Source organism: Nylanderia fulva, unplaced genomic scaffold (assembly GCF_048542155.1).
Source record: "Nylanderia fulva isolate GAGA-0341 unplaced genomic scaffold, ASM4854215v1 Scaffold58, whole genome shotgun sequence".
NCBI classification, from domain to species: Eukaryota; Metazoa; Arthropoda; class Insecta; order Hymenoptera; family Formicidae; genus Nylanderia; species Nylanderia fulva.
Window position 1 is genome coordinate 73,090 of NW_028190676.1, and position 121,896 is coordinate 194,985.

A 121,896-nucleotide genomic window follows, 5' to 3' on the forward strand; every position below is an offset into this window, starting at 1 on the left:
AAAGGTGAGTTTTTAGAGATTATATCATTCATTTTTGTATATTTTTATGACCGGAATAGAACAATTATTAAACATGTTTATCTAAACTTCTTTGCTTAAAATGATGTGTACAATCATATCCTAGAATCCTGATCATTCCTCCTAAAGCACCCTATTTATATAAATTTACCCATATGTGTGTGTGTGTGTGTGTGTGTGTGTGTACTAATGTCGAGCATTTTTTATACATTTTCTATTAAATTTAGATAAAAGTTGCAGGATTTCGAAAAAGAAAAAGTTGACACAGACTTTTTCCTAAACGGCGATTTTCAAGGTTATTTAAAGGTCACTTATATTTTCAAAATAGAATTACCTTAATTTTTCTCATATAAATCGATTCCTCGCAATATTTACTATAAAAAGTTGTAAAGGTATAATTTTTACATAATCTTACATAAACTTCGAAATATTACAAATATTTTATTCTATGAAATATTTCAGTTTATGTAAAATTATGTTAACTATCTTTTAAATTATTCACTTTTAGCCATCTTACCCTTACAACCTTTTATAGTGAATATTGCAACAAATTGGTTTATATATATAATATATATATAACATCAGTTATTATTAATTGATGTTTACATTTATTTTTAGACTTACTAGAGCTCTAATGCTCCACATTTTTTGCAAAAACTGTTTATTCTACAGATTTCAAATATGCTTTTAAATGATGATTGAATATTTCCTTTTTTTAATTATTTTTATTATTATTTTTCAATCTCAATCAACTTTTATAACTTTATGCCAGCACGATACAAATACATGTGTCTTTATTTTTTTTATTATTTTCATTATTATTTTTCAATCTCAATCAACTTCTATAACCTTATGCCAGCAGGATACAAATACATGTATGTCTTTATTATTGTATCAACTCTTGTCTTTTCCATGTAACCATGTCTTCATAGTTTGAATTATCCCTTCATCTTCTCAATCTTTCGCAGAGATTTAATTAATTAAATACACTTCACACGAAATAAAGTTTGCTGGAAGATATACAGCAAACGATAACTGTAAAAACATGATTACGTGGAAAGAACAAGAGTTGGTACAGTAAAGGCAAGTAAGTAAGTACATGTAATGTATCGTATTGGCATAACGCTATATCCGCGGAGCAGATAATGTGGCTGTAGAGGTAGTCTGCAGTGCAGCTAATGTGGACGTAGATGTTGATTGAGATAATTGTCTAATATAAAATAGAATTTCAAAATTTAGTTTAAAAAGCTGTTGCATATATAAATAAAGTTTATTTTTTCTAAATTTGGAATATGTTTAATTAATTAATTTTTTAAGTCTATGTTTAATAAATTTTTTAAGTCTGTATTCAATAATTTTATTCATTTGATAAATACATGTATGTCTTTATTTTGATATGTTTAATATTTCGAATCCTCAATAATGGCTGAAGCAATCGAGTTTATACTAGACTTAATCGATAGATTGAGTTCGAATTATATAATAAAAGTGTCTTTATTTCTGCTCTACGTGATTTGTAAGCAGAGATATATAAATGCAAAGTCGAAATATGAAAAATTTCTATTAAGAAACGTCCCCGTCATCATTATCATCATTATCATCATCATTATCATCATCATTATCATCATCGACCACGCATACATAGTAGTATCGTGCTACACGTATTCACACGTATACAACACATGCGCACACATATATCACACGTACACAACACATGCAAGATGCATGTAGTGGTAATTTTGTCCATCTCGCACGTTTTACAACAGATGGCGATAGTGACGCTCCGCCATATCGGCAGCGGCGGCGGTATGTTGTCTAACTCTCTCTCTCTCCTCCTCTCTCTCTCCCTCGAGAGCGAGCGCGCAGCGACGACGCGCGCGCGCGCGCGCGCGCGAGCGAGCGCGAGCGAGCAGAGCGCTCGCGGCGACGCGCCGCTGCGCGCGCGCGCGCGCGCCGCGAGCGCTGGCGCGCGAGCGAGAGCGGCGACGGAGAGCGCGCGCGCGCGAGCGCAGCGAGCGCGAGCCGGCGCGAGCGCGACGCTGCGCGCTCGCGAGCGACGCGCGCGATCGCTGCGCGCGCGGGCGCTCGAGCGAGCGCGAGAGCGCGCGACGCGCGCGCTACGCGAGGCGGCGCGCGCGCGCGCGCGCTGCTAGCGCGCGCGTAGCGGATGCGCGTGCCGCGAGCTAGCGCGCTCTGCGCGCGCGCTATCGCGGAGCGAGCGAGGCGCGCGCGAGCGCGCGCGCCGCGCCGCCCACGCCGTCGCCCGACAGAGAGAGCAGACCCACCAGGACGAGAGCCCGCACGCAGAGCGAGCGAGAATAGCGAGCGGACCACCCCAGAGCGCTCGCCGACCGCGACGAGAGCGCGCTGTAAAAGCCCTCGCAGGCTCGCGCGCCCGCTCCTACGGCGAGGTCTTCCCCTCTCTCACTAGTCGGGGCTCCTCGCTCCTCGCTCGCGCTATCTACTATCCTCGCTCTCTCTTTTTCTCACACCACACGCACACACACACACACGCACACACACACACCACTCTCTCATTCTCACTCACTCACCCATTTTCGTTTTTGGGGACTTTTTAATACATTCATGATCGGCAGCGTGCGGGGTTATTTTGGCTAACCCCTCTCTTCTTCTTTCTCACACACACCCCGCACACACAACACTCTTTTCATAACTCACTACCACTCCTTTTTGGTCTTGTGTACTTATTTAGGACATTTATGATTAAACATTTTATATGCATTTAAAGTGAATGTACTTACAATTAGTTTTACTTGAAATACTTCAATCCTATAAATTGTTTATCTTATAAGATAAGACAAAAAAATCTGAGTAAATTTTAATAAGAAAAAAAACAAGGATTATTATTGTTCATAATTGTTTTATCAATTAAGTACTCTCAACTATCCAATAATTACATAAATACGTTACAAATGTGCGCGCGTGTACACACATACAACTAATTGATATTAAAGAGATTGGAAGGAGCGAGAGGAAGGAGAAGATAAAAAATTTAAATCTTCACATCTATTTCTCAAACTACTTATATATGACTTTATAGTTTACATATCTAATTACATAATGAATTTTCTAATTATATTAAACATATTACAAATAAAGGACATACATGTATTTATCAATATGCATAAAATTATTGAATAACCAGATTTAAAAACTTTTATTAAACATAGACTTAAAAATTAATTAATTAAACATATTCCAATTTAGGAAAAAATAAACTTTATTTATATATGCAACAGCTTTTTTAAACTAATTTTGTGAATTCTATTTTATATTTAGACAATTATCTCAATCAACATCTACGTCCACATTAGCTGCACTGACAGACTACCTTCTACAGCCACATTATCTGCTCCGCGGATATAGCGTTATGCCAATACGATACATTACATGTACTTACTTACTTGCCTTTACTGTACCAACTCTTGTTCTTTCCACGCAATCATGTTCTTACAGTTATCGTTTGCTGTATATCTTCCAGCAAACTTTATTTCGTGTGAAGTGTATTTAATTAATTAAATCTTTGCGAAAGATTGAGAAAATGAAGGGATAATTCAAACTATGAAGACATGGTTACATGGAAAAGACAAGAGTTGATACAATAATAAAGACATACATGTATTTGTATCCTGCTGGCATAAGGTTATAGAAGTTGATTGAGATTGAAAAATAATAATGAAAATAATAAAAAAATAAAGACACATGTATTTGTATCGTGCTGGCATAAAGATATAAAGTTGATTGAGATTGAAAAATAATAATAAAAATAATTAAAAAAAGGAAATATTCAATCATCATTTAAAAGCATATTTGAAATCTGTAGAATAAACAGTTTTTGCAAAAAATGTGGAGCATTAGAGCTCTAGTAAGTCTAAAAATAAATGTAAACATCAATTAATAATAACTGATGTTATATATATATTATATATATAAACCAATTTGTTGCAATATTCACTATAAAAGGTTGTAAGGGTAAGATGGCTAAAAGTGAATAATTTAAAAGATAGTTAACATAATTTTACATAAACTGAAATATTTCATAGAATAAAATATTTGTAATATTTCGAAGTTTATGTAAGATTATGTAAAAATTATACCTTTACAACTTTTTATAGTAAATATTGCGAGGAATCGATTTATATGAGAAAAATTAAGGTAATTCTATTTTGAAAATATAAGTGACCTTTAAATAACCTTGAAAATCGCCGTTTAGGAAAAAGTCTGTGTCAACTTTTTCTTTTTCGAAATCCTGCAACTTTTATCTAAATTTAATAGAAAATGTATAAAAAATGCTCGACATTAGTACACACACACACACACACACACACACACACACACATATGGGTAAATTTATATAAATAGGGTGCTTTAGGAGGAATGATCAGGATTCTAGGATATGATTGTACACATCATTTTAAGCAAAGAAGTTTAGATAAACATGTTTAATAATTGTTCTATTCCGGTCATAAAAATATACAAAAATGAATGATATAATCTCTAAAAACTCACCTTTAAAAAAAGGTAAAAAAGGCGACCAGTTAAGGGCACGCCATTAACAAAAATTATCCATTGCAAACCCATGTAGAATCCTATCCTATTGCAAACCCATGTAGAATCCTATGAAAAATTAATCATTGCAAACCCATGTAGAATCCTAGGCAAAATTAACCATTGCAAACCCATGTAGAATCGTACCCATTGCAAACCTATGTGGAATCCTATGAAAAATTAACCATTGCAAACCCATGTAGAATCCTATGAAAAATTAACCATTGCAAACCCATGTAGAAAATTGTATTAAAAATTATCCATTACAAACTTATGTAGAATCCTACATTGCAAATCCATGTACAATAGAATTGTATGAAAAATTATCGATTATAAATCCATGTACAATCGTAACAAAAGTAATGGAATAAAAAAAAAATTGCGCCAAGTGAAAGTAGAAACTTGTACCAGTGGAAAATTAAAGCTGCAGACATATATAGAGTCGTATAATGAATCAATAAAAATTTAAATTTACAAATGTAGAATCGTACCATAAAAAAACATATCTTTTAAAAAAAAGATAAACAAGATGCCAAGTCCATGCGCCATGTGAAAAAGAAATAAAAAAATTTTAGTTAAAAAAACTGGGAGCGCTGCTAAATAATATTCTAACAATATTAAAATTAAATTGTTACTTTTAAACTCATTACAGTTAAAATATGTTTTGTGTTTAAATTAATTAATGTTACTTTAAGGTGCATTGTAATTTTGAAACTTAGCAGCGCGCCCAGTTTTTTTAACTAAAATTTTTTTATTTCTTTTTCACATGGCGCATGGACTTGGCATCTTGTTTATCTTTTTTTTTAAAAGATAAGTTTTTTTATGGTACGATTCTACATTTGCAAATTTAAATTTTTACTGATTCATTATACGACTCTATATATGTCTGCAACTTTAATTTTCCACTGGTACAAGTTTCTACTTTCACTTGGCGCAATTTTTTTTTTATTTCATTACTTTTGTTACGATTGTACATGGGTTTATAATCGATAATTTTTCATACAATTCTATTGTACATGGGTTTGCAATGTAGGATTCTACATAAGTTTGCAATGGATAATTTTTAATACAATTCTACATGGGTTTGCAATGGTTAATTTTTCATAGGATTCTACATGAGTTTGCAATGGTTAATTTTTCATAGAATTCTACATAGGTTTGCAATGGGTACGATTCTACATGGGTTTGCAATGGTTAATTTTGCCTAGGATTCTACATGGGTTTGCAATGATTAATTTTTCATAGGATTCTACATGGGTTTGCAATAGGATAGGATTCTACATGGGTTTGCAATGGATAATTTTTGTTAATGGCGTGCCCTTAACTGGTCGCCTTTTTTTACCTTTTTTTAAAGGTGAGTTTTTAGAGATTATTATCCTTACCGCGTATACTATATTTTATGCACAGACAAACTGCAGAACTTTTTTTATTAAATAAGTATTGTTACGAACTGACACAAAGAAGTCGATAACAAAACTGTAATTTTTTTATTTTTATATGATTTATATATACAATCATAGCCAACGCGATCCGTTTTTATAAGTACTTTAATCGTGGAAAAGGATTTATTGATCAGTATAGTCAATAAAAAGTTATTTAAAAAGAACTAAATATTCGCATTCGGTCGGTAAAAACATACCTCCGGCATCCCTGATGAAAATGCAATGAATTTTCCCGAATTCTCACAGCTTAAAAACCTAAAATAATCCTTAATGATGAATGGAAGATATTTGAAGGTGCGTGCGTGCGTGGTAAATAAAATTACATAATTTCTAATTTATTACTAGTTATAATCAGTGTTTTGTTCACATTTACTTTTTGCTCATGTTTAATCATTTTTCAGGGGTAGTTTCACTTATAAGGGATATATGTAAATCTATTAATGGTTTACGTAATGTCCTTTTTGAGATGGATTTGAATTATTATTGCCATATGATAAAATATAGGATATTTTAGTATATACTATACACATACCGCATATTATATAAAGTAAAATAATAATAAAACAATCTCTATAAGGTTTTATTGTAATCACATGTACAATTATATAATTATCTGTGTAATTCAATCAGTAACTTATTAATATTAATGTAACTTATTAATATTACAGTTATTTAGGAAAAATGGAGATGTATAAAAAATTATTGTAAAAACCTAATTTTACATTTTCCAATTTAAGAGGATGCCGGATGTCTGTTTTATCGATCAGATGATTATAGATTTTTCTGCACCAAAATCTTTTTATTGGTTTAATAAAATAATAAATGCTTTTCCACAATTAAAACACGTACAGAAACAAAGTGGGAACCTACTGATTTTATGTTAAAAACAAGAAAAAATTTAAAAACTAAAATTTCTTTATCGACTTTGTCGTCAGGTCAAAAAAAATAATTGTTTAATATAAAAGTTCTGCTGTTTGTACGTACAAAATAAGATAGGTTCCGACTAGAAATTGAATGAAGAAGTATTAGTATATTTTTAGATATAAGTTTAAAAGCCTAATAAATAAGAAAACGGTGCAGAAAATTTTCATGCATATGTGTTGTATACGTGCATATGTTTAGATATGTGTGGTGCTAACCTATCATGTGTATATGTGTATACGTGCATATGTTTAGATATGTGTGGTGCTAACCCGTCGGAGTTCGGCCAACGCTCCGGCATCCCCTTAAGCTTCGCTTTAATAAATCAGACCCAGTGAGAAATGATTGGTCAAATCGTCATCGATTCGACATTCGATTCGACGAATTTGACATCGATTCGACAACGAATTGACGTCGATTCAACCATCATTTCTCACTGGGGAGGGCTGTGTGAAGTTGCCCCCCCCCCCTCTTCTATTGAGAATCCAAAAATAACCATGATAATTCGTTTGTTGATCTTTTGATGGTGTTTGGTAGTACATTCCAGATTTCCGATTGAGAGTCAAAGCTGTAATTAATAATTTTAAAAACCGAAATAGCGCGTAAAGTTAGTCCCCTTTTATAAAACTCGACTTTCCAGATTGCATGTAGCATTCTAACTGTAAGCATCCGTTTGGTGGTCGCGTACTGAAATTTAGTACTCCATTTTTAATGATTGCCCTTATAGAAATTTTTTTTCACTAGTAACGCCAATTTATCACTTATTTCGAGTACTTAATCACTTATTTCGAGTACTTAAATTACTGTATATCAGTTTTAAGTACTTGAAATAAGTGATTAATTAGCGTTACTAGTGATAAATTTCTACAAGGATGGTAATTCTTGTGGACACTTATTTCGAGTACTTAATCACTTATTTCGAGTACTTAAATTACTGTATATCAGTATTTTAAGTATTTGAAATAAGTGATTAATTAGCGTTACTAGTGATAAATTTCTACAAGGATGGTAATTCAAATTATAATTAATAATACTAAAAAGAGATTTACGCGCGCGCAAAGATAGTTCCTCTTTTTTTGAAATTCGGCTTTCCAGATTGCATATAGCATTATAACCATCAACATTCGTTTGGTGATTGCGTATGACGTTTGGTAATCCATTTTTAATGATTGGTAATTAAAATTATAATTAATAATACGAAAAAATAGATGCGCGTTTTATAAAAGGGGAGCTAACTTCACGCGCGTCTCTTTTTCGTATTATTAATTATAATTTTAATTATCAGTTATTAAAAATAGACTACCAAACGTCAGTACGCGATTACCAAACGAATGCTTACAGTTAGAATGCTACACGCAGTCTGGAAAGTCGAGTTTTATTAATTACAGCTTTGACTACCAATCATCCGGAATGTACTACACCATCAAACGACCACCAAACGAATTATCATGGTTATTTTTGGATTCTCAATAGTGGGGGGGGGGGGCCAACTTCACACAACCAAATCAGTGCACAGATACAAGAGTAAAGGACGTAAAATATGCAGTAGGAATGATTGTAGGACATAGAACAGATAGTATACATGAATAAGATTGGAGTAATACTTGCGTGGCACCGACACGCCAATGAAAAAATATTCGCCTATTACGATAAACATATGAAGTTTAAACCTATATGTGCATTGTAGTTCTATAACCATTATTGCCCTACGTACAGCAGTAGACAAATAAATTATGTGATTCTGACCAAACATATTCTCTTAGAACATTATGTCATGATAAAAATGAAATAAAAAATTGCTATTAAGGTATTTAATAAATGTTTAATAAAAGAAATGATATACATCGTAAACTTTTTTCACTATTTTATTACTTACAATGAGTTAATTTTTGTTTGTGTAACTTTTATCTTAACTAAATTAATTTTACAAGCAACTAACTTTAACTTAACTTAGTTTTAAAAAATTATTAACTTATCTAATCCTGAATATTTAATATAATAATATAATAAGCACTAAAATCGAAAATGTGAAATGTAAACAATTACTAATTTATCTTTTTTTTCTTTAATTATATTCAATATACATATATTTTTTAAAAATGTATTTGCATTACATTATCTAGTTATTTAGTCCACATTTCTATTTTTATTTAATATACATTATTTGTTCTTATTTAGTCCACGTTATTGCTCAAATAATAACTGGATGTGACATGATATAAGATTATTGTATCAATTACAATGTCGTAATATATAAATGATAGAGTGCTCACATTGAACACTTATTTCTGTATAAAGCTATAACTTATTGTTGGTATAAAAGAAAGTCATAATATTATTTATTCTTGCAACATTTTTTATATTAAAGCTTGATTGCTGTAATAAAAATCTACAATAATTGCAAAAAAATATGTACTATATGCTACAATCTTATTGTAAAAAATGAACGTGTTTCCATTTAAAAAATCAAAGATCAATTTCAAATCTCCGTCATCTAAAAAAATTTTATTTTATCCGTTTTATGTCACTCTTAAAATTATACTTTAATTTAACTCATCATTTTCTTTACAGAAGTAATATTGACATAAATCAAAGTGATATTCTAAGTACTTCATCTTACATATATGAGGTGTCTTAAAATTTGCAACTTAAAATATTCAGCAGGAAAATACTTGAAAAATTGAATAGTAAAAGTATGCGATTTTTATCTTTGTATATTATTTTTAAAAAATATGTTATTTTAAAAAATTAGAAAATTATATTATTTTAAAAAATATAAATTTTAACAAGAAAATAAAATGAAGTATTTTTGCCAATGTTTCATAACAACTTACAATTCATTTTTTCATTCATTTTCTTTTAGAAATTGATATGCATTATAAATTATAAATATAAAATATATGTTTTGTAATAAATTATAACTTTATAAATTATTTTTAATTATTTTAATTATCTTCTTCAAACACTCTATTATTGAAGAAAATCATATTATTCATTAAAGAAAAATGATCGTATTGGCTCGATTTTAATGTAGTTTTATCATTTTATTGTGTAATATCTTGAATCATTCAACCTTATTAAAAGCTGTTTATATTCTTTCTGCTTAATGAAGCAAAACATTAGAAATAATCGGAAATCGTTGAACATTCTGATTGAGGAAAAATGAAGGCATTCACATTTGCGATATAGTATGATATAGGTATCTTAATTAGAGTTTTAATCGCAGCGATTAACATAATATTCGATTTTCATCAAAATATATTTTAAACTTTTCAGTATATAATATATCCCGTTTTATATTATAAAAGTTCTGAAATAATTTTTCAGAATATCTTTTTGATCTTGTAATAAAAATATTAACTTGATGAAAAAGATAATTAAATATATAAAATTTGTTTTTTTTCTTGATGAGATACATTGATAAAGATTTTTATAAATTAAATATAAATTAGAATTGTGAAAAGTGAATAAAGCAATTATAATGATCTAAACAATAATGTATTTTACGCATAAATTGCAAGTGAAGATTTTTAAAAAATATTTTCTTTTACGTATAAAATATTTTATTTTATTTTATTTATATCACTAAATTGCAAGCAAATAGAATAAAAATGAAAAAAGTACATTATGTGTAAATTACATTTTTACTGTAGGTGCTCTTGTATAAAATAATATGCAATTTATAACACACACACACACATCATGTACAGGGTGTTCAATTTTAATTGACCACTCTCCAAAATTTTTTTATTTTTAATTGTACAACAAAATGTTTTAGATAAAAGTTGTTTAATTTAAAAGAAGAAAATATGGGACTACTAATTGTTTTTCAAATGCGGTTTTCAAGATCATTTGAAAGTCATTTATGTTTTTTTTAATAGAACCACTATATTTTTTATATAAATCGATTCCTCATAATTTTCGGTATAAAAAGTGACAAGGATAAAATGACTAAAAAATGAATAGTTTACGAAATATTTCATAATGTATGGATCTTTAGTGTCAAACTTAAATATAAAATATCTCGTAAACTATTCATTTTTTTACCATCTTACCCTTATAACTTTTTATGCCGAAAATTACGAGGAATCAATTTATATAAAAAAGTTATAGTAGTTCCATTAAAAAAAACATAAATGACCTTCAAATGACTTTGAAAAGTGCTCTTCAGATAAAAGTAAATAATGTCATCTTCTGTCCTTTTTTAAATCAAACAACTTTTATCTGAAACATTTTGTTGTACAATCAAAAATAAAAGTTATTTGGGATGGGACATTAAAATACGACACCCTGTAATTCTGTTTATTTATTCACAGAAAATACTACATTAAACAGAAATATTATCTTTATTTATTTTATTCAATATTGTATCCTTTCTATTTTTTTTTATTTTTTATTCATTTTACTCAACATATATACGTCGCAAAACCTGAGTACGAAATTATGATACACTCTCCGTATCTTTGTGAATCAGCCTGTATTTATAACATACGCTTATGTGCGTATATACAGGGTAACCCATTTTAATCTATCACCTCTCGTAATTACGACCGGCAGGGAGCCGGTCGTAGAGAAAAATGGTTCAGACAAAATCCTTGTAGGGTTTAAAGGGGGTTATTTGATGATGACCTTGATCTTGATCTTGAAGCCAAATTTGAAGGTCATTTGAAGGTTAATATAAAAATTTTAAATTAAAATACAAGTCTTTATAGTGATCTCCAAATGACCTTCAAATTTCCAAATGACCTCAAGATCAAGGTCACCATCAGATGAACCAAGAACTTATGTCTGAAACATTTTTCTTTACGCTCCTTGCAAAGTTAGGATGATAGATTAAAATGAAGCACCCTGTACATGGATATACACAACTACGACCCACGCTCCAGCTCCAAACTCCAAACCTAAGGCGAAGTTTTCTCGGCGGCTTGCGACAGTCGATCGAGAGGAATCGCGAGAGAATGTGGCCGGTCGTTTCGCTTCTCGTAATCCTCTGCTCGTCGGTGCGCATGTGTCGCGCCGATGATGATGAGCTCGACATCAATGAAATCGACGGCCATGTTTCGGCTTCGCGCGAAACACAATATATGCGTGACGATACCATCACGCTCGGAGAGATCTACGAGAACGCGGTCCAGGCCTATCTCGAGGAAGACTGGGACGGTTGCATCACAAGGTTTAACGATGCTCTGCATACGTATGTCATTATTATATATTATTTCATTTTATTGTTTGTATGTAATATTCTTAAAAAAAATCTTAAAGTATCGAATCTCTGTAATTAATTTTTTTTTATTATTATTTTAAATAATAAATAAATTTTATTATTTATTTTTAAAGAAAGTAATCTACCTAAAAATTAAAGAATTTTTGTAATTTTTTGTTTTGCCTATATTGTATATAAATTCTCAAATTTTATATTTATTTTATTTAATAATTAATCAATTGAAGTTGTTAAATAAACATTTATAAGATATGTATATATTATATATATACAAGGATGTGCAAATAAATGGGTGTTCAAACCCATTTAAAATTAAAAAATGCAAAAAGTTGGAAGTTTTTCATTTGACAACGCAAAATGCAAAATATTAGACTAGTTTTTTATAGATATCCATTTAGGATATCTATATATATATTCACTTAAAATATCTATAAAAGGAATGAAAAATAAGAATTTTTGAAATAATTTTTTTTAATAAAAACAACTTTCAAATATTTACATATACAGGATGTCCCGGAACATCCTTAACAACGTTCGTGTGATGATAGAGCGCATTGATACGAACGAAAAAGTCTTATACCATTTTGCGATATCTTTAATAATAACCGAAATATTTAATGTTAAAGTCAAGCGAATAAAAGCGAGTAAGAGAGATAAAGTCAAGCGAATAAGAGAGAAAATTTTATTAAAGATATCGCAAAATGGTAAAGACTTTTTCGTTTGTCTCAATGCGCTCTATCACCACACGAACGTTGTTAAGGGTGTTCCGGGACACCCTATATATATACACACACACATATATATATATTATATATAAGTAATATATTTATTATTAAATTCTTATTTCATATTTAAAATCTTGGCCGTGTCCAAGTAAAAATTTGGTGCCTTGTGCACCGGTATTTAATTCTAACGAAAAATTATTTAGTTTCGTTAGGATAACGCATTGTCATCCGCGATTTGGCTCTTGTTGCCCGTCTTATACGTTAAATTTATATTTATATTACAGAGCCTTGTTAAAACTCTTATATTTGATACACGCTGGCTTAAAAAATGCGTTTGTTTACCAACATTAATATATATAACAGAGAAAAGTATAGAATCAAAAGGATCTGAATAGCTCAGCTGGAAGAGCAGTCGCCCGGCAAGCGAAAGGTCTCGGGTTCGATTCCCGATTCAGCGATTTTCGGATCTATATTTTTCTCTTGCATTCATTTATTTATTTTCCGTAGGGGGGTTAAAGGGGTATTGAAATTAAATCTCAAAATATGAGATTATTTCATATTTAAAATCTTGGCCGTGTCCAAGTAAAAATTTGGTGCCTTGTGCACCGGTATTTAATTCTAACGAAAAATTATTTAGTTTCGTTAGGATAACGCATTGTCATCCGCGATTTGGCTCTTGTTGCCCGTCTTATACGTTAAATTTATATTCTTATTTTTTATTATTTACTTTTTTTATAATTATTATTTATATTTAAGTTTTTATTTCTCTTAAATTTCTCTTAAATTTTTATAAACTTTATATATTTTTAATAGAAACAAAAACAAAACATGACGTAAATATATATATTTACATGTGGAATTACAAAAAATATTTATTATTGTTTACTGACATTTATTTAATGATTTCTTTAATAACGTTTTGATTGTTACACATATTACTGATATCTCGATTAATTTTTAATTTGCAAGAAAAATACATTTAAAATCAACAATTTATAAAATCGGCAATAAAAACTATTTAAATGTAAATATAAAATAGTTTTTGAAAACATGTTTTTTAAATGGAAAATACAAAATAGACATTTTACAAATTTTTTGGCCCGATTTTCTGACTTCCAATAGAAAAATGGCCCAAATATTACACAATAATTACATCGCGAAAGGAAGAAATTTCACAATGTTTGTATTAAATGCTTCGCTATAACGTAGCGATTTTGTCAGAATAAAATTTGATATTTGCTCACAAATTGAATCATTTATTATGCACAATTATTAGGTGTTATATGTATTATAATGATTGTTATATATTTCATGTTATAACATTTAAAAATTATAACTTTAAATAATTGTATATTTTTTAATATACTTATAGATATTTTATATTTACTTTATTTAATAATTAATCAATTGAAGTTGTTAAATAAACATTTATATTATAAGATATGTATATATATATTATATATATTTATTTATTTTATTTTATAAAATATTTTAAAAATACAAAACTCAATAATACATATATTATTTATTAGGTAATTTTTTCCAAATTTAATTTTACAAATATTTCCAAGATACTTCTCCATAACGTTATCGTTTTGCTGAAACACTATTTAGCAATAAATTGTGTGCAATTTATATATATATATATATATATATATATATATATATATATATAATAAATGTATTATTGAGTTTTGTATTTTTAAAATATTTTATAAAATAAAATAAATAAATATATATAATATATATATACATATCTTATAAATGTTTATTTAACAACTTCAATTGATTAATTATTAAATAAAGTAAATATAAAATATCTATAAGTATATTAAAAAATATACAATTATTTAAAGTTATAATTTTTAAATGTTATAACATGAAATATATAACAATCATTATAATACATATAACACCTAATAATTGTGCATAATAAATGATTCAATTTGTGAGCAAATATCAAATTTTATTCTGACAAAATCGCTACGTTATGGCGAAGCATTTAATACAAACATTGTGAAATTTCTTCCTTTTGCGATGTAATTATTGTGTAATATTTGGGTCATTTTTCTATTGGATATACATATACATATATATATATATATATATATATATATATATATATATATTTGCTCAAAGATCTAAATTTTTACATGTATTGTTTCAAACATATAGAATATTACATAATTGCAGCATTCCAAATTTTATTCAGATTTCGTCATATAATTTTATAAATGTTTTCCTAGTGGGGGTTTCAAATATTGCAATAATTTTTAATAAAATTTCATGATATAGATTAAGAATATGTATATCTACTTATTATTCTCATGGCCATTTTGGAATAAAACTCTAAAATTTGGAGTTTTGATCCGTCCAACTCAATATATAATTTTAAACTCAATACAGTGTTTATATATCCTTAATCTACAAGTCCACGTTTTTGTAAATATGTTTTACAGATATAAAATGTACAAACGTACGGTAACGATTTGCCGTCGAAAATGTAGAGCCGAGGCGACAGGTTCTTCGCCGATCTTTGCGGAAGATATCGAAGATCTGCACTTTTACGAGCGAAAAGTAAAAGAGACACTCTGTTTAATGAAATGCAATCAGGATTACCGTGAGATCACAGGTGCGGGGGCGCTTAAACGACTCCCACGCGCTAAGGAAATGAAGTTTGTCAATTTTACCATCTATGAGTACCTTCATATCTGTTATTTTCAGGTACGAATAAAAGCGCCATTTTGACAAAAGAGCAATTAAAACTCATTATTAAAGTATTTTTCATCTCATTTAATCTTGTATATGCGGAAGCGTTAAAAAATCAACAAAATGTTTGAAGATTATTCTTTTATTTAGAAATTTTTTTGACAAATTTTTAGAAATTCGGTAAAACAAACTGCTAACTTTTTTCTATATCGTACTGGTATATGTTTACTAAATTTATTTTTTTAATTATAGAAATATTAGTTTTTTTGTATTTAAATGGACAACTGAATAAAATATTATCAAATTTTATAATTATATTGATATATAATACTTATTTATATTTTTGATACAAAAAGTATTTTTACAAAAAGGATTAATAATTTGGGAATTAAAAAATATTTTTGTTAAATTTTTGAAAATAATTCATTATTATGAATAAGACATTCTTATATAGATAGCTTTTGTTGCAGACTTAAGAGAACTTTTATATAAAAAATAAAACTTTATTTTTTTACAATCTTTTTTTGTTAAAAGTACGATTTCAAAAATTCATGGATACAATATCTAGCAAACCAGTATTGTAAATCGTACCAAATACTACTTCTTTTTCATTTTTAATATTATAATACAAAACAATGATAAATTTGTGTTAATGTTTAGCGTATATTGTTGACAAAAAAGACATTTCAAATAAATTTCAAAAAAATTTTGTCATTTTTTTTGATAGTTTTATTGTAATTTTAATATTTACCTTAAAGGGGTACCATTTAGCATACTTTCTTCTAATTTATTTACAGAATCATGCTTTATTTATAATTAATACTACTATAATTTGTGTATATTTTTTGTATTTATCTTACACAGCACAAAACATTTCAGAGACCTTCGCAAAATTTATTCGAAAATATTTCATATACGTCTTAAATACGTGAAAATGTCCGCTATTTTGTCACAAATATGTTTATGAAAGATTGCATAAATGTTTCAAATGTTACTTTTTCTATGTTATGTTTCTTAGATGTTGTGATGACGTTTCAGTGTTACTTGAAACTTTTTTGAAACTTTGAAACGTTTCTGCAACATTTTTGTTGAGTTTTGTGCTGTGTAAAATAATATTTAACGCAGTTATAATATATTGTAAAATATATGTTGTTGCTTGTTTTATCATTCAATTAACGATACCAATGAACGATGATTCACTTATACATTATATTAATATCTCAACTTTGTTTTGATTTATAATTTGTTACTTTGTTACTTCCACGGTAAGAAATTGCGTTGCCTAGATTCGTGTACTTGCGCCTATGGAAGGTTTCGCAAGCGTCACGAAAATATACTCCCCCGAATTCTAATCTGGAGGATTACGTAATTTCGGCATAACATAAAATATACTACGCGTTCATTTCTCGTAAACAGTGTTTGCCTGTTTGCTGTTATATATAAATAAAATTATATAGATGATCATCTAGATGAAGTTTTGGCGTCATTTTATCTTTATATAGATAATAAAAATATATATTATTTATATCTATATCTTAAATGAAAAAAAGTGTTATCTTTATTTAATTATTTAGAATAATGTTCAGATTTATAGATAATATATATATATATATATATATATATATATACTTATTATAAACTTATAAAAGTTGTCATCAATTGTAATTGCAAAAAAATGTTTTTTTATAAAAATCAAAATTTCTTTGTTATTTATTATTATAAAATTTAAAAGAATTAATAAACAAAAATCTAATTTAATATAAATAATGTTTTTAAAAATTAACTTTTGATTTAACTTCAGTTAATTTAATCTTAACTTTAACTCTCTCAGTCAATTTTTTGTTCATGCAGATTTAACTTATTTAACTAAATTAATTTTATAATACTTAACTTTAACTTAACTTAGTTTAAAAAAATTATTAACTTACCCAATCCTGCCAAATTATAAGCTTTCGAAACATTTCATGTATATTTCCGGTCTAGCAATCTAATAAAGTTATATCTTCTAGTAGAGTTATATTATATATACATATATATATTTTCTTATCAAAAGACCTTGAGATAATTGGAAATATAATCAAGCAACTAATATGACGCCGTTTATTTTGTTAGCAAAAAATACGATAATTAGCGATATGATTAAGTATTTTATAAGTAGGTTGAAATTTGTTTGTATGATTTCAAACTCTCTATAATTATTTAGAAAAGAAAGACAGAGTATTTTCGAGTAAATTCGAACACTTCTAACTTCTAACAAATCATCGTTACGAATAAATTTTTATAGAAAGGGAGACATCAGGATGCAGCAAATGCAGTCTTTACCTTCCTCACCCTACACCCTGATCACGAGATGGCAACGGAGAATCTTAGATACTATCTGAATCTACCTAACGTGATCGCGGAAAAAGTTGTGAATTTAGAGGAGGCGCCGTTTGTGCAAATATATATTCGAGGGGTTAAAGCGTACGAAAATGAGAATTACGTGGAGGCTGTCGCCGAGTTTGAGAGTTCCCTAGAATCTTACATGGAATTCGAGGAGAACTGCAGAAACTATTGCGAAGGACCCTTCGATCAAGGATGGTATCCTGAATTCACCTCTTCGATAGCAAGTAAAGTTAATTGAATACCCGGGAAAAAAGTCCATATATAATCACTAGCTTTTCGGACCGCGCTTCGCGCGGTCCTCATATAGCCTATATTAAATCCGTTTTAACACAAAAAATTAATTCTTTTTTTGTATTACCGCGAACTACTTCCACATTTGTTGTCCGACTTTCACGAAATTTATATCAAAATAAATGTTTAAATTTTTTTTGGATGACTACTATGTTATCTATTTCTTTCTCCCAGATATTTTATTTTACACCGCGTTTTGCATATATTTAAATATTTATTATATATTTTTATTTTTATTTTCTTGTTTATTTTAATTTCCACACAATTTCATATTTTTTAAATATAAAACATTATTTTAGTTAATATATACTTTAAATATTTTTTTTATTACTTAATTATTATATCCTTTTTTACATTTTACTCAATTTTTTTTATTTCTAATGTACCCACCGCTAACCCGCTATTATTAGCTCTCATACAATGTCATAATTCTTCAATTTACAAAATTTCCCTGTATATTACATTTTTTGTAAAACATTTTTTACTTTAATCACAAACACGTACACACATTTTTTAAAAATTACTTCTTGGTGTGACCAAGTCAATAAATGCGTATGCACATGGGTGCGTGGATACGTGGGTGAGTGCATGGGTGGATAAATAAAGTGATAAAAATTTGTTAAAATCATATAGTAGCCATCCCGGACAAAATTTGAGTACAAATTTCGAAAAAGTCTGTGAATAAATGTTTGAATGCGTGGGTGGATGCATGGGTGGGATAAAACTTAAAAGAACCACACAGCAGCTTTCTCAGAAAAATTTGCAACATTTTTGTACCAATTTTGTGAAAATTGGTCCATAAATGCGCATGTGTGTGGGTGAATGCGTGGGTGGAGGTGTAACACTTGAAAAAACCACATCGTCGCCATCTCCAAAAAATTTGCAACATTTTGGTACCAATTTTTACAAAAATCCGTTCATAAATATGCGATTGCGTGGGTGGATGCGTGGGTGGGGGCGTAAACCTAAAAAACCCACACAGCAGCTTTCTCAGAAAAATTTGCAACATTTTTGTACCAATTTCGTGAAAATTGGTCCACAAATGCGCATGCGCGTGGGTGGGTGCGTGGGTGGAGGTGTAACACTTGAAAAAACCGCATCGTCTCCATCTCCAAAAAATTTGCAACAATTTGGTACCGATTTAAAAAAAATCGGTTCATAAGTATGCGATTGCGCGGGTGGGTGCGTGGGTGGTGGCGTAAACTTAAAAAACCCACACAGCAGTTTCCTCAGAAAAATTTGCAACATTTTGGTACTAATTTCGTGAAAATTGGTCCATAAATGCGCATGCATGTGGGTAAATGCGTGGGTGGAAGTGTAACACTTAAAAAAACCGCATCGTCGCTATCTCCAAAAATTTTGCAACATTTTGATACCATGTGTTCAGAAATATTGCAAAAAAAATTTTTTTTTGCAAAAACATACCCTCCTCTGAGGAAAAAAAATAAAAATTAAAAAATTAAAAAAAAAACCCACAGCAGCTACCCCCGAAAAATTTACAACATTTTGGTACCAATTTCGAAACAATCGGTCCACAAATGCGGAAGTAGTTCGGATACAGACAGACAGACAGACGGACGGTGCTTATATATATAGATATATGTATATATAAAACATCGAACAACGTTCTCACAAATTTTATATATTAATTTAAATGTTATTATGTAATAGATCAATGTGATTGTCTACATGTGTATAATTTAATATATATTTTTTTATAAATACTATTATTAATTGCCAAAAATATTTTCCATTCTTTGTTACTTATTAATCATTTTTAGATCATTTTGCATTTTGTCTAAAGTGTAAACGTGGATGCTCACTTGCCCTGAACAATGTGAATGGCAAATTTCAAGCTGACCTGCTCAGAAGCCATTATAATTACTTGCAGTTCGCTTATTATAAATGTAAGTAGTTTTTAAATTAATTTATTAAACTAAATAATTGAAAACAAAATATCTTTCTCGGATTAATAGAAGAACATTATTATAAATAGTAGTATTAATTAGTAGAAGAATATTATTATAAATAGTAGTATTAATTAGTAGAAGAACATTATTATAATTAGTAGTATTAATTAGTAGAAAAATATACAGATCATATTATTATAAAATTAAGTGCTATTAATATTTATGCAATTAATGAGATATTTATCATTACGTAATGCAATACTTATTTATAAAATATGTAATGTTTATGTCCCTGAGAAACTATATAATGAATTGCAAGATCTGTTGACGGAAATATCCATACACACATATAACACACACATATACCTAATGAGAAATGATCGGTCGAATCGACGTCGAATCGATATCGATTTATCTATTATTTCTCCCTAGATATATACTATACATATATTGAATATTTTATCTGCATGATTTGAACATATTTTATATTATTTTTGTTAAACGTCAGTTTTGTTAATATCTCGAAAAAAAATTAAATTAGAAAAAATTTTGACTAATTAAGTATAATATAATATTTATTCTTCCAAGCAAGCAACTTTTTTCAGAAACATTTTTTATATTCTTATTAACAATGAAATAATAATATGTAAAATATATCTTGTACAATTTCATATTCGTTTTTTACTCAAGTAACATTTTAAAAAACATTTAAAGATTATTTAATTTATTTTATTGGAATTTCTTTTTTTGTTGGAAAAAACTATTTGTTAATCGAAGTAACATTTGATTTGAAATTAATTTATTTATTTAATCAATATTTTCAAAGATATTAAAGAAAATTTACAAAAAATATTATCTTTTAAACGTTAAGATAACTTATTAAAAATATTTTGTAAATAATCTTGAAAATTTTTTAAAAATATCAGTATTCTTAAAATTCTACCTATACTTTTCATTAAAATATTCTTTTTGTAAGAAAATTTACGAGATATACAACTAAAATGGAACATCCTGTATATACAAATTTTGTACAACTAAAACGCTGACATAAAATGTAAATTAATTCACGACATCACAACCGTGAATTAAAATGACCTTGCTGTCATGATTCATTAAAGAGAATATTTTAAAAGCTCCATCAAACAATTTCTTCAATAATCTTTCGTAAGATTAACTGTACTGATCTCTGTATTTTAGCAATTATTCAAATATTAATTGTCTTTTCCGAAATTGTCTTTTTTCTCTATTATATTATATTATTATATTAATTTTCAATAAATATTTTACTTGGTATAAAATTTATTAAAAATTTACTTAGTGTTAGATTTTAACTATATAGTTTAAAAAAATATATTTACACACACACACACACACACACACACATTTAAAAAAGAAATAAATAAATGTTGCAATTAAAATGTAAACTTGAGAATTAAGAAAATTAAGAGTGTACAAAGTATAAATAATAATTTTTATTTATTTTATGTATAGTGGGTAATTTGAAAGCAGCCTGTGCAGCAGTTGCAAGTTACTTATTATTTATACCCGCTGACGAAACAATGCTTCATAATAAAGATTATTATAACAATCAACCGAAAGTGAGGGAAGAATACTTTGCGCCAAGAGAGGTATGTAAAAAAATAGAGAATTATTAAAAATTTTTTATAATAAGAATAGTATAAGATTTAATGTATTAATATAGAAAAATATATTAATAAAAAAATATATATTTATAAATTAATAAAAAATAAAAAATAAAAAATTAGTAAATGAAACTTTTTACGGCTCGTATAAAATTAAAATAAAGAAGAACATACATAAACAGGCCAACTTAAAAACGAGCAAATTATTTAGGTGTAAAAAATAATTTATTTATTGACATAAAATAAAATAAATAAAACGTATACGTTTTGACTGTTACGACAGTCTTCCTCGGTACATAATTTCGTAAAAAATAATAATGTTCGAAATCTATAATAGTTGGAAAGACATGAAATTAATTCGACTAAAACGCATTCTTATGTACAATCAAACAACGCAAAGACTATGATCTGGTTACCACTACATGTGACTGCGTTTTAGTCGAATTAATTTCATGTCTTTCCAACTATTATAGATTTCGAACATTATTATTCTTTACGAAATTATGTACCGAGGAAGACTGTCGTAACAGTCGAAACGTATACGTTTTATTTATTTTATTTTATGTCAATAAATAAATTATTTTTTACACCTAAATAATTTGCTCGTTTTTAAGTTGGCCTGTTTATGTATGTTCTTCTTTATTATATATATTTATATTTAAATAAGTATTAAAATTGAAATTATACATATAATTAAACTATTTTAATTTATTTTAATTAATTTTTTACTTATCTTTTATATTATATATACTAATAATAGAGAGAAGAATTTCGGAATTGACAATTGAAATATTTGAATAATTGCTCAAATGTAAAGATTATAGTACAATTATAATTTTACCCCGAAAGATAATTCAAGCAATTGTTTAATAGAGCTTATAAATATTCTCTTTAACAAATGAAGACAACAAGGTTATTTTAATTCACGACATTTATATTTTATATATCAGCGTCTTAGTTATACAAAATATTTATATACAAAATGTTCCGTTTTAATAAACTAAATGACTTTTTTACAAAATTATTTATTTACAAAAAATATTTTAGAGAAAAGTTGCAAAATTTTAGGAACACTAATATCTCTTTTTACGTTTTTATTTGATTAATGTTTCAAAAATTATTTAAAAAATACTTAATTTATTTTAAATAACCATTAGAAGATAAAAATGTTTTTCATATTTCTTTAATATCTCCGAAAGTATTGATTAAATAAATAAATAGTCTTAAATCAAATGTTGCGGTTAATAAATAATTTTTCCCAATAAAAATATAGATTCCAATAAAATAAATTAAGAGTATACCTAATCTTTAAATGATTCTTTTAAAACTTTAATCGAGTGAAAAATGAATATCAGCATCTTTCTTTGAATGATGGAAAAGCGTTAAATAAGAATAAATAATTAAATAATATTTTATTTAGAGAATTTTTTTAGGAGGCGCTTTCTTACGTAAAGCGGCAAGAATACGAACTGATGTTGTTGAATTATATATCTGAAGAATTTGCGGTGATCGATGCCAGATTCAAAGCATTCACTAAGAAGATTCACGCAAAAAAGAAGATTGAACGAAAAAACGAAGAGGAACTTGGAAAGGTAAACAACGAGACATAAAAGAATTCCAAAGAAAATTTTTCTCACAAAGTACTTATAATAATGTTTTGAGATCACATACGAATTGATACGCGATAAGAGACCCTTTGTTGCCATGTTGCCTTTCTGTTTGAAGGATAACGCGCACATAAATCTGACCATTGGATATCGTGCTTAGATCATCAGTCAATATCGGTCAATTCTGATTAGCCGATCGACTAGTTTTAATACCAGAAAACTTTAACTTTCCATGTACCATATATTTGTATTCAAACAATAATTTGTACACAATAAAATGCTAAGAAAATAATCTGAATTTTTATTTTAAATATATATACAAACTGTCAATATATATTAATAAAATTAAAATCAAAAAAATATTATACGAACACATAATATGTGTACATATATTATAATAATATTGCATACGATGCATTTCCTATCAGTCCCCACGTCATCGCCTGCTTAAATGCAACCCTATTTACTTCTTCGCTCGTAATGATATAGAAATATAGGCGTGTCAGGCTTGAAGTTCTCAAGATAAAAAATAATTTAAAAAAAAATGAAAAAATAAATCCTATTTCTATCCTCTAAAAGGCATAAATAACATCTTATTCTTTTTCAAATAGCAAACTAACGTCATTAAACATAAAATTGACGTTATTAAACGTCAAAAAAATGTATCCTTGCTACTTGGATTATATACTTGTTACCTTTCATTTTTCTAGTATTCTTCCTTGATTTTACATCCACCTCCGGGTCACTCACCATCCACGAGGACGCTTGTTGGTAATCTATCGATATTTCGGGACGAGAAGGAAACGGACGCGCAAATAAGTCGTATCAGAGAGCGGTCAGAAATCACTGACGATGCAGAAATAATAGCAGGGGAAAAGAAACTCGGTGGGAAAAATCGCTATGCAGCAGACGGTCTTCTCAATTCCACTGAATGCGATCTCCTTATGCAACTGACTCGGGTAAATGAAATTTTTATTTTAAGATATTTCTCACTTAATGCCCCGCTGTCGATTCGAATTATATAAAATATTATATATCACAGTTATGTCATTTCTAAAATTATAAAATTAATAATGAATATCTTTATAATATATATATATATATATATATATATATATATATATATATATATATATATATATTATGAAGATATTTATTATTAATTTTATAATTTTAGAAATGACATAACTGTGATGTGTGTGCGTGCGTGCGTGCGTGCGTGCGTGTGTGTGTGTATGTGTGTGTGTGTGTGTGTGTGTGTGTGTGTGTGTGTGTGTGTGTGTGTGTGTGTGTGTGTGACAGAGAATATTTAAATATTAAATTTTCGATTTTAAATATATTAAATTTGTATTTGCAATATAAAAAACTATAAAAATAAATATAAATAATATTTAAAAATGTATCTCTTCAAGCGACGTCATTCTGACGTCTAATGACGTCATTAGATATCAAAGTCATTTTTACTTTCAATAATGTCAATTTGCTACTTGAATCTCTATTTCTCTCTCCTTAATACATTTATATTATTTATCAATTAATTCTATGCCAAAGAATTTAAGAAAACTAAACAAATAAAAAATATTTATACGAGTACGTATATTACGTATAAATAATTCAGAAATATTCTAGATTGCTATGGTGGAGGGTGATGGCTATGAAGAAAACAAGAGTCCACATTCGCCTTACGAGCGTTTCGAAGGTGTAACTATTGGCAGGATAGCGTTGGTAAAAATTATATTTATATCAAGAATATTCTATAATACAGGTTGTCTCTGAAATACTTTTAGACGAATTTATTCTAAGACATATTCTTTAAAATAAAAAAAATATATACTTATAATAAAAAATGAGTAGGTGCAAGTTATTGTGAAAGTTATAGTAAGTTTATTTGAAAATAAATAATTTCAAAGACACCCTATATATATCGAAAAATTACCCAAATAGCAAACTAACGTCATTAAATGTTATTTTGACGTTTAATGATGTCAATTTGCTACTTTTGGATTATTTAATAATTCTATACTAAAATTTAAAAAGCTAAAAAAAAATAAAAAAGAAATTTTTTTAAAATTTTAGATGATGTACTTCAACCTGACAAAGCCGGAACTACTGGAGCTATTCTTGCAACGCACGGAAGCGGTCCGCAATCACGTGGAAAGGTATTTCAACCTTGACTCAACACTGTATTTCACCTACACCCATTTGGTCTGCCGAACGGCTTTAATCGGTAATTCTCACCTGACGCATTCTCGTACTTCTGACGTCACTTTTCGCTGACATGCTCTCATCGTAAGAATTATTGGTATGACACATAACATTAAAATTTTGATATCATAAAAATTAAATGCTTGATCAGATCGTATTTCATCAATCTTTTGAACTCTATTTTATTTAATTATTTAATTTTTTTATTAACAAAACGCAATTGCCAAGATAAATAAATAGATATATTCGGTTATTCTATTATATTTTAATTGAGCAATTTAACCCTTTTATTAATGTGAACCTATCCAAAAATAATAACTTTGTTGATGTTAATTGAGGAAATGTTAATTAAAAATATGTCGGACCTTTCTTCCGTCCAAAACAAAATATAAAGTATCCTTATAGGGAAAAATAAATTCAACTTTAGATATCGTAAAAAAACCACCAAAAAATCCTTAATGCTAAATGTAATTTCGGATCGTCAATGAAAATTATAATCTTCAAATGATGATTAATTGATAATTAATCTTTATGTTCAATTGATGGTTAATCTTAAAAATGACAGTAATCATTTTCAATGAGAACTCTCAAGTGAAAATAACAACAAAACAAGTAATACGGAAAATATTCCGCGAAGCCAATCACCTTATATGTAGTATTAATATGTCATTCCACATTTCAACATTTAATACTAATACATACTGATTGAGCCCAAATTTTAATAGAAACTATTGTCACTCAAAAACTTCCATATGCTGCAAACCAGAGTTCGCTAGGATCCTCCTAAGCTAAAAACGAGCAGTTTTAAAAATACGACGAAGAAATTGTAAAAAGCATAAGAGTTTAATAAAAATAAATAATGTTTGGACGTTCTCAATTTGCCCAACTATGAAAGTGAACCTTCAATCTACTCATCATTAAAGGTGTTAATCTCTACCTAAATTTATTTGAGATTTAAAAACACAATAACTTACATTAAATAATTAACGTTAAATGTACACTAAATTTAGTGTTAACACTCAACTTTGATAACAAACATTCAACTTACGCTCAAAAATTTCAGTATTAACACTCAGATTAATTCTTTAATGATGGCAACATCCAAATTTTAATGTTAACTATCAAAATTGAATGTATTTTCTCATAAGTGCAATCGCCCAAGTAGCAAATTGACGTCATTAAACGTCAAAATGACGTCATTTAAGTGTTAATACTCAATTTTGATGACAAATAATACATTCAACTTACATTCAAATTTCAATATTAATACTCAGATTAACCCACTAATGATGGTTAATATCCAAATTTTAGTATTAACTATCAAAATTAAATGTATTTTTTCATAAGTGCAATTGCCCAAGCAGCAAACTGACGTCGTTAAACGTCAAAATGACGTCATTTTGACGTCGATAATGTTATTTTAACGTTTAATGACGTCAATTTGCTATCTATAGGATGTGTCAAAAACACTTAGTTGATACGCATATACTTATATATTGATAAAACAGTATGTGAACCATTGTGCATCGACAAAAGGATTAAATATATATACAAATAGATGAAGGTCTGGAACAACTATATATGTATTTAATCATCAGAATGTTTATTTTATCATGTGTCATTTTCTTTCAGATTCGCCAGCAGATCGGACGGATCTGAGTCATGAAATTCACGCTGATAATTGTGTGATAAAAGGTGGCAGTTCCTGCCTACGAGAGGAACCTGCGTACACGTGGCGAGATTATTCAGCGATTTTATATCTCAACGACGATTTCGACGGCGGCGAATTCTTTTTCGTCGACGACTGGAAGAGTCGTCACGTCCAGGGCGTCGTTCGACCTCGATGCGGACGTATGGTGGCGTTTTCCGCCGGTAGTGAGAATCTTCACGGTGTTCAGGGTGTACGCAACCGTAGAAGGTGCGCTGTGGCGTTGTGGTTTACTCTGGATAAAAAATATCTGGAATACGAAAGGATAGTGGCGGATATCATGCTGACGAGAGTTCGTATTTTGGGTACTGCGCAACATGAAGATACCCGAATACCTTCCAGGTAAAAAAAAATACAATATAGAACACTAACGACCTTAACAGCACACATATCCCGAAGACGTTCAGAGAACATCCTGGGAATGTTCAAATGTCCTCTGGATATCCTCTGAATATCTTCTAAATATCTTTCGGATATATTGTGCTATTAAGGGATAGGATTACCCACATAGCAAACTGACGTCATTTTGACGTCTAACGACATCAGCTGGCTATATTTGGAATAGTGTCGAATTCTATGACTTCGAAAAAATATATACTTTTAAATAGACTCGAAGAATTATGTCATTTTGACGTCTAATGACGTCATTCGACATCAAAATGACAAACACTTGCTATTTTTAATGGTTCCAAAATTGTTTTGTAACTTTTGTCTGTGATTATACGTATGGTTTATTTCTTATATAAAATATCTTGGTTTATTTCTTATAAAAATAATAGATTTTATAATATCGAGATATACGTACAACTATAATAACATATAACTTTATATAACAGATATGAAGACATGCTGATCCAGTGTTTTAAAGAAGATGAAACGTTGAGGCACATATTAAGAGAACGAAGCAACAAAAAAGAATAACCTTAATAGATATATTACGTAAGATCTATTCTGTGAAATATTTTTATTTAAAATGAAATAGTTGATCAAGTTTTGGGAGGAAAAAATGTACAAATTAACACGAGTATATTAACTTATTTGATTTACAGAAAATATATACATATAAAAGAATATATATAACTCTTATGGAAATTTATCACTAGCAAGTTCAAATAATCACTTATTTCGAGTACTTAAATTATTACTGATGTTTGTGAATAATCACATCTTGCGTGTAATTTCCGAGTATATTCCTCGGTCGACGCAAGTCGAGACACAAATCTCTAGTTTCTCTTTATTTGACGGTGACGACTACGATGAGTTTCGAAATAATTTAGAATGCTGCTTTGACTTGTTCGATTCTTTATTATATTGCTCAGAGAGAAATAACTTGAGGCAGTGATAGGATTAATAATGCTCGTCTTTCGCCAAATACGCGACATTATACTAATTGTAAGTAGTCTCCACCGATAGTCCCGCAGGTCACGAATTTTACCGAAATAAGTCGATCACATCCTCGTGTCCTAAATTAATTTAACCCGATAACAATTTGTGCATTATAAATGGAGCATAAATATAATACTAAGTCTTTATAATAACACATACTCTCAAGATAATAACAAGATATTGTTCGTTTCGTAAGCTGTTTATCACAATATTAACATATAAGACAAGTAATAATAATATAAGAATACAAATAATTCGGTAAGTATGAAACAACTGATATACAGTAATTTAAGTATTCGAAATAAGTGATTATTTGGACTTACTAGTGATAAATTTCTATGAAGGAAAATATTTAATATATAAAATATTTAATATATAAAAATATATAATGTATATATATAATGTACAAAATTAATATATATTTTAATGACTGGACCATAACTAAAGATTTAAAATATTTGTTAAATGTTTTAATGATATTTTGTAATAAATATAGTAAAAAAATATAATTTGTAATTAAGTTTGTAACTTAAGTACTTATTCCTATCTCTAAAAAATGTAATAAAAACATATTTTTTAAAATATACAATTACCCATCACAAATTGTAATTTTTTTTTAATTACAACAATGTTACACCAATTAATTTATCTCATTAATTTATCTCGTACAGAAAAATATTAAGTAAAATTATTAAATTATTATTTATTATTATTTAAGAAAAATTATTAATGAAGATCATGAACTCATTATAATTTTTTAATTTTTAAATTATTATATAGTTAATTTTTTAAATTATTTAATTAATATATAATTTAAACGTAAAAAGAGTAATCAAAATATAGGCATTTTTATATATGTATAATTATTGCAATTGCAACACAATATAATTTATAGAAAATATCCTAAATCTTTATTATAGGGAAAATTGACATATTTAACATATATGTCAACAAGTTTACATAACCGCGCTTGTTTTCACGCAACACATATATGTATGTATATGCATCGTCGAATTCTATACATATATCTCTCCTTATAAGAGTTTTATGTGATTTATATATACGCGCAATATATATATTCAATATTGCATTGTCTAATAATTTAGCAATATACATATATATATATATATATATATATATATATATATATACACAGGGTTTGTCCCAAAAGTAATGAGCCTCATTTTTTTGCGGGAGATGACGCCACCGGCGGGAAAGCAGACAGCGACGACAGCGGGCAGGAGCAAGAAAAGGGAGATGAAAGGACGATGGAAAAATATGTCACGGGAGAAGATATATGGACAAAAAGTTTAGAGAAAATAATAAGGGAGATAGAAGAAATGAGAGAAGAGATGGAAAGAATGAAAGAACAAATATCGGAGAGGAGAAGAGAAAGGGAGGAAGAAAGAAAGAAAGAAAGTGAAGAATGGAGAAAAGAGAAGGAATCAATGGAGAGAAGAATAGCAGCGATGGAATGGATTAATGAAAAAAAAGGAGAGAGAGGATAGAAGGAATAATATTGTTATAAAAGGTGTAAAATGGGAAAAGGAGAATTTAAAGCAGGAAGTGATAGAATTTTTAGAGGTCAACTTAAAAGTAAAGGCAATGGTAAATAAGACAAGAAAAATAAGGCAGAACGAGGAGAGAAGTTTAGTGATAGCGGAGATAAAAAACTGGGAGCAAAAAAGAGAGGTTATGTACAAGAAGAAAGAGTTGATGAAGGGTATTACAGGGTTTGTCCGGAAAGTAATGCGTCGCATTTTTTTAAAAAAGAATTTATTGATCGCATAGGTAAAACAACTTAAAATTGTTCGAAGTATGACCCTTCTGCGTCAATACATTTTTGCCAACGCGATTTCCATGCGTCATAAGATTTCTGGAACTCCTTGACTGGGATGCTGTTCAGGGAGGCCGTCGAAGTAGCTTGTACGTTGTCAACCGACTCGAGCTGTTGTCCTTTGAGCTCCCTTTTCAGCCGAGGAAATAAAAAAAAGAAATTGGGATTATCTGCACAGAGTTGCTTGAGTTCTTCACAAACTTCCACTCGGTGTTGCTTTTGCGCATCGGTCAACACTCTGGGCACAAGTTTTGCGCAAATCTTCCGCATGGCCAAGTCTTCCGATACAATCTCGTGAACAATCGTTTTCGGCAAGTTCAATAATTCCGACATTAAGCGAACATTCATTCGACGGTCTGAATTCAATAATTGGCGCACACGAGTCACATTGTCGTCCGTTCGCGATGTTGACGGGCGTCCTGCGCGGGCCTCGTCGGCGACCTCCTTCCGACCTTCTCTAAACATCTTGTGCCATCTGTTTGACTGCGATTTGGAAAGGCAATCGTCCCCGAAAACTTTCTTGAGCATTTCAAAAGTTTCCAGCGGCGTCTTGTCCAGCTTCACGCAAAACTTTATCGCATAGCGTTGCTCTATCGTTCTCTCCATCACAAGTTCGACGCGACCACTAAGCAGAGGTTCACAGAATAAGCCGTCCTAACCCTCCAAGCGCATGGAAACAATTGAGCGACCTACCGTTGGAAAGCTAAGGGTACCCCCCTTCCTCCCCAACAGGTCCCATCGCTCTGCGATGTATAGTCGCGTCACAAAAAAATGCGACGCATTACTTTCCGGACAAACCCTGTATAATAGAGGATGACTTAACAAGAAGAGAGAGGGAGATTTAACAAAAATTGAAGGAAATGGCACGAGAAGAAAGAGAAAAAGGAGACAGCAAAGCAAAAATTGGATACAAGAAGATCAATTTGAAGGGAAAATGGACAGATGGAATGAGAAAGAAGAAAAACTCGAAGAGGAAAGGAGAGTGAGAAAGGAATGAGAAAGAAAGAAACAGGACGAAGAGGAGGAGGATGGCGAGAGAGGGGTTTAAAAATTTGTTTCTGGAATATCGCAGGATTATCAAATAAATGTGAAGAAACATGGGAATATTTAGAAGATTTTGACATTATAGGATTAACAGAAACGTGGATGGAGGAAGAAAAATGAAAGAAGATCTGCAAGAAAGTGTCGAATAATTATGCATGGAACTGTGTACCGGCAATAAAGGAAAATATAAAGGGAAGAGCTAAAGGTGGAATTATAACAGCAATAAGGAAGGATTTGGAAGGAATCAAGGTAAAGGAAATAAACAAAGGAGCGATGGAGATTAGTTTTATGGTATATATAATAAAAATAGATGGAGAATTGTAACTTTATATAGTCAAGATAATGAGAAAACATTGGACAATATAATGAAAGAAATAGAAGAGGAAAAGGAAGGATATCTGTTAGGAGGAGATTTTAATGCAAGAACAGGGACGGAAGGAGGGCCGATAGGAATAGAAATAGAAACAGAAAGAAAGAAAGAAGAGACAAGAAGATCAAAGGACAAAGTAGTAAATAGAGAAGGAAGAGTAATGTTAAATAAAATAAGGGAAAGAGGTTGGATGATTCTGAATGGAAGTTTTGAGAAGGAAGGCGGATGGACATATATCGAAGAGATGGGAACATCAGTGATAGATTATGTGATATCGAATGAAAAGGCAATTGAAGAGGTAAAGAAGGTAAAGGAAGGAAATAGAACAGAGTCGGATCATATACCGGTGGAAGTTGAATTGGAAGATAGAGAAAAAAGAAAGAGAAGAAAAAGTAATGTGGTTCAGATAGAAAGAAGCATATGGTCAGAAGAAGGAGTAGAGTATCATGGAAAATGTAAAGGATGGGTATGCACAAAGGAGGAAAATGGAGAGATATGGAAGGAAATAGAAGAGAAAGTAAAAGATTCGATTATGAAAGTGAAGAAAAGAATAATATCATGGAAATTAGGAAAGAAGGAATGGCACAGCAAAGTATGGAAAATAAAAAAGAGGGAACTGAGAAAAGAATTGAGAAAACTAGAAAAAGGTAAGATTGGCAGAGGAGAATACGTAGAAAAAAGGAAGGAATATAGAAAATGGTGCGAAGAGGAAAAGAGAAGGCATGAAGAGGAAGAACAGAAGATAAAATCAATAAGAACAGAGGAAGAAGCGTAGAAATATATAAATAAATTTAGGAAGAAAAGAGAAGGAATAGACGAAAATATAGATATGAAAAAATGGAATGCACATTTTATGGAGCTGCTGGGAGGAACAAAAGAAAAGATAATCCTGGAGAAGAGAAGAGAGGAGGAAACGATACAGAGAAGTAACGAAGAAGATGAAGAAATATCGAGGGATGAACTCGTAAGGCAATTAAGGAAATTGAAAAAAGGAAAAGCACCAGGAGAGAATGGGATAGAGAACGAAGCGTGGAGATTGATGTCTGAAGAGGTAGGAGAGGCGTTTCTGAGACTAATAAATAGGATATGGAAAAAGGGAGGAATTCCAGAGGAATGGAACAGAAGACTAATCAGCCCAATATATAAGAAAGGAGAGAAAGGAGAGATGAAAAACTACAGGGGAGTAACACTGATGGACACGGCATACAAGATATACGCGAACATATTAAATGAGAAATTAAAGAAGGAAATAGAAAAGAAGCTGGAAGAAGGACAATTTGGATTTAGAAAAGGATGCAGTTCATATACGTATTGAACTATAGTGAATAGAGAATTATCAAAGAAGAAGGGAAAGATATTTGCATTTTTCGCGGACCTCAAAGCAGCGTTTGACAAAGTAGATAGGATAAAGTTAGGAGAGATGCTGAAAAGGGCAGGAATAGGAGAAAGATTGAGAAAGAGGATTATGGAAACTTACAAAGAAACGAAGAATACGATGAAAGTAGGAGAAAGAAAATCGGAGGAGTTCTGGACAAGCACAGAAGTTAGACAAGGGTGCTCTATGAGTCCTACTCTCTTTAATATATATATTATGGATCTGGAGGCAGAAATGAGGAAGGAACAGACTGGAGGGATAGTAGTGGGCAAAGAAAAGTTTTGGACGATTACGTACGCGGATGATATTGTTCTGGTGGCACAAAGTGAACAGGAATTGAAAGGAATGATAAAACAATTTAAAAAATATATAGAAAAGAAGGACTTGATCTTGAGTCCAGAAAAATCGAAGGTGTTGGTATTTGAGAGAGGAAGAGGACGAGTAGGGAAAAGAGATTGGAGATGGGGAGAAGAAGCCATAGAAGAAGTAAAGGAAATGAGGTATTTAGGATACATTATGCAAAAGAACGGAGGAGCAGAGAAACATATAATGGAAAGAATAAGAAGAGCAACGATAGCGATGAAAATGACGTGGAGCATCGGAGAAAGATTATTCAGAGATGATTACACAAGAAGAATGAAGATATATATATTTTATAAATTAAACTTCGGCTCGTATACAATTAAAATATGTGATATAATAAAAAGCCAACTTAACGAGCTTATACAGGGTTGTCCGGAAAGTAATGCGTCGCATTTTTTTTAAAAAAGAATTTATTGATCGCATAGGTAAAACAACTTAAAATTGTTCGAAGTATGACCCTTCTGCGTCAATACATTTTTGCCAACGCGATTTCCATGCGTCATAAGATTTCTGGAACTCCTTGACTGGGATGCTGTTCAGGGAGGCCGTCGAAGTAGCTTGTACGTTGTCAACCGACTCGAGCTGTTGTCCTTTGAGCTCCCTTTTCAGCAGAGGAAATAAAACAAAGAAATTGGGATTATCTGCACAGAGTTGCTTGAGTTCTTCACAAACTTCCACTCGGTGTTGCTTTTGCGCATCGGTCAACACTCTGGGCACAAGTTTTGCGCAAATCTTCCGCATGGCCAAGTCTTCCGATACAATCTCGTGAACAATCGTTTTCGGCAAGTTCAATAATTCCGACATTAAGCGAACATTCATTCGACGGTCTGAATTCAATAATTGGCGCACACGAGTCACATTGTCGTCCGTTCGCGATGTTGACGGGCGTCCTGCGCGGGCCTCGTCGGCGACCTCCTTCCGACCTTCTCTAAACATCTTGTGCCATCTGTTTGACTGCGATTTGGAAAGGCAATCGTCCCCGAAAACTTTCTTGAGCATTTCAAAAGTTTCCAGCGGCGTCTTGTCCAGCTTCACGCAAAACTTTATCGCATAGCGTTGCTCTATCGTTCTCTCCATCACAAGTTCGACGCGACCACTAAGCAGAGGTTCACAGAATAAGCCGTCCTAACCCTCCAAGCGCATGGAAACAATTGAGCGACCTACCGTTGGAAAGCTAAGGGTACCCCCCTTCCTCCCCAACCGGTCCCATCGCTCTGCGATGTATAGTCGCGTCACAAAAAAATGCGACGCATTACTTTCCGGACAAACCCTGTATGATATTAATTAAAAAATTCGTCATATGATAATCTCATAAATGTTGTATTTATAATAAGGTCGATATGACTAAATTAATTTTTTGACATATTAGCATGATATTGAAAAAGACTGTCGTACAGTCGAAACGTTTATCTTATCTTTTGTATATTATGACGTAAATTAATAAAAAAATTTTTTAATTAATATCATATAAGCTCGTTAAGTTGGCCTTTTATTATATCACATATTTTAAGAATAAAGATGTTTAACGCATTGGTAGGAAGCATAGCATTATACGGAGCAGAAATATGGGGTTGGAACAAGGAAGAAAGAATGGATGGGATAAAGAGAAAATATGTAAAGTGGATTCTAGAACTAGATAAAAGGACACCGAATTATATCATGAAGGAAGAAACGAAGATGAGGGAATTAAGGATGGAAGCTATGATGAGAGCCATTAAGTATAAAGAAACAGCGAGAAATATGGAAAAGAAGCTTTGTAGTAGAATGCATAAAAGAACTAAAAAAAGACGTAAGAAGTAGGGAGGAAAGCAAATGGGAAAAAAAGGAGAAAAGAAGTGTTGGAGAAGACCGAAATAAGAAAGGAGAAAAGAAAGGAGAAAAAAAGGAGAAAAGAGAAAAAAGGAAGAAACAAAGAAGATAGTACAAGAAATGATGGAAGGAATAGCAAGAAAAGAAGAGCAAATAAGAAGAAAGAGGATAGATGAATCTAAGTATAATGAAATATATAAAAATATAATGACAGAAGAAACACCAACATATTTGAGAGGAAAAAGAAACAAGAAAGAAAGGAATATGATAGCGAGATACAGATGCGGGAACGAAACGAAAGGGAGCCAGCACTGGTTGGAGGAGGCAAAAAGGAGATGCAGAATATGCGGAGAAGGAATAGAAAATATGTTACATATTTTGAAAGAATGCGAAGAGACAAAGGACGAAATGACATTAGAAGAATTTTTGAAAGGAGATGGAAAAGGAAGGGATGTAATGAAGAGGATAGACAGAATAAGAGAAGAAAAGAAACTGGAGGAGAAGGAAAAGAAAACGGAAGGAAGCTAAAGCCAAAGAATAAGAAGTTTATAGCTAATTCCACAGTTTAGTTAACTTTAGAGTTTTAGAGATTATTCCAGAGTTTATTCCAGATTTGACCTATATTTTTCGCGCCTATTTCTCCATATGTAAATTAATTTATATATGGAACTTTGTGATCTCAAACCAAGAGGTAAAGTTCCGAATAATTAATTTTTCGTGCTTTGGCTCTGTTGGCCGATTTAGAAAACATCATATTTAAAATTAATTTAATTAAAGTAAGAAGCTGAATGCCAGTAAGATTAAATCAATGGTAAATATTTAAAACGACCGACTGGCTATATTAATGGTAAAGTTCCTTTATTAGTACAGCAACGTTTCGACCACAAATCGGGTCCTTTTCAGGCTGATACTAATGTCGAAAGTCGCCATAAAGCGGCCAAACAACAAATAAAACTTCGGTTATCACTTCACATGTGCACCCCAACGAGTTATAACGTTAATGTGGTCGAAACGTTACTGTACTAATAAAGGAACTTCACCAATAATATAGCCAGTCATTTTAAATATTTACCATTAATTTAATTAAGTTAAAAGTAGCATGAACCAAAAATTAACTCAGTTATAAGTTAAGATTAAATTAACTCAAGTTAAATCAAAAATTAATTTTTAAAAACATATTATTTATATTAAATTAGAATTTGATTCGTCTATTCTCTTGAAATTTATAATAACAGATAACAAAGAAATTTTGATTTTATATAGAACTATATTTTTTGGTAATTATACAATTGATGACAAATAAACATAAAAATTAATAATACTTTAATTTAAAAATAATACGTTTATAACTTATACAAAGACAATGATATATCAGAGATAAAATAATTTAACTTGGAAAAAAAGTTAATAAGTTTAAGTTGATAGGAGCGTTGGCCGAACTCCGACGGGTTAACACCACACATATCTAAACATATGCACGTATACACATATACACATGATAGGTTAGCACCACACATATCTAAACATATGCACGTATACAACACATACGCGTAAAAATGTTTTTAATATATAACTTTTTTATTAGACTTGCAATCTCACTTTTAATCGTTTACTAATAATTCTTCATATTATCCTTACTGCGCATACTATATTTCATGCACAGACAAACTGCAGAACTTTTTTTATTAAATAAGTATTATTACGAACTGACACAAAGCAGCCGATAACAAAATTGTAATTTTTGATTTTTATATGATTTATATATGCAAACATAGCTAGCGCGGTCCGTTTTTATAAGTACTTTAATCGTGGAAAAAAATTTATTGATCAGTATAGTCAATAAAAAGTTATATGAAAAAAATAAATATTCTCGCATTCGGTCGGTAAAAACATCATCCGGGATCCCCTTAAGGTAAAAAATAACTAGATGAAGTTAAAAATTAATACATTTTTAAATTAAGTAAGCTAAGTTAAAAGTTATTAACTTTTTTAAATTTTTATATATAACTAATATATTAACTAGTTATTACCCAACTCTGATTATATATAATTCTAATTATGAAACTTGTAAAAAGAAAATAAGGAATTTCCTCTTTGAGAAACTTTTTGAAAGCACATTTAAAAGAATAATTAAATGTCTATAAACAATATAGTCCTATATAGGCAATTTTTTTTGTAAATGTTTATGTGTAATTCAATTTTTGTAATTCGCTAAATTAGAAGAAATAATATTAATAACTATTAATAAACATATAATAGAAATAATAAGAAATAGAAAATATGATAATTTAAATATAAACAAATATAAAAATGTAAATATTTAAAAAAATCATTCTTATTTTCAAAAAATTATTTTAAAATGACTTTTCTATTTCCTGTATGTTTTAAATAGATGTGTCTAAAAAACACTTTGTATTTTCAAATAAAATGATTCTAACTATATATTTTGTATTTTCTGTTTTAAATGGGTTTAGACACTTATTATGCACATATGATATTATTATTAATTAACCCATTTTAATTATTAACATACACATCACTGCGATCATAGGTTTAAGCTTTCCAGGAAAAAAACAGATAGAAATAATATTATGCAATTAACCATCCAAAGAAGAATTTTTTGAATCTCGAAAATGGTGCTATTTGATAAATAATCAATCATATATGCTTATGTGTACTAATTCCTTGTTGAAAAGCTTCCTATATCTTGAAATAATCAACATCATCATATTGTGGAATAAAGAAATATGAAACATATACACACATTTTTGAGTTGGATTGTCAATAAAAATAAAAACAATTTTAGAAAAAAGGAATATATATTTCAATAAGAAAAGATAAGGGAAAAGAAAAGTAGAAATCAATATTCAGACTTTTTCCATTTCTAAAAAAAATTAGAAATAGATCAGAAAAATCTACATGCAACTTTAAATAAAAGGGCACCTGATATTTTTAAAAAAATTGAAAATAGAATGTAAAGAAAAGAAGAAATTTGGATTCGACAGAAATTGAGGAAAAAATGTTCCAAATTGGAGATTCGTTCTCTATATTATATACACACACCCCCACCCCCACCCCCACGCACGCACGCACGCACGCACGCACATATATATATTACTATTTTTTTTCTTTTCTTCTTAGAAGTAAATCTTTAAAATGTTTGGACGACAAAAAATTAATTTCAATAATAAAATGCTCCTCAACATTTATCGAATTTATTCTTTTTCAAAGTTATATGTATATATAATAGACCTTTCTTTACTTATAAACTTTAAATTATAAACACGCAATAAAATTGCGTTAATTTAATATGAAATAATAGAATATATATATTGTATATATATGAGTTTTTTGTTCCTCATGTCCCTCATATTTTGTTCCTCATATCTCAGCTTTCCTTATCGTAATCGCTACAATAATATAATCAACATCATCATCTTCATTTCGGGATCAGTCAGGAAGAAAGTGATAACGCGATTATATATATATATATATATATACACACACGATATGTCGTAATATACATATACATGTTTCAATACAAATGTTTATTACGAAATTATAGTGACATCTGCGTATCACAGGAGAGCTCAGTCGATTCTTTAGAAACCACTCCATATCGTTGTAGTCTTACATATTTCTCCTATATATTGCGTCCATTCAAATTTGAACATAAAAAAAGTTATAATGACAGAATAAATTTTACACAATTTTTTTATATATACAAGATACCATTTTAAAAAATATGCTTAAATATAAAAAATATTTCGCGTTTTGCAAATTATATTTACTTTTTTGTGTTTTCTTCATACTAAATGATTCCTTTCATTATTTTGTGCATAAAAGTATATTGAGGTAAGATTATCAAAAAATGAATATTTTATTTTACGAGAATTCATTTAGTAGTTTATGTAGAAATATGTCAAATTGTGAAGTGTAAAATATTTCGTATAAACTTCACTCTTTAACCATCTTACAATTAATCTTATGATCTATTATGCCAAATATTATTATGAGAAAAAACATTTAAAAAGCCAGATTGATCTTCAAATAATTTGAAAAATAATCTTAATTAAAATTCAAGATTATCAACTCCCTCTTTGGAAACGAAACATAACATTTTGTTTAAAACATTATTTGGTTGAAAACGATGTTTTTTTTATACAATTTAAACATATTTTTAAAAACGGAACACTGTATATGTATAATTTCGCACAGAATCTGACTTCTTCAAATCGTAGATAAGAAATAAAAATAATATTTATTACATAAAAATATATGTAAGATGCAAATTAATCGATATACCGAATATTCTAGATAGAAACTCATAATATTTGATACCAATTAATTTACACCTTGTATATGCATATCTACATATATGTATACATATATACATACATACATACATATATATATATATATATATGTATATATATAAATATAGAGAGACACGTGGAATTGAAAAAAGTTTCAGACAAAAGTTGTAGGGTTTCGAGGAGGGCATAAAATGGTGCCATTGCTTTGGTCTTGAAAAGTTATTGAAGGTCACGTGAGGTTTACCTTCAATTTCTTAAATGGAACCAACTATTTTTCATTGTATATTCTTGTAGCTTATCTCGAGAGATTTCCAAAACCCTATAACAAAGTATTTTTTCATGGAATACTCTTTGAGTTATAAAGGTTTGAAGCTAACAATTTTTTGACATAAAATGTAAAATATCTTATAAAATATTCAATTTTCGATAATTATGTCTTAATACTTTTCTGCACAGTATAATAAGATCAATCAATTGGTATAAGGAAAACAGATAATTGTTTTAAAAAGAATATGTAATATTCAACATGCAGCTATACTTTTTTATAAGCAACTATGTATTTTTTTACACCAATTGATTGATTCTATTATTCAGTGCAAAAAAGTATTAAGGCATGATTTTCGAAAATTTAATATTTTACAAGATATTTTACATTGTATGTCAAAAAATTGTTAGCTTTAAATCTTTATAACTCAAAGAGTACTCCATGAAAAAATACTTTATTATAGGGTTTTGGAAACCTCTCGAGATAAGATACAAGAATATACAATGAAAAATAGATGATTCCATTTAAGAAATTGAAGGTGATCTTCACGTGACCTTCAAATGACTTTTCAAAGTCAAAGCAATGGCAGCATCTTATGTCCCCCTCAAAATTCTACAACTTTTGTCTGAAACTTTTTTCAATTCCACGTGTCTTTCTCCACTTATCTCAATGCGTCAATTAAAATAAAACACCCTGCATATATATGCGTGTTATTCATTTCGAATTTATTTTATAATAATTTCTCGCGACGGATTTTTTAAATAAAATCCCGAATGGAGTGGTCACTCGAGTTTCGTCATATGTTACAGATGTTTTTGTATTGCTCTTCGTATATATAGACCTTACTATCGCCTTTTTCTCAATTACAATTAAAAAAAGCAATTTCGAAAGTATAATATATAACGCTTTCGCGTCGTCGATTTATGAAAAATAGGCGCTCAGAGAGAGAGAGAGAGAGAGAGAGAAATGCAAAAGAATATGCCCAAGTAACAAACTGACGCCAATAAACCTTATAATGACGTCATTTTGATGTCTCTGACATCATTTTGATGTCTATGACGTCATTTGACGTCAAAATGACGTACTTATGATTAACAATCATATAGAAACAACGTTAACAATCATATTGAACGTTAATAATAATATCCTCTTACTGATCGCAACATTTCTTTGACAGCAAATATAAGAATGTGTCTACGAATTGTAAGTAATCTTTTTTACTATAAATTATCATTACAATAAAAGAATATTAATGCGTATATTTTAGTGCCCATCGATTCTCCAACTAGATTTCTTCTTCAACTTTCATCTAATAAACTTTCTCTAACGATTATTAATAAGATTAATAGTTTTATAAGCATAGAATTAATCTCTCTTAGACCTGGATAGCGAATATCCGCTTGTATGTATATATGTATATATATATAATATATATGTATATATATACACATTTTTAAAAGACCGATTCCACAATTTTCCAGAATTCACTCTCTTGAATATAATAATAACATATTCGCAAAGAAAAATTACGAATAATACGTGAAATATAATTCTGTAATTCTTTGTGAAAAAATTAAACAATTTGTTAGCAAGCGGGTCCACTTTCTAGGGCGAAAATTTTATTACAAATAAGAAGATTAATTTCAATAATAAATATAATCTCTTTTTAAAAATTTTTGGTATGTATAATTTCCAAACATATCTTAAAGCTTTTCAAATAAATAATACATTATCGTATATTGCATTATTTAATAATTTCTTTTTTTAATATTATTCTGTGAGGCTTCTCAAAAATATAAATAATATTGCCTTAACTAAGATGCTTTATGTTATGATTATAGCATATTTAATAATTAACGAAATATCGTAATAATTAATCTAAAATTAGACCAGCAATTATTTGAATTCAATCGTATATTTAATTGTAGTTGCGTTGCTGAACATCTGGATTAAATTATTATCACAATTAGCTCTTATATATACAGGGTGAGTCATTTTAATCAACGCACGTAAATATCTCGTATAGTAAGCAAGATGGAAAAAAATGTCTCAAACAAAAATTTTTTGACTATGAGGGGGACATAAAATGGTGTCATTGATTTGAACTAAACATTTTACAAGATATTTTACATTTTATGCCAAAAAATTGTAAAAAAACTTTAAACTTTTATAATTTGAAAAGTACTTCATCAAACAACACTTTATTATAGAATAGAAACGATATATTTAATTTGACCCAAACTAGCCAAGAAAATTTTTATTTTATTTCCACAACGTTTCGACCATCTGTTTTTGGTCCTTTTCAAGTGAAAAATTCCTTGATAAAAGCAGTTAATTGACACTGTTGTCATGATTATTAAACAATATGATTATCGGACTTTTTTTTAAAAACATTTGAAATAACTTTTGAAAGAACTTTTGAAAGAAAGTAACCGTGTATGAATGTAAACGTGTTTTTTGACGATCCATCATAACGATAAGATGCAGTTACTTTCTTTCAAAAGTTATTTCAAATGTTTTTAAAAAAAGGCCGATAATCATATTTTGTTTAATAATCATGACAACAGTGTCAACTAATTACGCTTTTATCAAGGAATTTTTCACTTGAAAAGGACCAAAAACAGATGGTCGAAACGTTGTGGAAATAAAATAAAAATTTTCTTGGCTAGTTTGGGTCGAATTAAATATATCGTTCCTATTTTAAATACCACTAGCGACGTTTTAAGTATTCAATTTGACTTTATTATAGGTTTTTGGAAAGCTCTTTAGATAAGTTATAAGAATATGTAATGAAAATTAGCAGGTTCCATTAAAGAAATTGAAGGTGACCTTTACATGACCTTTAAATGATTATACAAGGTCAAATCAATAACACCATTTTATGTTCTCTTCATAGTCAAAAAACTTTTGTTGGAAACATTTTTTCCATCTTGCTTACTATACGAGATATTTACGTGCGTTGATTAAAATGGCTCACCTCTGTATATATATATATATGTGTGTGTGTTTGTGTATATATATATATATATATATATATATATATATTTTTTTTTTTAAGATATGATTGTGAATATAATTATGTAAAATATTTTTTGTATGATAAAACAAAGTTTATTGGATCAATCAATCTAAAATAATACTTAAGAATTAGTTGTAATTAATCTGCAAGTTTTCAATTGATTAATAACAAATTTTAACGATGATAAAAAATATTGATACAAATAAATTGCTCGTCCAATAATGCCTTTAGAATATTAACTTACATTATGAATGAAGGTTTTTATATGAAATACCTCAACATCAGTAATATTTTGTAACTTTGTGTGTGTAAGAGTGTAATTGATTATAAATTAAGTTTTTGTTTACAACAGTGGCATGTGAAAACAAGTGTCGCATAACAAAAGTATGTATTTTTTTTACTGACAGAAAACGGAGATGTAATCCTAATAAATAGGAAACTTTCAGCATTTTTACGTATCAAGAATCTCAGTTTGAAATATTTATAGAGACAAAGAGGCTCTCTTCTTCAGCTTCTTTCGCCGAAGCGTTTTAGCTATACCTAAAAACTAGAGTTATCAACATCGAAATTGTATTTTAACTTTAAAATGTTCAAAAATACGGGACACGTTTGATTCGCCTCGCATCGAACGTTTTAAAAAAGTATCGTTGATCTGAAACTTTTTTTTCTCTCTTTCTCTTGCACACACGCACACTTTCGCTCTCATTGTTATATCCTCTTATTCGGTTATTTTATATATTTATTCGCATTTTTTTTTATTCGCACAGCTTACTATTTATAATATTCTTATCTCTGCATATACGAAAATAAAGTAAAAACTGGTATGTAAGGGTCTGTCCTCGCTGAAAAACTCGCAACAATACGTTTTTTCCGTCCGAAATATAAATTGTTTTGCGTAATATATCTGTATATATATGTACTGAATCGACGTTTACATGTCGTTTACATACTTTTTCTCTTTCGCATGATTACATTATAATATAAAGCTAATATACTAATATACTATCTATATTAAAAATAACGCAAAATATATATAAACAATACGAATAAAGAGTGTTGTACTATACTTTTTAGTAGAAGATTGAGATAAAAAAAAAGAAATGTATATTATATATGTATATTTTGATTATGTAGAGAGAATCAAATGGCGGAAGTCTTCGTGCTGGGAAGTATGTTGGATACCTAAGAAAATCTTCACTCGATGAACAAAATTGTTCTGTTATATTGTAAAAGCTTTCGTTAAAATAACACATTCTAATACAAGAAAAAACTTTGTTTACTATACACATATTTTATGATAAATACAAAACATACGTTTATTGTCAAGTAATTATCATTAAAGTCAGATCTTTAACGCGATCCGCATTTGGTGTCAAATTAGTGTCCCTTACTTCTAAATTTTGTACCTATAAGTCACTACTAAAATGATATAACTTAAATAGCACAAAGAAACAGTATTTGGCATTAAAAAGAATCTCAATAACACATTTATATTTTAAACAACTTAAACTCACAATTTAAAAAAAAATTTGTTTTATATCGACGAAAAGTTGGTATCCAACAGACTTTTCCACATATTCAGGCTATGAATGATCAGTAGTCGCGATATGGGCAGTGAATGATTAAGCAAATATCAATATATTAAATAGGCTGACTCTCCCATTGAGGCGCCCATTCCGGAAGTCGTCAATCCACGCTAGATGGCGGCGCGGCATATCGGGAACGCGAATCCGAATCCCCGTCGCATATGTATTTTCCTGAAACAGCAAAATTAAGATTATACTTTTCAATTGTTTTTTCAATAAAAAATAAATAATATGTAAAACAATATAAGAACCTTATTTAGGCTCCTGACTATATTAGAATGGTGACGTCAGAAGTGAGAAAACACACGCCAGAAATTCTTACAAATTATTCAAAATATCAGAAGATGTTTTAGATAAAAGTTTTACAGTAAAAAGACCTCTATTTAAGGGAATGCTGGAGTGAGTTCGTTGTTTTTTCCTATTTTATTGACAAAATGTGAGGTTAGATAAAGTATAAATAGGTTATTCTTTTTATTGGCAGCTTGTACATACAAAATAAGACCCGGCCGGATTTGGCATTAGATAAAGGAATATAAGTGAATGTTTAGATATCAATTTGGAAGTCTAGTAAACGAGAATAACTCATCCTACATTTTCGTGCACACATGAAATTCTTTTTATTGGCAGCTTGTACATACAAAATAAAATCAGACCGGATTTGGCATTAGATAAAGGAATATAAGTGAATGTTTAGATATCAATTTGGAAGCCTAGTAAACGAGAATAACTCATCCTACATTTTCGTGCACACATGAAAATGTAGGATGAGTTATTCTCGTTTACTAGGCTTCCAAATTGATATCTAAACATTCACTTATATTCCTTTATCTAATGCCAAATCCGGTCTGATCTTATTTTGTATGTACAAGCTGCCAATAAAAAGAATAACCTATTTATACTTTATCTAACCTCACATTTTCTTGATAAAACAGGAAAAAACAACAAACTCACTCCAGCATCCCCTTAACCACGTTAATAAAATTTTGAAAAAATGATTTTTCTAAATTATTAATTCTCAAAAATTATTTTTTCAAAATTTTATTCACGTAGTTAAATAGAGATATTTTTATTATAAAATTTTTGTCAAACTTTTTTTTTATATCTTGAATAATTTTCGAGATATCTTGTGTGCTTTCTCGCCTCTGACGTCACAATCTAACATAGCCGCAGCGAGGACCCAGGAATCTTAAGTATATGAAATAAATTTATAATTTAGAATATATTTATGTTGATTATGTTGTTTTTTATATTCATTGAAAATATAGCAAGAGGTATCTACTCAAATCTTGTAAAAAAATTCAAATATTTTCAAATATTTTCAATTAAAATTTTAAATAAAGAAAGGAAATTTGTATGAATGTAAAATATTATTTAAAATAAGTTTCTTTATGCGCTTTCTATTCATACGATTGAAAAGAAAGTTATCATATACTTTTACCAGCATTTAATATCGACTTTTTAATCGTAAAATTAATTTGAACAATATAACAAAGTGCAATATATCACTATGTTTAAATGCAAAAGATATATATAAAAATGTAATATAAAAATATAAAACAAAAAATAATTTACTAAGATTAATTCAAGGCTCTGTAATATATTAAATATAAATCACAAATAATAAAGGCCGAAAGAGCCATACGCGGATATTGCTGCGTACATTTGCAACGTAAATTAATTTTTCGTTGGAAATAATCCGTGCACAAGGCACATATCATTCTCGATGTACTACCAAGATTTAAAATTTGAAATCTCATACTTGAGATTTAATTTCAAAAACCCTCTAACTCCCCTAAGCAAAATAAAGAAATAAATGCAAAAGAAAAATATAGATCCGAAAGTTGCTGAATCGGGATTAAAATTAAATCACAAGTATGAGATTATTTCAAGTTTTAAATCTTGGTAGCACACCGAGAATAATACGTGCCTGGTGCACGGTTTATTTCCAACGAAAAATTAATTTTCGTTGGAAATGTACGCAGCAACATCCGCGTATGGCTCTTTTAGGCCTTTATTATTTATGATTTATATTTAAAAAATAATTTATTTTAAATATATACGTCTTAAGGAGTACTAATTTATTTAAATATTGTTAAAAATTGAACAATTTTCTATAGAGTTCTCATAAAACTTTATATTAAAAAGGAATCACATTAAACTCATATGAAATTTTGACAAAAACTTACATATTACAAAGGAATATATTTGTAAAACATATTTTTTTTAAATATCCTTTTTATACTGTTATTCGTGATTAATGCATGCATTAATCGAGTGATATTTAATAATCCAAATTTAACGTACCAGACACAAATTTTCGCTTCACCAAGCTTAATCTATATCCGGAACCTATGAGCTCAAACTCGACCCCCGACAGTGTGGTCCCTTCGCAATTGAACTGGGTGAATATAGTGCCCTGACTGCCCGGGCCATGTTCGAGCTCAACCCGCGCCTTCAGGGACCCGACTCCATTGCCCTCGCTGTGCTGCGAAAGCTCCGTAAACTTCCACAAAACGCGATTCGTGTCGGACAACCACTGCGCCGGTGGTTTGCTGTTGAGTGATTTGAAGCCGCCGTCGATCGGCGCCGCGACGTGGAGATTCAGTAGAGGACTCGGTGAGGCCATAGCGCGACTATTATATTTGTAATCGATCTAATGAAAAAAAAAGACAAATTACTATATATAAAACATTCTTTGAGGGTTGGGTAGTTAATGATTTTTTAAAACTAAGTTAATTGCTTATAAAATTAATTTATACGATATATTTATAAATTATATAATTTAGTTGTTTTATAAATTTAACGTATAAGACGGGCAACAAGAGCCAAATCGCGGATGACAATGCGTTATCCTAACGAAACTAAATAATTTTCCGTTAGAATTAAATACCGGTGCACAAGGCACCAAATTTTACTTGGACACGGCCAAGATTTTAAAATATGAAATAATCTCATATTTGAGATTTTAATTTCAATACCCCCTTTAACCCCCCTACGGAAAATAAATAAATGAATGCAAGAGAAAAATATAGATCCGAAAATCGCTGAATCGGGAATCGAACCCGAGACCTTTCGCTTGCCGGGCGACTGCTCTTCCAGCTGAGCTATTCAGATCCTTTCGATTCTATACTTTTCTCTGTTATATATATTAATGTTGGTAAACAAACGCATTTTTAAGCCAGCGTGTATCAATATAAGAGTTTTAACAAGGCTCTGTAATATAAATATAAATTTAACGTATAAGACGGGCAACAAGAGCCAAATCGCGGATGACAATGCGTTATCCTAACGAAACTAAATAATTTTCCGTTAGAATTAAATACCGGTGCACAAGGCACCAAATTTTACTTGGACACGGCCAAGATTTTAAAATATGAAATAATCTCATATTTGAGATTTTAATTTCAATACCCCCTTTAACCCCCCTAGGGAAAATAAATAAATGAATGCAAGAGAAAAATATAGATTAGTTGTTTTAATTAAGTTTACATGAACACAAAATTAACTCACAGTTAAAGTTAAGATAAGATTAAATTAACTGAAATTAAATTAAAAGTTAATTTTTAAAAATATTATTTATATTAAATTAAAACTTTGTTAATTCCTTTAAAATTTATAAAACAAATAACAAAGAAATTTTGATTTTTATATAGAAATGTATTTTTTGGTAGATACAATTGATGACAAATAAACATAAAAATTAATAATGCTTTAATTTAATATATTATGTTTATAACTTATAAAAAAACAATAATGGTATTCAGAGATAAAAAAATTAACTTAAGAAAAAAGTTAATAAGTTTAAGATCAAAAAGAACTAGTTGAAATTAAAAATTCATACATTTTAAATTAATTAAACTAAATTAAAAGTTATTAACTTTTTAACTTTTAACTAATTAACTAGTTATTATTTAACCCTGATTCTTTAACAAAATTTTCTTGAGAAATACTAAATTTTTCAAAATAAAAAAATCTGACAATTTCCGGGTTTTCCAAGAAAGGAGATCCTACATCCGTCTGTTACACCGATAAAAATTTAATGATTAAACGAACTTACCAAGTAAAGTTCAATCATAATTATGCAGGGGGTTTCGTCCGGATAAAATGCAATGTAGTCGTGCCTTAAGCGCACATCCACAACAACGTTCAGATTTCGAAAATTCCGGTTGTAGTAGGCGCCGGCCGTATATAACAACAAGTTTCAAAGTTTAAATCCAAAAGCAAATCGCAAGAAAACATAGGGGAAGAAAAAAAGGGAGGGAAGTTTATGCGGACGAGACCCCCCCCCCCCCCCGCATAATTATATGATCGAACTTTACTTGATAAGTTCGTTTAATCATTAAATTATGGTGGGGGCCTCGTCCGGATAAAATACAATGTAGATGTTTAGAGAGCGATTTGCAAATTCATTACCGGTAGAAAATCTGAAAGAGAACTGGTGTTTTTATATAAATAAACCTTGCAAGAAAAACGGCAGATGATGTCATAAAGGAAAATATATTAAAAAGCATAAATAAATACAGAGTTAATTTAATATAATTGCATTTGAAAACGCATCGGGGTTAACAATTGGAATATAAAACTTAGCGAAAATTTGAGAATCGGCGGACCAACCCGCCGCTCTCTTAATTAAGTCTACAGAAATGCCTTTTTTGACCGCGAAAAAAGTCGATGCGTGACGTGTGCTATGAGCCAAGAAAGAATTAACAACCCCACAGTCGATTAAAGTCTCGCGAATCCATCTACTAATGGTTTGTACACCGACAGATTTGTGAGAAGTTTTAAAGGAGATGAAAAAAGAATCAGAATCTGTTGAACAAAGTTCAACTGTTCGGTGCAAGTAATGTTCTAGTAAACCAACGATGCAAAGATTAATACTCGCTCGTTAAAGTGCGAAAAAGATAAAAGAGGTTGAAAGCGAGATCCGGAGCAGAAGTCTTAATACAATCCGGAACTCTTATAACTATCTTATTAAGAGAAAGAGAAATAAAAGGAATTCGTATAGCAGTGAGAGATTGACAGCGTTGTCCCGAACCGAGAGCGAAGAGAAGGACCAGTTTTCTTGGTAATTTTTTCAAGAGAAAGATCTTCGTGAGGGAAAAGAGACCCGAGTTTTTGACGGGTGTAGGATCCCAAATATAATTGTAACGAGGTTTAGGAGGTTTCAAAACACTTGCATCTTTACAAAAACGTCTGATTAAAGAGTCATCTCCGATTGCGTTATCAAAAAATATCAAAGAGATGACTGATCTCGCAGTATTAAAGGTGGAGAAAGAACCTGCCACACTTAATACTTTTGAAAGAAAAGAAAGAACATCGCTTAACTTCGGAGAAAAAATTGAAACTTGATGTATTTGGCAAAAATTTCACCAATCATGAAGGGATCGTGTATATTGTTTCACGGTTGATAAGGCGAGAGATGCTAATAATGCATCTAACGATAAATCCGGTACTTTGCGATTTCTAACTGCTTCCCTGATAATTTCGCGATCCCCAGGGAAAGCGTCTTGTAGGAAGGATGTCAGTTCCTAAGAGGAGAAGAAAAAAGTTTAGAAGAGTGTAATATAAGAAGTTCTGAAGCTAAAAGGCGTTGAGAGAGGAAACCAAGATTGTGAAGGCCACCAGGAAACAATCGAAGGACAAAATTCCTTCCGCTTCATTATTAATAATTTTCCGTAAAACTTTCGGTATAAGAATGAAAGGAGGGAAAGCATAAAAATAAAAATTTTCCCAAGATAAAGTAAAAACATCGACGGCAAAGGAGCCTGAGTCTGAAATCCAAGAGATATACAGATCGTACTTAGCATTAAGAAGCGAAGCAAAAAGATCAACGTCGAAAGAGCCAAATTCTTTCAAGACGAAGTTAAAAGCCTTGGGAGAAAATGACCATTCCGTGTCAGCATTTGGACGACGGGACTTATAATCAGCAATAACATTTTCACCCGAAGCAATGTAAGAAGCGAAAAGAAAAATGTTTCTATTTTCACACCATTGCCAAATATCTCTGGAGATTGATCAAAGGAGTCGATGTTGGACTGAACTAAAATGATTAATATATGAGAGAGCTGTTGTGTTGTTAATCCTAAGAAGTAACTCACAATTTTGTAAATTAGCTGCAAAACATTTAAGAGCGAAAAAAGCCGCTTTGAGTTCAAGAGCGTTAATGTGAAGAGACTTGTCATCTTCCACCAGTCATGTGAGCGTAAAGATCCGCAAGAGGCACCTCAGCCTGTTAAAGAAGCATTAGAAAAAATTTCTAAAGAGAATCGACCCGTGCATATGACATTAGCTTGATGTGAGTTAGATAGAACTCTGCGTCACTACTGAAAATCCTCTTAAAGAAAAAGCGGGATGAATAAATTTGCAGAAAAGATTCCATTCAATTTTAACAAAGCAAGATATTAACTCTTTCAAATAATTTAGTATAAAGGATAACAAACGACTGGACAAATTAAGACAAGTGAATCAATCATACTTGCAAAATCTCGAATAGAGCAGTGAGATTTTGAAGAAAAATTAAGAATCATCTTGAGAAATTTATCACGATGTTCCGTCCGAATCGTGATGGATTGATGTTCTGAATAAAAAATAAAGCCGAGGTATTTTCTTCTTTTTGCTGATATTAACTCTGATTTACTGAAATTAATTATAAAGCCTAAGGCTGACAATAAGTTAATGTGAGCCTGAACATTATCACAAGAATCTATTGACGATCCTAAAAGCAAAAAATCGTCCAAGTAAACGATAGATTCATAATCTTCTCGAAGAAACGAAGTAACTGAACGCAGAATTTTGGTAAAAATGAATGGTGCAGCGGAGAGACCAAAGGGAAGTACTGCAAATTCGTAGATTATCCCTCGCCATTGAAATCTAAGAAACTACCTATGAGAGATGTGTATTGGAACTAGTAAATACGCTTCTTCGATGTCTGATGTGATCATATGAGTATCTGGAAGCATTAGACATATGAGCGTCCTTCAGTCCTCTAGTTCAAAGTGTGGAAGAGATGTGTAAATTTAATTCTTTAAAATTAAGAATAAAATGCTCTCCCCCCCCCCCCGATTTTTCACGAAGAAAAAATAGAGATAAAAATTGATCATTTGCAAAATCTACAATGTTAATCGCTCCCTTTTGTAAGAGACAAATTTCGTTGTCAGTGAGTAGCCTCCAAGATCTAAGACAGAACATCGTTTGGTAAGGAAAGTGTTACTCGAAGGGATGTTGGGGAATCGGCTCCGAGTCGCATCACGGGACAGACTGCTAGAATGGTCATGGATACGCATCCCGAGAGATACCGCGGGATTTGCGGCGCGGTTTCGTATGTTTAGAACTTGAATGATGTTTATGATGGAAAGAAGAGTTGGAACGAGATCTGTGCCTTCTTTTTCCCATAATTAAGTTTGAAAAAACGAATACAATTAAAGGAAAAACACTAGGATACGTGTTGCAGTTGCAAACAACAAAACACAATTGAAACCCGTTGTTATGTACGGCCGGCGCCTACTACGACCGAAATTTTCGAAATCTGAACGTTGTTGTGGATGCGCGCTTAAGGCACGACTACATTGTATTTCATCCGGACGAGACCCCCGGCATAATCTCTTTTACCGCAAAATTGAATTCGACCTCTAATCTTCTTGTTAACTATATAGATTAAAAAATATTTTTCCACAATTAAAGTAATAATAATAACAAACTGTGGACGCTATAATTATAAAAAAACAAGTTTTTAAATGCTGATAAAAAAGTGTAACTTTTTAACTTTTTTTATTTGATTAGTACTTTAAGTGTGAAAAAAGGTTTTTCCATCTGTAGCAAATAAAAAGAAAAGGGTGCGCAAAAATTATGTTTTATCAATAACTAATACAAGACAGCGTTTATAGGATTCCCTTAAATATACAAACAGCTGCGAACAGGGTACATACTCAAACTTTGAAATAAATTTAAGAGTTTAACAAGGCTCTGTCATGTAAATATAAATTTAAAGTATAAGACAGGCGATAAAAAAAAAGAGCTGATCGCGGAAGACAGTGCGTTATCCCAACGAAACTAAATTTTTTCGTTAGAATTAAATATCTGTGTACCTGGCACCAAATTTTACTTGGTCACTGCCAAGATTTTAAAATATAAAATAATCTCATATTTGAGATTTAATTTCAATAATCCTTTAACCCCCCTACGGAAATAAATAAATGCAAGAGAAAAATATAGATCGGAAAGTCGCTGAATCGGGAATCGAACCCAAGACCTTTCGCTTGCCGGGCGACTGCTCTTCCAACTGAGCTATTCAGATCCTTTCGATTCTATACTTTTCTTTGATATATATAATAATGTTGATAAACAAACGCCTTTAAGCCAGCGTGTATAAAGTTAAGAGTTTAACAAGGCTCTGTCATATAAATATAAATTTAAAGTATAAGACAGGCGATAAGAGCCGATTGCGGAAGACAGTTTCTCTTGCATTTATTTATTTCCGTAGGAAGGTTAAAGGAATATTGAAATTAAATCTCAAATATGAGATTATTTCATATTTTAAAATCTTGGCAGTGACCAAGTAAAATTTGGTGCCTTGTGCACAGATATTTAATTCTAACGAAAAAATTTAGTTTCGTTGGGATAACGCACTGTCTTCTGCGATCGGCTCTTATCGCCTGTCTTATACTTTAAATTTAAATTTAGAAATAAATTCCTGAAGATTTCATGATTTTCCAGATGCTTTTGTTCAAAGTTCCAGGTAAAATTAAAATATTTTAAATAATATTTAGAATACAATTTTAAAATAAAATATGTTATACATAATTATTTAACATAAATAATGCATTTTTTTAATATAATAATGTAATATAATATTATATATTATAATATATACTTTATATAAAATTAATAAATTTTATATTTTTTAAAACTATATTTTAAAATCAAATGTGCAATTTTTTTTTAAATTCTTTGAGTTCAAATAAAATTCCATGGATTTTTCATTAGAACAAATTTCCCTGAGAATTTCAGGTTTTCCACGTTTTTCCAGGGAGTATACACCCTATGTGAACCGTAATTCGGATAACTCTCAAGTACCTTGAGATCGGTGTGGCTCGTCTCGCACTTCCAATACGCGACCAGTTGAAAGGGGCAAGAACCGGCACCGTCCTTGCACTTGATCTGGTATTTGAGGATGTCTACGTTGAAATACGAGGCCGAGGGATTCTGTTCGGCTTGCCGCCGTAGCAACGTAGTTAAGGCACTCATGTTAAATTCGAAGATCGTACTGTCGACGGTAGTTTGGGTCGCGTCCCTGCAAACAAGCCAACAAGCATCTCCAGAACCTCCCCTTTTATCACAATCGCTTCTTCGGTTGACTTAATTCTTAATTTAATTAATGAATGACTTATAACCAATGTTATGCTTAAATTTTAATTTTAGCTAGATAAAAATGAGATAAAAATATGTAAATTCATCTTATTATTAGATAAGATGATGAATTTGTTTTAAATATATCTATAATTATATGGCGATTTATCTAGATAATTTTCTAGATAATTTTTAAAACTGCTTATGTAAACACAGTTATAAAAAAATATAAATTATAAAAAGAATATAAAAATATATGTATTCATATTTTTAATTATAATTTTTATCACTTACTGCTTAAGTTCTACTATTTAAGTATTTTTATATGCTATGATTCTATACCAAAATTATCTAAAAATTATTCTAGATAATTTAGTAAAGATGATACTTTTCTTTATCTAAGATGCAGATATAGATAATACATATTTTTATTATCTGTATAAAGATATGATGACGCCAAAGTTTCATTTAGATAATCATCTATATAATTTTATTTAGATATCAGCAAACACTGCTTATAACATTGTTCAACAAAATATGACTCTTTTTCGAACAAGACTAATCGTTTCTTTACAGGTTTTTAGATGTTGAATGCAAATCCGATTTCTACCCTAACAACACACGTATCCTGAGGACATCCTGAGGATGTTCGAATGTCTTCTGAATGCCCTCTGGATATCTTTCGGATGTGCTATTAGGATAAATTGCTCCATCATGTCACAATTTTGAAAAATTTTTAATTAAAATAGCGAAAAAGGACTATTTATACGAACTTTATCATTATAACTACAATATGGGACGTGCTAGAGAAGTTTTATTGCAAAATAAAGTATGTTATTGTTAGGACTTTTAACCCTCAAAAGGAGTCGGTTTTTGGTGTCGGTTAATAAGATATCCATTGTTAAATCTAAGCTATGTTGTGGAAGTTAACTGTGACTTACAATTGACGATTTATTAAATGGCTTTTGAGTATTTTTTTAGGTTATTGAATACGAATTCAATGTAAAAAAATTGTCAAATTCAAGATGTTGCTCAATATGGAGGATGTCAAAATTAAAATAATGCTTTTTTTAAATATAAATCCATCATATTAAGTCCACCATTTTGAATTTGATAATTCTAACACTAGATTTGTAATTGACAGAGACCTAAAAAAAACTTTTAAAATTAGATAAACATAACTAAAATTTATTTTGTAAAAAAGTTGGGTAATAACTAATTAATTAGTTAAAAGTCAAAAAGTGAATAACTTTTAACTTAGTTTAGTTAATTTATTAAAATGTATTAATTTTTAACTTTAACTAGTTAATTTTTATTTAAACTTTTTTCCTAAGTTCAATTTTTTAAATCTCTGAATACCATTATTACTTCTTTTATAAGTTATAAACGTATTATTCTTAATAAAATATTAACTTTATGTTAATTTCTCATTAATTGTAATTAGCAAAAAATATATTTCTATATAAAAATCTAAATTTCTTTGTTATTGGTTGTTATATATTTTAAAGAATTAACAAACAAAAAATTTGATATAAATAATAATTTTAAAAATTAACTTTTAATTTAACTTCAGTTAATTTAATCTTAACTTTAACTGAGTTAACTATTTGTTCATACAACTTTTAATTTAATTTAATTAATTTTATAAGCCACTAACTTTAACTTAACTCAGTTTTAAATAATTATTAACCTAATCCTGGATAAATCATCAATGGCCTAAGTCACAGCTAACTTTCGCAATATAACCCATGTATATCATAATATCTATAAATATCTTATTAAGCATAAATGACATCAAAAATTCCTTTAGTGGGTTAAAATTTTTAACAATATACTTAATTTTAATTGCAATAAAGTTACTCTAGCACGTCACATATTGTAGCTATAATATAACAAAGTTCGTGGAAAAAAATTCCTTTTTCCAACTTTAATTAAAAATGAAAAAAGTTCCTTTTCCCAACTTTAATTAAAAATTTCTTAAAATTGTGACGTGATGAAGCAACTTGGAAACCAGATTCGTATTCAGCATCCAAAAAACTATAAGAAACGACTAGTTCCGGGTAATTTTTCCTTTTCGTCGAATAGCGTAATCATACACGACTTACATGCTGATCAGTTGACTGTTCGGCAATAGCCTTTCCAGTCTGTTGGTGTTTCTCACGCGAAAGGTGAGCTTGGCGGGATTAGGATTGTTTGCCAGAACGGTGACGATACCGGCCGGGAACGAGAGCATCATGTCGCCGCTAAGCTTCACCTGGCACCGGGTCTCGTCCGTGCCGCGAAAGTAGGAATGCACTATCTCGTGGAAGGCCACCGCCAACGGGATAGTGTCCGCCAGGCCTATCGTAAGCGGGGACGGTCCCCGCGAGGAGCCGACGCCCACCCCGGCGGTGCGAAACTCCAGGCTGGCGACGCTATCCGCGCGGGATATCGTCGCGGGCGACATCCTGCCGCGCGACGACGGCGGGCCACCGCCCTCTCCTCGTCGCGATGGCGGCCTGGGTATGACGATCGACCCCGTCGGCGTCGAGGACGCGGACTGTTTTGGCGGCAATGCTGGCGTGATGTCTCCGACTTCCGAGAATAAATCTCCATCTAAAGACACAAAGAAAGAAGAGATTGAAATAATTACGAAATAAATATAATTATATAATAAAACAATAAATGTAACAAAATAAAATAATTATAATAAAATAATATAATATATATGTATAAATAAATATAATAAAATAATTGAAAAATAAATGTATTATGTTGTAATTTTTGTAAGAATTTTGTTGTTTAAAAAATTACTGTAATAGTATAATACTGAGGAAGACCGCGTGCGGTTGAAACGTTTATTTTAGAATGACTGTAATTTTCGCATAAGTTTTATTATAGAATGTTTGTATCTTTCACATATTGTTTTATGGTTTAGTATACATATGGAATAAATTTTAATTTGACATAACAAGTCAAAGAATTGCTCGATAAGTTGGCCTTTCTATTTCTCATTAGTTGTGTATAATATACGAGCAAATTATTTTATTAATTGATATTTGAAAAATAAATATAATTAAAACATAAATAATTAAATATAAATAATAAATAATAAATAATAAATAATAAATAATAAATAATAAAATAAAATAGAATATAATAAAATAAATGTAATAAAATAAAATATAATAAAATAATATAATTTATTTAAAGTTTAATAATATAATTAAACAAAAAGACAAAAACAATTATAACAACAATAACAATGTCATCTATAAAATCAATTGCAAGAAATGTGAGGCCTCCTATGTACCAAAGCCAAACTAAGAGACAATTACGCACTAGATTGAAAGAACATGCAAATAATGTTAAATTGGATTCGTCCAAACATTCGGTGATTTCTGAGCACATTGTGAATCAACAACATAATTTCGATTGGGATAATGTCACAATTTTAAACATGGAATATAATAATCATAAGAGATTGATTTCAGAGATGATACATATGAAGGAACCGAAACATAGTATTAACAATATTACATACACCGAATTGTTGGACGACTCTTATTTCGACATTTTAGATGAGCGAATATTTGAAATGTTTACAAGGTGTTTGTTTTCAGTCGTTTAGTTTGATAAATAGTTTTTTAACCTTTCTATTTGACATACAGAGACAGTCGAGTTTTAGTAAGTATAGATATTGGAGGCCTTTCACATCACGTTAATTACACAGGATTGTAAGTTTTTAATTTTGAATTTTACAGTTATATCGAAAGTAAAAGGTTTCCTATTTTTTGATAATAGTATAGCGGATTCACGATGTGAGACGGATTGATAAGGACATATCTAAATTATTGATCGTTCGCTGACCAACGAATAATGATCATATTGAGGGAGTGTCCTGTGAAAATTTGGTTTTCCGTGAAACACTGCTTAAATCGACGGATGTGATAGGCTTCTAATTTGAATCGAATAACACCGTAATAATTGTATATAATTCATTGTTATCAGTTAACATGTATTGATTAGTTTATTGCTTTACTTGTAATTATAGAAGACTAGCTTTTCGGACCGCGCTTCGCGCGGTCCTCAAAGCCAGCCGCGCTTTGCGCGGTCCTCATATAGTCTATATTAAATCCGTTTTAACACAAAAAATTAATTCTTTTTTTGTATTACCGCGAACTACTTCCACATTTGTTGTTCGACTTTCACGAAATTTATACCAAAATAAATGTTTAAGTTTTTTTGTGGATGACTACTATGTTATCTATTTCTTTCTCCCAGATATTTTATTTTCTTTTTTTAAGACACGCTTTCTCTCTCTCTCACTCTAAAACACACGCGCTCCCTCTCTCTCTCTTTAAGACACATGCTCTCTCTCTCCTTATCTCTCTCCCTCCCTCTTTCTTTAAGACACACGCTCTCTTTCTCTCTCTCTCTCTCTCTCTCTCTCTCTCTCTCTCTCTCTCTCTCTGTGTATGTGTGTGGGGTTTTTTAAGTTTACGCTTTCACCTACGCATCCACCCACACAATCGCATATTTATGAACGGATTTTTTAAAAAATTGGTACCAAAATGTTGCAAATTTTTGGCGACGATGTGGTTTTTTCAAGTGTTACAACTCCACCCACACGCATGCGCATTTATGGACCAATTTTCACGAAATTAGTACCAAAATGTTGCAAATTTTTCTAAGAAAGCTGCTGTGTGGTTTTTTTAAGTTTTATCCCACCCACGCATGCATCCACGCATTCACACATTTATTCACATACTTTTTTGAAATTTGTAGTTAAATTTTGTTGGAGATGGCTACTATGATTTTAACAAATTTTTATCATCCTATTCATCCACCCACGCACCCATGCACCCATTTGCATACGCATTTATTGACTTGGTCACACCAAGAAGTAATTTTTAAAAAATTTGTGTACGTATTTGTGATTATGTGTGCAATTCGTGTAAATAAACCTTTAATTTGTATGCAATTTTCACGAAATTAGTACCAAAATGTTGCAAAATTTTGCAATCACAAACATGTACACAAATTTATTTAAAATTACTTATTGGTGTGACCAAGTCAATAAATGCGTATGCACATGGGTGCATGGGTGCGTGGGTGGATGAATAGGATGATAAAAATTTGTTAAAATCATAGTAGCCATCCTCAACAAAATTTGAGTACAAATTTCGAAAAAGTCTGTGAATAAATGTGTGAATGCGTGGGTGAATGCGTGGGTGGGATAAAACTTTAAAAAACCACACAGCAGCTTTCTCAAAAAAATTTGCAACATTTTTGTACCAATTTCGTAAAAATATTGGTCCATAAATGCGCACGCGCGTGGATGAATGCGTGGGTGGAGGTGTAACAATTGAAAAAACCACATCGTCGCCATCTTCAAAAAATTTGCAACATTTTGGTACCAATTTTAAAAAAATCGGTTTATAAATATACGATTGCGTGGGTGGGTGCGTGGGTGGAGGCGTAAACTTAAAAAAATAAAACACCAGCTTTGTCGGAAAAATTTGCAACATTTTGGTACTAATTTCGTGAAAATTGGTCATAAATGCGCATGCGCGTGGGTGGGTGCGTGGGTGGAGGTGTAACACTTGAAAAAACCGCATTGTCGCCATCTCCAAAAAATTTGCAACATTTTTGTACCAATTTCGTAAAAATATTGGTCCATCAATGCGCACGCGCGTGGATGATTGCGTGGGTGGAGGCGTAAACTTAAAAAAATAAAACACCAGTTTCCTCAGAAAAATTTGCAACATTTTGGTACTAATTTCGTGAAAATTGGTCCATAAATGCGCATGCGTGTGGGTGGATGCGTGGGTGGATGCGTGGGTGGAGGTGTTACACTTAAAAAAACCGCATCGTCGCTATCTCCAAAAATTTTGCAACATTTTGATACCATGTGTTCAGAAATATTGCAAAAAAAAAATTTTTTCGCAAAAACATACTCTCCTCTGAAGAAAAAAAATAAAAATAAAAAAATTAAAAAAAAAACCCACAGCAGCCACCCCCGAAAAATTTGCAACATTTTGGTACCAATTTCGAGACAATCGGTCCACAAATGCGGAAGTAGTTCGGGCACAGACAGACAGACAGACAGACGGACGGTGCTTATATATATAGATTAAATTAATCCCTCTCTCTCTTTCTCTCTCTCTCTCTCTCTCTCTCTCTCTCTCTCCCTCTCCCTCCTCAATATTATATATAATAATATAATATTATAAATAAATATTATATAATATAATCATTTTTTGCAGTAAAACAGAAAGCTCGATGGGCAAGAGCCGGAAGAGGTACCAATTTAAAAAAAATCGGTTCATAAATATACGATTGCGTGGGTGGGTGCGTGGGTGGAGGGGTAAACTTAAAAAAATAAACCAGTAGTTTTCTCAAAAAAATTTGCAACATTTTGGTACTAATTTCGTGAAAATTGGTCCATAAATGCGCATGCGCGTGGGTGGATGCGTGGGTGGGTGCGTGGGTGGGGGTGTAACACTTAAAAAAACCGCATCGTCGTTATCTCCAAAAAAATTTGCAACATTTTGATACCATGTGTTCAGAAATATTGCAAAAAAAGATTAAACATACCCTCCTCTGTAGAAAAAAAAAAAAATTAAAAAATTAAAAAAAAACCCCACAGCAGCCACCCCCAAAAAATTTGCAACATTTTGGTACCAGTTTCACGAATATCGGTCCACAAATGCGGAAGTAGTTCGCGTACATACATACAGACAGACGGTGCTTATATATATAGATTATAAATGACAATTAATATAAGATTACTGAAGAAGGCTTAGTATAGCTCGAAACGTTTAATTTTAGAAGTTTACGACTAATGAATTAGATGTACAAGATGTCCCATTTTAAGTATGCACCCCAAATAACTTTCTTATTTTGGATTTTAGAGAAAAATATTTCAGACAAAAGTTGTATGATTTCGAGGGGACCATAAGATGATACCATTGGTTTGACCTTGAATAATTATTTGAATAATTATTCACGTAAAGGTCACCTTCAATTTCTTAAATGGAACCCACTATTTGTCATTACATATTCTTGTAGCTTACTTCGAGAGTTTTCCAAAACACTATAACAAAATATTATTCTATTGAGTGCTTTTCGAGTTATAAAGCTCCAAAGTTGCAGTATTTTAATAAAATTACAAATTTACTTTCCTGTAATTTTTTCTTACATAATTTTTTTGTAACGCCTGGAAACTCATACTGTGTAACCTACGGCCCGCTGGTACGGGACAGAATTATGTCGAACTCTCACTGATTAAAACCACTCCGAATGCCTACCCTGACCAATATTGGGATCCAGCCAGTCAAGATTCGGACATGATCCAGCCAGTCAAGGCAAGATTCGGACATGAACCAGCCAGTCAAGGCAAGATTCGGACATGATCCAGCCAATCAAGGTAAGATTCGGACATGATCCAGCCAGTCAAGGCAAGATTCGGGCATGATCCAGCCAGTCAAGGCAAGATTCTGACATGATCCGGCCAGTCAAGTCAAGATGTATTTTTGTACAATTACCGCAGATGTTCAAAGACTTGGCCATTTATTTGTGTGCATAATGCTAGTCTATGCTGAAAATCGTCTCTAACTTTTTGAAGAACACCTGCATTAATATTTCTGCATTAATCTTGCCTTTCCAATGTTAAACCAATGGTATCATCTTATGGCCCCTTCGAAACCATACAACTTTTGTCTGAAATATTTTTCTCTAAAATCAAAAATAAGAAAGTTATTTGAAGTGCACATTTAAAATGGGACACCCTGTATAATTTTAGAAGTTTACGACTAATGAATTAGATGTATAATTTTATATTAAAATGTGATCTCGATTAAAAATTTGTATATTGATGACTTAATTAATGATTGCTCGTTTTAATTGGCCTAATTATATAATAATAGTATTTTTAACATACTCAAGCTGAATGTAATATTTATTTTATTTATTTTTAAATTTTGATTTATTTTATTGATTATTTTTCTATATTAAAATAATATAATATAATATATAAATAAATATAATATAATAAAATAATTAAAAACTAAATTAAAAAATAAATAATAAATTATAATATAATATGATATTGTATAATGTAATATAATATAATGCAATAAAATAATGTAATATAATATATATAAATATAATATAATAAAATAATTGAAAAATAAATTAAAAAATAAATAATTAATCAAAAAAGGAAGAATAATTTGAAAAAATGTAATTTACGTGAGAATAGAAATACTGATAGAATATACCTGGGAATCGGGTGTGGGAGTGTATCGGCGGGGCGGATTGCGGCGGCTGCGACAGGGTTGGCGATGTGGAGAGTGGCGGGGGGCTCTGCAGCGGGGCGTAAGGATGGCTGCCGGTCGGTGTAGACGCGCTCGACGGCGTACTGCTAGGATTGAACAAGTTTAGGCCAAGTAAATCTGAGCTTGGCTTACCTCCTAATTGTTGTGACACTGACTGAGACCTTTTCATGTGGTGATCGGAATCGGTATTCGATCCTCTACGTCCCTGTTCAAATACAAAATGAATAGTTAGGTGATCAGATAAACAAAAAATGTCCTCTACTATTTTATATACGAGGGTGGTCCGATAAGTACTTAGCCTCACCGCCCGATGATGCCAGTATCGCAAGAGAGATTTACTATCGTGTAGTACATTCTCGTAGACGGCTACTGTCAAAATTTCAGCCGAATCGGACTCGTAGTTTTGTTTTGATCGCGTGTGGAAGCGGGCGTGTCCACGGATTTTAGCAAAATGGAAAAAGAACAATATCGGTCGGTGATTCGATTCTTTTTGGAAGGGAAATCGCGCAGCGAAATCAAAGAGCGCTTGGATGCTGTATACGGTGACTCTTCTCCTTCGATGGCGACCGTCAAAAATTGGCTTAACGAATTTTAACGTGGTCGCACGTCGGTTTTTGATGAGCCACGTCCAGGTGCCCCGAAAATGGTTACCACGAAGGATAACGTGACAAAAATCCACGATCTCGTATTGGCAGACCGCCGATTGAAGGTGCGCGAGATAGCTGAAACAGTAGGCATCTCAAAAGACCGCGTGGGTCATATCCTGCATGGAATTTTGGGCATGAGAAAGCTGTCGGCGCGATGGGTGCCGCGTTTGCTCACTCCGGACAACAAGCGCAACCGCCGTCGCCACGGCCAAATTGGTCGAATTGCACTACGAACTGCTGCCCCATCCACCGTATTCTCCAGACTTTTTTTTGTTTCCAAACTTGAAAAAGTCACTCGCCGAACAGAAATTTGAGTCGAATGAGGTCATCGCCGCCACGGAGGCCTACTTTGCAGACCCCGAGAAAACGTATTTTTCAGATGGGTTAAAGAAGTTGGAGCATCGCTGGGTCAAGTGTATCGAGCTAAAAGGAGACTATGTTGAGAAATAAATCGCCACTTTTCCAAAATTTTCGTTTTTTTTTTGTAGGCTAAGTACTTATCGGACCGCCCTCGTATACAGAATGTCCTATAATTAGACCGAAAACTTTAAGGGGTTGCAAAGAACATCAAAACCAATCAGTTTTGCCAATAAACCCATATCCCCAAATGAGCCGTTTTGGTGCTACAGGATCAGAAACTAAAATATTGTTTAATATGTGTAAAATATTGTTTGAATAAAATTGTTATTCATGTTCAAAATAGATGTTTTCGTATGAAGAACTAGCCGATACACATCTGATTTATGAGGAAGCTAAATAATATAATGGAAGAGAAAAAAATTTAATGCTTTATTTCAGAAACCACTCTAATGTCAAAACGGCTTATTTGTGGACATGGGATATGGGAAATATTGATGCCTCATTTTCATATTTTCGACAAAAATAGTCCCCAAATGATCCCAAGAATTCTAGGACACTCTTTAGAATAGACCATTTTAATATTGCGATCTAAATTTCTATTTTCCTACACCAGATGGCGCCACTTTCAAAAAATATAACTCATGAAAAAATGAAGGAAACCCTTAACTAATACACATAATTAAATTTATCTTGACAAGATCTACAACTTTTGTTTGAAAAAAAAAAATCAATTTTTATTTCAATTTTTATAAAACATTTTTTTGTAAAAGGAAAAAATAGTGTTCCGTAAGAAATTACTAAAACTAATCAGCTATTATTTTGTATGCAGATATTAAGAAAACAAAAATTGTGTTGGAAAGAGAAAAATCTGCAGTTTTTAATGGCTATAAATAAAATGTTTGTACCAGTTTATTTTTTTAGAAAAAAGTAATGAAAAAAATGCTAATAATTACATTTGTAAACTAATAAGAAATATTTTCGAAGTGCGCATCATTTTAATTTGTACAAAATTCTGTTTTTTTTACAAAAACTCGTAAAAACTTTTTTTAACATGTCATTTTTAATGTTATTGACGATCCTTTTAATAGCTACTATTAAATCTGGCATTGTTGAAAATATTTATCATTAGTTTATGTGATTTTATGTGAGTACTTCCTCTTTTTAACACAATTTTTGCTTTCTCAATAACTGCATACAGTAAAAAATGACAGCTAATTTCAATAATTTCTTGTGGGACACCCTGTATGTTCCAAAGTGATTTATATCAAAATGATCCATCCTAACTACTTTAGAAAATGTTTAAGTAGAAAATGTCTCCAAAGTGATTTATATCAAAATGATCCATCCTAACTACTTTAAAAAATGTTTAAGTAGAAAATGTCTCACTGTTGGTGCAGGTGATAGAGATAAATTTTCCACTGTCGCCCTAAGTTCGTCCACGCTGGCGCTCATAGGTGCACCGCCGTTGCTCAGGGGTTTTATCTCCACTCGGATCTTCCGTTCCCTCTCATCCTCCGAATCCGTGTCCGAGCTGGAATAAAATCCCTTCTCGTTCTCCCACGGATCTGGCTTCGGTCTGATGCAGAAACCATCCTCATCCACCTCCGGAGTTGGCGTTTCCGACTTTCTGCTATCGTCCTTATCTTCCCTACAGCGTTTGCGATAGAGCATTTAGGATAACATACTTTTCTAGGTCCCAGCAGGCCCAGTGCATTACATAATAAATTTTCTCGTACTCTACACAAGCATGTTAAAATGATAAAATTATTGTGCTTATAAAAGTGACGCGTGAAAATAATTCAAGTTTAATTCGCATTTAATTTGCACTAACAGAAAAGTGAGAATTGTAATACTTTAACTAAACAAATATATTTCATAATATAAATAAAACATTCCGAGTCTGAGATTCACATCCAACAAAGATATATTAAATTTATACTAAATAAAAATAAAATTGTATGTATATAATATACATACAGAGTATCCCATTTTATTTTTGACAAAAAAAAAATAAAATTGAACACTCCGGATGATACACTTGGTCAAAAAAGTGGTAAAAAGTGATGATAAAAAAATAGAAAAAAATTACAAAACTTTAAATGTTGATAATTATAATATCGAGGCAAAAATATTTTTTTGTACCGCTTTTTTTGTTACCAGTGTATATTAAAGAGTGCTTTATGCTGGTTGTGAAACCGACTCTATGTGCACTAGGTCTGCTGTGCATGCATATACTGACAGGTCAGACTTTTCTTCTTTATTGCTGCTCGTTTCTATGAGATCCTTCTTCTTCTTTGCCTTCTTTTCCTTTCGTTTTTCTCTCCTACTCCGCAGAAACCCTGTTAATTGCGGACATCTCAATTGTATATAATAGGACAAACTACAGTGTATATACATTTATATATTTAATATAAATTACTCTTACAGCTATACAATACCAAACTATGAATTTGTCTCTATCTGTGTACTAACATATCAAATTCTTTGAGAAACTCTACTGCAATCAAACATCTATAAATATATGTTTATGATAAATGTTGAAACTTTTTTTTTATCATTTTCCACTGCATAAATAAAATTTTGAGCATGAAGAAAAATATATTTTTTATGATATTTATCACAAAAATATTACATAAAATCGATCTTAATAAAAAAAAATAAATAAATAAATAAAACACCCTTATATAGGGTGTTTATAATATTTTTGTTAATACTACATCTTGTTGCAACTAAATTGTGTAAAAGAAATGAGAAAAAACAAAGCGGAAAAATGAAAGTTGCATTTCTAAGTTTACACTATAATATAATATAATATGATTATAAATATACAGCATGTAATTTAAATATTAATACAAACAATTGTTATTACTCATATCATAAGATTTATGACTTATTATTCGATTTATATTAACATTATAATTTTTACTACATAATACACATTGTATATTTATAATCTAAGAGAGATGAAGATTAATTTACTTTCCAAGTGTTCGAAATATAGCGTGACATGATCAAATAGCATCTACTGCAAAAACAATCAATATAAAAAAATAATCAATAACTAGCAAATGCCTTCTTAAACTATACTAATTTTCACATTCTCTGACAATGCTGATACAAGGTTTTTTTTTAAATATTTCTCATAAATTTATATATACATACATGTATATTGAGATCAGAGATGTGCATTGTTTGAAATAGATGCATTTAAAATATATTGTGCATATGCATGAAAATATAAAAGATGTAAAATGACAATTTTATATTTTATATTTAAAATACATTTTTTTTCAAAAATTATTTTATTAATTATTTCCACTTGAATGGAATTTTTCATTACCCATTTTCCATTTCACATCTATTTTAAAAATACTTTAATCTCATAAATGTGAATGTTTATGTAATTCAATTTTTGTGATTCAAGTTTATATTAAAAGAAATAAGAATATAAATATAAAAGTACGCTTTTAAATATAAATAAACATAAAAATGTAAATATTTTTTAAAAATTACTTTTATATATTTAATAAATATTTTAAAAATGCCTACTTTCCAGTTTCTATTTTAAATGGTTTAAAAAGCATTTTGTATTTAAAATTTTTAAATGGATTAAAAAGTTTATTATGCATTTCCTATTTCAAATAAATTTGAACACCCCTATTTTGCATATCTCTGATTGTTATAAATACAAATTTCATTTTCATGTAAAAAAATGCATATTAAGGTACAAAATTAAAATTTATATTATATAATTATATATTTATATAAAATACATTTTTTTTAATATTAACTTGTAAAAAAATATTTTTTAATTTTATCTTTACGAAAGAAAAAACGCATATCAGCATTTTATGAATTACGATAATTAACAATAAATCTCTATATCTACATCAAACGTGAGAGATGTAGATAAAAGTGAAAAATATACAAAAAAAATCCAGTATATGCATAAAAACACGTCACGTTATTAGTAGAAAAAATATGAAGATACCCCCACACACCACCACCAAGTCAAAAGTCCTACGGTATCTGCATCTCTTCTTAAATTGTTTTTCTAACAATTACCAAAAATCTATACTGACATTGTAAAATCGCTTTGTTTGCTTTGCAACGCTCTTCCTCGCGTGTTCTCTTTGAAAGATAGCACATAGAGAGAGATATATCTTTCTGCAAGCAAATATATTATTATGCATGCACAAGAAATAAAATCTCAAAAACATTGAACGAACAAACATATGTAAAAGAAGAATCGACGGAAAAAGAGAGAAATAGGGATATATATGTATAAATGTAAATATATAATCGAGAACAACTAATCTATCTATTGAGATTAACTTGAACGCTGCAGAAAATGCTATAAAGATGAGAATTGTCATCATCAATAGGAAAATGGGTAATCATTTACATTAGGACTGACCTCACAGATTTTAATGACCTTGACATGTATTATCAGTCATAAAAAGCTATGAGGTTGGCTTTCTGATCTCTTAGGACTGACCTCATAAATTTTAATGATCTTGATATACGTATATTATCAAAGTTATTGAAGCTATAAAATTGACTTCTTAGGATTAATCTCATAGATTTTAATGGTCTTGATATGTGTTATCAAAGTCATTGAAAGCTATGAGGTTAACTCTCTGACCTTTCAGGACTAACCTCATAAATTTTAATGACCTCGATATATGTTCTCAAGATCATTGAAAGCTGTGAAGTTGACCCTCACCTCTTAGGATTGACCTCAATTTTGATGGTCTTGATGTGATCAAAGTTATTGAAAGCTATAAAGTTGGCTCTTTAACCTCTTAGGACTGACCTCGATATATGTCCTCAAGGTCATTAAAAGCTGTGAAGTTGACTTTGACCTCTTAAAACTGACTTCATAGATTTTGATGATCTTGATATATTATTAAGGTCATTAAAAGCTGTGAGGTTAGCCCTAATATAAATAATTACCGAAAAATATATTTTGGAATAGTAGTTGCTTGCAGAATCATGTTCGGCTATCGAGAAAAAAAAGATAAAATTTCTACACTTGGAAAATAAAGGTAAGCGATATTATATGTATATATGTAAACGTGTGAGCCATGCAAATTATAAATTTTACTAAAACGGCTCACCTGAGGCCCCATCAGTAGCCAACCCCACACTTGTACTTTCAACATTATTCAAGTCCAACTCCCTTTAGAATTTAGATACATATTTATTTATTCGTTTTTCGTCTTATCGCATGAGAATGAACTTTAGAAAACATATATAATTTTTTTATAAAAATGATTCATCTAATTGCAAAGTTATTATTTATTAAGGATGTGTCCTTAATGGTGTATGTATATAATAGCATCTTTGGATCACTCATGACATAGAAAAACCATATATGTATTTGGTTGAAATCGAAATACAAAAATTAATTTAAAAAACGTAACAAACACGCTTATTAAAATCTATGGTATTTATATAAAAAAAAGGATATGTCTATTATTAATTTTTAGTCTTTTCCGCGTGATAATATCTAAAAATTTATATACATATATAACAAAAGCTTAAAATTTTTTCAAAGTTTTTATTAAAAGAATATTTGTTTTATTAATAAGCGAAATGCGTTTGACGGTTTAATATTGTATAAATATATAGATTATAAATGATCACAAATTTTATGTATTTTTTTTGTATCATGCTTGTGTGAAACGATTTGATTATACATTTACACAAACGATTGTTAGAAAAACAATTTATATGTAAAAAAAAAAAATAAATAAAATTACGAAAATAATTGCTCATTGGACTGCTCTAATATACTTCTAATGCTAGATGTTTTGTGCAAGCGTCCTTTAATGTTAATAAAGTATATAAACAAAAAACTATTCCTTCCTTTATATAATCTAAAAAAAATCGAAATTAATTTTTTAAATATGAAAATGAGGTAAAGAAATGTTTTTTACAGATGTGCCTTACAGATAAGAAGCAGAAATTAATTGTTATATAAAAGTATAATTTATATATAATAATTAATTCGATTGTATCTCAAAGAAAAATGCATATATATATATATATATATATATATATTTGGATATACAGGGTGTCCGAAAAATCGCCTACTCCACTTCGGGAGGTAATTCGGGACCCAAATTAAGCAAAAAAGTTCATACAAACATAGGTCCGGAAATGAGCCGTTTCTGAGTTATAGCCACTTTTATGTTCAAAAATCATAATTTAGAATCCTCTTGACATTCCTTTTTCTTAATTATTTCTAAAATTAAAAATTTTTATTTTTTAATTTTTATTTGTTATTTTTATTTAATTTTCAATTTTCAATTTTTATTTTTAAATTTTTATTTTTAATTTTTTTTAATTATAATTTTTTTGTTTTTTTTAACTCATTTCCGGATCTATGTTTGTATGAACTTTTTTGCTTGTTTTTGGGTCCCGAAGTGGAGTAGGCGATTTTTTGGACACCCTGTATATAAACATTAATCTGAAGCACTTAAACAAAGTTAGTATACATACACTGATGTTCTAAAAAAGTGCAGAGTGGAGGAACCATAATATGCGCAACCACTGTAAGTCAGCAGGTAGTTTACTTAATTAAGTTCTTCTTTCCTTTTGACTTAAAATATAGATATGAGAAAAAGAAATATAGTGTGTATCACCGAGTACCAAATGAAGAGAGAACAATCGATAGAGAGAAATTATATACTAAATAAAGGAGTTATAACAGAAGAAGATATACCTCTTAATTAATTTAAGGCTCTTGGCTTCTCACCGATCATGTTGGAATGGATAACGTCTTTTTTGCTTTTCTCGAGCATTATTCAAAATATTAAAAGATATTTTAGACAAAAGTTTTATGGTAAAAAAATCTATTTAAATACGTTAATACAATTTTTCTAAATTATTAATCCTCAAAAATTATTTTTTCAAAATTTTATTTACGTAGTTAAATAGAGATGTTTTTATTACAAAACTTTTGCCTAAAACATTTTATTGATATCTTGAATAATTTTCGAAATATCTTGTGCTTTTTCGCCTTTAACGTCACAATCTAACATGGCCGCGGCGAGGACCCAGGAGCCTTAAGTATGAAATAAGTATAATTTAGAATATATTTATGTTGATCATGTTTTTTTATATATTCACAGAAAATATAACAAGGTATCTACTCAAATCTTGTAAAAAAAATCCCTTTTTCAAATATTTTCATTTAAAATTTTAAATAAAGAAAAGAAATTGATGTGAATATAAAATATTATTCAAAATAAGTTTCTTTATGCGCTTTCTATTCATACGATTACAAAAAAATCACCATACACTTTTTCCAATTTTTAATATTGACTTATTAATCGCAAAATTAATTTGAACAATATAACAAAGTGCAATATATTTAAATGCAAGATATATATAAAAATATAAAACAAAAAATAATTTATTATAAATATATACGTCTTAAGGAGTACTAATTTATTTTAACAATGTTAAAAATTGAATAATTTTTTATAAAATTTTCATAAAACTTTATATTAAAAAGAGATCATTACTAAAAATAAAACCATACGAGATTTTAACAAAAACTTACATATTGCAAAGGAATATATTTGTTAGACATGTTTTTCAAAAGTAATATTATCAGACACAATTTTTTAACAAATTTCTTGAATCTCGATAAAATTCCATAAGAATTCCCGGATTTTTCAAGGAGTAGACACCCTGTATAATAATTGACCATTAATATCCTAATATAGACAAAAATAATAGATATTAAGGATTTGAATAAAATAATTTTTTAATGACTGATTAAAAATGTAGCAATTATAAGAATAAATATAAAATTTAAGTGCTAATTTATTTCTCTCGTATTTCTTAAATATCTTTAACAAGAGGAAAATGAAAAAAAGATAGATAAAAATTGCACACGATAATTGTTAATTATATCGTATCAAAGTATCGAGTACAGAGTATTATTTGTATTTCAATTTAATCTCTAAAACACTGTTGTACTCTAACTGTAAGCAAATGAGAGAGGGAGCATGGTAAAGGGGGTACAGGAGTAATCATAATGTAAGCTGTTACATTTAGATCCTCTGAGAGGGTTCCTGGAGATGCTGGGAGATGGAACAGCAGGAGGCAGGTTGTTCCCTTGAGGGGTGGCAGGTGCCGAACCAGACGACCCTGCTTGCCTCTGTTTTTCTGAAACAACACTCACTGTTCTCACATATTTGCATGTGCCCCACAGACAATTGGACGTCCTTTTTTTTCTCTCCATGTTGCACTATTTATTACGTTAGTTGCACGAATTGGAACTTCAATGATTTTTTGCAATGGCATAAGAGTTGTATTCCAAAGGGATTAAAAAAATATTTTAGCCACATATATTTGATGATGTACTCAAAAAAGTGATGTATTATTATGCGCTCAAAAATAAAGTTGCAAAAAAAGTATATATATGTAAAGAATTAAGAATTTTTTCGTTTGCGCACACAATAATTAATTGCACAAATAAATGAATTTTTTAGTTTGCTTATTTTTTACGAATAAAGTAATATAAAATCTATTACACAGTGTCCAATTTTAATCGACTACCCCTAAGAATTTTTTTATTTTTGATTGTATAACAAAATGTTTCAAATATAAAAGTTGTTTGATTTGTTGTTTTTTCAAGTCATTTATGTGTTATTAAATGGAACTATAATTTTTTTATATAAAATCGATTCCTTGCAATTTTTGGTATAAAAAGTTATAAGGGTAAGATAATTAAAAAATGAATAATTTACGAGATATTTTATACTTTAATTTGACATTAAAGTATGAACTATGAAATATTTCGTAAAATATTTATTTTTTGACAATTTTACCACAATACTTTCATGCATAAAATAATAAAATAAATCTACTCGCGCAAAGAAAATACATAGTTGTTTGTAAGAAAAAGTATGTAGCTAGTTGCAAATAACAAATTTTTATTATAAACAATTGTTTTTTTTTTTTACACCAACTGATTTTTTTTATTTTATTTTTATTTTATGAAAGTAAATATTTTACGAGATATTTTATAGTTTGTTTCATTAGTGTCAAATTTAAATATAAAATATCTCGTAAACTATTCATTTTTTGACCATCTTATCCTTATAATTTTTTATGCCAAAAATTACGAAGAATCGATTTATATAAATAATTATAGTATAATTTCATTAAAAAAAAAAAACAAATGATCTTGAAAAGCATCCTTCAGAAAAAAGTCAGTAACGTCATCTTTTGTTCCCTCATAAATCAAACAACTTTTGTCTGAAACATTTTATTGTACAAAAATAAAAAAAGTTTTTGGAGGTGGTCAATTAAAATTGGATACCCTGTATATAATAAGATTATAATTAGCAATTAAGAATATCTAATTAGTAATCGAATTAAAATCCCCTGGAACACAGTGGTGTTCTATATGCCCTCCTCCACCTAATGTTAGATCATTATGCGTAAGCAAAATATAACACAACCACATAAGCATAAACAATTAAATAAAACTGTATTGTATTACCATATATATATAATATACCAGAATTGACATATCTGTGATCGCGAGTGCTGCAATTCAATTTGCGCAAGTGTATAACGTGTCGTTTTAACGCGATATATACTATCAATAATAAAATTAAAAATGACAAAACAAAAATTCCTACCCAGACATATGCAATATTATGCTATCGCCAAAAAAAGAACACATTTGTACAATATGATGATAATAATTGATAAAATTAATTTTGTCAGGAATGATCGAAAGTATGTTGGGTCTTAGTGTAAACTATATGAAGATATTGATGAAACATTAAAAGAATAGGAAAATATCTCGCATCTCATTGCATCAAGCCAAGGTAGGTTCGAAACTGAGACAACGAAACTTTGATGATAAAAAAAATCTCTTATAATTTTAATGAAAGAGAGAGAGACAGAGACAGAGACAGAGAGAGAGAGAGAGAGAGAGTGAGAAAGAAAGAGAGAGAGAAACCTACCCTGGGAGTTGGACATGAACAGGTTGAGTAGCGAGGTAGTACGGCGGGAAGCCTTGGTGGCTTGTACATGTGACAGTTCTCTATCCTTTTCCTTCTGTCTTTCTTTTTCTCTATCCTTTTCTAGTACTACCCTCCCGCCTTCCCCATCCAGTACCCTCAAAGTACCACCCACCCTCTTTAATCCCTGATCTCTCTTTGAACTATGACTGTTACCGGCTACGCCTGTCTCGCCGTTGGTGCCCTTCGACGTTTCCTTAGGTATCTCTACGCTGCCTTCGGACTGAGAGTGGCTGGTCATTTCGGCTAAACTCGTCATGACTTCTTCATATTCGATCACACCTTATTTGAAAAAAAAAAAAAAAGTGTAAATTGGAAATTTTTTCACCATTTTATTTCGCTTATTAAAATGGTTTTTCAATTATGGCTTCCTCATAGAAGAAGTTTAACTTGCACAAAATAAAATGACAAAACTTCCTCTATGAGGAAGCCATACTTGAAAAACCATCTTAATAAACGAAATGATATGGTAAGGAAGCAATGTGCAAAAGAGGATGTCCAAAAAGTGCGACTCTTTGAGCGTCAGTAAAATTCGAGTTGTTTTAGATCTCATATATCTAGAATAATGTAAAAACCATAGTGGTTTTTCCTGGAAATGCAGGGACCATTTAAATATCATTATTTGTTTAGAGAAAATCACGTAAATTAATATTTCATAATAAATCGAGATTTCTTGATGTTTTAACCGAATATTTTGATAAATATTTTAGTGATATCAAGTTTCTAAGATTATTTAGAATGATTTTTTAATGTCAGTCAATCATAAATTGAATAATATATATTATATATATATATATATATATATAGGGTGTCTCTAAAGTCCGACCTGGGCTCTTATCTTGAAAACGATTTGAGATACGAAAAAATATTTCAAACAAAAGTTGTAGGGTTTCGAGGGGAACATAAGATCGTGCCATTGATTTGACCTTGAATAGTCATTTGAAGATCACGTGAAGATCATCTTCAATTTCTTAAATGGGATTACCTATTTTTTATTATATATTCTTGTAGACTATCTCAAGAGCTTTACAAAACCCTATAATAAAGTAATTTTTCATGGAGTACTTTTTGAGTTATAAAGATTTGAAATTAACAACTTTTTAACATAAAATGTAAAATAACTTTTTTTTGGTACTTTTTTGCACGGAATAATCAACTGGTATAAAAAGCAGATAATTGTTAAATAAAGATATATAATATTCAACATGCAGCTGCATACCTTTTTTATAAGCAACTATGTTTTTTTACAGTAACTGATTGGTCTCATTATTTCGTGCAAAACAGTATTAAGGTATGATTAGCGAAAACTAAATATTTTATAAGATATTTTACATTTTATGTCAAAAAGTTAACTTTAAACCTTTATAACTCAAAAAGTACTCCATAAAAAATCACTTTATTATAAGATTTTAAACCTCTTGAGATAGTCTACAAGAATATGCAATAAAAAATAGGTATTCCATTTAAAAAATTGAAGGTGACCTTTCCGTGACCTTCAAATGACTATTCAAAGTCAAATCAATGGTATCTTATGTCTCCTTCGTAACCCTACAACTTTTGTTTGAAACATTTTTTCGTACTTCAAATCCAAGATAAAGAGCCCAAGTCAGACTTTAGAGACACCCATATATATATTATTCAATTTATGATTGACTGACATTAAAATTGTTCTAAATAATCTTAGAAACTTGATATCACTAAAATATTTATCAAAATATTCGGTTGAAACATCAAGAAATCTCGACTTATTGTGAGATATTGATTTACGTGATTTTCTCTAAACATATATGATGATATTTAAATGTTCCCTGCATTTCCAGGAAAAACCACTATGGTTTTTACATTATTCTAGATGTACGAGACCTAAAACAACTCGAATTTTACTTTACGCTCGAGGTCAAAAAATCGCACTTTTGATCCTTCTTTCCAATTTGTACAATTTTTTTCGTAAAATAATTTTTTTTTAATTTTTATGCTAATGTGTTCATATTTCAAAAATCTAAAATTTACAATTAAAAGAAATTCACATTCTCCAATTCACACCAAATTCAAAATCAATTATTCTTTAATATTTTATTCAGAATGTTTCAAATTAAAAATTTACATTTAAAATAAATTCTAAATTCTTTAAAAAATAAACCATTTTACAAATTCTCTACAAATTCAATTTCATTCTTGAATAACAATTTTATATAAATTCGATATTTCAAAATTTACGAATATTTATTAAGCATGTATATTTTATGAAATTAAAAATTTAATAAAAAAACTTTTCATTAATCAAATTAAATACCAAACATCATTAACCCTTTAAGTCCGAGACTCAGATTTCGGATTTAGAAATAATGCTGCCATATTGCATTTCTGGCGTTTTCGAACGGCACAGAGCGGGATTTTTTAATATTTACAACGTATTTGGGATAGATTAATTGAACGGGTGCGATAAAAAAATTTAAATTATAGATGATGCGTTTTAAGTATAATCTAAAGTAAAAAACGTGCTAAATATGGCACGCCATATTTGGCACTAAAGGATTAATGATACTCTATACTCTTTTATATAAAAATATTTAGTCTAATACCTCAAAATTAACGGAAGTTACGAAAAACACCGCATACATTTCTAAAAAAAAATTTCATAAAAATTTTATAAAAGATAAACCGTTTTATCATCACAAAATAACCACACCTTTAATAACAATCTATTTATGTATATAAAAAAAATTAAGCTCGACATCTTAAAATTTCCGAAATTTAAAAAATGCATATTTCTTAAAAATTCAAAATCTCCTATTTGCATGTCTATGCCTATTTGAAAAATGGCATGTGACGCTTTAATTGTTGCCACTTTTTGCGATGCCGATTGGTTCTTTCAATGCGCTCAGTTCATGTCTTAAGCAGCCGTCACTTGTGTTAATTTGCGGTTATTTGCAAATTGACAGTTCGCATGAAAAGTCTAAATAATTTTTGAGATATTTAACTTAAAAAAAATAAATAAGCACATACATACATACATACGAACATTTTTTTAATGTAGTTTTTCAACGTTTTAAAAAACATTCTGAACACATTGACATAGAAATCTGAAAATTTCTTTTTCATGAAAACAAAGCTTTTTTTATAAGGAAACAAAAGAATGAGTCTTTTGGATAATCTAAACCATCTTTTTACCTGGCTTCTCGAAACCCGTATATTTGCCCTGAACAAATTGCTCTAGTAATTTCTCCACCGTCATGTCGACGCATTGCCGTTTGAAATCAATATGCACCTGCCCGACTTGCTCGTGATTAGATTGCAAAACGTCGGCGTATATATTTAAAAATTCCTTCATGTGCTTCAAATGCGTCTCCTCGACATCTTGAAATCGCTTGATACAACAAAACACAGATTGATTAATATATATGCTTTATTAATGCAATACAGAGTGGATTATTTTAAAATGTCCAATTCTAAATATCTTTTTTCCTACACCAAATAGCGCCACTTTCAAAAAAAATTGTGTAATTCATAGAAAAATCAAGGAAACCCTTAATTAGATTGGATTTGTTCCAAACAAGGCCAATTTTTGTTTAAAAAAATATAATTTTTATTTAAAAAAAGTTTTGTGCAAAATATTTCCTTGTAAATGATATAGGAAAAGATATTCAGAATGGCATATTAAAATAGTCGAAGTTCTAATATCTAACAGTTTATTGAAAATTAAATTAAAAATAAATACCCTGCAAGCTTGAGTCATTTTCGTCTCAAAGTCATTTCGTATGATGGTATACTTGTCCACTAGTGCCTTATAATCGTCCTGCGCCTTTTTGAACTTAATTTCCGTCTTTTCCAGCTCTCTCTGACTGGCATTATCCTTTTTCAATTTTTCCAATTCAAGACCCTTTTGTAAACACATGTCTTTCGCTTTATGCAACGTCACCGTAATACTCTGAATACTCTGTACAACTTCTAAAGTAGAGGATTCTTCTTCTTTCACCTAAATATTTAGACGACACATTTTATTTCATATATATTTGGACTAATCCCTCTTATAATTTCAAATTAATTAAATTAATTTTGTTTGATATGCAAATATAATTATATTAGTAAATGTATACACTGTGATAAATAAGACTTTTAAATATTAAATTCAATTGCCTGATGATGAGAACCTACTGATATTTGACTGTGGGCGGATACCGTGATAATATACAGGACACGTATCAATATTCTCTACAGTAAAGCATAATACTAATTGCGAGCTAAAGATAGCGTATCTTGCTTTATGAGGTCATAAATAGATGAGAAAAATATTACGCTTAAGGCTCCTTGGTTCCTCACCGACCATGTTGGAATTGTGACATCAGAAGCAAGAAAACACACGCTATAAATTCTTAAATGCCATTTCAAAATAAAAAGATATAAAATAGCATTTCAGATGGCTTTACCACTCTCTTAAAATACCTCAAAAATTATGTTTTTTTCCTTTATAATCAATCGGCTGTAAAATGACTGTAATATGAGACCCAATCCATCTAGTCTTTGCACATGCGCACTCATTTTTAAAGTTGACGACTGACTGTCAAGAGAAAAATAGTTTTCGAGGTATTTTAAAAGTGATGTAAAAGCAGGGTTGGGTAAGTTAATGAATTAACTAAATAAAGTTTAAGTTAAGTTAAAGTTAGTTGCTTAAATAATAAAATTAATTTAGTTAAGTTAAAAGTTGTATAAACAAAAAATTAATTCAATTTAAATTAAGATTAAATTAACTAAAATTAAATCAAAAGTTAATTTTTAGAAACATTTACATTAAATTAGAGAATTTTGTTTGTTAATTTTAAAATTTATAATAACAAATAACAAATAAATATTGACTTTTATATAAAAATATATTTTTTGGTAATTACAATTAATGACAAATAAACATAAAAATTAATAATACTTTAATTTAAAAATAATACGTTTCTAACTTATAGAAAAACAATAATTCAAAGATAAAAAAATTTAATTTAGGAAAAAAGTTAATAAGTTTAAGGTCAAAAATAACTAATTAAAGTTAAAAATTAATATATTTTAAATTAAGCTAAGTTAAGTTATTAACTTTTAAACTTTTAACTAATTAACTACTAATTACCGAACCCTGTGTAAAACATTTCATCGAAATATCTTTTCATCTAAAAATGGCATCTTAAGAATTTTCAGCGTGCGCTTTCTCGCCTCAACATCACAATCTGGTATGACCGCGATGAGGACCCAGGAGCCTTAATAAAATAAATAGAAAGGATATAAAATTACGTACAGCCTTATGCTTCTTGTGCAGTTCGTCCGCGTATTTCGACACATCTTTTATCAGTTCGGTCACTCGCTGGGCCATCTGCAAGTGCAAAACGGCTAGTTTCTCAGCGGCACCTCTCAGGGCGGCCCATACAGGTGCAAACGTTCCTTGCGTGCTGTTGCTCGCCTGTTTCGCTACTTTACTAAGGAGCTTGTAATTGTTCTCCTCTATAGCTGATCTCTCGCGCAAAAATTCGGCCAATTCCTTGCTGGCGATTACACCATGCTTCATATTATGATATAATACGTCGAATCCATTATTCTTTTCGCCCTTGAATAGCATAACAAATCAAATTCGTTTCAGTTTTTTTTTAATTAAATCTTAAAAAATAGTTAAAAATTATATGTATCTACAATTTTTAACTAATAATAACATTTTAATTTAAAGTATAACGTAAATTATACTTATTTTTTTTTAATCATTGATAATAAAATTAGAAAACTTAAAATTTAAAGAAATGTTTATATTTTATTGTCTAATATATAATTTTATTAAAAATTATTTTGTATATTTATTTTTAAAAAATTCTAGAATATGTAAAAAATATTAAGTATCTTTTAACATCAGTTGTTTGTAAATTAATGTTAAACAGTTAAAAATTTTTTTTTAATGTACATTTTATTGTATTGTATTGTAAGTATAGTAATTTATTAAAAAAAAACCATTAAAAAAATTTTTAATTGTACGGAACAATATTAAAAAATAAGTGTTTACATTAGAAAAAATCAAATTAACTTTGCTAATACACTATTTAAAATTTTTCTTCATATTTGCAATTACAATCCCAAAAATAAATAAAAGCTTAATTTGAGAGCAAAAATAATAATTTATATAATTTTTATAAAGAATCCGTTAGTTAAAACTATTTAAATTTTCAAAATTTGAATTTAGGGTTGTAATAAATCCCCCAAAAATTTATAACTTTAACTTGAGCAGAAACAAAACATTTTATAAACAATTTGTCAGATTTGCTATTTTAGATTTATAAAATTTGACTTTGAGTTTGTAATTAGCAATCCAAAAAACCTAAAAATATAAATGTTACTAAAAATTTGTTTAATAGAAAAATTGTACTCTTCAAAAGTTGAGAAAATATATCATCAAAATTCATCCTAGAAGTATAAAAATAAATATTTTAATATTAATATAATTATTAACAATTTTTCAATTTTTTAGTAATTCGTATTATATAGTCGTATATTATTTTTATCAAAAATTAAAAAAGAAACACTATTTCCTCAAAATCGAGACAGTAATAAATGAATCTTAGAAATAATAAGCATAACTAGAAAAATTAGTATATATGTATAAAAAAAGAATTTCAATTTTTTTATTAAAATAAAATCTTAAATTTTAATATCTATTAGTATTACTAGTATTTATCTATTAGTAAAATTTTCTTCCACACTGCAAGAGAACTACTGCTAATTATCTTTTAGCATTCCATTATTATTTTAATATTGTTATATATAACTAAAGAATGTATGCAAATGTACACAAATTCTGATAAAACTTACAAGATTCTTTCAATAAAAAAAAAGAAGTATCTTAATTTCTATTTATCTCATGATCATCGAAAAGATAATTCAAAAAATGAATATTTTTATGAGATGTTTTGAAATTATTACATCAACTTAGAAAATATCTCATTACTTATTCACTTTTTATGTCAAATATTAAAAAAAAAATCAATTTATATTTAAAAAAAATTAGGATAGTTCCATTTAAAAAACTAGATTGACTTTTATATATATATATATATATAAATAATTTTAAAAAATAACTTAAAAATTCAAAATTATCAATTTTTCCCCTTGAAATCTTTTAATCTTTTGTATGAAATATTTTCTCGTTATTTAATTTCGACAATATTTCAAGATATTAATTTAAACGAAGGGGAAATACCCTGTATATAGTAATATTATATTTTACATACTCATTTATTATCAGGATTTAGTAAATTAATAATTTTTTTTAAATTAAGTTAAGTTAAAGTTAGTTGCTTATAAAATTAATTTAGTTAAATTAAAAGTTGCCTGAAGAAAAAATTAACTCAGTTAAAGTTAAGATTAAATTAACTGTAATTAAATAAAAAAATTAATTTTTAAAAACATTATTTATAATAAATTAGAATATTGTTTATTAATTCTTTTAAAATTAATAATATAAATAACAAAGAAATTTTGATTTTTATACAGAAATATATTTTTTGCTAATTACAATGACAAACGAATATAAAAATTAATAATACTTTAATTAAAAAATAATACGTTTATGACTTATAAAAAAAACAATAATAGTATTCAGAGATAAAACAATTTGACTTAGGAAAAAAATTAATAAGTTTAAGATCAAAAATAATTAGTTAAAGTTAAAAAATGTCAATACATTTTAAATTAATTAAACTAAATAAGTTAAAAGTTATTAACTTTTTTTAACTTTTAACTAATTAACTAGTTATTACCCAACCCTGTTTATTATATACATAAATATAAAATATATATAAAAAAAAATTGTTTTTAAAAATTTGAAAATTAGCAAGAGAAAGAAAGATAGGGAAAAGTTATAAGCAAAAAAGTTTATGTACACAAGTTTATACACTACTTCTACATATCGTGAAGCTTTTCGTATTCTGTGTGAAAATCTGTCTACAATTAGAATATTACATCTAAAGATATCTGCTGGAACAGTATTTAAGATCATTTTAGCCATTTAACACTTGAACCCTGATCGTGCAGTAAACTCACATTGAGCAGAACTCTCAAGTGACATTGCAACAAGCCATCATTACATATTATTGCTCTTGTCATTCTATTTGTACCTATTACTTGCGACGGTTATATATACATCTCAATTCTTACTTTGATTTTATTGAAATAATCTTTCACACTTTTTTCAAACAATTTATTCGATTTGTCCAATATTAAGTACAAAATATTGTTTGCGTTAAATGTAAAATGATCTTTAATATATTTTGTACATATTAAGTACAAAATAATCTTCAATAAAAGATACTCCAATGCCGAAAAGGGAAGTGACAACTATCTTATCAATAACGTGGCTTTGTGAGAGAAAAATGGCAGATAATTGTATATATTAATGATTAACCGAATGTAAAAACTTTTAAATTAAATTATTTATATCATAAAATGTATGTAGTTAAATCCATGCTTTTTTTAAACATTACTTATGCTTTTCTTGTTAATAATATAGACACAAATAAATGTACTATACATTTAAATGTAAAAGGACATAAACTTTTTATCTTCTATATTTATTACCTTTTTAATATATGTATATTTAAACTTTATTATATTATCAATGTAAAAATATATATTTTTAAAAGCTATTATTGAAAACTATAAAATATAATTAAAATATTATCAACAAAATTAGGATAATTACCAATAAATCAAATTTTTATTAACATCCATAAGATAATAAAAGATTAATAAATATTTTGATATATATTTAAAGAAGAAATTTTAATAAATGTAAGAGAATACTTCCTTTATATAAATAATTCGCTAAAAATTTTTGCTCAGATCTGAAAAAAAGCTGAATATTCTTGCACATTCTTAGAAAAAGCTAATTGCAATTGTAATCATTAAAAATACAAAGAAACTGACGTAATTGTACAAGTGTTTTTTCGCTCTCGTATACAAAGTGCATAGCCCGGCAATTTACATATGTATGACAGGCTACATAATAAAAGAATACGATGCGATCTTTTTTCTAAAGTCCAATAGATATCTTTCTTGTCTTTCACGGTAATATATAGCTTCGTCGCGATATAAAAAGACGTAGAAATTACGTATAGTAGACATACCCAGATAGGAACGCATGCAGAAAAATTTTAGCATTGTTTTGATTAATTAATTTTTTATTAATTTATTGATTCTAAATTTAATTTTTGTAATGCATAGCAATTTTTATAAAATTGACATCTAAAATAAATGCAAAAATAAGTAGTATTATTTTAGCACAATTATTATTGCTGAATACATTTTAGAAGTTAAATTTGTAATTATAAAAACAATTAGAGTATAAAATTATATAATTATTGTTCGAACATTCTTAAATCTAAAATTTCACAAAGAAATTTAAGCATCAAACATGTATGAAATATATGCGACATAATTTATAATTACAAAATTCCATTTTAGCAAAAGATGTGTGTTTTGTAGAATCATCTTAACACAATTATTGCAAAAAGTGTCCTATCTGAGTATATATATATAGGATGTCCTGTGTGTAACGTCGAGAAATTTTTTGCACGTTTCCAATTTTTGTCATCGTATATCATTTTGTAATTGAGCTTTAAATTAAAATTCTATTAAACTCCCGAGATAGCAAAAGTAGTCATTTTAACGTCAAATTATGTCATTAGATATATTTTAATAGCAAAATGGCCCAGATAGTAAGCATATATATCATTTTGACGTCTAATGACATCATTAAATGTCAAATGACATCATTAGATGTCAAAATGATGTTATTAAACGTCAAAATAATGTCATTTTGACGTTTAATGACGTCAGTTTGCTACTTGAGGATGGATTTTGACGTCAAATAACGTCATAACAATTACTGTGGCTATCTAAATCCACTTGAAATTGAAGAATATCGTTTTGTTAATATTTGATTTCCACAAAGCTTAGTTTGCAAAAAACCCTTTATTTTCAACTGCTTATAACTCGAAAATTATTAGTGCCTCGACATTTTCGCTGAAAAAAAATAGTCTCCAAATGATCCCAGGAATCTGTCATTAACAGGTGATCCGCTAATTTTGAGACACCCTATATATATATATATATATACATATATATATATATATATATATATATGAGCGAGAAGGAAACGTGTGACAGATGAAAATGAGCGAGACGCCAAGCGAAAAAAAAATAGAGAGGAAAAGCGCGTGACAGATGACAATCGGCGAGATGTCGGGTGAAAAAAACGACGAATGAGACGGAGGCAGGAAGGAAACGAAGGCTACAGAGAAAGAGTCAGTATTAATACGAGCATATCACGCGTATCATATATTATGGAGTAGAATTCGAAAAGAATAGAGGGACAAAAAAAGACGAAAAAAATGACGAAGTCACGTACGTAATAAATTCTCTCGTGACATAACCTAAATTCGCTCGTAAAACAAGGATTGTCGATTGACGAAGGGAAAAAAAGAGAAAGAGAAGTAGAGACTCACCCAGAAGTAGTCGACAAAGTCCACAGTCATATTGGAACTGCGATCAGACCATCATACTATCACGTTTTGGCTCACGAGGATGCGGAGGCGCGGGCGAAAAACGACGACGGCGCGCTTAATAATGAACGATTACGCGAATACGGAGGGATACGTGGGACAATTAACGATTCGCGCCCAGTAACGACGATTCACCAGCATAATGCTTTTTCTTGCCACCCTTGAAGGAGCCGCGAGCGGGACGAGCGTGCTCGGAGAGGAGAATACGGGTCAACTTGCGCCTCGCTTGTGGTGTCGATTATCTCTGTTTGTCGCGTCGCTCCGCAACTCTCTCTCTCTCTCTCTCTCTCTCTCACACATGGTTTATGCGCTCTCCCTTTCTCTTCTTCTTCCTCTCGCGCAATTGCGCAACCATTCGCCTTCGGCAATGGCGCATTGGAGTCCCTAGAAAAGTTACTTTTTAGGATTAGTTACTAAAGGCGGTATTCATGTACGTTCTTATATATGTAATAGCGTTTTCGATTGGGAAAAAGTTAGTGCGCATCAGTGCGCACTCAGTTCATACGAACACTGGACAAGTTCCATGGGTTGCACTGAATAGTGCAGGTGAAAAAGAACACGCCGAAATTTTCAGTGCTACTTGAGTTGACTAGATTCCGGGAAGAACGAAAAAGTAACCTCGACATCTTGTGTTCAGTTAAGTAATGATTTTTATTATATGTAATTAAATATAGAAGATGATCAAGAATATCACGTATGACAAATATAAAAATTATTATTATTCAGTATAAAAATGCTATTACATTAAGTACATTAATTATATTTTAAAAAAGGGTATAGGTTCGATGTTTATATAAAAAGATATAACACTTACGGTGTCATTATCCATTTTTTTCACACATTCTACATAATTTACAGTTTTTGGAATTATTCTTCTAGTTCGAAGAGTTGTAATTATTTCTTCTTGCTCGCTTAAACTAGAAGAAGATTCCAAAAATGTCTCCAAAATATTAAAGAGAGCCAAATCCGAATTGCTCATTATGTCGAATTTTCGTTCAAAAGAATGCCCTACTGCTTGCATGCATCCAGTGCACTGAACTGGCACCATCGACATATAGAATGGACTGAGCATCGCGATGGGTAAGCGCGCGCCTGCTTTAGAGTGAGAAGTACTACATCTGAGGCCTATGTTTGTCTCTCTTTTTGCAGGGCCGTCTAAAAAAATTGCGGACCATGTGCATTTTTCTATGAAATGTGTAGTCAATAGATTTTTTTAGAATTTATTTTAAAATTTGTTTTAATATATTTAATATATTTATAAATAAACAATAAATTTGCTTTAATTTATATTATATTTATATTAATATTTTATTAATTATAAAGTTTTATAAATAGATATATGTTTACAAATTTTATTATAAATATTATAATAATAAATGTTATAAATAATAAAAAAATTATATTGTTGATATATAGAAAATTTTATTTATTTACATTTATAAAAAATTACAATACTACACATTATTATAAAATATAATATGATATATGCCACTTACAGGATATTGTTATAATTATATGTATAAAACAAAATTTTATTATATAATATTTATAGTTACATGTATTTCTTATATTTCTTATATTATGTATTTCTATATCTATCTTATATCTATTGATGCATAAATAAAATTGTTTTTGTTAACTTATGTCTTATTCTATTTATGACTGCAGATTTTGTCTTTGCTGCGTGATTTAATCTTATTTTTAAAAAAATTAACAAAAACTAATTTTATTAATTTTATTAATTCCAAAGCGAGTAGGCGAAGGTGAGGTGTCAAAAATTTAATGCTATGTTACTGCTAGAATTCTGGAGGGGGACGAAATAACAAATCAGAAGCTTGCAAGAGAGACAAACATAGGCCTCAGATGTAGTACCTCTCACTCTAAAGCAGGCGCGCGTTTACATATCGCAATGCTCAGTCCATTCTATATGTCGATGACTGGCACCGTCAAAATATCTCGTGCCACTTAGTGCGCATTGAGTGCGCACTATGCGAGTGTTGTGCGTTCAAACGAACACGCAACACTAGCCAAGTGCGCATTGGCACTACCAATCGAACACGCGCCTGACATTCAGTGCAGCCAGTGCACCCCAATCGAAAACGCTATAAGAATCAACTGTGAATGCCGGTCTAAGTTACTATAGTTACTAGGGCTGCGTTCGGAAACTACACACTCGGTGTCGTTTCGTGATTTCAATGGAGAAATGGAGGGGATACAGTGTGTTCTCGGGTGTACAGTGTTTCCGAACGGACGCGTATGTTTGTACGCATTTTGTGTACAAATATATATATACATATATATATATATATATATATATATTTATACATATGTATATATTTATATATTTATCATTTATAATAGCGGGAATATAATTGTTTAAAGTTTAAGATATATATATATATATATATATATCTTAAATTTTAAACAATTATATTCCCGCTTCATCAAATAACGGGATATCATTATTCATTGCGGCTTGATGCCGTCCTTTTATTAAAGTAATATTTTGTTGATGCATTATTGATCTTTCTTTTCACTATAAACAGGATATCGATTCTGTAACTTTTTCTAAAGTGAAAACGTGAAAAGTGAAAAATTTCCGCCAATCGCACATCGATTTCATTTTAAAATCAATGCGTGATTGACGGAAATTTTTCACTTTTCACGTTTTCACTTTAGAAAAAATTACAGAACCGATACCAAGATCAAAGATCGGAATTTAACCAATTAGAATAAGAATTAAAATTTCTTCGTTTTGATTGGTCAATTTTCAATCTTTAATCTCAATTTTCAATAGTCTGATAAGGATTTTAAAACACATGCGAGTTATTTAATATAAAAGATTATTTGAATGTTTAATGTAAGATTAATGTTATTTGTTGCTATAAATTTTAAAAGAATTCAACAAAATTTTATTTAATATAAATAATGTTTTTAAAAATTAACTTATGATTTAACTTCAGTTAATTTAATTTTAATTTAACTTTAATTGAATTAATTCTTTTGTTCATGTAACTTTTAAGTTAACTAAATTAATTTTATAAACAATTAACCAAAAAAATAATTATCTATAAGAAACCTCGCTTAGTTTAAAATAATTTAAAAAATATTTTCTCTCTCTCTCTGTAAAAACTAATGTTAAATTAATTCGAACATTTTGAATTTAGCGCTACTGCGTAATACGACCTATGACGTCACAGGCAGTCAGGTATCTTCCTCGCGCTTCCTCTCTTTACTCTCTCCTTACCTCAGACTCAAAATTGACATCACATATCACCATATTACACATTGTGGCATATAGGCGAATCCCCCAGATGCTTTAGCAGGCATACAGAAAAAGAAGAAGACATTACATATCGCGCGGTGGATAGAGATAGAGAGCAAAATGGCGGCCGAATCAAAAGTCTCATTCCGCTTCGCTCTCGTCACCGGACGATGGTGACCGGCGGTGGCAGCCTCTCTCATTCCGTAGCGAGATGCTATTCCGATGCCATCGCGCATACGTACTACATACACCAAGTGCAATCGGTATATAAGAATGACGCGCGTGAAATAACGAATCGCTCCGATTGCGGCAGTCAGCAGCGGATTCCTACAGCTAGAGCCAGAGACCGGTGGGTCGGGAGGGAGGGAGGGAGGAAAAGGGATAAATACACTGCGCCTCTCAAATTACTAATCGGAATATTTACTCTGGAGAATTTTGAATTTCCGTAACGGCCAGATATGTGACGTGACGTCACGTGCTGCTATCTTCTTCCTCTACTCCACTTCTTCGTGCGAAGCCCCTCGTGTGTAAATAAATCGTGCGGAACGAAAAGGTGTGTGTTAACGCGTAATATTTTTTCGCGCGCACACGCACGCACACACACACACACACACACACACACACACACACACACACACACACACACACACACACACACCACACACACACACACACACACATATATATATACACATATGACAGTTATTGCGTGGATGACAGCTACCTGGCTGGAGTAATTCTCGGAGTAATCTGGACGTCTTTGACGCACTGCGTGCTAATTGAAATCTCTCATTTGCATAAATGTCGCGCTGATGACAGATCTACCTGATTCTAATCGGGATTCCAGATATTGCACAATACACTCGCGACTGAATCACGATGGAGGACGCGAATGAGGTTCTGGTATGCGCGGCCGAATTCATAAAAGGTAATTTGTTGTTTCACGTTAATTATTAATATTAATTGATTGTTTTCATTAATTATCGCAATATGCATTCGTATAATTTATTTAAGATTATTTCTACAATTTATTTTATATATATAATATTTATTTCTAAAAAATTTTGTATTATATACTTTATGTATCTATACATGTAACTATATGATTGTATACATTTATTTAAGATTATAATTGTCTGAGGATTTCTCGTTATTTTTTTATCTATAAAAAAGATATTTGAATTATATTGTTTCACATTTTTTAGAATTATTATAATCGTTTTAATTAATTATCGTAATATGTGTAATTTATTTGAGATTATTTCGTTTTTTTGGGGGAGATTTCTTGTTAATTTTTTTATTTATAGAAAAAATATTTGGAACATTACAAAATTGAACTTATAGTTTTATTTCCTATATATATTTATAATTTTTTTTAGTATTTTTAAGATTAAAATTATTGCAATATGTAGTTTTACATGTAATTTATTTCTATATAACATTTAAATCATTTTGTAATTTTGATTTTGTTGTATATCTAATTTTGTTAATTTATTATCTATAAAATCTCAAATGTAGAAACATTCCAAGTAGCAAACTGATGTCATTAAATGTCAAAGTCATGTCATTTTGATGTCTAATGATGTCATTTAACTTTAAAATGAGATATACTTGCTATCTAGGACACTTTTTAAGTTAAAATAAATTATTGTAATTAATATTACAATTGCAATATAGATATATAATTTATTTCTACAATTTATTTTATATATATATATAAATATATATATTTCTAAAAAATTTTGTATTATACTTTATGTAACTATAGATATAACTATATATTTATATAAAATTTTACTTGCCAGAAATAATTTATTTCTTTTTTTTTTTTCAGATCGATTGTATTTTGTTACATTGAGAACAACAATGAAACCAAAAAGTACTCCGAATACACATTACTTCAGCATTGACAATGAATTGGTGTATGAAAATTTTTATGCCGATTTCGGTCCTCTAAACCTGGCTATGCTATATAGGTATTGTCAGAAAGTGAATAAAAAATTGAAAGGCATTGCACTCAGCAAAAAGAAACTTGTGCATTATACGACGATGGATTCAGAGAAAAGAGTGAACGCTGCCTTTCTCATGGGAAGTTATGCGGTAACATATTTTTTTCTCTATTTAGACAAATGATAATAATGACAATATGTCATTATTATTTTTGATCACACTTATATTCTAATAGCACTAATATAAAATTTATATATACTAATATAAAATCTTATATTTTTAGATATTGTACTGCAAACGCACGGCACAAGAAGTTTACGAATGTTTAACTAAAAGTCCAAATAATCCTGCATTCATCATGTTCCGTGATGCCTCCATCGGACCACCATGCTATCAAATATCGTTAAGGGACAGCCTAAGTGCTATATACAAGTGCCATCAACTGGGTTTCTTTAATTTCGAAGATTTCTGTGTTAAAGAGTACGAATACTTTGAAAGAGTTGAGAACGGAGATTTAAATTGGATCGTTCCAGGAAAATTTATTGCTTTCTGCGGACCACATGCAAGATCTAAGATGGAAGATGGTGCGTATTTTCCATCGTATTAACATCAATTTAGCAGTGAATATGTGAAAAAGGATGCAGTAATGAGAAAAAAAATAATATGAAGATTAGATGAGTAAATAATTTAGTGAAATGAGTGGTTATATCAGTGATGAGTGCAAAAACTGAAAATATGTACACACATGCTTGAATGATGGATGAGAAAAAAAGTAAAGGAATTATAATTATTTTAAAAAATTTTAAATCACAATTCATCTTTTACTTGTTTGAATTATTTAGAATCATAAATAATTGCGCGCGGTTATATAATACAATAAATATTATGTCCTTTTTTCACACAGGATATCCACTGCATGGTCCGGAATCATATTTTACTTACTTCCGCCGTAATAATATAACAACAATTGTACGGCTCAATAAAAAGGTTTACGATGCGTCGAGCTTCACCGATGCCGGCTTTGTACATAAAGATTTATTTTTTATGGATGGCTCGACGCCGACAGATTCAATAATGCATCAATTTCTCAAAATAGCGGAAAGCGCAAACGGCGCGGTCGCCGTTCATTGTAAAGCTGGCCTCGGCAGGACGGGTTCCCTCATAGGTTGCTACATTATGAAACATTATCATTTAACTGCCCACGAAACAATTGCTTGGATAAGAATATGCAGGCCAGGTTCTGTAATTGGTCACCAACAACAGTGGCTAGAGAAGTGGGTATTTGTCATTTTTCTTTTTATTATTATGATGTACAGGGTGTCTCATAGGAAAATGCCCAAATTAATCAACTGTTATTTTTTAATGCACGCAGTTATCGAGAAAACAAAAATTGTATTAAAAAGAGGAAAGTCTACAGTTTTTAATGGATATAAATAAAATGTTTGTATACCAGTTTATTTTATTGATAAAAAGTAATGAAAAAAGTGCTAATAATTACATATGTAAACTAATAAGAAATATGTTTGAAGTGCGCACCATTTGAATTTGTACAAAATTCTGTTCTTTTACGAAAACTCGTAAAAACTTTCTAACATGTCATTTTTAATGTTATTGATGATCTTTCTAATAGCTGCTATTAAATTTGGCATTGTTGAAAATATTTTCATTAGTTTATGTCATTTTATGTAATTATTAGCACTTTTCATTACTTTTTATCAATAAAATAAACTGGTATACAAACATTTTATTTATATCCATTAAATACTGCAGACTTTCCTCTTTTCAAGACAATTTTTGTTTTCTCAATAACTGTATGCATTAAAAAATGATAGCTGATTAGTTTCAGAAATTTCTTATAAAACACCCTGTATATTTTTTTATTATCTATATATATAAATATAGATAATTATTATTTTTAATATCTATATAAATATTTAGATAACACTTTTTTTCATTAAAGATGCAGATATCGATAATATATATTTTTGTTATCTATATAAAAATAAGATGACGCCAAAAATTTTCATCTAGATAATCATCTATAATTTTATTTAGATAATAGTAAACATTGTGTATTATAATAGTATTAAAAAAAAAAAAAAAAAAAAAAAAAAAAAAAAAAGAAACTAATAGATAAACAGAGAATAAAAGGAACTGAGAAATTATTGTGCTTTGTTTTTCTAGAAAGGAAACATATCTCCGATCGTTGCTGAAGGAACCTCTGCAATCTGAGGACAGAAAAAAAGTCCACGAGTATGGGATATATTCGATAGCCGGTAGACCCAAAGCAGCTTCCTTCCAGGGGAACACGAAGGCTTTGATGGAAGATAATGTATCAGGAATTATGCATCGCGTAGACGAAATAAAATTAGATGATCCTGGACCGGCGGCTGGAGCCAGCTCTACGAATAGATACAGTATGTTGACCCAGGGTGATAAATTATGCAGAATCAAAGCTAAGAGAAGAGGCATACCGACGTCTCAAGCTTCTCTTAATGCGAACACAGGAACGTCCACTGTTGGGCAGTAAGTGTGCTTTTATCAATTACCAGAGTGTATACTGGAAAATCATGGAATCCTCAGAGAATTTATTTTTAAGATTTGAGTATACATCCTGATTATACAGTTCTGCAAAATAGAGGGTCTTAACACGTGTTTGAGCAAATGAAGTAGTTTTCTATGTAATTTTGCGCTGAATCCGAATCTGACTCTAGATTTTTGCCAATCACGTCAGATTTTTGAGATAAATGAGATCAGAGGTGTCCAAAATGATGATTTTGATCAACTTCATGCATTTATTTTTGACACCAAATTTTTTAAAATATTTCTGATACTGTCATTGCATAGTATTAGTCTTTCCCTTTTTAGTCCATTTCAAAATCCATTTTTAGTCATTTTTGTGTGATATTTTGTTCCCAAGTACTATTTTAAAGCTCTCCTGGATCCTTGTCACGGTCATGTTAGATTGTGACGTCAGAGGCGAGATAGCACACACTGAAAATTCTTAAAAATGACACCCAATATCCAATAACTCTTTATACTTAGAATTCAAAAACCCAAAGTTCCAATTACTCCAAAACCCAAAAACACAATAAGCTCAAAATACAAAAAGTATGAATTTGTAAATTCAAATCCATGCAGATCTATGTTATTAAAAGAGTGTTTTTGTTTTAATAAAAACACTTTTCGAAATATACATCTATATATATTTTATTTGCAGTCCATATTTGGGATCTCTGTTACAAACCAGGAGCCAAAAAGTTACTACTTTAGTGGCCAATAAAGAAAGAGATCCCACTAAAAGACTTTTATCACGCTCTACTGCAACAACAGTGAAGAGGTGAGATGATTATTTACTCTTCTCAATTGTTTTAACAATATCCTACTCTTTACCATTTCTTCATAAAAATTTATATTTACATTAACATATGTATGCTTTTAATATAAAATTATTGAATTAAATTACATTGATAAAATTGCATGCATATTTAAAAGATATGTCTGCTTATCTTAACTGGAAATTGTAGAAACAATTGGTTGGTCAGCAGTAGCTGTGATCCATCTTCCTGCCGTATTAGGTCTAAACCGTCAACACAGAGCCATAGCATCAACAACAATACAACTACCATCAGTCCTGTTACGTCCTTAACTGTATCGAAGCCAGTGAGAAGAGCAAAACGTACCTCCTGCATGGCTGTGCAGGCTCATACCACAAATTCGCCTGCCAATCATGCGATACCGCAGCCGCAGCAACGCATGAATATGATCCTCAGGTCGGCAGATCGAGTTACTCGTTATTCACTCAGGCAGTAAGTCGATAACTGTCCTTATTTCTCGAATTCGAGCCTAAATTAAGAGGTTGATGCATCATCGAGTTCGATCGTGCAGTTGTTTGATCTTTTAACTGTTTGATATATGTATAAGTAAAACACATATTGACAGTATTTCCCGCTCCTCTCTCCTAATTCCTCCGTCGCTTTTGACACTTGGCTTTGCTTTATTAATCATTCGAGTATATTTTCTATACAAAAATATATATATATATTTTTTGTGTTTCTGATTATGATAGATGTATAAAGATGTATAAACGAAAAAATTCATCTGGTCATCACAAATCAATGAAGTTTGATGTTTCGTAGATTTATATTAACAGTAGGGATGGAAGTTCAATATGTATTTAAAAATCGGAGTTTCTAGAGATTTTCTAAGAATTATTCGAATATAAATCATAAGAATTAGTATTTTATATATTGTATTTGCGAAGTAATCAAATTTAAAACAATATTTGAATTTTAGATTCAGTTGCAAGGTTTAAAATACTTATAAGTACTATTAAAAGTATTTTTAATATTTTTTTCAAAATAATTATAAATTATAAAGAGTTCTTAATCCCATCTTTAATTAACAGATTGATATAAATCTATGCAGCTTCATGATACACATAGAGACACGGTTTAATGTATAAACGAGATTTTTCATATATAAATTTTTATTAAGGAAAATACACTTTTAATTGTTAATATTTTTGTAATAAATTTACACACATGTTTTTCATAATCAGAATATTGTGCAATTTTTATATCCTCTTGATGAAAAAAAGAGAGAATGTTCTGTGAATATGCATGGCTTAAATTTTTTTATCATTTTACACCTTTCCTTAAATTTCTTACAATTGTTCTCCCATTTTAATACTTGCAACCGTGATGAGATATTTGTTCTATTTTTTTATATTCGCAATTTATGCAAGATTTTAGTATCCTTTTGTTCATCGAAAACTAACTTCTAAACTGTTGTGACACACAGACGGATGTACTAGCTGTTTTTACTCATCGTGATTGGAAAAATGATGACCGACTATTGAATCCTGCTGCAGGTTTATTCTATAACTTTTTAAAATATGCCTTACCACATTTTACATAACTGCGAGTAATGCATGCATTATAATTATAATGCATGTGTTGAAAAGTTACAAAATAGACCTGCTGAAACATTCTGCTTATTTTGTCATAGACATTTATAATAATCTGTTAGTATAGCCATTTTGATCTTAATTTCTCATATAAAAAGTCTCGTTTATATTTGAATGTATCATCTTCATACATATACACGCACACAAACAATACACACACATACACATAAATAATGTTTTGTAACATGTACAGGGTGTTCCATAAGAAATTGCTGAAACTAATCTGCTGTCATTTTTTAATGCATGCAGTTACCGAGAAAACAAAAATTGTGTTAAAAAGAGGAAAGTCTACAGTTTTTAATGGGTATAAATAAAACGTTTGTATACCAGTTTATTTTATTGATAAAAAGTAATGAAAAATGTGCTAATATAATTACATATGTAAACTAATAAGAAATATTTTCGAAGTGCGCACCATTATTTGAATTTATACAAAATTCTGTTCTTTTACGAAAACTTACGTAAAAGCTTTTTCTAACGTGTCATTTTTAATAATATTGACGATCCTTTTAATAGCTACTATTAAATCTAGCACTGTTAAAAATATTTATCATTAGTTTATATTATTTTACCCAGATAGCCACAGTAATTATTATGACATCATTTTGACATCAAAATGATCTCATAATAATTACTGTGGCTATCTGGGTTTTGATGTCAAAATGATGTCATAATAATTACTGTGGCTCTCTGGGTATGTGATTATTAATACTTTTTATTACTTTTTATCAATAAAATATACTGGTACACAAACATTTTATTTATATCCATTAAATACTGTAGATTTTTCTCTTTTTGAAACGATTTTTGTTTTCTCAATAACTGCATGCATTAAAAATGAGAGTTGATTAGTTTCAGCAATTTTCTATGGGACACTTTTGAACATTTAACTTTAATAGTTAATGAGAGACATAAAAGACAGTTAAAAAGTTATATATATATATATATATATATATATATATATATATATATCGGCCAAGCGAGCAACGCAATGTTATTGCGAAAATTAAGAAACTTAGGAATTCGTATCTTGTGGTTGAAATCTCAGAATTTTCCTTGTTCCTCTTTTAACACCTTCCCCCCTGTAAAGAAATAGGCGAGAAAAACAGTTAAAAGGGTTTTAAACATGTGCGTTTAGCAATGGATGTTAAATAAATTATTTTCAGCTTCTAATTAAAATTCAAAAGTTTTAAATCTGTGGAATGAGCAAATTTAGTTTGTTGTTAAGAATTATTGAAAGTTCAAATAAGATATATTTATATAATATAATAAATTTTTATATTATGGCCAACAAATATAAAAGAATGTTATATACACATATATATAAACTTTTATTATATGAAATGTTTGGTAAATATTCACATAAGGCCAGGTGAAATGTTTTGTTATATATACAGGGTATCCCAGACCACCTGTATACCCCTTTTTTTAAAAACTAAGCATTTTAGAGAAAAATGTTTTAAACAAAAATATTGTATGGTTTTGAGGGGAAAATAAGATGGTGCCATTGATTTGACCTTGAAAAGTCATTTGAGGGTTATGTAAAGGTCAACTTTAATTTCTTAAATGGAACTACCTATTTTTTATTACATATTCTTGTAGATTATCTCAACAGTTTTTCAAAACCCTATAATAAAGTATTTTTTATGGAGTATGAGTACTCTTTGAGTTATAAAGGTTTGAAGCTAACAATTTTTTTACATAAAATGTAAAATATTCAATTTTCGATAATCATACCTGAATACTTTTCTGCACAGTATAATAAGATCAATTAATTGATATAACAAATAATTATTTTAAAAAGAATATGTAATATTTAACATGCAGCTGCATACTTTTTTTTATAAGCAACTATGTGTTTTTTTACACCAATTGATTGGTCTCATTATTCCATGCAAAAAAGTATTAACAATAAGATATGATTACTGAAAACTGAATATTTTACAAGATATATATATATATATATATATATATATATATATATATATATAATATATTTTATATTTTATGTCAAAAAATTGTTAGCTTCAAACCTTTGTAACTCAAAGAGTACTTCATAAAAAAATTTATTATATGATTTTGGAAAGTTCTTGAGATAACCTACAAGAATATGTAATAGATAGTTCCATTTAAGAAATTAAAGTTGACCTTTACATGACCTTCAAATGACATTTTAAAGTCAAATTAATGGCACCATCTTATATTTTCCTCGAAATCATACAATTTTTGTCTAAAACGTTTTTCTCTAAAATGCTTAGTTTTTAAAAGAAAAGGGATGTGTGGGTGGTCTGGGACACCCTGTATTTTATTATAGAATCTACATATAAATTTTTCTCGTTGTATAGTGTCTCCCATTGACTGTTGAAGTGAATTCCACATGTTATGAAATATTTTGTCTTGATGTATAAATGTATAAAAAGCTTGTATTATAATAACAATGTAAACAAAAATTGTCCCAGAAATAATTAATATTTTGAGAGTTAGCATCGATTATTATGAGAAAAAAGTTAAACTTTGATTCTAAATAATTTCCAAGATAGAATTATTTGATTGTGACTTTTTTCATGATGTGTGTAGTCGGTCTTGTTATTATTTCCCAAAATATTGATTTGTGGGATTCCCTATAGATACGCGTGCAGGATAGTTTATTTTTTTTCATTTCGTTTAACTTTTTTGTTTTTAGTTTAAAAAAATATTTCTTATATAAGTCTTTCGTAAAGTCTGGAAAAAATTACAGAAGATCATATATTAATTTGTTAAGTTTTTTAAAATTAAATTAATTTTTTTAAATAAAAATATTTATTTTTGACTATATACATTCTTATAATTAATATCAAGATGTTTTCTATGAGCTAATAATTTATTCTTTTTATATTTAAAATTGAGTTATATATAAAAAATGATTTACAGTCAAGTTTGCATGGAAAAACATAAATTACCAAATTATCTGAATATTATTCTAGATAATTTAGTGAAGCTAACACTTTTTTTCATCTAAGGTGCAGCTATAGATAATAGATATTTTTATTATCTATATAAGATATATATATATATATTTCTATATAAATTTATATTTTTATTATCTATATTTATTATTTATGTTTATTATTTATAAATATAGATAATTATTTTATTATATATATTTATAAATTACATGGCTATTATTGTCTTAAAAATCATCTTGATATCAATTATGGAGTCACAGTCAAAATAGGTACTTTTATTTAAAGAATTTAAGGCTCTTGGATTCTCGCCGCATGTGATGTCACAAGCTGAAAATTCTTAGATGTCATTTTTAAATGAAAAATATTTCGATGTAATACAACTTCAGATGGCTTTAGCACACTTTTAAAATAGAAAACTATTCTTCCCCCTAATTGATCAATCCTTCAATCATCGCCCTTCATAATTTATCAACAACCGTAAAATGTTCATAATATCAGACTTCGTCGTGCAAAGACCAGACAGACTGGGCCTCATATTACAACTGTTGATTGATTACAAAGGAAAAAAGATAATTTTCGAGGTATTTTAAGGTGTGCTGTTTCATCGAAATATCTTTTTATTTCGAATGGCATCTAAGAATTTTTAGCATGTTTATTCTCGCCTTTGACGTCACATTCTAACATTGTCAGAGGAGCCAGGAGCCTTATTAAGACAATGTTTTAAGGTTAATTATATATGTTTTAAGGTAATCTTGAAAAAAAGAATTAAAAATATATATATTAAAAATAGATTTTTCTAAACTTAAAAACAAAAAAAAAGAATCGGATTTTAAAATAAACCATCTTGTGCGTGTATATTTATATATACTTTTTTATTTCGACTTTAAACAGATATATATAGTGGTTGCCCAAATAAAAAGTGAATACAAGTCATAGAACCTTGCGAAATAGCGAGTTTGTAAATTGTCGGGGAAAGCCTATTTGTTTGTAAATAATTAAATGGGAAAGAGTTAGTTTTGTACGACGGCAATAAATAAATAAAAAAAAAGAACAGCAATTAACTTCGCACGGATACTGCAAAGCACTGGCTCAAGGCTGCGTAAAAAAGTTCGCAAAATGCCCAGGCATCCTCTCACAGCAAGTCATCCTTCTACACGACATAAAATGCATGTTCTCGCACCACAAATACAACCATTACCATTTTTTAATTGAAAAAATTCCGCTGGGAGATGCAACATTCGCCGTAAAGTCCTGACCTGCGAGTTTTACATTGGACTGTGAGATGAAGGATCAGGTCAAAAATTGGGTTTTCACAATCACTGGGGGTTCTGTGTGTCTATCAGGAACATCAGGATTTGCTTATTATGGAACTTTTATCTAAACGAACATGAAAATTACTTTTAGAGTGCATATCATTTATAACACATGTCCACTTTTTATTTGGGCAATATTTATATATACAGGATAAGCCACTTTAATGTATCTGCCCTGAATGCTTTTCTCCTATACTTTTAAAAAATTTGTTTCGCACAAAAGTTGTTTAAGGAGAACACAAATCAATTGTTTACAAATTACGTCATTTTCGAAAAATTCATCGATCATAATTTTTTTAAATTGAAACCTTTTTTATGACAAAATGTTGTAGATCTCGTCGAGACAAATCCAATTTGTTTTAAGTTCAGTTTTTAAAATTTTTTAAATTTATGAGTTACGCAATTTTTTAATTTTGAAATATTAGTTTCCAACGGGAGAAGTACTTTCTGCTGAAATTAAATATTTTGTGTTTTCCGGTAGTGATGATATTCAATGATTATATACATATATTAGTATTACATCATTTAGTGGGAAATCGAAATAATGGTTAATGGAAATATTTTAGAGCTGTTGAAAGGAATTTCTATTTTACAGACTTTTACTGACTTTTATTTTTAAACATTTCCATTAAAAAAGTGATGATATTAGTGAATTTCTCGAAAGTAGTGCTGAAACTAATTGGCGGTAATTTTTAAATGCATGTAGTTATGAGAAAAGAAAAATTATATTGAAAAGAGGGTCTACAGTTTTCATTGGATATAAATAAATGTTTGTATACCAGTTCATTTTATTGATAAAAAGTAATGAAAAACGTGCTAATAATTACATATGTAAACTAATGATAAATATTTTCGAAGTGCGCACTATTTGAACTTGTACAAAATTCTATTCTTTTACAAAAACTCGTAAAAACTTTTTCTAACATGTCATTTTTAATGTTATTGTTTTATCCTTTTAATGTTTTAATGTTATATCCTTTTAATAGCTACTATTAAATCTGGTACTGTTGAAAATATTTATTATTAGTTTGTGATTTTATGTGATTCTTAGTTTTTTTATCACTTTTTATAAATAAAATAAACTGGTATACAAACATTTTATTTAATATTCATTAAAAAAGACTCCTTTTTTCAACATAATTTTTGTTTCTTCAATAACTGCATGTATTAAAAAATGAAACTAATTAGTTTCAGCATTTTTCTATGGGACACCCTGTATAAATAAATTATATAACATTACTGTTTAATGTCCCTTTCAAATTCAAACAACTTTTATGCAACACACTTTTTGTAAAAGAAAACAAGATATTTCGAGTGGGACATTAACCCATTCTGTATATATAATAAACTAAAATTTTTCTACACATTTTTAAAAAATATCTATACATATTGATATTTACAATATCTATACATATTGTAAACTAACTTTATAAAAAGAAATGTAATTAAAATACAAAATTGTAGGACTGTTTCGTATGATCGATTTTAATTAATTATATTATTATATTATTTTTTTAGAGATTGCATGTGACATAATTACATTAATTTTTGTTTTGTTAATGAAGCATGCATTAAATATTGGAAATCTTATATAGGCCTGGGCAAATAACACATTTGAACAGAAATATATATTTAAAAAATGAACTTTATTATGTGTACAATCCATAGTCCAGGCCTCATAATCATGTGTACAAGTAGTGTTTAAGGGATAAAAGCAAGCAGCACTAGAAGTGGCTAACAAACCGATCCTATTTATTTCTGTGACTTGCAGTGCACGCACAACAAAAAGTTATAAAAGTGCATTTATCAGATGACTAACCGATATTCCCAGTGTCGTTGGGGATGAGGATTGTCAGATAACCGGAGCATCTCACCAGCGTCGAAGATCTCATCGCTTAAACCCCATCATTTAGTAAAAAATACTTCACACTGACACCTTCAATCCGAGTCTTCAAGTCAAGTGAGTTTTGCCCAGGCTTTTATATCGCAAATCAATCAAGAAGATCAAACTTTCTATCTTTACAATTTCTCATCAATACTGCATTTATTAATAAATGGTTTTGTTATATATTTGCATCATACATGGAATATGAATTTGTTGCAATGATATTTAATATACAGCTCACAAAAAGCTTTTATAATTGTTCTGTATTGCGATATATTATATATTGAATGTATGCAAAAAAAGAATCAGGTTTTTTCTGCGAAGATTATTTATCCATTTAATCTTTTGCTTAGCATTAGCACCTTTATAGATACGTATTTTCAAAATTATTGTATCTATTATACATAATTTTCGTTTTTAATAATTTGTATTTTACTATAATATTTTTTTAATACTCACAATCTTTTTGCGATCTGATGAATATATGTATTTTTTATGGTACATAATTTAAAATGTATACTTGATTTTTTTATCCAAAAATTTTGCAGAAATATTTAATAATTGGTTTTACTATTTAAAAAAAAAGGAGTTAATTCTTCCAATATCATTATTACTATTATTATATCTCTCTATTATTATTATTTTGGAAGAATTAACTTTGATTTTGTTGAATGATTAAACGAGTGATAATCCTAAATATATATCTTTAAAATTGAAATTTGTTATATTTTTTGTTATATTAATACACTAATCAAAACAATTAAGGGATTACTTTAAAACTTGCGGATTCAAGAGTAGCCTTTAATTGTTTCAAATAATGTATTACATATATATGTATTTTTATATATGACTATATTATATATTATATATGTAAATTTGTATTATTGTACACGAAACAAATTATTGTCAACCGAATAATTGAATATAATTAACAGGAAAAAATTTATTATTTATCATCATTGTGATATAGAAAATGTACATATTATGAAAATTACTAATTTTGTAATTTTCGGTTTCAGACAATGTTAAAAAAATTTCTAAATATTGTAAATTATAGACATATTACATGGCACTTGTGAAAAGTTACTTTTTTAGTATTTTGAACTTGATAAAACACATTAGGAAAAAAAGAGACTTGCAATATCAAATAATATGTATATGCTCTATGTGCAGTTTATATATATAATCGATGCAACACGCTTTCGCTCTCCAGAAATATTATTTGGAAAATATATATGTCTTATTGATATTCATTAAGTCATATAAGTCGAATGTATATTTGTATATTTATTATTTAACCTTCAGGGAACCTTGGAAACATAAAAGTTAACCCAAGTAGTAAACTGACATCACTAAATGTCAAAATGACGTTCGATGTTAAAATGACGCACATGCTTGCTATCTGGATATTAGATTGTAAAAAGAAGAATAAGTCTTTACTCAAAACTCAGTATTTAAGAATTTTTCAAGTTATTAAAATTACGAATCTGAAATTAAAAATTATAAAATTCAAAATGGCGACTCCAATGGCGTCAATAAAATTAATTAATTTTTGCTGTACTAGTAAAACTTTATTCTGTCCTTTACTAATCTTCCACTATTTTGGATCAGTTATATGTCAATAAATTCTTTTTTGTGCTACTTTTCTATTATTTATTGAATTTGTTGAATCCGTACAAAACGAGAGATAAAAACAGAAAGTGCAATAATTTTTGACAAAATTTTCGTCTTTGTGTAATGAAAAGCAAGAAAAAAATTCTGTTCTATTTTCTTGTTTTCTACATAGTATTATTATAGGGCTAAGAGTAGCTCGATCTATTTTTATGTACTTAACAAAATATTTTGTAATACATTTCAATCTATATCTCTCGTATTGAATCTATCATTTCAGATATGTTACAATTTTGATTCATTAAATTTTATATGTACTAAAACAAAAACAATTAACATCTGGGATTGCATTAAAAGTAATAAATAATTTTTTCTTTTTAACATACATATAAAAAATTGTATATGGCCAATAAAAACTATTTGCAAAATATACATATCATTCACTTTAAGGTTCATCAAAAATGTTTGCTTTCAGTTTTTTTTCAAATACTTTTTTATATAAAAATATAATAATATATTGTATTGTTCTTTTAAAAAAAAATTGATTACATTATCTTTTTGAAATATGTAATAAAAAAACCAAAAACGATTTTATTAATATGCATATAAGATATATATATGTGTAGTCGCGTATTTATATAGATATATTTCTATAGAGTATCAAGATAGCTTATATTGTACATAATATTTAATAGTAATATTTTTTAGAATTATTCTATAAGAAACACAATAATGTCTCCTGCAACAACAATTAAGGCGAACTGTGTATCTACAAAATATGTGCTTGTAAGTCGTCTAATCAGAATATTTTAGATTATATTGGATCTCAATAATAATTAAACAAATTGAATTCTTAATATGCTTAATCGATGGTTTAGGTGATCTGTTTTATATAACAAGAACTTTTTTTTATTATTGCATGCTATAAAACAAAGACACTATAAAACAGAGACATTATCATGCAAAGTTCCACTTAAAAAATTTTTTAACAAACGCTTCTCCTTTGTTGACAATTTGCAATTTCCAACATGAGATATTAACGGTTCAAGTTACTTACAATTAGAGTTCCTTAAAGTAAGATTTAGAACAATAGCGATCGTTAATTAAGGAATAAACATATATATTTGAGATCTGAAAGAAATATTTAAAAATAAATAATGACAAAAAAGTTATCAAAAGTTTTTATACTCAATTTATGAGCTATATACATATAAAGTTATTATATATAAAATTATATATTATATATGAGCCACATATATATATATATATATATATATATATATATATATATATATATATAATTCTCGTTTTGTATGTTTTTCTGTACAAAATTACTATTTAATGTTCTAATTCTTACATGAGGAACTATAAAATTCTAATGCATAAACATTGCGGATATAATTATCACTTTTATTATTAATAACAAATATATGTATTATATAGTTACATACTTGTTATACCATCTATTATAATTTTTTCAAAAGTATTTTATGTATGTATTTTTTTTAATTTTATGTATGTATTTTTTAATAATAAAATATGTGATTTGCGCAACTTACTATTGTATATGCAATTGCATATGACACGCGTATATAATTTGAATCTGTATTTTGTATGAGCTTTTAATATGTAAAATATGTATATAATGTTACATTTTGTGTGACTTGTGTGTGTGTGTGTGTGTGTGTGTGTGTGTGTGTGTGTGTGTGTGTGTGTGTGCGCGTGTGTGTGTGTGTGTGCGTGTGCGTGTGCGCGTGCGTGTGTGTACGAATCAAAGAACATAACAGAAAGAGAGAAAGGCATATTTAATATATATATATATATATATATATATATATATATATATATTGTGATAGTTTTGCATTATCAGTCCTAATATAAAATTTTTATTTTACATATGAATTTAGTCGTAAACATATAGTATATGAAAAATTATGAGGTCTTATTACGATAGATTTATACAGGGTGTCCCATTTTAATCGATCACCTCTTAGCCCTTGTAACTTTGCAGGGAACAGTCGTAGAGAAACATGTTTCAAGTAAAAGTTGTATGGCTCCAAGGGGGACATAAGATGGTGATCTTGGCCTTGACCTTGCAATCAAACATGCCTGAAACATTTTTCTCTACAATTGCTCCCTGCAAAGTTACAAGGGGTGATCGATTAAAATGGGACACCCTGTATACATCCATCTACTATTATATTCGCGCACACACATACACACACACACACACACACACACACAAGCCTGTCATAATAAAACATTATGTAAGATTTACAACATACAGATTTTTAACTTAATAAGAATTTTAAAAAAGTTATAATAATATAACCATTTAAAAAATTAAGTTAAAAGAAAATGCCATGTGTCCAAAAAATCCAAAAAATTGTTATGCTCTTTATTATATATTTAGTATATTTTACATGTCTATAAAAATTGTATAAAAAAGTTAGTTTTAAATTCTTAGTAGTTGTATAAAAAAAATGTTACTTGAATGTATATTTTATAGTTTATACTATATATAAAATTATATAAAAAAATGGTGACAATTGAAAATAAAAATTATACATATATATACAATATAAAATAATTCTTTTAGTTATTATAAAATTTAAATTTGCAGAATCTTCCACAAGATATTTTCTGAGAAACAATTTTGTAAGAAGCATATATATATATATATATATATATATATATATATATATATCAGCAAAGATTATATATATAATATTAAATTAATTAAAAGTAAAAACAATTTAATGTAAGAAAAACTTGGTACTACGGAGGAATAAAAAATGTTTTGTTTTATAGTAAATAACAATAAATAATCGTGTGTATATACAAGGTGTTCCATTTTAAAAAATCCACAAATATCTTTGTAACATGCATTTTAGAGAAAAATATTTCAGAAAAGTTGTAGAATTTCGAGGGGGAAAAAAGTTGGCGTTACTGATTCTTTGCGGAAAGATAATTTTCAAGGTTATTTCAAGATCACTTATTATATTTTTCTATAAATGGAACTATACCTTATTAATTTTTTTTATATATATTATATTTATTATTCTTTGCAATATTCAATATAAAAAATTACAAGAGTAAGAAAGTCAAAAAGTAAATAATAAAAACTGTAAAATACCTCATAAAGTATTTATTTTTTGTTAGTCTTACCTCAATATTTATGCATGAAATATGTCGCAGATATCGTATAATCTGTTAATGGTATAGATTCCTAGAATTATTTTTGTAGTGGGTAGGTCTGGGACACCCTGTATAATTTGCAACTGGCGCAGCTATAATACATATTTTTTCTTCCACGATGTGGAGTAAAAAAGATAAAAACTATAATAAAACTAAAAAAATCCTTATTATATATTTATGTCGATTTGTATTAAAAATAAATGGAAAACACTCCTATTCCTATAATATATAATATACAATATACAGGATTGAATCGATATAAGTTAAATTAATATGACTTTTTAAAACTAAGTTAAGTTAAAGTTAGTTGCTTATAAAATTTATTTATATAGTTAAGTTAAAATTGCATGAACAAAAAATTAACGCAGTTAAAGTTAAGATTAAACCCTTATAGAAATTTATCACTAGTAACGCCAATTAATCACTTATTTCGAGTACTTAAAATAAACAGTAATATACAGTAATTTAAGTACTCGATATAAGTGATTAAGTACTCGAAATAAGTGATAAATTGGCGATACTAGTGATAAATTTCTATAAGGGAATTAACTGAAATTAAATCAAAAGTTAATTTTTAAAAACATTATTTATACATATATATATTAAATTAGAATTTTGTTTGTTAATTCTTTTAAAATTTATAATAACAAAGAAACTTAGATTTTTATATGTATATAAAAATATCTTTTTCGCTAATTACAATTATTGACAAATAATAACATAAAAATTAATAATACTTTAATTTAAAAATAATATATTATTTATACTTAATTATTTATAAAAATAATGCTTATAACAATAATGGTATTCAGAGATAAAAAATAAAATATAACTTGGGAAAAAAAGTTTAATAAATTTATTAAGATCACAAAAATAATTAGTTAAAGTTAAAAATTAATATTTTAAATTAACTAAGCTATGTTATAAAAGTATAGTTATAATATATACTCACAACCCTGTGAGTATATATCCATTATGTAACTTTTTTTAAAGTGAAAACGTGAAAAATGAAAAATGTCCACCAATAACGCATTGGATTTTAAAATAAAATCAATGTGTGAAGAAATTTTTCACTTTTTTACTTTAGAAAAAGTTACGCAATCGATATAGTTTAATAATAGAATATTTTTTCTATTGTACGCAGGGCCTAAATTGGCTTGTTGACTACCTATGTGACGTCACGAAAAAAGAGGGGATAGAGGTATACAAACATTACATTTTCACACTCACACTGTTTCGTAACATGCTGAAGTGAGCAGTGTATGGTTAGTAAAATTGAAATTCAAATTAATTATGCCAGAATCAATCTACTACGACGAGGTAGAAATCGAGGATTTCGAATACGACGAGGACGAAGGAATTTATTATTATCCGTGTCCGTGCGGCGATCAATTTCAAATATCTCTCGCCGAACTAACCTCCGGCGAGGAAGAAGTCACATGTCCTTCCTGCTCCCTCGTAATTAAGGTAATTTACGACAAAGAGTTATTTCGCGCCAAGCAAGAAGAATTTGAGAAGAAAAGTGGAAAGAAGGAATTGATGGCGCAAAAAGTTTAAAACATTTGACAATTATTTTTGAGATAATTTTGGTAAGTAGAGGTTAGTATTTTTCTATTTAGAAAAAATGTGTTCTGGGAAAAAAGGATTAAAACTATTTAATATAGAAAATTTATAATAAACTGATGTTATTTTGACTTTTAATGACGTCAGTTTGTTAAATCATACAATTTAATAAATATAAATTCGTTATTGATTAATAATTAATTATTAACAAATAAATTATATTGATTGTTAATTAATAAGTAATTATTAACAATAAGTGTAAATTACAATTAATTACTTTACAAATTTTTTCTACAGAGATATTTGAAGAACTTTGTATAATTTTTGTTTTCAGAAGTCACTATTGATTTTTTGGTTACAACATTATATATTTTTATATCGCCAATTAGGACATCACCAAGTGACAAAAATGGCAGGACGTGGCAGAGGAAAATCTGGTATGTCCTTTACCATGGAGCAATTAGGCTTCGCCAAGGGAGAGATGCTACCAACGCCAATTCTACAACCACCGCCAACCTATCCCATGCTGGATCATAAGCCTCTACCGATACAGATAACAACTGAGATGAGCTATTTAGTCGAATTGAAGAGAGACTTCACCGAGTATATGCGAGAATCATTAAACAATGTGCAAGCTGTCATCTTGAACGAAGATATTGAACGATATTGTGAAGATTACGAAGAAAACACAGGATATAATAATAGATTGGAGTATGAATCCAAGTATGACTGGAGCAGATTACCAATGGAATTAAGGTCATCGCGAAAGCGTAAGCTCCAACAACAGGATATGCAACCGTATAAGAAGAGAAAAATCATAGACATTGAGAAGAAACTAGCAGGATTGGACAAAAGTGAAAACACATTGCGTAGTGATGTTGAGGAAGAGGTGGAGGAGGAAGAGGAGGATGAAGAGGAGAAGGAAACGAATGAACATGTAAAAGATGAGGAGGAAGTAGATGAGGAAATGGATGATGGGACTGATTATGCAAACGAGTACTTTGAGACTGGTGAAAATTACTGCAGCGATGACGATAATGACGATGGACCTGTTTTTTGATATATTCTCAATCTTAGAAGTATTGATTTGCTTTCAGGATTTTTACATACTGATAAATGCTGCAAATTTAATTTAATTTGCTCATTTCTGTGATATGTAAATTTTTTATTATTCGTAATCATGTTGTTACTTAATATACATGTATAGTTGCATGTGTAGGAATGAAAATCAACACGCAAGTTAATTATCATTAAATTGAGTAAAATATATATCATTATAAGTTCATTTAAATAATACATCTTGAAATTAATATATTGTGTTGTATCATATTTTCCAGTTTCTTTATTTATGCGTATGAAAAGCGTTTTCGACAACATCGAGTGTCAATTTTAATAATAACAAGACATTAGTTGTTAGCATGTGGTTGTTTATCATATTTGACTTTCTTTCATTATTTAATTTCTTGGGTAATGAGAAAGAAAGGAATCATCAATGTAATGTACGAGTGCACTTCTTTCAAAAGAGAAAGAGAGAGAAACTGAATATTATGGATAGGTGTATATACATATATACACAGACACACACACACATATCCATAATAGTACAGGGTGTCCTATAAGAAATTGCTGAAACAGCTATTATTTTTTAATGCACATAGTTATATAGAAAACAAAAATATATTGAAAAGAGGAAAGTACGGTTTATCAGTTTATTTTATTGAAAAAAAAAGTAATGTTTCTTATAAGTTTGAATGTATCAATGCAATATTCCTCAGAATGGACAGAAAATGTAGGTACAGCTTTCATAAATTATATAATCTTTTAATATTTAATAATGCTTTATTCGCAATTATACTATATAAAAATGTATAAGACCGTCGGTAAATGGCTCCGATAATAAATATAATATACGGAAAACGGCCAATTAAGAACCAGGTGTGGTAATTGATACGCAAACGAATAATGATAAATTATTTAGTTTATTAGTACGTTTCGGTCCTATACGTTCGGACCATCTTTAGCATCTGAGAAATTAAAACGACATAATTTTAGCAAGCTCACATTTTTACAATTAGCGAAGCGTAAATAGATTTATATATACGTGGTTAAATCATAAATCAAAAACCAAATTATCATGGGTACAAAGCATCATCCGAAAAGTCAATATCCTATTCCGGTGCCCGCCGGACAAGATAGTTCAGCATTGGCACACGCACCACAAAATGAGACACGGTGATCAAGTAAACGAGCAGTAAAAATAGTGAACTATTTTTGTGTCGATGTACAGTGTGAAATGAGCAAAATAGATATATACGTTTCATACCGTGTCGTCAAGAGAAAGTCATAATTGCTATAAACATTGCGCGCCAGATTTTAACAAGTCATTATCTTACAATACAAGTACTACCCAGATAGACAAAAAGATATCTTTTAGATTTCTAAAAGATTTATTGCTATATCTTGAGATGTCTTGCATTTTATACGAAAAGATATCTTTTAGGGATCTAAAAGATATCTTATGCAACAATTTTAGATATCTAAAGAAATCTTATGGATATCTTGCAGCAATCTAAAAGAAATCTTCAGGTAATCTTTTAGACATCTTAAAAAACATATTTTAGATGTCTTGTAAAATATCTCCTAGATGTCTTGAAAAATATCTTTTAGATGTGTTAAAGATATTTTGCAACAAAGTAAAAGAAGTTTTAAAGTAGTCTTTTAGATATCTTAAAAAACATCTTTTAGATGTCTTGGAAAATATCTCTTAGATATCTTAAAGATGTCGCAAGATAAATCGATATATACGGAAAATTCCCTTATGAAAAAAACACTCAATTCGTGAGTGTTAACACTCGATTCTTCGAATTTATTCTCAAATTTGGGTGTTCACACATTTCCAAGAATCGAGTGTTAACACTCAAGAATTGAGTGTTTTTTTCATAAGAGAATGAATAACATATAGCATGACAATGTTAAATTTATTAATTAAAAGTTACTATAAACAATAATTATGCAATAATTTTCAATCAACAAACTTTAACATTGTTATGTTATATATCCTTGATAAAACTTGAACACTTTTATTTGTAAACATGAATATTTATATTTATTATAGAGAATTATACTTTTACATATAGAATTACTTCTGTACATATGTTATATTTCATATATTGCATCTATTGTATCTGTATTATATATGTCGACACATTCCAACTAACAATAAATATATATGTCGACAAACTCTAAACAAATCTGGAATACAATCAAATTTAAAATGTAATACTTGTTTAAAATAATTCTAAATAAATCAAAGAAAAAATAGATCAAATAAAAGATTAAAATGAATATTAAAATGGAAAAAAAATAATAGAAAAATTTAATTAACATTAATTTAAAATTGATATTTTGTGTGTGTATCATTAAAAAAAGGTTTTAAAAAGAACTTACCACCAATACCAAAACGATATATTATATGTATATTGAACAGGTGCATTAGTCTCCTCTTCGGTAGTGTATCTTTTTATGGTGATGTTAATGTTATTAACAATATTATCCTTAACATATTTTTAATATTACATTCTTCTGTTGAATACAAAGTAAATTCATTACCTATAAAATAAAAACACAATCATAAATTTGTCTAAATGTAGAATTACTGTAATTGCCATGTATTTTTTATTACAATCATATTTATATATCTATTTATATTATAACTTTAATTATAATATAATTTAATTATTTAACACAATTTTAATTTAAAACAATTTTTTTATTTTATATATATATATTTTATATATATATATATATATATATATATATATATATACATACATATATGTATATTATACGGTAATAAATTTTAATAATATTAGTAAAAATAGAATAACCTGTTCTAGAATATAATTGCAGCAACTTTTAATAAACGAACTTTAACATTATCATGCTGTTTCCTTAATAGAGAACTTGAACTTTTTTATATACATATATATTTATCATATATTCATATATTTTTCATATATTTATATCTTATCGCACCAATACTAATATTATCATCGATTATTACATTATGTTCATTTGGTAAATGAACCGGTAAACGAAATATAGCGTGACTTTTTTCTTGTAAAGGTTTACTTAAAATACGCCAACATGTTTCCACAGGCCCGACATACCGAGCTTCAATAAAATCTTCAATTTCATCATGATTTATAGTTTTATCTATATTTTCTCCAATAACTACAGATGCAGCATCATGACCTTTAAAAATATATTTATATAAATATTTTACAGACTGTATACTCAGAAACTACTTTAACATTAATATGGCTATGAAATAAAAGTAAGAGCGTTGGATTAAATGGAACAATGTATCGATTATTAACAACGTATCGTCCAGGTCTTTCGTACAGTAATTCGCATTATTTCTTCGATAATGTTGCGGATAACTATCTTCATCCATAATCGTTTCAGGTCGAAATAATTTTGAAAAACGTTTCGAGCGTTTATTATGTATCAAACACTAATCTCCACATGGTCCATGAATCATATGTTTCATTATAATATTATGTTAACTTTCATTTTCATTAGAATCAGGAATTTCTGCACAAATAAATTTATTAACTATTTCAGAATTTGATATTTTATAATTCTGTTTTAAGATAATCAACAAATGTATATGTGGTAGTAATTCATGTTTTTGAAATTCTATTACATAAACATATGTCAAAACTTCCCCAAAAATTTTTTGTCTAACAATAATATCGATTAAATAATCTTTTTTTATATTAAACACCCGAGCGCATATATCTGACCTATCTGCAGATTGTTGATTTAAAAGTAAATTTTCTTTAATTTTGCACCAATTTGGATTACAAGTCATAGTAACAAAGATATCTGGTTTTCCATATTTCAGAACAATAGCTATTGCATCTTGATAATATTGTAACATCCCAGCAAACAAAATATATAAATGTTATATACTCAAGCATGTTACATGTAACGTATATGTTAGTTGTAATTTTCCACTCATAGATGTAACATTTTTAATATTACATATATTATTTAATATTACATTGTAGTTATATTGTCATTATATCCCAAGATAGCACTGACTTATCAATACATCAATGTGCTATTTGGTATATAATTACAATATAACTACAATGTAATATATGTTATATTAAAATGTTACATCTATGAGTGGGAAATTACAACTAACATGGATGTTACATGTAACGTACATGTTATATTATTTGTTATATTCCGTTTTATTATAGCAATGTAACAATTATATATCGGTGTTTGCTGAGATATTACGCGTGAACCCTCAAATGTTGATGGAAGTATAATCATTTAATCAATATGAGCATTATTGTTATTGACGGTGTTTACTAAATAATCAATTAATCCTTGATAAGTTTTAGCTCGTAATTGTTTATGATTCTATTTACAATAATTAATTCGATCTTTTTCAATTTTTATATAACTATCTACAAGCCATTGTTGAAATAATCGTCTTCCCATAATGAAAATATTAAAATTATCACGTATAGCTATGCGATATTTTACATATGCAGCTCTATTTACTCGATTATTACAATTCTTACGTTGTAAATTATCATGCGATTCTTGATAACCATATGGATAGAATAATGGATAAATCCATGGTTCTACATTTGGATTTATTGTACTGATTTGTTGTAATATTTTATTACTTTTATTATATATTGTTACATAAGTTTCTGGAATTTCACCATCTGCCGTAGTAGAAAAAAACAGCTGTGCAACTTTATTTTTTACAGATTGTATCGGCCACGATCAATGCCTTTTTTTGTGAAAAATCCCAATTGTAATTCACATATACTATTTTCAGTTATTTGTTGTTGCATTTGAATTTCTTTATGCATTATTCGATAAGATTGTGGAAAAATATTATTCGTACACATTGTATTATCTATTGAAGCTAAAATTTCTTTATCAAGATTAGAATTTTAATGTAACCGACACTGTCGCTTCATTATTATCCACGATAAAAAGTTGACCATAACTTGGCATTTCATTAGGTAAGGGCTACAACGCAGTATTAATTTGATAATAACCCAGCAACACCAAGTAACAATTATATAACTGTTACAATACTACGAGATACTCGTAGTATTGTAACTTCCCATTCAAGCTGTAATTTCTCAATATATTGCCTTTCCTCAATAATTCCGTTTAATCTTACTAGCAATATTTTTTCAAAAACCTTTGACATAATTGGAAGTAATGATATTTGCCGATACGAGGTCACCTCTATAGGTGGTTTTCCTGGTTTTGCTATAACAATTACTTCTGCAGTTTTCCATGGTCTTGGAACATATCTCAATTTAAAACAGGCATTTATTATATGCTGTAACTTCTGCAGGGCCAAGTCCGGTAATTGTTTTATTATTTGCCCAGTAATAAGATCGTAACCCGGCGATTTTTTGCTGCTCAGGTTGAGTCTGCACATATCTTTGAGTTCTTTTAATGTAACAAATGGTATATCAGCTTCATCAGTTTTTTGGGTAAGTACTACATCTTCTTCAACTGTACATTGCGGAAATGGTTTAAAAACCTCAGCTAGATGATCGGCGAAGAGTTCTGCTTTCTGCTTGGGGTCGCCAATCCATTTATCATCCTTAGTTCGCAAGGGAGGATCCTGAATCAGAGGCCTCTTCAAGTGCTTAGTACATTTCCACAGGGAATAGTCGGTACTTTTATCTGCCGTTAGGTTGCTAATAAATTTTCTAAAGGATTCATTTTTGACTTCTCTAATTCTTTTTTTAGAGTATTACTTAATCTATTGAATACTACTTTATCTCCCTGGTATCTGGTTGTATGCCATTTCTTGCGGGCTTTTCTTTTTGCCAGTATCAGTCTTCTTATTTTAGGTGGATATTTAGTCTCAGAAGAGACCTTACTTGGTATAGGGGGTGTGCTTATCTTTGCTGCCTGTTGTATTTTGGCTATGAATTGACCAACCTCTTCATCTATGTTATTTACAGTTTCAATTGGAGATTCGAGGTTAATCCATTGCTTCAAGGTTTCTCTAAACTTGTCCCAATCCGTTTTTTTACTGCAGAGTTTAGGAGTACTTTCTTTTGATTTTATTTCTTCAGAGATAGACAAGAGGACAGGGGTATGGTCTGAAGACAAGTCTTCTTTACCTTCGATTGATATATAATTTTTTGATATCCCTTTGACAATAAAGAAATCGATCACGTCTGGTATTTTCTTTGGGTCTGAGGGCCAATACGTAGGTGAACCAGCTGAGAGAAATTCACATTTATATTTCCTTCCTGCTAGGTAAAGTTCCTTGCCTTTACTCGTTATCATCCTCGAGCCCCAGTATGTGTGCTTTGCATTAAAGTCCCCACCAATTATAAAGTGGTTACCTAACATCTTAAAGATGTCATTGTAATCCTCAATAGAGAGGGAATTTCTAGGTAGACAGTATATAGCGGCTATTTTTAATTTCTTATTTTTTACTTGTATCGTTATTGTAGAAACTTGAGTTAGTTGGTTTACATACTCAGGCTCCTGATAGTGTTGTATTTGGTTTCTCACTAATACTGCTGCACCTCCTCTTTTTGTGTCTTCTGGGTGTGGGGTATGATAGCAGTCGTAATCCCTTAATTTTACTTTTGATTTCCTAGTCAGGTGAGTTTCAGATACTAGGCATATATCTATGTTTTTGTTTTTAAGAAAGATTTCCAGTTCTAGTATATGTTGTAAAAGTCCGTTTGCATTCCATGTGGCTATCTTTATAGCGCCTGTTATTTTGTTTTGGAAAAGTGAGTTGCTTTGAGTCTATTATTGTTATTTCTAATTTCAGCAACTTCGCTACGGTACTTACTGATTGCTTCTTCCTGTTTCTCGAGTAATTGAAATATGAGCGTTAGAGTCTCTCTTACTGAGGGTTCCTCTATTTTACAGTTATTATTTAGATCTTCCTTACGAGCTTTGGTGGTATGCTTTTTATAGGCATTTTTAGCAACTTGCGCATATGTTTTGAGATTGTTTCCAATTACAGTGGTTTCGGATTTCTTTTTTTTTGTTTTGCGGATTATTTCCGATTATAGTTCTATCCTGCTTAGGTTTTCTTAATTTAGTTAGTTTGTCCCTTTTCTTTTGTTGTTCCTTGGCTACTACGCAGCCTCTATAACTTGCTGGATGCTCTCCTCTACAATTAGCACATTTGGCTTTCTGTTTTTTACTACAGGGACATCTAATTGTGGGGTGCTTACCTGCACACTTAACGCATATAAAGTCTCTCATACAGTACTTCTGCGTGTGTCCAAAAGTTTGGCAGCGTTTGCATTGGGGTATTAAATTAGATGTTTTGCGTAGAGGTTCCATTTTAATTACTAGTCCCATTATACTTTTTATATTATAGATATTTTGAATATTTTCATCATGGTGAAAGGTAAGCATAGATAGCGGCAAACCCCTCCTTTGAATAACTGTCTCATCTTTTTCATTTTCACTTTTTTCTTTCTTTATTATGTTCTTTGCTTCAAGAATTTTCAAGCTTTTTTCATTAAGATCTTGAATTATCTCATCTTCATCGCAGGAGGAGTGGAGTCCCCTAGTCATTACTTTAATTGGCCTTGACGCTTAATTTTCGTACGAGTGCCATTGCACTTTATCCGTATTCAATGCATTTGTGATTGCTCTGTAAGCATTAGTGTCGTTTACGTTTAGCTTCCATACGTTATTGCTGTAGGAGGTAAACTTACAGTTTTCATTAGTTGCTTTCTGCGTAATAGTCTTTAATTCGCTAAACGTTTTGACTCCAGATATCATTATAGGAGGAGGTACTAGTTGTTTTTCCTTGATTTTTTTGCCGATGTCGTTTTTTACAGGGTCTTCCTCAACCAAATGCTCCGCATTCCTTTCCCCTTCTTCTGTATTTGTCTCAGCGTCATCAGGGCTATCTACTGCTTTTCTTTTCTTACTGATCCTTTTGTTCTTCTTCAGAATCCAATCTGTCTCCCTCTCGAGCTCTTCTTCATCAGTATGAAAGCTTACTTCCAAAACAGACGATTTTTTGGTGGACTGAGCACATTAACCTTTCTTTCAAGTTCAATAATACGCTTTTGCATGCTGCCCACCAATTGTTCTAGTTGTTTCCTTGCTTTACTCTCTTCTAGCCACATGCGATAATAGTTCGTTTCTTCAGTTGGAATATGGGATTTTGGTGTGTTTTCCCTATTTCTAAGCAATAGTTGGTCCCCTCCAGAATCCGTGGGGCCTGCCTCCGTGAAGGGTGGATTTTTCAGTTGTCCTGGTCTGCCACTTGGGGTATTATTTTCCGTATTCGTTTTATCCATTGCTTTAGTTGCTAGTTTTGGTCCACCCCGGGTATTTTATTTCCCCGGTACCCTCCGGAGTTCCGGTGAGCATTCCCCAATCCGCCACCTGGGGAGGCGCCTGATGGGGGACTAGCAACCCCACACGGGCTTATTATATAATGTGCAAAAAAGTATTAAGGCATGATTATCGAAAATTGGATTGTGGCGATTATATCGACACACAGGAATAATTATACAAAACGTGAAAAACGCTCGCGCGAATACAGACATACGGACATATACGCGGAGAAACAAAATACGAAAACAAACACACGAGACAAACAGACAAAAGACGAGAACGGTTTAAACAAGATAATAAAAATAAAGATTTAGAAAGATTGAGAAGGTCGCAATAACGTGGAAAAAGAATAACATTAGAGAGACTTGACTGCCGAACCGTCATACCTTTTGTTATCGTACTCTGGGTATCGCGTCTCTCTCTCTCTCTCTCTCTTTCTCTCTTTTTCTAAAGCCTTTGACAGAGTACACCATGGAACACTTCTCAGGAAGCTGCAGAAGAAGGGACTTTCGCTTGCGGTTATAAGATGGATGGCATCTTACTTGATGGATAGGACACATGCAGTGCGAGATGGCTTTGAGGGTACGACCTCATCTGCAATAAATAATACTGCAGGGGTCCCTCAAGGGTCAGTGCTGGGCCCTCTGCTCTTCATCTTATATATCTCGGACATAAAAGATGCTCTACAACACTGCAAACACAACTGTTATGCAGATGATCTCCAAATCTACTTGCACTGTCAACCATCAAACTTGCAAAACGAAATAAGCCACATAAACGAGGATATAAACTCAATTGTAAGTTGGGCAAACAGAAACAGTCTGGTGCTAAACCCGGCTAAGACACAGGCTATCATATATGGTACTGCAAGGTACATCAATGCAATCGATCACGAGCGCCTGCCAGAAATTAGGATAAATGAGTCTGTGATACAACTTTCTAAACATGTAAAGTATCTGGGAATTATGATCACTGACACACTGTCCTGGAGCCTGCATGTTGAAAAAGTTGTTAAAAATATACGCAACAAACTATATCAACTAAAACTGTCGAAACATCTACTTCCCAAGGAATTGAGGGTACGACTAATTGTCTCACTCATCTTTCCTCACGTGGACTACTGCTGCGCAGTCATGACGGATATCACGGATCAACTCAACACACAGATCTACAGGGCAATCAATGCTTGCATAAGATTTGCACTAAATGTCAAATGGGACGAACATCTGACGCCGTATTATCGGGAGCTTGGTTGGCTGAAGATTGATGCTAGAAGGAAATATTTGGTCGGTTGCTTACTTTTTAATATCATAAGTTCAAGTAAACCGAGTCTAATATATAATAGTTTCAGTTTCAAATCGACTATCTCGGAAAGAGCAATGAGGGCCTTGGATGGCCTCCTTACTTTGCCCTTATGTAGAACGGAGTTTTACAAGCGATCTTACAAGGAAACTGTTTCCAAGATGTGGAACGATCTCCCACCGTACATACGAGATGAGAGGACACTCGAGGGTTTCAAGCATGAATTGTATCTGCATCTACTGGCGCAGTGACACCTTTCTGGATGACGGATACATATTTTCAGACCGACACTATAATCATTTATTCAAATCAAACCTAAATCATAAATTCAATATAGTCACTGAAATTATATTCAATTTAAACACAGTTTCAACTACGGAAATTCTTAACTAAACACTCACAATATCTCATCACACACACATCTACACGTTCACATATAAATGCGCACGCATAAGCAAAAACATACACGTGTACACATTTATACTAACACATCTAATTATTATTTTGTTACTATAATCACACAATACACTTAATGGCATATTAATACACACTCACACAAATACATTTTCATAATTATAAGTATTATAATTTTCTATTTACACACATGATATACTAAATTATTTGTTGAATAATTACTATTTGTATCTCTTAATTTGGTGCGCTTGAGGGGACTTGTCCCAGAGCGCTTTAATAAATACTCTCTCTCTCTCTCTCTCTCTCTCTCTCTCTCTCTCTCTCTCTCCCCCCCTCTCTCCCCTCTCTCTCCCCCCCTCTCTCTCTCCCTCTCCCCCTCCCTCTCTCTCTCTCTCTCTCTCTCGCGTACGTGGGTGTGTATCTCGGCGGATCGAGTATCGTTCGTCGGCGTGTGCGTTAAATTCACGGATTTGTTTGCGCAATACGGGAGTGATCGGTTTCTATATCGCGATTAGCTGGTGGTTTATGTACATCGACTTCCACGAGTCGTTTATTGTCGCAAGTTATGGTATCGTGAAGACAGTTAATCTCGCGGTCGATGGCACCATCGGACACATTCATGGCACCGTTCGGCGGTGTTCGCAACATGTTAGCCTGATTTTCACTTGGATCAAAAATACTGCTGTCGTATGACGTTAATGAAAACTTTCCGCGTTGCGATATATTCCTGGGAGTTCGGCTCACGCGTACTTTAATTTTATTTTTATTTCCGATATCAATGTCGGTTTCTTTTTTCGCAAACAAACTTTCGTTGAAAGTATCAAACGGAAACTCACGTTTGGTTATCACGTGAGTATCCGCAGCAAACACAAAGTAACAATTACATAACATCAATGTTATAATTCACCACTCAATAATATAACTGTTACGTACAAGTCATGTTATATTGCGGTTATATTATTGAGTGGAAATTATAACATTGATGTTGTGTAATTGTTACTTTGTGTTTACTGGGTAGGTAATTCTGAGTCGCTTTTGCTCGAGTAATGTGCTTCTAATTTTATTTGCACCGTTTCGAGATTTTCTAAGGTCAGTGGCAATGCCTTTATTGCCCGCTTGGCTGAGTCGCTAAACAGCCACAATTTATTCGCTATCGGTTGCTGAGGGGTCTTGTGTCCTTCTGACATTCACACAATTAATAAAATTCGGACTTACAGTATTATGGCTCGCATTGTTACGCTCTATACGGATCGGCTGCTGCTGTTGCAACTCGATCACTCGTGGGCTAATAACGGCTGTTCAGTGTTAGGTGATAGATACGGCGGGTCGTCACTCGTGATGATGCGCTGCCCGTGAGGTTGTTGTAGGTCGGCGTTGTCCTTGGACATCAACGATCCTTTTCGATCCTCTGCTGCTTATCACTCGTTGCACTGCTTGTATTGTCCGTTCTCTCTTTCTCTCGTTCTTGTTGCAGCTTCTGCTTGTTCTGTTTCCGTCAGTGTTACTGACGTGCCCGTCTAACATTTTTTATAATTTTGTTTTTTTACAGGTCTTTGCCATTTGAGGAAGTCTCGGCGATCTCCGGCATCCCACCGCTGCCACCAATTTGTCTTGCCTCAGGTAGGGCACTTAGGGGATGTCGGCCAGATTAGGAAGAGGACTTCCGAATCGTCGAGATTTCCCAATGATGTGTAGTTGCAGTAGTTCTCGATTTCACCTTTTATTTCAATATATTAATATACAAACTTAATCAAGACTCTGTGTATAATTATTTCTAGACCTTAGAAGACTCCGTGTTTCCTTTTCACTTGCTTCACACGACTCTAGATTTATTCGACCTTTAGTTAGCGACTCGTTCGATTTCGACTCGGGAGTTATTCTTGATGTTACTCGGATGGTCTAGTTGAACTCACTTTCTGTTCGCTTCCGAGTTTTTATGTAAACTCGGTTTTCGTTATTTCGTCCGGAAGGGGTGCCTGGTGACAGGTACCTTATTGATTAGAAAATCGTTCACACGGTTTTTATCTAGATGCAAGCGAAGCAGGTCGGAATCGCGACTCTCCGCTTGCGATCCGCGGTTTCCGGCGTTTTGTGTATTTTTCTGCCGCGTTAGCGTCTTCTCGCGAAAGGCGTTCAGCGAGAGCGCTTGTGATAACTTTCTTAAAATATTTTAATAAAGAATATTGTTAACCCTAACGGACCACAGGCACAAATTGCTCAGAAATCATCGGACGTACGGAACACTAAAAAAGAGCTTTCTTTGTGTGCTGTAAGCATTCGTCATAGACCTAATATTATTATTATTAGAGAAAATAAGTGTCTTAATGCGCTCTGATAATACCGAGAAAATAAAATGCAACGGATACCCATTTTTTAATAAAGTATCAACCATGAGTTCAAGGTTTTTTTAGTGGAAAGCCGGATGCAATAGTCGGAACGCCTTATCCACGAGGCTGATGACGGTGCCTCTTTTATCAGACAGAGAGGATGTCGAGACTCAAAGTTTAAGAATCTGCCTAAAAATGTGGGTTTTCGATACCAATTGAAGCGGAAATTATTATATTCTAAAATGATGGAGATATCGAGAAAATTTATTCTGTTCTCTCTCACCTCCATAGTAAACTATAATAAACTGGGGTGAAAGGAATTAAAAGTTTGAAGAATGACGTCCAGCTAGGACGTGGAGCGGCCAACATCATCTATATATCTATAATAAAATGGCAGAGAGATAAGCAGAGTTTCGACCTTGTCTCTAGGTCATGTAGGGTAATGTCTGCAATGATCGGAGAGAGCAGGGAGCCTATAGGTGTCCCAACGTTTGACGGTAAATCACGTTTTCAAACTTAAAAAAGTCGAGTTGAGAACAAAATTAATTGCAATTAAAAATTTATCGTAGGATATATTGCAGTTTCCTTCAATGAGACTCCATCTTCTTTTGACACTCTCTATTGCTAAGTCTAACGGGATATTGGTAAACAAAGATACGACATCTAACAATATTAATTTGAACTCGTTGAGGATACTTTTGTATCTTAATTGTTCCACTAACTGAAAACTATTATTTACATGGCTCTCTGGTTTTGGAATCGAGTCATTAATCAAATCATGTAAAAATAGAGCTAATTTGTATAACGGCGTGTTAATTGATAAAACGATTAATCTTAGTGGACACCCGGTTTTATGAATTTTAGGCAGACCATACGCTTGTGGAAGAATGCCATCCGTGCAATTAAGACTTCTATATTTTGATTTGGAAATATATTCACGCTTTTTCCATCTCGTGAGCAAATCGTGTAGATCTTTGATTAATTTTTTGGTAGAGTCTTTTTTAATTTTAATATACATATTATCGTCAGAAAAAAGCACATTCATTTTTTGGAGATAATCACTCTTATTTAATGTCACTGTAACATTTCCCTTATTGATTCGTGTAAAAGTTACGTCAAGATGGTCCTTTAGGAAGTGGTGAGTTGGTGAGTCAACCTTGAAGCTTTAGTCAGTTCATTATCTAAGGATGATTTTTTAAAGGAGAAATTACCCAAGTTATTAATGGGCGTAATATGATTTCGAACCATAATTCAAGAGTAAGAAGGAAGTCTGTCTATGTTATAATCTGCCGCTTTAATAGAGATGATTTTTTGTTTATCACTTGTAGGAAGGCAGAATTTTTCATCTAATTGTATAAGGCCTTGTACTTCCATAGGCACATGAGTGTTAGATAAATTAACAAACCACTCATCCTGTAAGTATAGTGAAAAGTTAGGGTTGGCAGAAAAGTCGTGAGGGTTTATCTCTATGGAGTTGACGTTTTTTGCAGGCAAAAAGGTTTAAGGGCAAATTCGTTCAAATTTGTCGAACCTCCTAAGTGAGGTACCGTTTTGGCGGGAAAGCTACAATAAAGGTGCAATTTCATGGACACTAAAAATCAACGTTAAATTAAAATCACTAGACTTTCTCTAGATTTGGTGTCAAGAAAATATAGCGGAGAATAAAATTCAGACCGTTTTAGCTTTTTCAGCGTACCGCGAGTTCAACAGTAATTGTAATTAACAATGA

General features: G+C 29.9%; 5 protein-coding genes and 1 pseudogene across 20 annotated transcripts; 5 read left to right on the forward strand and 1 right to left on the reverse strand.

Annotated features, from left to right (window-relative positions):
- The first annotated feature begins 11,855 nt into the window (after positions 1 to 11,855).
- Positions 11,856 to 29,199, forward strand: LOC114946013 (prolyl 3-hydroxylase 1). The gene is made up of 11 exons (XM_029322397.2): positions 11,856 to 12,144; positions 15,356 to 15,620; positions 17,890 to 18,214; positions 20,063 to 20,188; positions 21,683 to 21,819; positions 23,268 to 23,426; positions 24,152 to 24,400; positions 25,071 to 25,166; positions 25,518 to 25,668; positions 27,279 to 27,696; positions 28,191 to 29,199. The coding sequence occupies exons 1-11, from the start codon at positions 11,909 to 11,911 to the stop codon at positions 28,273 to 28,275; spliced, it is 2,247 nt and encodes a 748-aa protein (XP_029178230.2). The 5' UTR covers positions 11,856 to 11,908; the 3' UTR covers positions 28,276 to 29,199.
- A 4,212-nt stretch (positions 29,200 to 33,411) lies between these two features.
- Positions 33,412 to 36,680, forward strand: LOC146720945 (uncharacterized; annotated as a pseudogene).
- A 2,059-nt stretch (positions 36,681 to 38,739) lies between these two features.
- Positions 38,740 to 84,384, reverse strand: LOC114935504 (F-BAR domain only protein 2). Of its 8 annotated transcripts, XM_085487607.1 has the most exons (14): positions 83,976 to 84,384; positions 78,731 to 79,036; positions 77,171 to 77,428; positions 76,624 to 76,819; positions 73,396 to 73,734; positions 71,465 to 71,581; positions 65,637 to 65,736; positions 64,784 to 65,045; positions 62,546 to 62,595; positions 62,334 to 62,473; positions 56,175 to 56,664; positions 53,797 to 54,013; positions 47,029 to 47,377; positions 38,740 to 44,895 (listed from the first exon to the last, which is right to left on the reverse strand). In XM_085487607.1, the coding sequence occupies exons 1-14, from the start codon at positions 84,003 to 84,005 to the stop codon at positions 44,825 to 44,827; spliced, it is 2,925 nt and encodes a 974-aa protein (XP_085343733.1). In that variant the 5' UTR covers positions 84,006 to 84,384; the 3' UTR covers positions 38,740 to 44,824. The 8 variants fall into 8 exon arrangements, with proteins under 8 accessions (XP_085343733.1, XP_085343735.1, XP_085343738.1 ...); XM_085487609.1 differs by lacking the exon at positions 62,334 to 62,473 and having other exon boundaries at positions 62,523 to 62,595; XM_085487612.1 differs by having other exon boundaries at positions 62,334 to 62,595; positions 65,598 to 65,736.
- A 2,844-nt stretch (positions 84,385 to 87,228) lies between these two features.
- On the forward strand, positions 87,229 to 106,367 carry cdc14 (cell division cycle protein 14). Of its 5 annotated transcripts, none has more exons than XM_029308344.2 (9): positions 87,233 to 87,850; positions 88,018 to 88,225; positions 89,132 to 89,397; positions 89,531 to 89,831; positions 90,152 to 90,521; positions 91,432 to 91,773; positions 92,468 to 92,587; positions 92,775 to 93,056; positions 100,246 to 100,369. In XM_029308344.2, the coding sequence occupies exons 2-9, from the start codon at positions 88,177 to 88,179 to the stop codon at positions 100,286 to 100,288; spliced, it is 1,773 nt and encodes a 590-aa protein (XP_029164177.1). In that variant the 5' UTR covers positions 87,233 to 87,850; positions 88,018 to 88,176; the 3' UTR covers positions 100,289 to 100,369. The 5 variants fall into 5 exon arrangements, with proteins under 5 accessions (XP_029164180.1, XP_029164179.1, XP_029164177.1 ...); XM_029308345.2 differs by having other exon boundaries at positions 88,117 to 88,225; XM_029308347.2 differs by having other exon boundaries at positions 87,229 to 88,225; positions 92,826 to 93,056.
- An 18-nt stretch (positions 106,368 to 106,385) lies between these two features.
- Positions 106,386 to 107,185, forward strand: Dph3 (Diphthamide biosynthesis 3). Of its 4 annotated transcripts, none has more exons than XM_029308352.2 (2): positions 106,386 to 106,767; positions 107,121 to 107,185. In XM_029308352.2, the coding sequence occupies exon 1, from the start codon at positions 106,462 to 106,464 to the stop codon at positions 106,723 to 106,725; it is 264 nt and encodes an 87-aa protein (XP_029164185.2). In that variant the 5' UTR covers positions 106,386 to 106,461; the 3' UTR covers positions 106,726 to 106,767; positions 107,121 to 107,185. The 4 variants fall into 4 exon arrangements, with proteins under 4 accessions (XP_029164185.2, XP_029164184.2, XP_029164183.2 ...); XM_029308351.2 differs by having other exon boundaries at positions 106,386 to 106,757; positions 107,121 to 107,184; XM_029308350.2 differs by having other exon boundaries at positions 107,066 to 107,133.
- Positions 106,692 to 108,041, forward strand: Polr3G (RNA polymerase III subunit G). Of its 2 annotated transcripts, none has more exons than XM_085487618.1 (2): positions 106,692 to 106,757; positions 107,121 to 108,041. In XM_085487618.1, exon 2 carries the CDS (start codon positions 107,141 to 107,143, stop codon positions 107,789 to 107,791), a length of 651 nt encoding a protein of 216 aa, XP_085343744.1. In that variant the 5' UTR covers positions 106,692 to 106,757; positions 107,121 to 107,140; the 3' UTR covers positions 107,792 to 108,041. The 2 variants fall into 2 exon arrangements, with proteins under 2 accessions (XP_085343744.1, XP_085343745.1); XM_085487619.1 differs by having other exon boundaries at positions 106,726 to 106,767.
- The last annotated feature ends 13,855 nt before the right edge of the window (positions 108,042 to 121,896 follow it).

What these genes read in the sequence shown, in the direction of transcription:
- LOC114946013 (XM_029322397.2), top strand. Translation starts at nt 11,909, where the DNA reads ATGTGGCCGGTCGTTTCGCTTCTCGTAATCCTCTGCTCGTCGGTGCGC. An exon ending in TTTAACGATGCTCTGCATAC is followed by an intron (nt 12,145 to 15,355) that starts GTATGTCATTAT and finishes TATGTTTTACAG; the next exon opens with ATATAAAATGTACAAACGTA. An exon ending in CTATTGGCAGGATAGCGTTG is followed by an intron (nt 25,167 to 25,517) that starts GTAAAAATTATA and finishes TTAAAATTTTAG; the next exon opens with ATGATGTACTTCAACCTGAC.
- LOC114935504 (XM_085487612.1), bottom strand. Translation starts at nt 84,005, where the DNA reads ATGACTGTGGACTTTGTCGACTACTTCTGG. An exon ending in ACTTTGTCGACTACTTCTGG is followed by an intron (nt 79,037 to 83,975) that starts GTGAGTCTCTAC and finishes ATGCTATTCAAG; the next exon opens with GGCGAAAAGAATAATGGATT. An exon ending in TACGGGTTTCGAGAAGCCAG is followed by an intron (nt 73,735 to 76,623) that starts GTAAAAAGATGG and finishes TTTTCAAATAAG; the next exon opens with GTGTGATCGAATATGAAGAA.
- cdc14 (XM_085487616.1), top strand. Translation starts at nt 88,177, where the DNA reads ATGGAGGACGCGAATGAGGTTCTGGTATGCGCGGCCGAATTCATAAAA. An exon ending in CGCGGCCGAATTCATAAAAG is followed by an intron (nt 88,226 to 89,131) that starts GTAATTTGTTGT and finishes TTTTTTTTTCAG; the next exon opens with ATCGATTGTATTTTGTTACA. An exon ending in GGAACGTCCACTGTTGGGCA is followed by an intron (nt 91,774 to 92,467) that starts GTAAGTGTGCTT and finishes TTTTATTTGCAG; the next exon opens with TCCATATTTGGGATCTCTGT.
- Dph3 (XM_029308352.2), top strand. Translation starts at nt 106,462, where the DNA reads ATGCCAGAATCAATCTACTACGACGAGGTAGAAATCGAGGATTTCGAA.
- Polr3G (XM_085487618.1), top strand. Translation starts at nt 107,141, where the DNA reads ATGGCAGGACGTGGCAGAGGAAAATCTGGTATGTCCTTTACCATGGAG.